Here is a 144,179-nt window from a genome sequence, read left to right as displayed (position 1 = left end):
TTGTAGTAAAAATTGTGTTTGGAAGAAAGATGTTGAAGGCATTGCATAGGCAAGTCAAAAAATAAAATCAAGACATTGGATATATGGTATATGTTGGAAGCATGGATCCTATCCAATCAACCACATACCTCCCACATGATATGGCCAAAATCCTAAGCTCCAATAGCTTCCACAATCTTAAATTCCTCAGCTCCAATAGCTCCCACATTCCTTGGCTCCAATAGCTCCAATAGTGCCACATACACAAAATAAAAAACAAACAAACTTTTTTCTATTTAGCTATTTGAACCCAAGTTCATCCACCAAATTGGGCATAAAAACAAAAAAAGTATTGAACAAGTCTCTTCATACGTTGGTCAAAAATTTATTTCAAAATTTGACCTATAATGTACCAGTGCAAATTGTTTGGTCTTAGTGTCAATTTGTGTAAGTTTTTTTACTACCACTACTTTGATAAGATCAATTTGATGGGGTGAAGATCAATTTCATGATATCATATGATGAATAGAATAATTTGGATAAGATGTGATAAGAGGATGGATGAATGAAGAACTTGATTGGATTGGAAGAATGATTTAGATAAGGTTGTGTTAGAAGAAGAAAAGATTAGGTAAGATGACAATTTATTTGAGGAGAAGATGCATTGATTAGATATGAAAGGATTGGAAAAAGGTAAATTGATTCAGATTAGAGGATATATAAATTTATTGAATTGACAAAAGGTAGAATAGTTTAGAGCCAATGACGAGGGAGAACCAAGGAATGGTAAGTGGTTGGGATGGGTGGGGAGTTTATTTCATGCATGGATGACTAAGGGATGAAATGCAAGGTGAAAGAATATGGGGGACCAAAGGATATTGTTAATCTCTAAGACTTGTTACCTATTAGTCTCCAACACTTAGTCATTTTCTAGGTAGCGTTGGTCATTCATCACTATGGCTAAGCCATCCTAAGAAGGATGAGATACATGGAATTTTTATCTTTTACTACATGCTAAACAATTCAAAGGTTTTCAAGCACCCTAGTAGAGACTGAGCTATAGTACATGCTGAGTGAAACATATAGAGACCAAGAGATGTAAAGATAACTTGTGCCAAGTGAATCAGTACATTTTAAGCTTATAAACATTAGGGTACATCATGAATGTTAGTTATGATCAAGCATTAGAAAATTCAATTGCCAAGTAAAATAATTTTTGCATATGATTTTTTAATAGCACAAACACTTATGTAAATCATTTTAGTTGAATTCTACACAATATTTTTGGGTTCTAGAGATAGTTAAGGAGATAATTATGTATTTTTTTAGAGGACATCAAACCCTAGGAAGGAAAAGTAACCATTTAGAAAAATAGAAGGACTAAGTAGAAAATGAATGAATTTTGGATCATTGGTTATAATATATAACCTTCCATAATTATCTATTAAAGAGGGGATCAAACCCTAAATTATCTAGTAGTGAGGAAGTTTGTGAATGTGCAAAAAGGATAAGGACAGTGGAAGGAAGGCTAAGTTTGATAGAGAGATCAAACAAAGAAGCCTAGAAGTGAAGGGAAAAGAAGAGAAAATCAGATAAGGAATTTAGATTTAGACATTGAAAAGAGAAGATTTGTAATTAGGTTTGTGAGAGAAAATTAAAAGATCAAGTACTGATACATTATAACTAGTGTATTAGTGAAAATCTCTTAATAGAATGGTTTAATAGACCTAGTTAGATCTCCTAACAATGTTCTTACTTCATTGTGAGTTTAAATCCTTTAATCAAGGTAGACTTAATTGTCTTGTAATGATTTTAACTGAGAAGACCCCTCTCATTAGAAGTGATCAAAATTGTAGCCCTAACAAGTGAACTTTGTTATTGCAATAGTAAAGATTTGTGGGTATTATTTCCCACCCCAAGTTTACCTTCATCTTGGAGGATTTCTGGGTTACCAAAATATTTGTGTTATGTATTTACATTTTCATGTTGATGGATGTCATGCATAGCTAGATTTATTTCACTTTTACAGCTCATGACTACATTTAGGTATAAGATCTAGATATGAGATGGATTAGGAGTAAATGTAATTAAATTCTTATTTTGTTCAAGAAGAGAATTTTTTTAAAGATCCTCATTCACCCCCCTCTTAGTATCTTTTTTCCTAATAAGACTTCCAACAAATATAGTATAGGAAAATGGGGAGCCATGAACCATGTTTCAAAGGAGTTAAAATGCTCCATACTAAGGATGGGAAAAGATGGAAGGAAAGATGGTTGGAAAAGATGAACGAGAATGGAAATGTTGTGCAAAAGTTATTGTATGGAGGAAGTGGAGGCTTTTGTATTTCCAAATCATCTATGGAAATTTTAATTTTTTTCCTCTAGTTTGAATCACAAGCATAGGTATAAAAGTGGAAAAAATATGAATAAGGGCTATGGGATGGAGGGTATGAATATGATAGGGATAATAATATGAAGTATATGGATGAAATGTGCAACATGGAATGGAGGAAATGCATGGGATAATCAAGACCAAGGACATATAAAAGGAAAATAGAATTATGGATGGAGGATGGAGTAAATGAACAAGAGAAGGACTATGGGATGCATGATATATATAGGATGGCAAGATCAAATATGTGAAAGGATAATGGAAGTATGTAGGACAATGTGTGGATAATGAGAAAGGTATATGACACATGAGAATATGGATGGATGGAAGGACTAGGACAATCAAGATCAAATATGGGAAAGGATGACAAACTTAGATAAGATGATGGATGGTGAATAGAAGGGAAAATCTTAGTGGAAAATATTCACCAAATGGAATAATCTAATCAATTGGGGACCTTGAATTTGGGGGGAAAAAAATGCACTTTTGATGTAGGAGCGTCCAGAGGTATAAGGGCAATCCTGTGCCACCCAAAAAATGTACTTAGACTTAGTTTTTTTTTCATGTGTTTTCATTTTTGGATACCCATTTGGGTCAAATAAAGGTTCCAACTCTCATAGTTCCACTATCAGTGTTCTAGGATAGAGTATTTGAATACCTTGGGATACGTATAAATGCTAAAAAAATAGGAGTATGTAATTGGGTCATCATTTTGGTAAACTAGAAGGTGTAAATTGGCCAGATGAATGTAATTTTAATTTAGAGCATTCCAAAAAAAGAATCAGGTCAAAAGGCCCCATGGCTTGAAAGTTATCGCAGTTTTTTGGGTTTTGGAGACCTCCTAAGAATGCTTCAAAGTTAGGTTAGGGGCATTAAATGACCTCAAAAAGGGAAAAAAAATGGGGGATGAGTGGAGCTGGTCCATAGGGCTATAGAGAACTTTGAGAGCTTTCCAAAAATGTAAATGATTCGTCAATCGAAGCTACAGTTCAAAAGTTATGCCTCCCGAAAGTTCGGTTACCATTTTTGGATTCTTCTAGATTTGCGTTGACTTCTAACACAGCTTTTGGAGCCTTCTATTTGGTCGACGGATGCCTACTAGCACTTTCTAGAATGTATTCCGAGTCCTTAACCCTCTGTGGTATATTTAAGGACATTTCTGGCATTGTAAAAGGCAGTTCGGAGTGGAGTTTGAGAGGAGGTACTGAAAGGAGAAATTATCTCCAAATTTATGCTATTGTAAGCCCATAGGGCATGTTTTGAAGTCTATTTTCTCTGTACTGAATGTACTAGCTTATTTTCATAGTTAATACAATTTCCCTTTTCCTGTTGTGTCCATTCTATGCTTGGGTTGTGTCCTCATCAACTTTTGTGGTTTCCATGTTGCCTACATTTTAGAAAAATTGGGCCCCATCCATAGGTCAATCACCAATAGTGATACAAAATTATTTATATTTCACTGATGACTTCACCAATAGAATCTAATCTTTCCACATGGTAAATTAAATTTTTTTTCCTACAATTTCCAAAGCTTGTCTTTTTTAGAAACCGTATTCGCCATAATATAGTTGATATTTAATGTTAGGGAATAAGTTAAGTATATATGTTTACATATGTCTCTATTTTAGAGATTTTATATAGAACCTTTTTTTATTTTAAAATTTTGCCCGAAATACATTTAACAATGAATATTTTGTTGAAATCAATTATTCAATTGTATTTTTTCATTGATGTTACACAAACATTACACTTTAACTATGCTCATAAGACTCTAGTATTAGCCAAGTAGAAGTTCAAAAGAGCCAAGTTCAGTGATCAAGTGCAAACCAAGCTAGGTCATTCATTGAAGGATTCAAGTATTAACCGAGTTAGGTCAATTACCAATGGGGTTCAATATAAGCTGAGTCGGGTTGGTTATCAAGGAACTTAGTGGTAACCAAGTGACCCAGTTTTAGTATCAACTAACCTAAAACAAAATTATTTTATTTTATGTAAGCTGACTTAGTGGATATTAATTTCTTATTTGTAAAGGCATTCAAGCCAACCTGACATTGGGTTTCATATATATGAAAGGTCAAGTTGTGGAAGAAGTTAAGATGCAAATAAAGAAGGACATCTAATTAAGAGCAAGACATCCAAAGAGCTACAAAGAATATTTTGATTAGGGAGGATCTAGAGGATAAATCAGAACAATGATCTAAATCTGCAAATTAGTTTCTTCATTAATTAGATCAATCATTGTTACTCTCTAACAATTATAGTAGTGAAGAAATCTCTTAATAGAGTTGACTTAACAATCACTTTGTAAATACCCTAACAAGGTGGAATTTCTAGATTGAAGTTTCTTAAGACCTCTAACTAGGTCACTCCTAATAGGGTGATTCAAATCCTTTAATAGGGTCACACCTAATAGTGTGTTTTGTAACTTTAACATGTTTGGCTCCTAATAAGGCTCACTTCAAAAGAGTGAGAAGTTGTAACTAGTTGCATTGGTGGTTTTTCCAAATTGGATTTCCATGTTAAATCTTCGTGTCTCATGTATTCATGTTATTTTCTTATTGCTTTATCTTTCTGCAACTAAGTTACCAAAGGTTAATACACATTAAATCTCAAGATTGGTTTGTTAACCAAGTTATAGTGAATATCTAGTTCTAATCAAGTTGTGCAAGGATTTGAGTTAATAAGAAGTTTGTATTGACATCTAAGGGATTTGGAATTTTTTCAGTGGTAATTGATTTACCCCTCCCCTCTTAGCTACTCCACTTATATTTCCAATAATAGGTCCTAGAGTTGTTGGTGCTTGCAGAAAAGGTTTCAAGGGCCTAAGATAAAGATCAAGATGTATTACATAAGAGAGATTCCTAAGTTGAACAGAGACAAATTCAAAGCATGGAAGGAACTCATGAAGTTGAATTTGGGAACTATTGGACATAGAGACCTAAGATTATTGGATAACTAGTATGTGATACCTTCTGTTCCTGTGACTATGGATCAGATGGTAGATAAAAACAATCATAACACAATGATGATTGACATTGTTTCTGCTCTTAATTATTTTTAATTTGATGAAGTCAAAGATTTTTCTATTGCTCATGAAATGTGGAAAATTTTGAAAAAGATATATGGAGGACATGACAATGTGAGGAGAGGAAAAGAATAAAGTCTAAGAGGCAAATTTGATCAGATGAGAATGAAAGAAGATAAAAACATTGCCAAATACAGTTAAAGAATCAAAACAAGTGTGAGTGCAATTAGAGCTATGGGAGGAATAATCAATAATGTGATATAAATTAGTGAGATATTAAGAACTCTTCTTCCTATTTATGAAATTAGAGTTTCAGGTATTCAAGAGATGAGTTGTGATCTAAAAAATGATATAAGTTTGGATGCACTAGTGGGAAGGTTAATAAATTTTGAGTTGGATAACTTTGATAACTATATTCCTAGATCTTGAAACATAGAATCATCATTAATAAAAAAAATAACTCTTGGTAGAAAGGGAGGAAACTCAAAAGGAAAACAATCTAACAGTGAAGAAGAAGAAGAATCAGATCATGACCTTGAAGCTATTGAATCCCTCCTTGCAAGAAGGTTACCAAAAGGAAAAGGTAAATATAAAGGAAAACTTATATTGATTTTTTTTCTTGTCAAGAAGTTGGTCAAATTTCACACGGTGTCCAACTAAGGAAAGAAAAGATAATAGGAAATTCAACAAGTTTATAGGAAAGATTTCAAAAGCTACAAAGACTACAAAGATAAAGGTAAGAAATCTTGTTATATTGCTAAATCTTTTGACATTGATGATGAAGATGAAATGGTATATATTGCTATTAAAGAGGAGTTAGATGATGAGGATAATGAAAAGATGGCACTTATTTCTCATGTTAGCAAGAATGACACATGGATAATAGATAGTGGTTGTTCTCATCACTTGTTTGGTGATAAAACTAAGTTTAAACACTTGGAGCACTATGATGGTGGAAGTGTTAAATTTGGAAATAATGAACCATGTTATATGAAGGGAAAAAGATGCATTGCATTGAATAATGAACTCAAACATGACAATTCTTACTAGGTTAAATGACTAAGACACAATCTTCTAACTGTGGCACAATTGAACAACATTGGATACAAGGTAGAATTCATTAATGGGAAGGCTAGGCTTCTAGATGGTAAAGGAAACCTAGTTGGAACTAGCAATCAAATAAAAGGTAATCTATTATATCTATATCTCACTAAAAGTTCATGCTTTTTAGCACAAGTAGAGGAAAATTGGCTATGGCATAAAAGAATGTGTCATGTAAACTTTGACAATCTAGTTACTATAAGTAAGAACATAAGAGTAAGAGGTACTCCAAATATGAAGAAACCTAAAATGACCATATATAAATAATGTCAAATTGGAAAGATGGGTAAAACTAGCTTCAAAAGTAAGAATTACAATACTAAAGAATTCTTGGAACTAGTTCATACAAATCTTTGTGGATCAATAAGCATTGAAAGTTATAGTGAAGATAAATATTTCATTTTGTTTGTTGATGATTATTATAGGATGATGAAATTAATGTACTCAAAGGATAAATATGAAGCTTTTCAAAAGTTAAAGTGTTGTTTGGCTAGAGTTGAAAAAGAAATAGGGAAGAATTTAAAATTTCTAAGATTAGATAGAGGAAAAGAATTCATCTCTAATGAATTCTACAATGAAAGTGGAATCAAAAGACATGTATCTGCACCTAGTACACCTTTGTAGAATGGCATAGTAGAAAGAAGGAATAAATCCATCATGGATTGTGCAAGAACACTAATGATAGAGAAAAATATTGCATCCAAATACTAGAAAGAAGAAATCAACACAATAGTTCATACCTTGAACTGAGTTCAATTGAAGAAAGGTACAAGTCATACACCTTATGAATTATGGTATGGTTATAAACCTAATGTCTATTATTTCAAAGTATTTGGAAGAAAATGTTATATCTTGAAAGAGACAAGGAAAGGAAATTTTGATACAAAAAGTGATAAAAGCATATTTCTAGGTTATTCCAACAAGAGAAAAGCATATAAATGTTTGAATCTTGCTACTTACAAAGTTATAGATAGTGTACATGTAAAAATTGATGAGTTTGTAGAAAAGAGTAAAGAACAAAGCATCAAAGAGCCTAAAGACTACAAAAAAATTGTTTACTTTGAGCTTGATACTTTACCAAAGGTACAAGAAAATGTGATTGGAAAATAGAAGATAGCATCACTCCAATAGTCAACACCACCCAAGTCACTTAAGTCTAGAATTCAACCTAAGTTGTAGCTAGTGCAACTAGAGTAACTCAAGTTGGAGACAATTTGAACTGAGTTCTAGAAAAACAAACCTAAGTCATAGACTATGGGAACTAAGTCTCAAACAAGGGAAACCAAGAAGAGTTTAGAGTTTCATAGAACCTTTAAGCATGGTGAATAAAGTGAAACAAGTCCAAAATCTAGAAGAAAGGAACCTACACTTGATAGATATATTAGAAGTCATCATGTACCTAAAAAATAATTGGAGATCAAAAAAAGGGCACAATGACAAGAAAAAAACTAAAAGGTACATGTTTTCTTACTAAATTTGAACCTAGAACTAGTAAAGATGCATTAAATAATGAGAGTTGGATAGAGACAATGAATGAAGAGATTAAGCAAATTGTAAATAACAATACATGGACTCTTGTTCCTAGAACCAAGGACAAATATGTGAATGGAACAAAGTGGGTATTTAGAAAAGAATTGAATGAAAATGGAGAAGTATCAAGGAATAAGGAAAGTCTAGTTTGCAAAGGATATTCTCAAGAAGAAGTTATAGACTAGGAGAAACATTTTCTCCTGTTGCTACTTGAAGGGGTTAGAACACTAGTTGCATATGCTACATTCAAAGGATTCAAAATGTATCAAATGGATGTAAAATCAGATTTCTTGAATGGAATTCTAGAGGAAGAAGTTTACATTGATAAGCTTGAAGGTTTCATCAACTCAAATAAAAGAGACGTGATCTATAAGTTATATAAAGCTTTGTATGGTCTAAAACAAGATCCTAGAGTATAGTATGAGAGGCTACATGGATATCTAGTAAAGATTAGTTTTTAGAGAACCAATGATAACAATATTTTGTATATTAAAGAAGGACCACAAAATAAGATATTGTTAGTAGAAATATTTTTGGATGATATATTATTCATAGGTCATGATGAATTATGTAAATCATTCTCTAAAGAAATGAGGAAAGAATTTGAAATGTTAATGTTTGGAGAGATAAAATTCTTTGTTGGTTTACAAGTTCATCAAATGATGGATGAAATTTACCTTACTCATTCAAAATATATCAAGGATATATTAAAGACCTTCAAAATGGAAGATCCCAAACTAGTTGGAACACCTATGTCTATTGGACACAAACTATCCAAGAATGATAATTCAAAAGAGGTAAATCTGACTACCTACAGATCTATGATTAGGAAACTTTAGTATGTTGTTCACACAAGACCTGATATTGCATTAGTAGTTGGTATAGTTGCAAGGTTCTTTGCAAATCTAAGAGAAAATCATATGATGGTAGTCAAAAGAATTATAATATATCTAAAAGGTACTCAAGACTATGGTCTATGGTACAAGAAAGGAGGAAACCTTGAGTTGAAAATATTTACTAATGTAGATTGGGTTGGAAGCATTGATGAAAAAAAGAACTAGTGGAGGAGAATTCTTTCTTGAAAAGAGGCTAGTATCATGGACTAGTAAGAAGCATAATTTTCATCTCTCATTCTACAATAGAGGAAGAATATGTTGTTGCAATAGTTAATTATTCCAACATAGTTTGTATCAAGAAACTATTGTAATGAATAAAGGAAGAAATCAAGGACCCGACAGTTATCTACTAGGATAGCACAAGTGCAATCAACATATCCAAAAATCTAGTGATGCACTCTAAGATAAAACACATTGCAATCAAGTATTATCTTCTAAGAGAATTAGTTCAAGATAAAGAGGTTAGATTAGAATATGTGAACACAAAGGAGCAAGTTGCTGATATATTTACCAAACCATTACCTAAGGATGAATTTTTGTATCTTAGAGCAAAGCTAGGGCTCATTCCCCTATCTGATGCTTACCAAAGTAGAGATTAGTGATGCATCAACCAAACTACATTAAAGATCTATCAAGTTGAGGCAAAGAAGTCAAAGCTCATTGTATATGAATTAGTACATAATGTACATTATAAACTCATTATATCAAGTCTTTGATATTTGATTTCAAAGAGGGAGAGATTGAATATGTCATGTTCATATCAAAAGAAAAGAGGGAGAACTTGATCAGATGGAGTCTAAAGTTAAGATGTCAAAGGGAGAATCTTAGAGGGAGTTCTCATGGATGAAGAATTCGAATGAAACTAAGAATATTATAAAATATTATAAATCATTTTGATTTCTCTAAGTTTCATTTTCTTATGACATGTTGTGTTTCCATCAATTCCAAAGAGGGAGGTTGTTGAAAATAATTATTCAATTATATTTTTTCATTGATGTTATACAAATGTTACACTCTAATCAAGATCAAAAGACTCTAGTATCTACCAAGTAGAAGTTCAAAAGAAGCCAAGTTTAGTGATCAAGTGAAAACTGAGCTAGCTTAGTCATTGAAGGATTCAAGTGTTAACCAATTCATGTCAATTACTAAATGGGTTCAGTGTAAGTTGAGTTAGGTTGATTACCATGGAACTTAGTGGTAACCGAGTGACCCAATTTCAGTATTTGGCCTACAAATTTTTATTTTTTTCTTACTATTTTGTTTATGTAAACCAACTTAGTGGATTTTAATTATTTATTTGTAAAGCTATTCAAGGAAAATTGACATTGGGTTTCATATATATGAAAGGTCAAGTTGTGGATTGAAATATGGAAGTTGTGAAAGAAGATAAGATGCGAATAAAGGACATCTGATTAAGAGTAGGACATCCAAAGATCTATAAATAATATTATAATTAGGGAGGATCTAGAGTATAAACCATAACAATGATCTGAATTAACAAATCAATTACTTCATTAATTAGGTTAGTTATTGTTACTCTCTAAAAATTGTAGGAGTGAAGAAATCTCTTAACAGAGTTGACTGAACATTTATTTTGTAAATCCTCTAACAAGGTGAAATTTTTAGATTTAAGTGTCTTAAGACCTCTAACCAGGTCACTCCTAATAGGATGATTCAAATATTTTAACAAGGTCACACCTAAAAGTGTGTTTTGTAACCTTTAATAGGGTTGGTTCCTAATAGGACCCACTTCAAAAGAGTGAAAAGTTGTAACTAGTTGCATTGGTGGTTTTCCCAAATTGGATTTCCATGTTCAATCTTGGTGTCTCATGTGTTTATGTTATTTTCTTACTATTTTATTTTTTTGTAACTAAGTTACCAAAGGTTAATATGCATTAAATCTCAAGATTTTTTTGTTAATCGAGTTACAAGGAATATCTAGTTCTAACTAAGTTGTGTAAGGATTTGAGCTAATAAGAAGTTTGTATTAACATCTATGGGATTTATAATTATTTTATTAGTAATTGATTCACCCCTCCCCTCTTAGTTACTCTTATATTTCCAACACATATGTCTCTATTTCAGGGACTTTATGAAAAACCTTGCATCCTTTCTATATTTGGGACAAAATAGAATTTATTTCATATATATAGGATATCCAATGGCTACAAAAAATTAGGTCATTATATAAAAATATGTAAGACACCTTACTAAAATATTAAAATTTATTTGATCTTTTGGGGGTTCTACCCCTAAAATCCTAGACAGTGCTACCCCTCAACCTCACCGTATGTTGTGATTATAGAGAGCACACCATGGGCATTTTCCCTTGACCTTATGTTAGAGGAATCTAAATTCCCCAAAACCCCCATTAAATAATTTGGAGAGAAATTAAAATGATTAAATTTGGAAAAACTTAACCTTTAAGTCTAATAATTAATTAGGGTCTATAATGAAAGATTCACCATGATTTTATTGAATTTTCATTCAATTGAAAAAAAATGCTGGTATAAATAATATTTTTTCCTTTCAAATTAGAAAAATTCGCTACTACAATTAATTTTTTTAGCCCAAAATGATGTAATATTCACTAGGATTTTACATTTTTTTATGGATGGGGTTGCTTAATGTTTTCCATGGTGAATAGAAAATAGGGAAAATATGTAAGGTAGCATAGTATGGATGGAGCTTGCCTAAAGTGTAGAGTGCAAGTGGAAGAGGACAAGTGAATGGATGGATAAGTGGACTTGGAAGACAATGGATACATGATAGGAAAATGGAGGGAGGACTCAAGCATCCCTTTTCATAGATGGTATCCCTAGATATTTCTTTTTTTTCAAGGATTGTTTTTCTATTTTCTCATAAATGTTGGTAGGATCATGGAATGAAGGATGAAATGGATTGGGAAATGGAGGACAAGGATTTATGAAGAAATTTGGAATAATGGGTTGGAATGATTGGGAATGAAACACGGCTAATAGAGGCTAGGTTGGAAGATTTGTGAATGACGAGGTGAGGGAGGTCAAAAGATCGCCATTGGAACACACCTTGAAAGATGGTGGAGAGAAGTAAGTTTTGGAGGATATGGAGGAGAAAGTATGAATTTTAGGATATCATGACCCAAAATGGATGAGGGAGATGATGGACTTAGGATAGTGGATTTGGGTACCTAAGAACCCAAAATAGATTTGGAAGATTGAAGCTTGGAGGATTTATATATGAAGGAAGGTTTTGGATTAGCAAAATTGGATGTCATTTTGAAGTTTTCTTTGAGAATCATTTCTTTTTTAAGTATCTTTGGAATCCACATGATTTTTTAATTTATTTTTGACCCTTTGAGGTTGGATTTTTTCTTTCTTTTGGATCAATTTTTTTTCTTGAACATGTCTTTTAGAGGGGACATGTTGATCCTTGTATTTTTGTGGACTTTTGGCATTATTCACTTGATCTTTGGCATTCAATTTTCTTCCTTTAGCCATGGTATGGGTGTATGAGGATAAATGGTATGATGAGATGGAAGATGAAATGGTAGAGGGTTAACATTGGAATGAATTCAAGGATGTGTGCCTTTGTTGATATTTATTAGGAGCATGATGGTATGAAGTGGAATACTTGGATATGGTGGATTGATGTATGTAATGATCCAAAACAGATGGAAAGGGTGAAGTTTTTTTAATTTATGACATAGGGACCCAAAATGGATGAAAATGAGGAATGAAACATATTATGTTAGTGTTAAGTACAAGAATTTGCACCCAGTACTGAACTGAAAGAGTTCAGTAATTCTAACATAACATGGAAATCACTTCTTGGTGAGACATGCAATCAAAATGAAACCTCCAGTTTCAAGATTGGATCCTATTGAATGATTAGTGAAATTTCTGTGAATCTAATCTAAAATTATGGGAAAAAGGATAGAAATTACTGAAAATAATCTTAAAAAACCTACAATCTAAACTAAAAAGACAGGTCATACACCAAAAGTGATATGAAAGTTTGGATATAAATTACATAGAAGGATTATTCAATTAATTGAGTAGATACAAAACACTCCCTATAAAGACTTGCATTAATAATTTTTAATAAAATCTAAAGAATGAACTTGCAAAAGGAGGAATACAAATGCCTCTCTCCTATCAATTTCACCTTCTAAAAATAGATTACAACTTGCAAATGAACTTAATCCTCTACAACTAGGTGTTTGAGTGAGGCAAAACAACATGCAATAATAATAGTTCGCCAATTGTTCTTATCAAATCACTTTGACAATACATATAGAATTGCAAAAAAAAAAGAAGGTTCAAAAATGGACTCAAAATAACATAAACTCAACTATTGTAACCTGTATTTAACTTCCAAATTGAATTAAAAAATTTTGCAAACAAAATTCTAAGGACTCAAAAGTCAGAAAAACCTTTCTCTGCATAATCAAAACTCCCCAAAGAATGAGTTCAAAACTCACTAAATAAAATCCCCAGATCTTGGGTTGAATGCCAGAAAATAGCCTAGAAATGAGGACTTAATAACTCATGAAATAAAGTCCTATCCCTAAAAAAAATTCCACTAACTCATTATGAACCCCATGACTCACACAAAACTGCCCATAAAATACTCCCAATGTTCATAAATGGCTTCTTAAAATTAGAAGAAAGTCAAATTTGACCTAAATTGACATCATAACTCCTAAATAGACTCCTAATATTTCCAAACCAATTCTTTCCTCATTCTTGAGCATGTGTTCATTAACTTAAAGACCATGACACATGAATAAATTGACCCAACTTTCCTTTTACATTAAAAAAAAGAAAATATTAAATGATTTATAATTATATCACTTAATAACTTCTTTAGAAAGACCAAGCTTATGCAAAAAAAGAAGTGTTAAACAAAACTCTTATACAAACCTTAGGCAAACACCCCTTCCATGCACAAATAAAAACACTTTCAAAAAAGAAATAAATCCCATAGAAAGCATGTGGATTTCAAAAAACAATAAAATGGTATTGAGGGCATGATATATAGCTCGATAACCCTAAAAAGTCTTCATTTTTCATGTTCATGGTGAGGAATTTGGAGAGGAAAGAGTAGGGTTTATTGGTTTTTGATTATGGCCACCACTATATTTGCCGATAGCTAGATCTTCGATGATGGAAAACAGTAAAACCCTTGAAGCTGCCATGCATGAATATGAAAGGTATTTTTGAATTTAGAACATTTGTCACTTTTTTCTTAAAATGCTTTTCTATTTCTGTCTTTGAAGTCTTGGAAAGTTTCTAGGTGCTGGTCCATTTTGCAAATTTAGAACATAGACAGATATCTGAGCACAAGAGTAATGAATTCAATTTTTTTAATATTTTAAGGAGCCTTTAAATTCATTTATGTCTACTTCATTTGTAGGAGTGCTTAACATTAGTTCTGTGTTTGATTCATGAATTGGAGAACCCATCATTGACATGCTAAATATAGACCATGAAATGTTCTTTAGCCTATGTGAACCACCCTTCTCAAGAGGTTTTTTTTTTTTTTTTTTTTTTTAAAATATAAATTCTCATCCTCATCACTATCTTCACTCTCCATTGGGCCTTGAGCAGAAATTACATTATAAAACTCTTCTTCTATTTCAAATTCAAGAATCTTGACATCTGAAATTGCTTAAGCTTTCTTTTTTGGTTGTTACAAGTAATGCCTCAAGACTGATACCAGGATTTGCTCCAAATTATTCTCTCAAACTTGCTACTTGACATAGCAAGACATATGGAATAGTCTTTTTAAATTTTGCATAATATCATTTCCTCCAATGTCCCTAGCCTATGGAATTTATTTCCATTATTTGACTGACAGCAGATTCCATACCTCCTTTATTTTGTCTCATGTTTGCACTTGTGATTTCCCAAATAATTGAGTTTAGCTTGATTTGGCTAATACCAAACTTTTGAGAGATTTATTGTGTATAGTTGAAGTTTGCAAGATAGTATATGTTCCATATTGATCACGAAGCCATTGCAAATTATTGTAATTAGGAAGGATGCTCACATACCATGTAGGTAGGTTTTATATATTGCCCTTAAATGTCACATTGAAATCAAAAGTATCATTGATATTAGCAAAATATGCTACACAGGTTCCTGATTCCATATAATAAATGTGTGCCTAAACTCCTCTCATTTCTGCAACTTCTACAACCTGTATGAAGTTTCCCTTTTTGTGATATTTGAAAGAGTATTTTATGAGGTTCAAACACGGGCTTGTGACACTCATAAACTATTCTTCTGTGATTTGCACCTATTCCTCGTGAGATCAATATGCTTGTTCTTGATTATAATGAAAGGTTTTATATCAAAATTAATATGTCCCTTTAACAGTATATTTTTTTCTTTTTTCTCACTTGAACACTTAGAATACACTTTACTATGTTTGATATGTATTCAGAATAGGAAAAATATTTCATGTGTAGCTACATAGTTGTAGGTATTCAGTCATTGCTTAGATCTTTCAAGATCTAACCTAATTTTTCCTAAGCAGGAGAACAAAGACCAGGAACTCTCAGACTAAGAGTTGGACCAATAACAACATCAAAGACCATCTAACCAATCAAAAGCTAAAAAGGCAATGACTAGTTACCTCTAACCCTACCTTCCTATGTTATATTTTTCTTCATTCTCAATATGTATGAAAGGTAGTAGTTAGACTCATGGCTTGTGTGAGATTTCATTTCTAGCATTTTCCATTCATTACATACTTTGTAAAATTGAAATTTGTACATATCAGTTGATGATTTATACAATGAACATTGTACTTCCTTTTTTTCATGATTTCTATATGATTGCAAAATTATGAAATGTAGATGAATAGAAAATGAATAATTTGAATGATTTCTTCAATAATGTTACTATTTAAGGTAAAATTCCAACTTATGTAAAATTTTAGTAACATTTTTGGCGATCTCTGTTGTATGTCTGCTTGCTAGAAATTTGACCAGTTTGCTTTATTCCTTGGGCATAGAGTCTAAAATTATGCATCCTTAGCACCTAGACTTGACACAAAGTGACTTCTAAAGTTGCTAGTTTAGTTTTGAATGCATGCATGTGAGCTTAATACGACTCAAGACTCTTATTGAGTTGATGGATATGCATAATCAAAATCAAGTATCAACTTTAGAAGTCAAAACCTTCATAGTTGACTATTTTGGTTATGTGTGGATGAATGCATGGATTTGAATGGATGCATGCCCATGGTAGATATATGGATATGCATATATGTATGGTTAGCAACTAGACTTGTATAGTTGTAGCGGTATGTATATGCATATGTATGTGTGTACTAGGTACAAGTAGACGTTCAAACACATACATTGATGCATGCATAAATGAGATGGGTGGAAAATGATAACTTAACAACATAAACCAAAAACTTGACTAACCTAGAACTACAAAACAGAAAACTAACCTAGGATAGAAAACAACAAAAGACAAGTTCTTGGATACCACTTAAAAACTTAACTAAAAAGAAGATGCACTTATTGAAAAAATGGAAACTTAACCTAGTATATACAAGATAGGACTAAAACCCATACCTCAAAATAGGGTTTGAGGTGAATCCCATTTGTAGGGATTGGTAAAACATTACCTTCCATTGTGGCAAATTGAAAAGCATTATGCTCCTTGCATTCAGAAATTAGAAATGACCCAACCCACATGTGATAAAACTCATTATGATGGCCCAACCTACTTTTAAGAACATCTCATTTTAGCATAATATCACCCACGCTAAATTCTCTAGCTCTTGCTTTCTTGTCAAAGCTTCTCTTGATTTGCATCTGCTAAAACTCCATAGTTTGCATATATTTTCTTCTACTTTCTTCCAACTTCATTAATTGTATGCATCATACTAGAATAGGATCACCTTCTTCAAAAAGAATAAAATGAGTGGCAAGATCAAGCACTGGGAACTCTATTTCAATAGATAACCAAGCTTCTTTCCCATAGACCAACTGATAAGGTGAATTACCAATAATCTATTTTGGAGTGATTCTATCTACCCATAAGCCAACCTTCAATTTAGACTTCCAATCTTGTTGATTCTCCTACAGAGTTCTTTTAATAATTCTTATTAGATTCTTATTGGAGGATTCTACTAATCCATTACCTTGTGGGTAATAATTGGAACTAGTGCTAAGATAAATTCTATGTTTGAATGCCCAATTAGTCACTTTTAATCCAATGAAATCAAGTGCATTATTAGAAATGATAGAATTAGGTATCCCAAATCTGTTCACAATATCATCATAAAAATTAAGGACTGCTATCTCATTTGCATCCTTTAGCATTGCTACCTCTGTCCAACATGTGAAATAATTAGTAGCAGTAGTTATCCATTTGTGTCCTACACTTGATGGAGGGTTGATAGGCCCTATAAAGTCAACACCTCATTTTTGAAAAGATTGTCCTATTTTAATTGGCTGCAAAGGCAAAGCTTACAACCTTTCTTTTCCTGAAAACATGGCACACTTGATACATTTTCTAACATATGCATGGTTGTCTTTAAAAATATTAGGCCAATAATATACCCCTCAAAGAATCTTATATGTTTTTGTTTTAGGGGAAAATGTCCTCTTGAATGACCATCATGGAATTCATGCAAAATATTTGTAACTTGATCTAAATCAATATGTCTGAGAAGGACACCATTGTGATCTTTTTGATACAAAAAATCATTAATTAAGATGAAGGGAACATATTGTAATTGATAATACCTCCATTTTGCCTTGTCCAAATTGGCTAGACACTTGCTAGTCTTCAAGAAATGAACCATATCCCATAACTAGCTTGTTGGTCTATCATCGTTTTCTATGATACCAATCAGCTAAATAGTGTTTTCTTGCCCTTGAAGTCCTAAAACCTCTTTATCAGCAATCTATCCACACAAGCCTTTTCCTCTAACCAACTTGGTTATCTGAATATCCACGTCATGCTCCATGACTTGTGTTATCCAACTAGCTCACTTTTCATTCAAATTTTTAGTCAAAAAAATTTCCTTAACACTTGGATGAGCCACATGCAAAATTACTTTATTATGTGTAAAAAAGTGCCTGAATTTTTTAAGGCTCTTAACAATAGAAAGCACATGTTTCTCAACAAAACTATACCTTTGCACATAGTCTTCAAGAAATTTGCTGAAAAAATCAATTAGTTGTTGCAATCCTTCCAAATTCTTTTGTACTAGCATAGCAGAAATAATATCAAAGCCACCATATGAATAATGAATAAAATCCTTACTAAAATAAGGATTTATCAATACTGGGGCTGCTACTAAAGCATTTTTAATTGCCTAAAAATTTTCTTTTTCCTCTTTAGTCCATGTAAAAATAGTGTTTTTCTTAAGCATAGCTATTAGTGGCTTAAGCAATGCTACAATATCAAGCAAAAACCTTCTCACAAAATTTATATGACCAATGAAACTCTGAAGACCTTTTTTATGTTGAGGTAAAGGCAGCTCCAAAATTGCTACAACTCATTTAGGATCTATAGTAATACCTTCTTTTGATACAACATATCAAAGCAATTTACCTTCATGGATAGAAAAAATGCATTTTTTTGGATTCAATAAAATACCAAATTCCCTGCAATACTCAAAGATTTTCTTCAAGTGGCTAACGTGATCTGTCACATTAGATTGCTAGAAGCCATTTCCATTGCTTTCTGAAAAGTTGCTCCAGCATTGGACAGTCCAAATGGCATTCTTTTCTATGCCATTATTCCCCACTTCATAGTAAATGTTATTTTGAATTGGTCTTCTTTCTTCACCAAAATCTAATTATAGCCTAAATATCCATCTAGCAAGGATAATCGTTCAACTCCTGACACATACTGTAATATTTTCTCCATTGATGGAAGTGGGTATCTATCTTTTAACGAAAGTCTATTCAAGTCTCTAAAATCCACACACAATCTTAGTTCTCCATTCTTTTTCCTTACAAGGACCAAATTAGCAACCCAACTTGTAATGGGAAAAATTATTTTGCTTTCAATCAATTTGAAAACCTCCTTTTGCATTAAAGGCTCCAATCTATGATTATTGGCCTTTGTTTCTACCAAATAGGTTTAGCTGTTGATTCTAGCTCTATGGAGTGTTGTGCAAGCTATGGATCGAAACCTTTCAAATCACTATATTCTCATGCAAAAACATCACTAAATTCCTAAAATAAATGAAGGAAGGACTATTTTTCTTCAATAGAATTCACTTTTCCAAATTTAAGACATTTTCTAGGTGCAATTTCCAAGTCTTCATACTGATTTTGTTTTACCAGCAGATTTACTTTACCGGCTTTTACTTGGTCATTGAAATTAAAAACACTTTCTAGCATTAATAACTCTTTGGAAAACTTTTTTTTTTTAGCTACAATACCTAATCTCCATATTGATCTTTGTACCTCTATTGGTTTGAATTAGCAAAAATATCCTCTTCAAACAAGAATTGCAAAATCTATTCGTCACTTTCAAAAACTTTCCAATTGACATTATTATCAGGTACTGAAGGCTTGGTAATAACTTTTATATGTTACTTATTAGATTGTACTTTAATGTTGTTTACAATGTCATATTGAGTGCCTATAGCTGCTAACCTATCAACATGTTAATTTTTACTTCTGGAAATAGAAAGTATGTTAAAAGCATCAAAATTCTCAAGAAGATCTTACACTTTATGCCTATAAGATTTGAGAACATCATTTTTAACAACATTTAGGCCTCTTACTTGGTTTACTATCAATTCACCATCACCATATACTTTTATACATTTAATTCCACACTTTCATGCCCATTCTAATATGTGAATCAAACCCTCGTACTTAGTTATATTATTTGTGCATGAAAAACTGAATCTAAAAGTGGCATAATACTTTTCATTTTTAGGTGAAACTAACATAACACCCCCACCAACACCTTTTTTACCACTTGAACTATCAAAAAACATACTCCATAACTAATTTTGTGATTCTTCCAACTAATTTTTTGGTTTTGCTAAATTGGGAATAGATATATCTTTCTCATGTATGACATAAGTCCCCAAATCAACATGTTTCAAATCATAAAAATGATTTTTGAAGTTTGACTTAATGCCCATTCATCAAGGAGGATATCTAGAACATCATCTAGTTGGGTTCTAGCTTCAACAGTTATCATGCTCTTTTTCATCAAATGAAAGAAAATTTGCATTCAAGGCAATAGGTACATATGGATCTATATTATTTCTTGCAAGTAATTTAGACTTAATTGTTACCTTAGTACCACATCTAGTCCTAAAAAGTATGTGAGACTAGTCAAATGATAAATAGGCCCCAATTTTTGCAGTAAAGTCTCTAAACAAATAGATGGCAAAATATGGAGGTAAGTCTATTACATAGATATCTTGTTCAATGGCAAAATTAGGACATGCATGAAGAGTAAGACTTGCATCCTTGATTAGACCTATAGTAAGAATAGATGTTCCATCAAGCTTAACAACACCTCTTTCAATGGGCTGATACTTTAATCCTAATTGGTCAGCTACCTTTTTGGGTATGACTGAGCTTGTAGCCTCACTATCAACCATACAATTATGAACTAATTTATCACCAATAATTAATGAAAGATAGAAAGGAGGAGGTTTAACCATCTTACTTAATCTATTGGCAATCTTATCACTATCCTCTTGCTTCTCATCAACATTCTTCAATACAACCTTTGTTGGTTCATCCGCAACTCTCTTAGGATTTGCCTGATCAGATAAAGCTTTCTTCAAAATATTAGTTTGGCCTGAAACAACCAATGTCTCCCACATTGACATGGACACATTCATCTTCTACATATTCTCCACAATATTAAAATTGACGTGCTTTAGTAGCAAAATGTTCTGCTTGCTTATGAAAATTCTCCTTGGTGACAGGGACATGAGTATCTTCCATAGTATTTGTGGAAGTTAATGGTTTAGTTAGATTAGGTGCTTTACTTTTATTTGCCATCTGCTCTATTTCAAGATCCCTTTTCTTAGCTCAAGTATTGATTGATATTGGTGAATCATTATTTACTATGCAAAACTCATCTCTTTGCCAATTAAGGAAAGCAATTTTAGGAGTAAGGTGAATCATGTTACTATTCAGGTGTATCATTCATTGCATTTTGCTATCCTACAATAGTATTTTGTACCATCAATGCCTGATTAATCACCCCATTGGTACAAATAGCTTGATTGTGAGGTTCATTGTAGGGATAACACCATTCAAAATCAGCTACAAGATTATTTTGCATAGGCACAATATCTTTCACTGGATTAACATTATTAAGAAGGGTTGGGTTATAAGGTCAAAATGGTCTTTGATTGATGTTTTGCCTATAACCCATTGCATTACCCTGATGTGGTTGTCTATTTTCTTGGGCTTGGCCTTAGTTTTTCTACTAGTAAGATGGATTTACAACTTGATTTTTCTATTGATAAGGTGGTCTAGCCTGAAATTGCCTTTTTTTCAATTAAGTATTTTTTATCTCCTATAGCTCTTGTGAAGGGCCTTCTACAACAATTTATTGACTAGGAACACTAGGTAAGGGATTAAAATGTGGGATTTCTAATGATATATTTGGTTGAATATCTAGAAAAATAGGCATTGGAGGCCTAGGGGCTATTTTTCCTACTTGGATAAGGCTATTTTCAGCTCTAATATCAATATCATATGCTTGAGGAAGTGAAACACCTCTCATTGATTGAATCATTACAGAAATATCACTATTTAAACTTTTCAAGAAATATAGAAAAGCATGGTCTACTAAAGCTCTTACCAAGACAAGTATTCTAGTCCAAGTTCTTTGAACCCAATTATTGAAATCCATCATTTGCTCTTGAGGAGCATACTTTATAGTTGTGAGTTTCTCTACTAGAGACAAATAATCTTATCTTCAAAATGCATTGTCAAAGCATCACCCAAAGCATCCCATGAATTGATTGAACCAACAACCAAACTTCTAAACCATTGAAGCACCCTTCCTTTAAGAGATGTTGTAGGTAACTTGGCAGTGACATCTTCCCCTATAACATGATGAACACTACACAATGTAGCACCATCTCTGATATGTTCATATGATGTAGTTTGAGTCTCTCCAGTGAAATCTTGTAAACTTTTAAAAGTAACTAGAGGTATATCATGATGCTAGGAAAAATTTAAAGGGCTCCCTTGATTAAATGGGACAAAAGAAAATGATCTTGCCATTGGAGTGTTGTAATATCTTATTAGAAATAATGCTTCTAAGAGGGGGTGGGGTGAATTAGAAGTACTAGCTTTTGACCTATTTTAAATCCTTAATAACATATCTTTGAAATGAACCTGCATGCATATAAACATTAAGCAATCATGAGAAACAAATATGCATCACCACATAACACTTGAGATTTTGGTAACCCAGAAACCCTCCAGGAATAAGAAGGTAAAACTGGGGTGGGGATGATACCCACAAAAATTACTGAAGCAATAATGTTTAACCACTTTTGATGGTCTGCCCTGTTAAAGGCCTACCCTGTTAAAGCCTTTAGACTGTATCAGTAGTGACTTGGTTAGAGGATTTACAAACACTTTACATGAAGTGCTACCTTGTCAAAGGATTTAATCACCTGTTTAAAGGATCTACAAAATAGCTATTAAGCTAACTTATCATCATAGGATTTCCTATCTAATACAATGGCTAAAGAGTATTAGGTATAATAATCCTGATAGCTTACAATCCTTGATTGCTGAATACAGGCACTTGATTTGCTTTCTTCTAATCTTGATCCTCTGAGATCTGATATTTGTTTATATCCCCTGCTTTTGTTCTTGATTAACTGGATATTTAACTGTTGATCTCTTCCTCTAAGTCTTTTATACTTCACTCTAAAAATAGTTTACCTTTTCATCCCTCTACATACAATGAGACTTAGTCTTCCTCATAAAGACATTCGAAGACTTAGGGTTAGATGTGGATCTATGATCCACATTGAATCTCTGATTCTCACTTATTCTTTGCACATTTTCTATTGGTTGCATGCCTTCTCCATTTTTCTTATTGGCTGCACTTAGATTGCATAGGAAAAACAAAAGATTCATTCTTATCTTTTTATTCCTTCAAGATTCGTCATATGTCAGCCATGAAAATTGTTTACATCTGTATTTGTAAAGTTACAAACTCATATGTTGATTCTGAGTTATTCGACACTTATTGCTTCCTAATGCTCGACACTTATATTAAACTAGCTTACTCGGCTCTTGTTGTATTTCTGTATTACTCGGTATTGTCTATAACTCGGTACTTGTATCATGCTTGGCACCTAAAGTCATTTAGAACTTGATCTTCACTCGGCACCTAATTTTCACTCGGCACCTGAAGATCACTCGGCACTTGTTGGCTTTCCTAACTCAGCACAACCTATGGCTCGACATACATAGTGTACTCGACTTTAATGTAGAAAGTGGTTAAGTGTGTTGGCACTCAAGTGTCAAAACCATTCTTAGTCTAGCATGGAGGAGGTAATGGTACTTGCTTCTATGATGTTGACATCTAGATAGGAATAGTTTGTGTAAATAATGCAATTTGTTTCAACAAAAAACTTGTATTTTTTGTAGTTGTTGGTATGAAGCTGGTACTTGCTATAGTTATAGTTGAAGTATTAGAAATATCAGTTTCAAATGATTCAATTCTCAATGTTGGACTTCCTGAATTCTTAACTTTTTTTTGACATGATTGATTTCTTCTACCATATACACAAATATCAAGGGCTGAAAGCTACCTTGTTGATGCTAGCTTAGTTTTGGTAAGAGTTCTTCCACAAGTTTTTAGAGTTTCTATTTGTAAATATTCAAAAGAAGTAGAACTTCTTGTTTGAATCTTTTTCATAAATTTATTGAACTTTGTTAGCTAGTTGAAACATGGCTATCTATTGTATCAATATAGCTAATATTTTCTAAAAATTGTACTCGTGTCTCACTAGGTGTGCCAAAACTATTAAGTACCAAAATTTGCACCCTGTACTGAATTGAAAGAGTTCAGTAATTCTGGCATAACATGGGAATCACTTCTTGGTGAGACATGCAAATGAAGTGAAACCTTCAATTTCTAGGCTAGCTCCTATTGAATGATCAGTGAAATTTCCATGAATCTAATCTAAACTTGTGGGAAAAAGGATAGAGATTACTGAAATTAATCCTAAAAAACCCATAGTCTAAACTAAAAAGATAGGTCATACACCAAAAGTGATATGAAAGTTTGGACATAAATGATAGAGAAGGATTATTCAATTACTTGAGTAGATACAAAATACTCCCTTCCTATAAAGACTTGCATAAATAATTTGTAATAAAGTCTGAAGAATGAACTTGCAAAAGGAGGAATACAAATGCCTCTCTCTTATCAATTTTAGCTTCTAAAACATAGATTGCAACCTACAAATTAACTTACTCCTCTACAAATAGGTTTTTGAGTGAGACAAAAAACATTGAATAATAATAGTTCACTAATTGTTCTTATCAAATCACTTTGACAATATACACAGAATTGTGGAAAGAAAAGAAGGTTAAAAAATGGACTCAAAATAACATAAACTCAACTATTGTCACCTATATTTAACTTCCAAATTGAATTACAAATTTTTGCAAACAAAATGCTAAGGACTCAAAAGTCACAAAAACCTTTCTTTGCATAATCAGAACTCCCTAAATAATGAGTTCAAAATTCACCAAATACAATCCCCAGCTCTTGGGTTGAATGCTAGAAAATAGCCCAAAAGTGAGGACTTAATAACTCATGAAATAAAGTCCTATCCCTTAAAAAAAATCCACTAATTCATTACAAACCCCATGACTCACATGAAACTACCTAGAAAATATTCCCAATGCTCATAAATGGCTTCTTAAAATTAGAAGAAAGTCAAATTCAAACTAAATTGACTTCATAACTCCTAAATAGACTCCTAATATTTCCAAACCAATTCTACCCTCATTCTTGAGCACATGACATTAACTTAAAGACCATGACACATGAATAAATTGACCTAGCTTTCCTTTTGCATTAAAAAAAAGAAAACATTAAATAATTTATAATTATATCACTTAATATCTTCTTTACAAAGACCAAGCTTATGCAAAAAAAGAAGTGTTAAAAAAACTCTTGTACAAACCTTAGGCAAACACCCCTTCCATGGCACAAATAAAAACACTTTCAAAAAATAAATAAATCCCATAGAAAGCATGCGGATTTCAAAAAACAATAAAAAGGAATTAAGGACATGATACATGGTTTGATAACCCTAAAATGTCTTCATTTTAGATGTTCATGGTGAAGAATCTAGAGAGGAAAGAGTAGGGTTTATTGGTTTTTTATGATGCCTACCATTATATTTGCTGATAGTTAGATCTTCGATGATGGAAATCAGTAACACCTTTGAACTCACCATGCATGAATATGAAAGGTATCTCCAAATTTAGAACATTTGTTATTTTTTGCTTAAAATGCTCTGTTGTTTCTACCTTTGAAGTCTTGAACAGTTTCTAGATGTTGGTCCATTCTTCAAATCTGGAACATAGGTAGATTGTTGGATACAATTGTTCAATTGTGTGTTGTCTTTGATGTTACACAAATATCATATAATTTATCAGACAAAGTATACCAAGCTCAGTTCGTTAGCAAAGTGAATTATAGAGTCTACCAAGCATTTCTAGAAGTTACACTGTGAAGATAGTTTCTACTAAGCTCACTCGGGTGATGAAGGCTTCTATGGTAGAAATCAGTTTCTACCTAGCTCACAAGGTCATCGAAGGAAAGATAGTGTCTACTGAGTTCACTCGGTCTCCAAAGGATTTTGCTGAGTTTGCAGTGTTTACTGAGCTTCACTTGATTAACACTAGAAATCATTTCTGGAGTAGTGTTTACTGAGTAGGGTCAGCCAATGAAGGATTTTATTGTTTTGGGAAATAAAGTCTAATTGTTTCATGTAATGTTTGTAGCCAACTGATGTATTGTTTATTAGTAAATGTAACTTGTAAATGGGTCAACTTGACAATCTGTAATGTGTAAATAAAAGGTCAAGTTGTGAACTCAAGTGTGTATAGATGAATGAGCACGCATGCAAGTGAGTTAATTGTGTAAGTGTGAGAAAATTTTGAAGAAGGATCAGATATCCTTGAGGAGCAACAAAGTTGTATTTGATCAGAGAGGATCCAGTGAAGTAGAATAGAGATCTATAATAGCAAAGATTAGTTGTATCTCATTCAAGTCACTTACTATTACTTTATCACCATTGTAGTAGTAATTCCTAAATTTCTTAACAGAGTTGGTCTAAAAGCCATTTTTGCAAATCCTCTAACAAGGTGGACAGTTCTATTGAATTGTTCTAAAGTCCTTTAGCAAGGCCACTCCTAGCAGGGTGAGTAAATCTTCTAACAAGGTCACACCTAACATTGTGTTTTGTAACCTTTAACATGGTTGGCTCTTAATAGGGCTCACTTTAGAAGAGTGAAAATTGGTAGCTAGTTACTTGGTGGTTTTTCTCATATTGGGTTTCCACATTAAATTTGGTGTCTCTTGCGTTCATGTTATTTCCTTTTACATGCATGTTAATAATTGTGAATGCTTAAAAGTTAATACATAGTTGATCTACTGAGTTACAACATTTTTCTGTGTGGCTACCGAGTGACATCAGTAACTAGTTTTATAAGACATCTAAGGGATCTATGGATTTGTTTTTGTGGTAACTGATTCACCCCCCCTCTTAGTTACTTCATCTATATTTAGAACTAACAATTGGTATCAGAGCTTTCAGTGCTTACAGGAAGGGTTTCAAGGATCTAAGCTAAAGATTAGGATGTCTTATAAGAGGGAAATTTCAAGGCTTAACAAGGATAACTTTTCAACATGGCAAGGTCTCATGAGACTCCATCTAGCTTCCATTGGAGATACATGATTGAAATATTTAGATGAAGCATATGTAACTCCTTTTGGTACATTATTTGCTAGTGACATTGCTGAGAAGAAGACTCATAACACCATGATGATAGACATTGAATCTATCTTAAGCTATGAAGAATTTGATGATGTCAAGGACTACAAAATTGCCTTTGAAATGTAGAACAAGCTGAAAGATATCTATGGAGGCGATGATAATGTGAGAAGAGCCAAAGAAGAAAATCTAAGAGCACAATTTGATCAAAGGAGGATGAGAGAGGGTGAAAACATTGCCAAATATGTTGAAAGAGTCAAAGTAGTTGTCAGTGTAATCAAGGCTTTTGGAGGAGACATTGAGGAGGAAACAATTGTAAGTAAAGTTCTTAGAATATTACTTCCCATTTATCCAATTAGAGTTTTTGCAATTCAAGAAAGAAGATGTGAAGCAAATCATAAAATAAATTTAGAGGCCATAGTAGGAAGATTGACTACATTTGAGCTAGATAACTATGATAACTATGTTCTAGCTTTCAAGAACATTGAATCAAAATTTGAAGCCAAGCTTTCACTGAAAGAAAAAATCAAAAAGATAAAGGATTCTTAGCTAGAAAGTGAAGAAGAGTCATAACAGAGTTCTGACAGTGATCTTGAGGTGGTTGAAGCTCTACTAGTAAGGAAATATTCTAGAGGCATAGGAAAATACAAAGGTAAGGTTCCTCTAATCTATATTTCTTCTGAGGAAATTGGCCATATTGTTGCTAGGTGCCCAAACAAGCAAAACAAGGATGAGAAGAAAGGTCACAAGTGCAATGGAAAGAAAGACTTCAAATCATTCAAGGATAAAGGTAAGAAACCATGTTTCATGGCTAAGCATTCTAATGATTCTAATGAAGAAGAAGATGAAATTATTTACATTGATGCGAAAGATGAATTTGACAATGATGAGAAAGATAAAATGGCACTTATCTCTCATGTGAGAAAAAATGATACATGGATTATAGATGGTGGTTACTCTCATCATATGACTAGTGATAAAACTAAGTTTGAACATTTTGAAGACTATGATGGTGGTAGTGTAAGGTTTGGTAATAATGAACTTTGTTGTATAAAAGGAAGAGGAAGAATCTCACTAATCAAAGAGCTTGTATGTGATAATACATATTGGGTAGAAGGATTAAAATATAATCTATTGAGTGTGTCTTAGCTACTCAATAATGGATTCAAAGTGGAATTCATGCATGGGAAAGCAAGACTGTTGGATGACAAGAAAAGTTTATTAGATCAGGCATAGAGACAAAAGGTAACTTGTTCTATCTTGAACTTGGTGAATGTTCATGTTTTATTGCTCAAGTTGAAGAAAGTTGGTTATGGCATAGAAGGTTGTGTCATGTGAACTTTGATAACTTGGTGAAAATAAGAAAATTTAGGAAAATAAAAGGAATTCCTAGTATAAAGAAACCTGAGGTTGGTCTATGCAAGAATTGTCAGATTGGTAAGATGGGAAAGACTAGTTTTAAAAGTAAGAACTATCATTTTGAAGAAGTTTTAGAAATTGTGCATACTAATTTGTGTGGACCTATTGGAATTGAAAGCTTTACTAAAGAAAAGTTATTTATTCTTTTTGTTGATGATTACCCTAGAATGATGAATATCATGTATTTGAGAGAGAAATTAGAAGCATTTGGGAAGTTCAAATGGTATTTGGCTAGAGTAGAAAAGGAAATAGGAAAAATATTGAAATGTTTGAGGTCAGACAGAGGTGGTGAATTCATCTTCAATGAGCTCATTAACTTTTGCATTGAAAAGGGAATCAAAAGACAAGTATCAGCCCCTGAAACTCTCGAGCAAAATAGAATAGCTAAATGGAGGAACAGATCTATCATAGACTATACAAGAACTTTAATGATTGAAAAGAACATTGCTATAAAATACTGGAAAGAAGCTATCAACACTATAGTTCATACCTTGAACCATGTACAACTAAAGAATGACTCATTCAAAACCCCCTATGAGTAATGGTATGGCTATAAACCCAATGTAAGTTACCAAAAAGTATTTGGAAGCAAATGTTACATTTTGAAAGAATCTAGAAAAGGTAAATTTGATGTGAAGGGTGATGAAGGAATATTTTTGAGATATTCTTGCAAGAGTAAAGCATATAGATGTTTGAATTTGTCTACTCATAAAGTTATAGAAAGTGCACATGTGAAAGTTAATGAGTTTGCAGAAAGGACTGAAGAAGAAAGAAAAAAGGAACTAGAAGACTATAAGAGATTTGTTTTCATTGAACCTGATATAGTGCTAGATACATCTATCAATCAGGAATCTTCTACTCCTGAGTCTTCAGTAACCGAGTTGTAGGAAGTTCAAACTAAACTACAGGAACTTGAGTCACATTCTAATGCTATCGAGCCAATGCCTACCGAGTTTGAAGGACCCAAGTAGTAGATAGAACAACCAGAACCTAAAGTTGAAATGTACGAGGATGAAAATACAATGCATTCAAAAGGAAAAGAACCTATATTACCCAAGTATGTCAGGAGACATCATGCACCAAATCAGATCATTGGAGACAAATTTGAAGGAACTATGACAAAAAGTAAGTTGAAAGGTACTTGTTTACTTGCTGATTTTGAACCTAGAAGTGTCAAAGATGCATTAGAAAATGAAAGTTGGATTGAGGCTATGAATGAAGAGACAAAACAGATAGAGAAAAACAAAACATGGATTCTTGTACCCAAGCCTAAAGATAAAAATGTGATTGGAACTAAGTGGGTATTTAGAAATAAGTTGAATGAAGATGGTAATGTTTCAAGGAACAAAACTAGACTGGTATGCAAAGGATACTCTCAAGAAGAAGGAATAGACTATGGAGAGACTTTTGCTCCCATTGCAAGATTGGAAGGTGTCAAGACCCTACTTGCATATGCTATAGACAAAGGATTTAAGGTTTATTAGATGGATATCAAGTCAGCATTTCTCAATGGTATACTAGATGAAGAAGTCTACATTGAGTAGCCTGAAGGTTTTGTTGATCCAGACAAGAAGGACATGGTCTAAAAATTACACAAAGCATTTTATGGTCTAAAAAAAGCCCCTAGAGCATGGTATGAAAGATTGCATAACTATCTTATTCATATTGGTTTTCAGAGAACTAATGATAATAGTAGTCTATATATCAAAGAAGGGCCAGATAATAAGATTCTTTTGGCAAAAATATTTGTGGATGATACTTTTTTTACAAGAAATAATGACCTATGCAAATAATTTTCAAAGAAAATGAACAAGGAATTTGAGATGTCACTATTTGGTGAGATCAAATTCTTTGTTAGTCTTCAAATTTAGTACAGTAAGAATGGCATCTACATCACTTAGTCTAAATACATGAAGGAGATACTGAAAAAGTTTGGTATGGAAGACTGTAAACTAGTTGGGACTCGTATGTGCATTGGTCTAAAGCTTACCAAAGATGATGAATCAAAGGAGGTAGATCAGACATTGTATAGATCTATGATTAGAAAGTTGTAGTATGTAGTTCATACAAGGCCAAATATTGCTCTTGCAGTTGGTATTGTAGCAAGATTTTCAGCAAAACCAAGAGAAAATCACATGATGGCAATAAAAAGGATCATGAGATATTTGAAAGGCACTGAAGATTATGGATTATGGTACAAATTTGGAGGTAATCTAGATTTGAAAGTGTTTACTGATGTAGATTGGGTAGGAAACATTGATGACAGAAAGAGTACAAGTGGAGGAGCTTTCTTTCTTGGAAAGAGGTTGGTTCTTGGACCAGTAAAAAGTAAAATTGTACATCCCAATCTATAGCAAAAGCAGAGTATGTTGCAGCAACAGTAAATTGTTCTAATATTGTTTGTTTCAAACAATTATTAGAAGGCATGAAGGAGAAAATCAAAGAACCTATTGTTATGTTTTATAAAAATACAAGTGCAATTAACATATCTAAAAATCTAGTGATGCATTCAAAAACCAAGCACATTGCAATAAAGTATCACTTTGTTAGAGAATTGGTGTAGGACAAGGAGATTAGATTGGAATATGTCCATAAAAAATAAAAAATTGCTGAAATATTCACCAAACCTTTACTTAAGGATGCATTAGAGGTAAGTTAGGGGTCATTCCCCTATCTAAAACTCACTAAAATGAAGTTTTAGTGATGCATCAATAGGTATCAAGTTGAAGATCTTTCAGTTGATGCAGAATAATCATGAGAATATTGCATATGAATTAGTACATAAGGTACATTATTCTTCATTTAGTTTGTGTTGTCTTTGGAATGTGTTGTCAAAGAGGGAGAGTATATTATCATATCTTTTTGAAATTTGAATTTGTTTGTGAAGAGTTTGTTGTTTGAAAAGAAGATATGCAATTCCTTCATAGAGGGAGATTACTATATTTGAGAAATTTTTGGAATAAAATCTAAGAGGGAGAAACATTCTGTCAGAAAAAGACTTGTTTTCAAATTTCATTCTGTTATGACATGTTGTGTTTCTATCAATGCCAAAGAGGGAGATTGTTAGATACAATTTTTCAATTGTGTGTTGTCTTTAATGTTACAAAAATGTCATATCAGTTATTAGATAGAGTCTACCAAGATTATTTGTTTAATAAAGTGAATTATAGAGTCTATCAAGCATTTCTAGAAGTTAAATTGTAAAGATAGTTTCTACCAAGCTCACTCGGATGCTAAAGGCTTTTGTGGTAGAAATCAATTTCTATCAAGCTCACAAGGTCATTGAAGGACAGATAGTGTCTACCGAGTTCACTTGGTCTCCAAAGAATTTTACAGAGTTTGTAGTGTTTATCGAGCTTCACTTGGTTAACATTGGAAATCATTTATGAAGTAGTGTTTACCAAGAAGGGTTGGCCAATGAAAGATTTTATTATTTTGGAAAATAAAGTCTAATTATTTCATGTAATTTGTGTAGCTGAATGATGTATTATTTATTGGTAAATGTAACTTGTAAATGAGCCAACTTGACAATATATAATGTATAAATAAAAGGTCAAGTTGTGAATTCAAGTGTGTATAGATGAATGAGCAAGCATGTAAGTGAGTTAATTGTGAGAGTATGAGAAAATTTTGAAGAAGGACCAAATGTCCTTGAGGAGCAGAAAAGTTGTATTTGATCAGAGAGGATCCAGTGAAGTAGAATAGAGATCTATAGCAGCAAAGATTAGTTTCATCTCATTCAAGTAACTTATTATTACTTTCTCACCATTGTAGTAGTAATTCTTAAATCTCTTAACAGAGTTGGTCTAACAACCATTTTTGTAAATCCTCTAACAAGGTGGATAGTTCTACTAAATTTTTCTAAAGTCCTCTAGCAAGGCCGCTCCTAGAAAGGTGATTAAATCCTCGAACAAGGTCACACCTAACAATGTGTTTTGTAACCTTTAATAGGGTTGGCTCCTAACAGGGCTCACTTCAGAAGAGTGAAAATTGGTAGCTAGTTACTTGGTGGTTTTTCCCATATTGGGTTTCCACATTAAATTTGGGGTCTCTTGTGTTCATGTTATTTCCTTTTGCATGCATGTTAATAATTGTGAATGCTTCAAAGTTAATACATAGTTGATCTATCGAGTTACAACATTTTTCTGTGTGGCTACTGAGTGATAGTAGTAACTAGTTTTATAATAGATCTAAGGGATTTATGGATTTCTTTTTGTGGTAACTGATTCACCCCCCCTTAGTTACTTCATCTATATTTCCAATAGTAGATATCTGAGCACAATAGTAATGAATTCATTTTTTTCTAGATTATAAGGAGCATTTAAATTCATTTATGTCTACTTCAATTGTAGGAGTGCTTAACATTAGTTCTATGCTTTATTCACAAACTAGGGAACCCATCATTGACATGCTAAATAAAGCCCATTAAATGTTCTTCAACCTATGTGAAGCACCCTTCTTAGGATTTTTTTTTTGTTTTCTCATCCTCATCACTATCTTCACTCTCCATTAGGCCCTGGGTAGAAATTGCATTAGAAAACTCTTCTTCTGTTTCAAATTTAGAAATCTTGATGTTTGAAATTGCTTGAGCTTTCTTTTTTGGCTATTACAGGTAATGCCTCAAGACTAAGACTAGGATTTGCTCCAAATTATTCTCTCAAACTTGCTACTTGACATAACAAGACATATGGAATAGTCTTTTCCAATTTTGCATAATATTGTTTTCTCCAATGTCCCCAACCTGTGGAATTTATTTCCATTATTTGACTAATAATAGATTCTATAGCTCCTTTATTTTGCCTCATGTTTGCACTTGTGATTTCCCAAATAGTTGAGTTTAGCTTGATTTGGCTAATACCAAACTTTTTGGGAGATTTCTTGTGTATAGTTGAAGTTTGCAAGATAGTATATGTTCCATCTTGATCACGAAGCCATTACACATTATTGCAATCAGGAAGGATGCTCATAGACCATACAAATAGGCTATATATGTTGCTCTTAAATTTCACATTTAAATCAATAATATCATTGATATTAGCAAGAGATGTTGTACAGGTTCCTGATTCCATATAATGAATGTGTGCCTAAAATCCTCTTATTTTTGCAACTTCTGCAACTTGTATGAAGTTTCCCTTTTTGTGATATTTGAAAGAGTATTTTATGAGGTTCAAGCATGGGCTTGTGACACTCATAAAATATTCTTCTATGATTTGGACCTAGAATACACATAGAATACACCTTACTATTTTTGATATGTATTCAGAATAGGAAAAATATTGCATGTGTGGGTATGTAGTTGTAGGTATTCAGTCATTGCTTAGATCTTTCAAGATCTAACCCACCTTTTCCTATGTAGGAGAATGAAGATGAGGAATTATCAAACCAAGAGCTAGACTAGGAGTAGCATTAAAGACCATCTAACCAGTCAAAAGTTGAAAAGGAAATGACTGGTTACCTCTAACTCTACCTTCTTGTGTTATATTTTTCTTCATTCTCAATATGTATGAAAGGCAATAGTTAGACTCTCGACTTGTGTGAGATTCCATTTCTAGCATTTTCTATTCATTCCATACTTTGTAAAATTGGAAATTGTACATATTAGTTGATGATTTATACAATGAAAATTGTACTTCCTTTTGTTCATGATTTCTATATGATTGAAAAATTATGAAATTTAGATGAATAGAAAATGAATAATTTGAATGATTTCTTCAGCAATGTTACTATTTAAGGTAAAATTCTAGCTTGTGTAGAATTTTAGTAATAGTTGAAAATAGATAAAACTTAGAGGGGGGGTGAATCAATATTCTACAAACTTTTGCCCACAACTGAATATTGTTAATTACTTTATAACTTGCATATGAAAGTAAACCAACAATGTTGAACAATAAATATAATCATTCACATGGAGAACTGATAACACCATTATTTGTTAACTAGGAAAACCCTGACCAAGGGAAAACCCCAGTAGGGATGATACTCACTAGATGATTCACCAAACAATAGGATCTAGTTAACAAAATTGACCCTATTAGGAGTCTATGAAGTACATATAGTTTCTTGAGTCCTTGTTATAAGCCCCAATCCTATTAGGAGTTGGTAGATCAATTAAAATATATGCAAGAAGAGCCCATTTCCCTAACATGCAATTATATAATTCAATTCCTTCACAAAATAGATATACATACAATACTTGTTTACTACTACAACTTGCACTTGCTCTGATCTTACATCAGATTTTGCATCATATAAGTCTCACAAATGGTTCTCACAATAGTTCACATGTCACATCTAATCATGCAACTTCCATAGTATCTGCGTATTACACATATTCATTGCACAATACACTTCCACACTATTTGCGTAATGTAAGATCTTTACTTATACTTTGTGCATTCACAAATTGTTCCTCAGTTAGCTTCCATGTCTTCACATGCTTGATATAATATAAAATAATATTCACATAGTCATCTTAACATGACTTAGTTATTATTTTGTAATCAAAATAACTATACTCAATTACCTTCAAAACATAACAATTTTATTCATGTTTTGATGGATCATTGCATTCCTTATCACTCTTTTGCATTGATACATCCATAAGCTCCCTCTTATATATATATATATATATATATATATATATATATATATATATATATATATATATATATATATATATATATATATATATATATATATACACACACACACACACACACACACACACACACACACACACACACACACACACACACACACACACACACACACACATTTATACAATTTTCTTTACATAATACTCCCCCTTTGACATCAATGGAAAAGGTATCAAAACAAAAATTGTATCTCAAAAACTTATTGTCTATTGTTGATTAGATTGTCATTTTGGATATGCAATCTACAAAATCAATCTTTAGCCTATCAAAGTCCTTCCAATTTCCTTTGACTGTATCTAATATATTGATGAGTTTTCAAATTTCATAGGATGCCACTTCAACTGTGCTCAAGTCAATATAGGAAAATTTTTCATAGAAATTCTTTGTTAAAAGACATTCCCCCAATTGCCTTTGCAAAATTACAATCTTGGGTGCTAGATATTCTTTGAGAATAGAGAATTTTATGATTACCTTCTCCTTGTCAAATTCAATATTTCTTTTGATATCATTGTGGATATTCTCAATCTCATTCTCAGAATCTTCAAATCTGATCTCAGTTTTTTGCAATCTTGTAGTGAGTGACTGAATCTCACTTATATGGCCTTTGATCTCTATATCAAAATTAGATAAGTATAGGAAATTGTACACTATCTATATAACTTCTTACCTTCAACAATACACTATCTCAATTCCTTGATGTTTCCATCAACTACATTCAAATCATTGCATACATTGGTGCACATTGTGTTGAATAGTATTACATCATGATTACTTTGTGCTTGTACTACTGCTACTTCAGCTAAGGTTGTAAATTCCCCATCAAAGATCTTCACCAACTCTTTTTCCTTAGCTTGCAAGTTTGGATTAGCTACACTTATAAAAACTATCTTTTGCATGTGCTCCAAGACTTCAGCAAGGATCTTCTCCAAAGAGTTTACAGATTTGGTTCTCTCAAAAAATTTGCTCAAAGTACTCAATAGCTCTTTCTGGTCTTCATCATTGGATGGAATAGGTCTTGTTGGTGATGTTCTAGCTTCTAACACTACTAATGATACAATAGTCTTTCTCATCTGATCTTCTACACTCTTCTTTTCCTCAGCCTCTTTTTTCTTCTTCTCTTCTTCTTTTAACCTTTTTATTTCCTCTTCTTCTTTCCTCTTATTTTTCTCTTCCTCTTCATTATCAAAACTAGTATAGGTCGTCATATTGCCAAAAGTATTTTCCCCATACGTTAAAAATGGATTTTCCTTTGTGTCCACACTTATATGTGTACTATCCACTTGCATGGATTCAGTACCAATAACAATGTGGGGTGGAGATAGTGCTTTTTGTGTCACTTTTTCCTCTTCCTCTTTACTAGAAGGTGTGTTTGCCTATACATACATTGGACTGTTAGCTTTTTCTTGTGTACTCTTCTTGGGTATTGAGGACATATATTTCAATATAGTCTTCTACATTTCTTCTTCCTCACAATTGCCTCCCATCAGAAGAATTTATCTTCTTCTATTCCTCGGCAAGGGCTCAATACCCTTCAAAATTGTCTCAGATTCTGCTTTTGATCCAATATCACATAACTTGTTTATGGATGAGATCCTCATACATAGATCTTCTTCTACTACCCTTCTATTCATATTGATTAAGCTATTATATTGGTCTTCTAGAATCCTATTCTAAATACTATCAAATCTTTTATTCCTCAAAATCATATTTCTAATTAAGACATTCTCTTATTTTCTCCTATCCATAATGTTGTACATATTATTAAATTTATTCAACTAAACAAGATTTTCATCATTTATAATCTACATGTTCAGATTCTTTACTTTAGGTTTCCATGGTTTCTTGCCTATGGTTGTCTTGGCTTTCTGCACATCTTTCTCAATAGGTTTATCTTGTTCATCATCATCTTTTGAGCTTTTAGACCTACTCACTTTCATGGTTTTTCTCCTTTTTCTAGGCCCACTACTAATTTTCTTCACTCATTTCTTTTCTTAGGGTGTAGGTTCTTTCTTAACCTTCATCAGTCTTCTTGACTTCCTCTGTGCAGTAGATTCTTCCACCTTTGACTGCCTCCTAGGTTACTCATATCTTTCTCTTATAGTTTCACTTTGCAAATGCTACATATGGTGCAGTGGGATCTTGCACACATGGTTGTGCCACTGTTACACCTTTTGAAGGTCCTACCACTACAATAGGTGTTGTTGCCAACACTTCTATTTGTCCACTAGCCTTTATCTCTAACGCAATTCCCTTTATCTCATTGAATTCATGTCTATTCATGCCATATTCCTTGAGTATGGAACCTATTTCCTTCTATACTTTCTTTTTACTTTCCATTTTGTGGAGCTTATACTCTACAATCCTTGACCTTTCATCATAAGTTCCCCATCTAGGATATTCTGTATCTTGCTCATAATTGTGTATGATCTATGCATACCCTTCAATAAGTTCTATGTTCATCTCATAGTCCATAAGCTCAATGAACTTCACTCTAGGTATCACTACTTCCATGCATGTGCTATCAATTTTCACCATGAAGCACAAATCATCCTTATAATTCTCTACCATAAAGGGAGGTATCCTCGGCCTCAATTTCACCTCAAACTAAAAATGCTTCATCAATCTATCAATATTGATGTCTCTAACATTCTCAGGTTTAGATCTGTAGCTTTGAGTTGCAATCTTCATTGTGCACTCACTACTATCCCAATTGATTACTCCAAGAAACTTCTTAGAAATATAAAAGAATAAGTGAGTCAATAGGGACTCAAATCTAAATACTACACTCTTAGTTTTGTTTATCTTCACAATATTGGCCAAAAGCTTCACTCTGACAATGTCACACAAAAGAACCTTTCTCTTTTCAACGGCCATCACATATGTTGTATTAACGAATCCAATTGGTACAGAGTTTACCCTTAATCCATGGTTCAACTTGTACCCTAAGATATTAGTCAACAACTTGACTCCTTTATCTTGAATAGGATCAACATTCATATTTCTTCCATTGAACTACATTTTTAGATTAGTCTACACTAATTTCCTAATTTTTTCTCATTAACAGGATTACAACCATAATTTCTAAATCATGTGACCTTATAGATTAAATCATTATTAATTAAAATCTATGCATCACCTAACTATAACATATCATCATGTATTCTACTCAATATGATTTGGGTCCACTCATGATTTTTGAATTCTAAGTAGAACATATACTTCACCAAATTCAAATTTTCAAGGTTTGCATATTCAAATTTTAGGGATAAGTCATTATTACACATAACTCCTAAGTCCTTGTAAATCTCCTCATCACCTATACTCTCAATTTTGCAATGTATATATTTTCTTATATCTTCTACATATAACACATTTTCTAAAACTTGCAAAAATATGCCTATAGGATCATCGAGTAAAGAAATAAATGTATATTTCTTGAACTCATACCTTGGTCTATCACTAACATCATGCACTCTTTGACTAGCCATTCTTCAATAACTATAAATACTTCAAGAAACTATATTCACTATACCATAAAATACCTCAAATTCACAATTTTAGGGCTTTTGCAACTTTCATCTTCACAAACTTGCTTCGCACTTCAATTGCTATCAAATTGCTCTTAATTTTTCTAAAGACACTTCACATGAATAAATGGTACATCCAATCTTGTTTTTGATCCTTAAATCATTTCAAATCACACCACAATAAATGTGTATCTACCACAAACTCATAATACTATCTCTATTTACTAGTGACCTTGATCTTACAATTCTCACTTACTGTGATCACATTGAGACTTGCACACTAAGTCATAGCTTTCTCTCCATGTCTTCTACCTTCTATTAACTACAAAAACTCTAACTCACTCTCTAACATTAGTTCTGACCATTGATGTTGTGTTGCTTGCTGCAATAACTTAATTCAGGCAGGTTGAGTCACAAACAATTTGTGACTTCAACTTTCCATCAGGGGAGTCAAATAATTGTTCATCCAATACTATATGTGAACTTTTTGGATTACAAGCTTTCACAAATACTTCTTTGAATTCCTCAACATGTTCCCTTACTATTTATTTTTGATTGTTATTGCCTCCATTTTTATTTCTTCTATCATTCCTATTGTTCCTTCTATGATTAAGGTTCCTGTTAAAGTTCCCTCTATTCATTCTATAGAATCTTGTTGTGTGTCCAAAGTTATTGCATAACTGACATATAGGTGCATTCCTACTCTAATTTTTTCCATTCTGACTCTAAGGTACTTTGCAATTCCTTGCAATATGTCTAGGATTGTTACATTTATATAAAAAAAAACTACTTCCTTTCACCATTAGGTTTCTCTCCATCATTAGATCTGCTCTATGATCTACTTCTTCCATTACCTATAGGGTTAGTATTCCTAAACATTCTACTATTCTTATTATCATCATCAATAAACTTAGGTTTCCTACATTCTACTATCTTATGTCCATAACCATGACAATTATAACAATACAAATTAGTAAAGGGTTTAAAAGACTTACCTATACAATCTCTCTTGATATGTCCAACTTCATTGCATGTGAAACATCTACCTTTGAATTCATGTCTTACCTCTTTGGATGAATCATCTTGCTTAGGTTCATCAATTTTTTCTATTGTTCTAAGTTCATAAAATTTCTTTATCAATTTAGTTTTCTCAACTTAATTAGACCACTTGAAATTTTCTTTAGGGATTTCTACTATAAAATCTAGCTCTATCCTAATCTCATCTTTCTTTTTTGACTTCTCTCCAAGAAGATATCCAAGGCCTATCTTGTCATAAGAAGGTCTTTGATGAAATATATGTTCATAAATTTTCTTAGAACTTGTGTAAAGTTTCTCTAACTATTGTTTAGTTTGTGTCAACTCTCCTTTCACAATGATGTTGTATTTTTCCAACTCTGCATGCTCTATCTTAATAGAATCTAATTCAGATGTCACTTGAATTAACTAGGATCTAAGATCTGCATTCTTAGATTTTAGATTAGGTTCACTCTTATTTCCACTAATCTTAAGACTTAACTTGAGTTCAAAATTTTTTAGCTCATGTTCAAAGACCTCATTCTCTTTCTTGAGATTTTTCATATCATCATTAACAATAGTCTATGCAAATGATTCATTGCCATATTTCATCTCATCAATATCATCTTTTAGTTTGCCAATGTAAAATTTTGCATCTTTGTATCTATCTTTCAAGTTGTCTCTCTCTTCAGTAAGAAGGTCAATCTGTTCAAGAGATTCTTCAAGATTCTTCTTCAACTATTCCATATTCACTAGGATCTTACTTAGATTTTAAGCCTTTTCAAAGTAACTATTATTTGATACCAATTGTTAGAAATAGATAATATTGAGAGGGGGGTGGTGAACCAGTATTTTACAAACTTTTGCCCACAATTAAATATTGTTAAATACTTTATAACTTGCATATGAAAGTAAACAAACAATTTTGAATAGTAAGTATAACCATACACATAGAGAACTCATAACACCATTTTTTTTAAACTAGGAAACCATGGCAGGGATGATACACACTAGATTATTCACTAAAGAATAGGATCTAGTTAAGGATATTGACCCTGTTAGGAGTCTATAAAGTACATATAGTGTCTTGAGTCCTTGTTAGAGGACTAGGCCTTGTTAGAAGTCTCAACCTTGTTTGGAGTTGGTAGATCAATTACAATGTATAAAAGAAGAGCCCACTGGCCTAACATGCAATTATACAATTCAGTTCCTTCATAGAATAGATATACATACAATACTTTCTTGCTACTACAACTTGCACTTGCTCTGATCTTACATTAGATTTCACATCATATAAGCCTCACAAATAGTTCTCACAATAGTTCACTTATCACATCTAATCATGCAGCTTCCATAGTATCTATGCATTACACACATTCACTATGCAACACACTTCCATACTTCCATAAGATCTTCCACATTACTTATACCTTGCACATTCACAAATTGTTTCTCACTTGGCTTCCATGTCTTCACATGCTTGATGTAATGTAAAATAATATCCACATAGTTGGTTTAACATGACTTAGTAATTATTTTGTAATCAAAATAATTCCTAAATTTGTACAACTCTATTTTCTATTATGCTCTATTTTGCACTATTAACTACCAACATAGTTAAACTTATTGTAACTTGTCTCGTATTGACCATACATACATGCACACTAGTATACATAATCATGAAAATATTATGAACCTTCCTTGTTGTGCATAAGCTTAACTCTCTACACATCATCCGTAATGATAAGATCTATACACTATACTCCTGCAAATTGTCTAATACTTAGACATTTTTCTGTCTTTGAATACATCAATGAAATGATGATTATATGTTTCCATAAATGACAACCATCAATACATATATCTAACTATATTGCCAATATATTATGGATATAAGGGCCCAATATGGATTTGGAAGATGGATGATGGGAAAATTTAGGCTTGGATGGAAGAATTTTAGATTTGGAAGGAATGGAAGTGATGTAGGAGCATCCTAGGTTACCTTGTAATCCTACTCTTTTATTCATTCTATTAGTTTTTTAGCCAAGTTCTAGAAGTGTTTATCAAGCTATCCAATGTCAACCAAGTTCTAGTAGTGTTGACCAAGTTGTCTAGTTTCAACTAAGTTCTAGCAATATTGACCAAGCTATCTATTCCAAAAGTGTTGATCAAGTTCCTAAAGTGTTAACCAAGTTGTTCAATGTTGATGAATTGTTCTTTCATGTGCTGAATGAACTAGTTATTTGTTGATACTCAGGTCCTTTATTGACTAAGTTGTCCATGTTTCTGGTTCTTAGTTGGAGCTAACTCTTGTATTTAATTTGGATAGTGAATTTAATGATAGGATCTTGTCTAGGGATGAATGTTGACCATTCCAAATTCAGCCTTTCATTGATGTAATGTTGTAGAATTTTCTATAAGTCATTTTGGCAAGTATAAGTAGAGGTATTTTTTTAAAATTTAGAGATAGAACTTAGAAGATAGGGAAGTCAAAGCAGATGTTGCAAGTTTGAAGCTAAATATAGAACTTAGGATTATATTTTGTAACTTTTCATAACCCAAAAGGCCTTATAGTTGGGCATGTATGCAAAAAATTTGATGAATCAATAAAATTATTTGCTCTCTCTCTCTCTTTGGTGTTGTTTTCTATGTTTTTTTTACATTGTATTTACTTAGTGAGGTGGTTGGATAGTTGGACAGTTAGGTGTGCCTTTGGCCCTAGCTATTCATATCCCTACTTGCATCAGGTGGTATCAGAGCTTGAGGTTCATTCTTGTGGAGATTGGATCATGTAGAATGTTGATAATTGGCTAAATGAAGATATGTAATTATTGTTATTTATAGCAACACATGATGTACATGCTTGTAGAAAGCCACAAAAATAAACATACTTAGCTTTTGGTACCCAAAAAATTGTCTAAGTATGAAATTGGTTTACAACAGTTTATTGTTTTGTATGTAACTTGTTACTGACATCATATTATGACTAGAAAAAGTAGATATATCTTTATACATGTTGATGATGATGTGTATATTCTCAAACATCGGTATGGATTGTATGAAAAAGAGATATTCACATTCTACTAGTGAACAAAATAGTAGAATTAAAGGAAAGGAGTTATTTTGTTTACAAAATAATTATTTGACTAATTAAGGCCAACATCCTAGATGTTTACTCTAAGTTGGAAAAGTATATTATGGTCTTATCTGACCTAGAAAAAATTTGTGAAAAAGAATGGTATTTATGCAAAGGACATCTTGCAAATTCATTTTTAGTATTTTTGAGTGTGCAATTATATTGTGATAAGTAATATGCAAACTTCTTATGAAGTTACATATGTGAAGTTTTTAAGAACCTAATTTTGTGATCTAAGATTAAGTTAAAGTCAAAAGATTAGTCAAGAAATAAGTTACATCACATATATACTTGAGGACTAATTACTTGTTTGGGCAGTGAGCTCTTCTTGTAATTGGAAGTGCATGTTTGGGAAGTGGGCTCATTTTGCATTTATTGTACTACAACTCCTAACAAGGTTGGAATCTCCTAATAGGGACTCTCTATACTAAATTTTCTCATTGACTCCTAATAAGGTCCATCCTCTAACAAGGAACATATATATCATTATATTATCTAGTGGGTATCATCCCCACTAGGGTTTTTCCTTGGCTAGGGTATCCCTAGTTAACAAAATATGATGTTATGAGTTATCTTTGTGCATGGTTACTATTACTGTTCAACATTAATTGTTTACTTTCTTATGTATGATTAAAAGTAATAAATAACATTTAGTTGGCAACTAAAGTTTGTAAATTACTGATTCACACCCCTCCCCCCACCAATAATTCTTATTTCTCACAATTGGTATCAAAGCCCAATTACTCAGAAGAGTCTTAACAGCTTGAGTAAGATCCCTATGGATATGAAACTGTTGATGAAGAACCTTGAAGAGACACTTGAATAAATTGATCTTGTTACTAAAGAAAGAGAAAAGCTAAAGGATAGATATGAAAAATCCAAATTATATATTGGACAATTGAATGACAAGATTAAAAATCTCAAATTGAAGCTTGAATCTACTGAATTTGAAACTAGTGATGATGATTATTCAAAACTGAAGACAAAGTACAAGATCTTGAAGCATGAATTGAAGATTACCAATATAAAGTTGACTTTTAAGCATGATCCTAGCAAAGTTGAATCTAATTTGAAGACTAAAAATAAAGATCTTAGAGTGAGTCTAGTGAAGAGGACATTTGAATTTGAAACATTTAAAGAAGATTGTTAAGAACTTCATAAGTACAACACTATTGTGAAATGTGAACTAACTCAATGCAAGAAACAACTTCAAAAGCTTGATGATTATATGCTTATATAGAGACCTACCTATGATAAAATTGGTCTTGGTTATCAATTTAACATGTTTGCAAAGAAACTTGAAAATAGATTAGATTTGAAAGGAAAAGATAAATTTGATGATAAGATTGTATCTAGTCAATCTTCTAATAAAATTAAAGAAGTTGGACAAGAAAAGGAAGTTAAGATATTAGATGAACGAAAGCAAGTTGAATCTCCTAAAGAAACCAAGTATGATTTTAGAGTTAAGTGTTTTTAATGTAATTAAATAGGTCATATGAAAAGAGATTTTACAAATAAGTCATTTAATCATGTTACTAATTTTTATTGTCATAATTATCATGTTATGGGTCATAAAGAAATTGATTGTAGGAAACCTAAATATGATAATGATATAAGGAATAGTAGAATGTCTAGAAATACCAATCTTGCAAATAGAAGAAGATCTAATGAGAGGACATCAAGAGAAGGAAGACCTTATGAAGAAAGAAGGCAGATCGTGTATTATAAGTGTAACAATTTTGGACACATAGCCTAGAATTGTCATGTACTTGTTGATCAGCAGAATCCTAGAAGTAGAACTCTAGTATGTTAGTTATGTAACAGCTTTGGACATACAAAAAAGTATTGTAGAATGGAAAAAAACTTTGGAGATAGAAGGAACAATAGAAGAAACTTCATAAATAGAAGGAATGATGGAAGAAACATTAGAAATGATAGAAGAAGTCATGAGGATAACCTTGGAACTAAGAAAGACAATGAGGAACAAAGAAATATAGTTAGTGAATTTTGAGAACTCAATGAGGCATTCATAGAAGGATTAGACATCTCAAAAGAGAAGTTAGAAGATGGTGAGATAGGAAAATTGAAGTTAGTAATCGAGTATGATTCAACTAAGTTGAATTAAGCTTGTTCACAATGCCAAAAATTGAAATTTCATTTAGAGATTAAACTATGGATAGCAAAGTTGGGAAAAGGTGTATCAAGATAAGTTTAGACTATAGCTAAGCTCACTTGCACTTTGGAGCTTATTGGAACTTGTTATGAAGGAATTAAGAGTTATTTTTATTACAAATAAAGTTAATTCTATAGCAAAAGATGAAAATTATGATTTTACAGAGAATTTCGTGAAGCAAAGATTCTTGGAGCATTGTCATTATGCAAGGAACCTATGATAAGCCTTAGTTAGCATTTGAAGATCAAACAAAGATTTCGAGTAGATATTTGATTTTAGAATGTGATTGACAACCTTTTTGTGTTTGCAAAGTATGTAATTAATGCAAGTTCAAATTGAATGAATAAAATGGAGAAAAAACTTGATTGACACTTCATTATGATTATATCAGAAGCATAGAGCACTTAGAAGTGACTTGACAAGGCAATTTTGAACTAAATCCTATTTTTGGAAAGAGGTATTTTGTCATTTCTCTACAGAATTTCTTTGATAAAGCTTATATTTGATAGAATCATGGATATGTTAGTAGTTCATAATGTTTAAAATGAGGAGAGACCAAAATTGAAGGTTGTTTCCATGAAACCCATATAAGGGAACCCTAATTCAACATTATCTATTACTTCAATCAACATAGTATATTTAGAAGATGTAGGAAGTTATCTTAATAGAAAGTTTGAAACTATTGGGAGTGAGTATATGGACAAAGATATGGAAATTTTCTTTAACCATGATATGTTAGTAAAGCCCAGATTTGAACATTTGAAAGAACTAGACCTATTCAAATATCACTTCTACCGAGAATTGGACAACAAAGAATGGACTCATATCATACTAAGTAAAATTCATGATGGAAAATTGTGGATGGAAGACAATGTAGTTGATGTTTCAGTTGACCTTATTCATGAGGTAAATGGTCTTAGCAAACAAGGTAGTGTACCTATAGGTGAGAAACTAGTTAAGAAGAAGATCAAAAATTACACTAAAGTAGGTTATAATGGGAAGGCCATGGTGATTAGCACCATTAAAAAAGATGATTTAAGATTCCTAAGTAGAATCATTACCTATTCTATTTGTGCAAGTTCTAAGATTGATGAATTGTCAGCAAGATTCATTTATTTAACTTATAAGATTTTTGTTGAGAAAGAACAAGTTAACCTAAGTGAAATTCTAAGAATGGAACTTCTTGAAAAATTAGAGAAAATTAAGAGGACCAGGAATATTGTGTTTAGATGTTAGTTATTGATCAATCATATATTCTTTCATGTACCATACTTATTAGTCACTAAGATTATGAGTAGTGAGAGATGTACAGATGTATGTAGAAGACATCTAGAAGACAAAATCTTGGATAGCAAAAATTTGATCATGAAAACATTTTAGAATGGGATGAAACAAAGATTTAGAAATGCACCTTCAATTGTAGAAAGATTTAAAAATGTGTTATGGTTGATATAGATTCAACTAACATTCAAGTAATAGAACCTCGGGAAACATTCCTTAATCCCTTAAGTTATGTTTTAAGTGATGACATAGCAATTGGATACATTGATCTATTGTTAAACTCTTAGAAGGACCAAGTTGAGTATAGATTTGGGACATATGAAGAGATTACCCAATCATCTCATCAAGCATCTCACAAGAAGATTGAGACAATAATGAAGAAAGCTCTAACTAAGGCTAGCATGATAGAAAGTGAGTCACAAGCAGTTAGATAGATAATGAAACAATAAATAATTCATGTTAAACCATTATCAGTGTCTATTGTAGAAACATCTTTGGAAAAAAGCATTCAATATGCTATAGTATCGGCTGAATAGCCATGTGAGCCAAAAAGAAAATCTAAGAGATTAGTAGAAGATGTGACCATCAAAACTAAAACAGTCAAGTAATGAGCTACTAGACTAGGAAAAAGATAGAAGTCATTATTAATAATTGTGGAATCCAGTGAAGAAGAAGAAGGAGAACAAGAAGAAAAATAGGTAGAAAAAGTTATTATTTCTAAATAGATAGCAAGAAAAGCAAGGCAACGTTGGAAGATGAAGATTGAGAAGCTCAACTCAGCCATTGCAATTGAAGGGAACTTTGTTCAAATGAAAAAATTTTATGATTTATATAATGATATTGAGAAAGATCATATTGATATCTCTACTATGAGATATATGATTTCTAACAATCTAAAACTTAAGGATATTGAATTAACAATATATCAAAAATTCTATGACAGACTTATAAAGAAGAAAGCACCAGCTTAGGAAGAAGATATAGAACTTCAGAAGTCTATGATAAGGATAATATGCAAAATAGATGATGAGGAAGAAGTCAAGAATTTGTAGAACAAGTTGGTACCCTACTTAAGGAACAATGTGAGACCATTTTTATTTATGGTGTGTGAGAATAATACAATAAGGAATGAAAAATTTGTAGCTATCAATCTGATGATGATAGAGTCAAAGGTAGCACCTGCACCAACACCTAAAACTTTGAAAGTGTTAGTAAGTGGTGACTCTATGCAGATTGACCAAACCAATGTTACTATCAACATTGATGATACAAACCATTTTGAAAGTTTTAATCAGCCTAAATCTTAGGCCAAAGACATTCAAGACAAACTAAAACAAATTGAAGAAGAAACGAGGCAATTAGAAGCAAAAAAGAGAAAGATCAAAAAAGAAAAGAACTTTCTTAAAGAAGAAGAAATAAAAAGGAGAGTTGTGGAAGAAAAGAAGAAAAGAGTAGAGGAGGAAGAAAAGAAAGAGAAATAAAGAAAAGAAAATGAGAAGAAAGAGGAAGAAGAGAGAAGAATTAAGGAGGTAGCAAAGAAGAAGCAAAGGGAAGATGAAACTAAACCATCTAGTTCATCTACTCCACTTTCTTTTGCTAGCCTCACAAGTGATGATGATGATCAAACTAACTTGATCTCATCTCTAAAAAAATTGATTGAGAAGAGGGAAAAAAAGTAAAGAGCTTACAAAGAACCTTAATGGAGGTAACTAACAGATTACATAGTACTATGGTAGTCAAGTATATAGAGGTAGATCCTAAATAGAGGGCACAAGTAGTGTTAAAATCTTTTGATGAAGAACTTACAATTTTTTTGAATGTTGTAGAGTCAAAGGCCTAGATTTCACATGATGCTAATCTACTTAACACCATTTGTCAAAATATCAAAAATGATTTGCTAAGTCTTGATAATTGTATCAAGGAACTTCAAAGATGTCAACAAGATGGAAAGGTATTTTACATTAAGTGTACTAATTTATCTCATAATTTGACCAAGGATTTTGATAGCAAGATAGAAGGAAAGTTGAGTGAGCTAGAAGCTCTATCAAGCCACATACAGCAACTTTCCAACAAAGTTGATGACTTTGAAGGACAACTGGCCAGTGTTCACAGTGATATTAGGAAACTGGAACTCAAGAAAGAACAAATTTTGAAGAGATTATTCAAATTCAAAGAGTCTATTGCTCTAAAGATATTTATTATTGAGAGACAATTGGAGGAATGTGTCAAATCAAAGGACACTTATTCAAACTTCTTATACTTTGATCTCAACGCAATTGAGATTGCAACATATGCCCTATGTGCAATTCTCACTTCTATTGAAACAACCAAGGATACATGGATAAAGGGTTTAAATAGTCTCAAGGAAAGTTTTGATGATTGCATGAAGATATTATTAGTTTAAGGAAAATGAATAGAGTTTTTGATAGTAGATGAACAATTGTTGACAGTTTTTGACATTCTGACCTTTGTCATTGATGTTAAAGGGGGAGAAGATGATGCATAAGAAAATTGTAAGTAAGGTAAGGTATAAAATAATATCAAAAGATATGTAAGATGGATAAGTTGTAAAAGATTATTAATGTATTGATACTATAATATTTTGACAAGTTTTTGATACTTAGCCAAATTTCTCTATTTTGTTGCCATCAATGCCAATGAGGGAGATTGTTGAAAATTGGCTAAATGAAGATATGTAATTGTTGTCATTTATGGAAACACATGATGTATATGCTTGTATAAAACCTTGGAAATAAAGATACTTAGATTTTGGTACCTGAAAAATTGTCTAAGTATGAAATTAGCTTACAATAGTGTATTGTTTTGTATGTAACTTGTTACTGACATCATATTATGACTAGAAAAGTTAGATAGAGATATTATACATGTTGATGATGATGTGTATAATCTTGGACGTTAGTAAAGACAATATGGAAAAGAGATATTCATGTTTTACTAGTGAGAAAAATAATGAAATTAAAGGAAAGGAATTATTTTGTTTACAAAATAATTACTTGACCAATTTGGGCCAACATCCTAAATGTTTACTCTAAGTTGGAAAAGTGTATTATGGTCTTAGCTGACCTAGCAAAACTTTGTGAAAAGGAATGGTTTTTAATGCAAAGGACATCTTACAAATTTATTTGTAATATTTTTGAGTGTGCAATAATATTGTGATAAGTAATATGTGAACTTCTTGTGAAGCGATATATGTGAAGTTTTGGAGAACTTGATTTTGTGATCCAAGATTGAGTTAAGTTTAGAAGATCGGTTAAGAAAGAAGTTATAGCACCTATATACTTGAAGACTAATTTATTGTTTTGCCAGTGAGCTCTTCTTGTAACTGGAAGTGCATGTTTGGGTAATGGGCTCATCTTGCATCTATTATATTACAACTCCTAACAGGGTTGGAATCTCCTAACAGGGATTCAAAGTCTCCTAACAAGGACTCTCTATATTGAATTTTTTCATTGACTCATAATAGGTTCCATCCTCTAACAAGGATCATATATCATTATATTATCTAGTGGATATCATCTCTATAGAGGTTTTCCCTTGGCCAAGGTTTCCCTAGTTAACAAAATATGATGTTATGAGTTATCTTTGTACATGGTTACTATTTCTATTCAAAATTACTTTTTTGCTTTATTATGTATGGTTCAAAGTAATAAATAACATTTAGTTGGAAACTAAATTTTGTAAATTACTTATTCACACCCTCCTCAATAATTCCTATTTGTAACATAGAACCTTGAGTGAATTTGGTTGTAGGGTAGCAGATCTAAGGATTTGCTCTATAACTTGATGAGGGTTATGATCTTGTCGAAACCTAATGATCTATAACTAGCAATGCCATATTGGACACTTTGAGACAAATTGTAGCCAGATTAGATGTTGTGAAGACAACCCAAAGGATAGAAGTACATCTTGATGATATAAGTGATGATGAAGCTATAGCACCAAACCCTAATCTAGAACTTGAAGAAGATCAAGATGAAGAAAGATTGTTGAGAGTATTATCTAGGGCACATTCAAAACCTGTTGTAGAAGTTGTTCCCTATGATGGAAAATTGGACACCAATGTTGTGTTGGATTGGATCTGTAATATGGAGAAGTTCTTTGAGTGTCAAAACACTCCTAATAATAGGAAGGTGAAAATTATAGTTACTAGGTTGAAAGGTCATGCATCATTGTGGTTGGAGGATTTCCAAACTAATTAACAAGGGAGAGAAAAGGAGAAGATTAGATCTTGGCTGAAAATGGTTAATAAGGTATAGAAAAAGTTCCTTCCTATTGATTACCAAGTTAGCTTGTTTAGGAAAATGCAAAATTTGAGACAAAGGGACATGATTTTGAAGTAGTATACTAAGGAATTCTATAGATTGGACATCAGATATTGACAAGTGAATGATGATGTTAAGAAATTTGCAAGGTACCTAAATAGATTGAGATTTGGAATTCAATATGAAATAAGTTTTGTGACATTGGAAAGTATAGAGGAAGAATATCAATTGCTTTGAAAGATGAGGAGATCTTGACAAAGAGGCATGAACAAAGACAAAGAGTTAGGGCTGGAAGATTCTAAAGAGGTAGAGGAAGATCTTATGTAGAAGGTGGTAGATCTGACAATCTAAGTGGAAGAATGATGAAAAAGGCAAGACTAAGTGGAAAGGTGATAATTCTTACCAAGGAGGTACTAGTTCTTATCAAGGAAGAGGTAATTCTTATTCTAAAGGTGGTTTTTATTGTAACTACTCCAGGTGTGGAAAAGAAAGGCATAGATCCTTTGACTATAGATCCTCTAAGAATGAACAAGGTAATAGAAATTTTGTGATTTAAGGAGAGATTGAGGGTTCACTGAGTGGACCTAAGGCTGGAGAAAATTTGATGGTGAGAAGAACCTATTCTAATGATAAGTCTCTTCAAGAATAGATGTAATATGACTAGAAAATGTTACCAGGTGATCATTGGTACTAGAAGTTTTACAAATTTAGCATCAGAAGAGTTGGTTACAAAGTTGTAGTTGTAGAGAATGAATCATCCTTAACCCTATCATATTTCATGGATCAAAGATGAGCATAATATATTGGTAAGTAAAAAATGTATTGTGAAGTTCAAGATTGGACATTATTTTGATGAAGTTTTGTGTCATATTATGCCTATGGATTATTGTCATATTCTATTGGGTAGATCTTGGCAACATGATAGATGTGCCATACATGGTGAAAGATTGAATCAATATACTCTTTGGGTGACTGGGAGAAAACAAGTATTGTTACCTTTGATTGAAAGTCCACATGAGGTTGATTGTATTACTATGAGAATTTGCATGGTTAATGGAAAGAAATTTGAAAAAGAAATGAAGAAGAATCAAGTCTATTTTTCCATAATTCCTAGGAGACTGAGTTTTACCAGTAGTATTTGAGTGATAGAACATAGTAGTAACTGAGTGCTAGTCAGTAATAACTAAGTATCGGGCAGTGGTGACTGAGTAATAGATAGTGGAAAATGAGTGACAACAGAAGTTTGTAGTACTAACTGAGTGCTAGAAGAAATTTCCAATTTTATGAATGCATATAAATATATTATTGCTAAAGATATATATAATGGTTTACCACTAGCAAGGAGTATGAGCCATTGTATGGACATAATTCCTAGAGCTAATTTACTAAATAAAGCACCATATAGATTAACAACTACAAAGAATGAAGAACTTAACAAACAAGTGCATGAGTTGTTGCAGAAAGGTTTGATTAGAGAAATTTAAAGTCCATGTGTTGTACCTATTGTATTAGCACCTACGAAGAATGGAGAATGGAGGATGTGTTTTGATTCTAGAGCTACTGACAAGATCATAGTAAAATACGGGTTTCCTATACTGAGGATGGATGACATAATGGATTGTTTGTGTAAAGAAAAGTATTTTACCAAGATTGATTTGAAGAGTGATTATCATTAGATCAAAATTAGAGAAGGTGATGAATAGAAGACTACTTTTAAGACAAAAGATGGTTTGTGTGAATGGTTAGTAATGCCTTTTGGTTTGACTAATGCACCTAGTACTTTCATGAGGTTGATGAATGAAGTTCTCAAGAGATTTTTGGGTAAGTTTGTGATTTTTTAATTGGATGATATTCTAATATTCAGTAAGACTAAGGAAGAACATATTGAGAATGTTAAATAAGTATTGCAGAGATTGAAAGAAGAGAAGTTGATGATTAACTTGGAAAAGTGTTATTTTATGCAAGAGGAGATTGTGTATTTTGGATTTTTAATTTCAACTAATGGTGTGAGAATGGATCTTGAGAAGATTAAAGTGATTGTGGAATGTTCTACTCCCTAGAATGTGGGTGAGATAAGATCATTTCATGGTTTGGCTAGGGGTAAGTCCACTAAGTTGTGGTGCCAAAAGGGGGGTATAAGTGGACACCTTTTTCTTGAAATCTGCAATTTTTGAACTTCAACAAGAATTTGAAGATAGTTGTGCTCAAAATTTTAAGATATGACAAAAAAAAAAGTCGTAGTCCTTGAATGTAGTTTCTAAACTACTATATTTTTTTCAAAATGATTTAGTTTTAGGTTCACAAAAATAGGGTCCAAAAAAAGTGGTACTATTTATTCCAAAAAAACATAACACAGTACAAAGTGTGGCCCCCCTAAAATTTTAACTTTTTTTTTGAAATTCTTTAATCGCTCTAGTCAATAGTTACTTAACACTATGTAATTTATCCTAGATTTTTCAGGTAATTTTATAATGTGTTTTTTTTTTAAATAAATTTTTTAACTAGACACATCCCAAAAATGTGAAATATCTATGTGCTCCCCCTAGAAATTATTGAAAACTAATCTAAAATCAAAAAAAAAATTTCAGAGTGTGTAGAATGGAGTCTAGTTTCTAAAAAACTAAGTTGTTGCGAAATTCGATGAATGAGCTAAACTCTATAGCCCAATTAGTATATGGTGGCTTTTGACAAAAAATGAACATATATTCAAAAGAAATTATAGATGAAAGACTTGAAATAGTTCAAATTAAAAATAAATTATATGGTTAGATAGCTAACACAGAGACCTATAATGCTATGTAACCTGATCTTATTGATACCTAACCACGAGGAATCTTGAAGGGGAACACACAAGAAAAATCAATCATTTTTTGTATGTTTGTTGGAAAACACATCTTAGACCTATTTATAAACTCCAAACCTTTGGGTTGGATCTCCAAGGCAAAACTAAGCCTTAGGCTTTGTTTTAATGCAAATCTTTCAATAGCATGCATGCATTATTAAAAGCATTTAAATTCTCAATAGTGTGTGTGCACTATAGCGCGCATGGACTATTGAGACCTAAATTGAAAACTAAGATCAAGAGAGAGATGGGGGGTAGGGGAATGGCTATGTGTGTGTGAGAGAGAGAGAGAAAGAAATAGAGAAAAAGTAGGGGATGGGAGAGGGGAGAGAGTACAAGATTGGAGAGAGGAAGTGGGAAAGAGTAGGGGTGGCAAAGAGAGTATAGGATGGGAGAGAGAGGAAGTTTGAGAGAGTAGGGGTGGCAGAGAGAGTACATGATGCGAGAGAGAGGAAGTGTGAGAGAGAGTAAGGGTGGCAAAGAGAGAGTATGGATGGGGGAGAGATATTGAAAGTAGGGGATGGGAAAGAGAGGAAGTGTGTGAGAGAGTATAGGTTGGGAAAGAGAAATTGAGAGTAGAGGATGGGGGAGAGAGAGAGTAGGTGGTGGGAGATAGAGTAGGAGAGGAAGAGTGAGAGAGAGGAGGATGGGAGTGCATGTGTGTGAAAGAGAGAGTAGGGAATGGGAGAGGGGGAAGATAGAGTAGCTCAAGAGAGAGAGAGCAGGTGATGGAAGAGAGAGTAGGCGATGGGAGAGAGAGGGGGGATGGAAATGTGTGTAAGCGAGAAAGAGAGAGAGAGTAGGGGATAGGAGAGAGTGTGAAAATGTGAGAGAGGGTAGCAAAGAGAGAGAGAGAGAGTGAGAGTGAGAGAGAGAGAGAATATGTGGTGGGAGAGGGAGTGGGAGAGGGAGAGTGAGTGAGAAAAAAAGTAGGGGATGGGAGAGGAGAGAGGGGGATGGGTGTGTGTGTGAAAGAGAGAGAGATAGAGAGAGTAGGGGATGGGAGAGAAAGAGAGTAGAAATGGCAGAAGTAGAGAGAGGGGGGATGGGAGTGTGTGTAAGAGAGAAAGTATGGGATGGGAGAGAGTGTGAGAGTGTGAGAGAGAATAAGGGTGGCAGAGAGAGAGTGAGAGTAGGGGATGGGAGAGAGAGGGGGAGCAAGAGAGAGAGAGAGAGAGAGTAGGTAGTGGGAGAGGGAGTGGGAGGGAGAGAGAGGGTGAATGGAAGTGTGTAAGAGAGATAGAGTAGGGGATGGGAGAGAGTAGGTAGTGGGAGAGGGAGTGAGAGAGAGAGAGAGGGGGAGAATGGGAATGTGTATAAGAGAGATAGAGTAGGGGATGGGAGAGAGTGTGAGAGTTTGAGATAGAGTATGAGGTGGCAGAGAGAGGTCGTACAAGATGGGGGTGAGAGAGAGAGAGAGAGTAGGGTATGGGAGAGATATTGTGGGAGAGAGTAGGGGATGGAAGAGAGAGAGTGAGATTAGGGGATGGGAGAGAGAGAGAGAGATAGTAGGAAGTGCAAGAGGGAGTGGGAGAGGGAGAGAGAGGGGGGATGGGAGTATGTGTGACAAATCTAGAGAGTAGGGGATGGGAGAGGAGAGAGAGAGGGGGATGGGAGTGTGTGTATCTATGAATGAGAGAGAGTAGGGGATGGGAGAGGGGAGAGAGAGAGTAGGGGATGGGGGAGAGAAATTAGGTGGTGGGAGAGGGAGAGGGAGAGGGAGAGAGAGGGGGAGAATGGGAATGTGTGTAATAGAGATAGAGTAGGAGATGGGAGAGAGTGTGAGAGCATGATAGAGAGTAGGTGGTGGCAGAGAGAGCTCATACAAATGGGAGAGAGAGTGAGATTAGGGGATGGGAGAGTGTGAGAGAGAGTAGGGGATGGGAGAGAGAGAGAGAGAGAGAGCAAGGGATGGGAGAGAGAGAGAGAGAGAGAGAGAGAGAGAGTAGAGAGGGAGAGAGAACTTGAGAGAGAGAGATAGTAGGCAGTAGGAGAGGGAGTGGGAGAGGGAGAGGGAGAGAGATAGGGGGGATGGGAGTGTGTGTGATATATGTAGAGAGTAGGGTATGGGAGAGAAGAGAGAGAGTGTGTGTGTGTGTGTGTGTGTTTGTGAAAGAGAGAGAGTAGGGGATGGGAGAGAGTGTGAGAGTGTGAGAGAGAGTAGGGTTGGCAAAGAGAGAGAGTATGGGATGGGAGAGACAAAGTGAAATGATGGGAGAGAGTGAGAGAGAGTAGGGGGTGAAAAAGAGAGAGTACAAGATGGGAGAGATGGAGTGAAAGGATGGGAGAAAGTGAGAGAGAGAGAGAGTAGGGGTGGTAGAGAGAGAGTACAGGATCAGAGAGACAGAGTGAAAGAATGGGAGAGAGTGTGAGAGAGAGTTGGGAATGGGAGATAGAGAGTAAGAGTAGGGGATGGGGGAGAGAGAGAGAGATAGTAGGTGGTGGGAGAGGGAGTGGGAGAGGAGGAGAGAGAGGGATGGGAGTGCATGTGAGAGATCTAGAGAGTAAGGGATGGGAGAGGGGAGAGAGAGAGTAGCCCAAGAGAGAGTGTGTGTAACAGATGGGAGAGAGAGACTAGGTGGTGGGAGAGGGAGATAGGGGTGGATGGGAGTTTTTTTAAGAGAGAGTAGGGGATGGGAGAGAGTGTGAGAGAGAGTAGGAGGTGGAAAAGAGAGAGAATGGGATGAGAGAGGGGAGAGAGAGTAGGAAGAGAGAGAGAGAGAGTAGGGGATGGGAGAGAGAGTAGGGAGAGAGAGAGAGAGAGAGAGTAGAGAGGATAGAGAGTAGGGAGGATGGAGAGTGATGTGTTTTCACATAGTACATATGCACTATACTATGTATGCACTTTATAGTGTGTACGCTTTATGTGAAATCACCTAAAAATGGTCAAAAAGAAACTTTGGGGCCCATTTCATCCATTCTTTGCTTTTGATCTATTGTGCACTCTATTATTCTGAGAGAAATCATGAGTTTCAACATGGCAAACACTATTTCAACATTTTTGGAAGCTAGCAAACACCAAATTCAATCATTGGATACGTGATTTGAAGACTTTTTGAATATTCCTTGTATAGAAAAGGTTAGTACAATCTATTTTAAATATTGTTTGTTGATATATATTTACAAATTTGATTATAATTTGACATGTTGTTTAATATATAGTGAATTCATTAAAATTTGTATGTTTGAATGAAATGTTATTTCAAAATGGTTAGAAATTTGACAAATCATTTGATATATATTGTGTATTCATTCAAATAATTATAATTTTTATATGTATTTGAATCATTTTTAATTTACACATTTTAGGTAATTTAGATGTTTGAATTATTTGACATGTAGAAATCATCATCATGCCAAGGAAGAAACCAAAAACTCAAACAAATGAAGATAGGGAGAGAGATTTGGAAATTAAAAGAGATAAAATGAAATTACTACATAAGCAAAGAAAATTGCAAAGCAATAATGAACAATTGACTTTTGAAGAGGATCAAGAACCACCGGTACAAAGAAACAAAGAGGAAGAATTGGAAAGACAAAGAGAACGAATGCGACTGTTACGCTCAAGAAGATAATTGAATTGTGAAGCTACACCATCCTCCAATGTTGGATTCATATCGTCCGCTACACCATCTTTCAATGTTGAAGTCATATCATCCTCTCATGTTGAAGAGACATTGATTTGTAGATCCAATGATATACACACTCCATCATGTCATGTTGAAGGCACAACATCAACACATCAAGTAGGTGATATTCTATCTTTTGCATCTTATTGCCAAGGCACATCATCTTTGGTTCAAGGTACACAATACACTCAACCTTATGTTGATGTTCAAAATGTTGAGAGAATTGAAGAGATTATAACACTTTCTAAAATTCATTTTAGAAGACCAAAATATTTGATTGATATTGATAGTAATATTTTGAAATCAATGCCTGACAAGATTAGCAAGCGTACTTGTCAAAGAAAAGTTAATCGTATGTGGAGATTATTTTTTGATGAATTAAATATTACAAGTCAATGCCAATTATTTTTTGAAATTTAGGCCTACCATGAAGATTCTTGGGCTAAGAATGATGGATGATTCAAATGAAAAAAATATTGTAAAGAATCTAATGAGTGCTTATGACAAAGTGGGTTCTAAATCACACACCAAAGATAGTAATATCACAAGATGAGTACTTACATCAACAATAGTAAGTAGCCAAATGAAGAAAGCTCAACTCATGGGAAAGACAAGAAAAAAATTAAAAATTGGTAGAGGTACTCTAAGGAGAGCCATGCTAAGGCATGAGAGATTGGAAGATCCAACAAAAAATGAGTCATGGACATTTAGTAGTAGACTACCACAAAAGGATAAAGAAATTAGTGAAGCCTTGAAATCATTGATCGAAGATTTTTGAAAAAATAACACATATGTTTCCCCTAATCAAAGCGATGTTGTAAGGAGGATTGGTAGCCAAAATCGTGACCCACATGCAAAACATTTTTTGGACTCAACTCAGACACAATTTTTTACAAAATTTATTGGTATATATCCTCAAATTCAAATAAGTCAATAAAAAATTAGATGGGTAAACCTTTTTATGTGAAGATAAATCACACACGAACAACTTGTTGTTGTAGGATACATATTGAATTTTCTAACCATTTTGATTTTTTTAGGCATATATGCATATTTTTACATTCTCAATTTTTTTTATAGGATTGTGACATAAATGAGCCACCAAGATCTTCAAGGGAATTCATATCCAACATTTTATGTGAAATAGGGGATGACCAACAATTTTACAAGACATATGCTTGGATGGTACGTGCTTATTTTGTGGTTCTTTGCAACTTTTATCAACTTGTCAACATATGGATTGTACACATGCAATTGGAAATGAAATAGTAGATTATGGAAAATTTAAGACAATGACATATGCTTTAAAATATGGAAAACATGGTAAAAGATGTGATTTAGTTGTTGAAAATATTCCAGTGTATGAGTTCATGAAGATTTTTCATGAAAAGATTATTTATGAGTATGTAAGGCATACCCATAGAGCTCGATGGTTGGATTTTCAATTCAAGTTGTGTAAGGATACGTTTCCACTGGATACCATTGTTTCAGTTGTAGATTTCAAACAAAACTACACACTACAATCACAAAATGAGGTGCAAGTAAAGTATTATACTTCTCAATAGGTTTCCATATTTTTTCACATAACATTCATGCATTCACCTACAAGTACAAAGGATGATAGGAAGATTTTGAGGGAGTACCATTTTTACATCAGCTATGATTGATCAAATTCTACAAAGTTTGTACATGGTTGCTTTCAACTATTTTATGGAGATTTGGCTAACAAGGGCATAACATATCATCAACACATTATTTGGTCAGACAATTGTGCATCTCAATTCAAGAATGCACAGATGTTCTATTGGTTGAGCAGGATGCATAAGTTGTATAGAATTCAATATATGTGGAATTTCACAGAGGCTGGTCATGGAAAGGGAGAGCACGATGGTGCAGGCACATGCATCAAAATAGCCCTGGCTCATGAAGAACTAAAGTAAAAAGATGGAGCAATATTGATAGATGCAAAATCCATCATCCAATGGTGTAATGCTATAATGGGTCTAGGTATGGAAGGTGAGTCTGTGGTTCATAGATTTTTTTGGTTGATAGATAATACTAACATTGCACCATAGTAGGATTGTTGCACACTAACAGGATCTAGTGAGTTACACTCTTTTAGTAGCTCTGATGCAGGCTCATAGAGTATCCACACATGAAAAATGGCATGCTATTGTCCATCATGTATAGAGGAAAATTGGGATGATTGTGAGTCAACTGAATGGGTGGACAAATGGGATATACAGGTTTTGGACCCAACTGACACCTATTGTCCCCCACAAGCACTAGAAATGGTAGAGATGGATTCATCTATTGACTTTGACCACTTGTCAGATCTAGTGCAACCTAGTAATATATATATTTATATATCTTTGTAATTTCAATATGTAACTTTATAACTTTTACCTAAGTATTTTCTGAATTAATGATCGCATTTTGTACATTTGTCACTGTAGGCCATGTTTTTGCTGTTATTACACCTAAAGATAATGAAGAAGGGATAGATTATTATTTGTGTCATTGAGTTCAAGCCAAACAAAAATTGGATCACTCGGTTATAGATGGTGAAGGTTTAGAGTACCATGTTAGTGTGGTGGTTGTAACTGGCACATGGCTTAGATGATATTCTATGAAGAACCCTAACTTGTGGTTATTCAAGGATTGGAAAATAGAGAGGAAGATTCTTCATTATTCAAACCTTTTTGCCACATCAAATGTCCACTTGATAAAATATGGTGGAAAAACACATAATAAGAATCTTTGGAAAGTTCATGAGTCAGATCACGAGGCAATACTTGAGACATTAAAATGTCAAGTAGATCCAGTTGGCTCATTAGATTGAATAGGGAGAGAGGGAGAGAGAGAAAGAGTGATCAATTGGATCCAAATACAATGTTACAACCTCTTCCCCAAGACTATCCACATGACTAAGGTGGACCATATTGTTATGATGTGTAAGTGATGAGATTTAGTTTAAATGATAGATTTTATGTTTTGATTTGTTTAGAATCTAGATACATTATTTGACTTTATATTAGATTCTTTAATAAAAATATTTTTCATATTTTCTTATTGTGAGGATATTTTTCTTTCATTGCATGTTCTCTTGGATGATAGGAGGGAGAGAAGAAAAATAAGTAGATTTCCAAACAGCCAGCCACCCTTCTTCATGTAATTTATTCATTTAAGGTAAAAGTCCCATTTCCTTTGTTCCTAGTTTCATACTTCTAGCACAACCTATGTTATCACATGATATAATAATTTTTTTGGCTTTGGTATTTGGTTAAAAGTCATTATTCTAGTTGGACCTTTGTATGTTTGAATTTGGGATTTTTTAGTGTTGAGAAAAACATAGTATGTATCTTTAAACACCAAACTTGTTAAAGTCGGATGTAATCAATAAATTCAACATTAAATGTATACCATAAAACTAGCATCAACCATTCTTAACTATGGAAAATTAATTTTTTGTGAAGAATTCAAAGATAGTGTTCGTACTCAATTCTTTGATACTTTTCTTTTCCATTGAGTCCACCAAATTTGAGTCTTCTTCCTCTATATTAGAATGGAATCATGTCACTTATAATAGTTAACTCTATTTAATATTTTTTTATCAATTTTATGAGAGGAGGGAGAGAAGAAAAAAAGCACATTTTGAAACAAGCAACTGGCCTTCTTCATGTAATTTATTTGTTTAAGGTAAAAGTCTCAATTCCTTTGTTCCTAGTTTCATACTTCTAGCACAACCTATGTTATGACATGTTATAATACTTTGTTTGGCTTTGGTACTTGGTTAAAAGCCATTATTCTAGTTGGACCTTTGTATGTTTGAATCTGAGATTTTTTCAATGTTGAGAAAACTATATTACGTATCTTTAAACACCAAATTTGTTAAAGTCTAATGTAATCAATAAATTCAACATTAAATGAATACCATAAAACTAGCACTAACCATTCTCAACTATGGAAAAAAAAAAAAAAATTTGAAGAATGCAAAGATAGTGTTTACATTCAAATCTTTGATACTTTTCTTTTCCATTGAGTCCACCAAATTTGAGTCTTCTTCCTCTATATTAGAATTTAATCTTATCTTATATTTTTTACTATGCTAATTCTTCATTTGCATTTCACCAAAGATGAGGGCTAATAAAGTCAAAGCACCAGTGATAAAGGGTGAGATAGAAAAATCATTTGTGAAAGAGTATTATCAATTCACATCCTCAATATTTATTAGTGGAATATGATGAGGTTGTATGTACAACGTAATGTTTGAGTTGAAGTGATTTATGAAGTAAATGGCTATTTAATGTAGCTATTTAAATCATGCATATTTGATGGTCATTTATGATGCAAGGGAATCTAGGAGGGAAAATAAACAAAGGAGGGCTCCAAGGACTAAGGAGGATAAAATACAATCAAAAGAAGTCAAGTGGAATGTCTTGAAGCCTATAATGGCCTTATGTAATGATGAATACAAAAATTTATGTAAAGGTCTTGATAAGGACCAAAATACAATGTAATAGATGATAAATGCAATGTAATGGGTGGGGTAGTTTTCATATTTAAATGCATTCAATAAATCCATTTGACCCTTCATAGGTCGATGGAATAGGCTAGGAGATTAGAACATTCATAAAATGCATAGTTTGAAATTTAAATTTTGAATTCAAATAGTTATATGGGCATTTTGGAGGGAATTAGCTTTTAGATTGTTTTTAGGCTTAGCTAAGCCTCCAACTATTTAAAGTTGTTTGGGATAGGTAGAGAGAGTCTATTAAATGACCAAGAAATCCTTGGTATGGGCAGAAAGGAAGAAACTAATGTCGGGCCTGGTATGGATTGTCTCATAAATTTGCATGTAAAAGATTGGTTTTTGACAGTAATTTGAAGGATTCTTGGGTTTCTTTGCATATCTTTGGATTTGGAATGCATTGTACAATATTCTCGGACATTTCTTGATGTTCTAAACCAAGTCTTGAATCCAAATTACTAAGTTTATTATTCAATTTCATAGACTACTGGCTATAGCAGACAATTTATTAGCAATTTTGAAGTTCTTTTCAAATAATCATGTTCATTCCATGAAATGTTCCACTATTTCTTCATGGAATGACATTATTATAACTTGTAACATGTTTTCTAACACTAATATGCTCATCTAACCTAAGGATTTTGGTGGCCACCAAGCAAAAGTTAATGAAAATAAGGGGTAATTATAGGGTACAGAACCATAGTAGAGGATTTTCCTTAAGGAGGCCATAGTTTGAGTTTTGATTCATGTTATTTATGTTGAAACAATAGTTTTTGCACCTTTAATTGATTAGAGAAGTGCTAGCATGTGTGAGATGGTAAAACCCTAGGTACAAGGGTTTTAAGAGGGCAAATTAGGGCTTTTGGGGTTAAGGAACCCTTAGGTTGAAATTGAGTGTGGAATCCTCTAATTAGAGGCATTTTAAGAGCCTATGTAAAATTTGGAAAGTAGATCTTAAGTCCTCCTTGCTTTGTAAATGCATCATTCTTACATTGTTGAAAATAGGGGCATTGTGAAGGATCAGTGATATTGTCCAAAGGAAGCATATCTCATTTTTACATATATTTTGTGCAAGGATAAGGGGTATCTAAAAAATCCATTTTTTCAAGGACTCTTTTGAAAAAAACCAAAGTTATCTACCTATTTGTCTTGTTGCTATCATAGAATTGTAAACTTGCATTGACAACATTTTTGCATGTTGTGCATTTTGGCTTGAAAGGTATTGAAACTCAAGGGAATTGGTTGGAACATGCTAGATATGTCAAAATAAACTCATTTAAGCCTTAAAACCTCCTAGAGTTGACCATTTGTAGGATTTGACCATCATGACCTAGAAGGGTCCCTTGGCACATTGTTACAAATTTGCTCATTTCGGGTTGTTTAAGGGTTCATCATCCTTTCTTCTACATCAATTTCCCTCTATTTTGCAGTCCTTTTTCACAACACTATTACTAACATGGTGTTAGTTGTTCAAGTTCATGAATGATCACAAACACACTTTGATCATCTAGTAGAAAATATTAATACCTTCTAGATGCCTTTTCCTCCATGAGCTTAACATCACATCTGAGTATAACTCTTCTAGTGTTTGGAAGAAAATTCCTATATTCCTTTGAGGTTTTACTATACCAAACAAAGAACCCCATATCTATAGTTAGATCTTACTTAGTATATTTGTATCACTTGGAATATGAAAATATATCAAACTTCCAAATATATTGAAGCGACTAACATCTAGCTTCTTCCCTATGAAAGCTTCCTCTGGTGTCATCTTCCCTAGCATCTTGTGTGGAGATTTTTTGTATGTGTATACTATTGTACTACATGTCTCTTCCCATAGGTAACAAGGCATGTCTTGGTCATGTAGCATATAACACTTTCTACCTTATATATAGAATGATTCTTTCTCTCCACAACTCCATTCTACTATATATTATAAGGAATATTTCAATCTCTTTTGATTCCTTCCTTGGTATTCCCTTTGTACTAGATCAAGAAAAACCTCAAATCTAGTGTCACTCATTAGAAAAGATGCTTTTCCACTTCTTAGAGATTCCAAAAGATCAAACTCCAACTCTGTTCCAGCACCAACTAACACCCACTTTGAGTCACAAATGTAATTGGCTAGATTATGCTAGGTTACAAAGGAAGTATGAGTACTACCAATCTGTACATACCAACCATACCAAAATTTCACTACTACTAATCCGTATAGGCCATACAAAATTGAAACAATAGAGAAAAAGGCATAAATTCTAAGTTGTATTCAATGTTTGCTGCTCATTGGTCAAGTTGATCACATATAAGTATGGATATCTAGTATGGTTGGATAGATTTGTGAATCTTCTTTATGTTGCATTTGGAAAGAGGTTCTAATTCACTCTACAACTCAAGATATTCCCATTTTACTAACTGTTGTCCCCATTTTGTGCCATTACCTAGGGTTTCATCTATTTTCCCTCATATATTGAGATTCCACCATGGGAAATTAACGAACCTTGGTGGAATCTGAGTTAGGACAATGTTTTTTATGTTCCTTTTGGTTTTAGGTCAAAAGAATGAGGTTGGAGAAAAAAACTTGATGCCCTAGGCATGCAAGATCCATGTGCATTCTAGACCTACAATAACCTATAAGACCATGTTGTAGAGACCTATAATAACCTATCTCACTTTTTGGAAATCACACTCCATTTTCATTTTACAATGCCATCTCGGGTGATGCTAAAACTTGTAGTGTCGACCAGTACAAAATTGCCAACTGTCAAATCTCTCTCACCTTTCATCATGGGATCGAACTGTTTGCTCCATTAGCTCTGAGTGGCTAGGTAAACCCTATCCCCAACCTTGTCCTATCCCCTTTAGTGGTTGAAAATTCTTGGGCACATTGAACCGGAATGTTCCTAAGGGTCACTAAATTTCATAGGGCTGCAATCTTTGATGAGGCATATCTCAGAGCTTGTGCAAGGTATGGATGCAATGCTAGTTCCTATAGGACCATGTTGTGGAGACCTAAAATAACCTCTCTCACTTTTTGGAGATTACACTCTATTTTCATTTTAAGATGCCATCTCAAGTGATGTTGAAACTTGCAGTGTTGGCCAGAAAAAAGTTGCCAACTACCATATCTCTCTCACCTTTCGTCATGGGATTGAACTATCTACTCTATTAGCTCTAGCTAGCTAGGTAAACCCTATCCCCAACCTCATCTTATCCCATTTAGTGCTTGAATGTTCTTGAGCACATCGAACCGGAACATCCCTAAGGGTCACTAAATGCCATAGGGCTGCAATCTTTGATAGGGCATATCTCAGAGCTCGTGCAAGGTATGGATGTGATTCTAGTTCCTACAAGATTTTTTGTGGAGACCTACAATAACCTCTCTTTCTTTTTGGAGATCACACTCCATTTTCATTTTATGATGCCATCTTTGGTGATGCTGAAACTTGCAGTGTTGGCCAGTACAAAGTTGCCAACTGCCAAATCTCTCTCACCTTTTATCATGGGATCGAACTATCTACTCCATTAGCTTTGGGTCATCAGGTAAACCCTATCCCCAACCTTTTCCTATCCCCTTCAATACTCAAATGTTCTCGAGCATGCTAAACTGGAATGTCCCTAAGGGTCACTAAATGCCATAGGGTTGCGATCTTTGATAGGGCATATCTTGGAGCTCATGCAAGGTATGGATGTGATTCTAGTTCATACAAGATTGTGTTGCAGAGACCTACAATAACCTCTCTCACTTTTTGGAGATCATACTCCATTTTCATTTTACAACACCATCTCGGGTGATGTTTAAACTTGTAGTGTTGGCTAGTACAAAGTTGCTAACTACCAAATCTCTCTCACCTTTCATTGTGGGATCAAACTGTCTACTCCATTAGCTCTAGGTGGCTAGGTAAACCCTATCCCCAACCTTCTCCTATCCCCTTCAACGGTCAAACATTCTCAAGCATGCTGAACCAGAACATCCCTAAGGGTCACTAAATGCCATAGGGTTGTGATCTTTGACGGGGTATATCTCAAATCTCATGCAAGGTATGGATGTGATTCTAGTTCCTATAGGACTGTGTTGTAGAGACCTACAATAACCTCTCTCACTTTTTGGAGATTACACTCCATTTTTATTTTATGATGCCATCTTGGGTGATGTTGAAACCTATAGTGTTGGCCAATACAAAGTTGCCAACTGCCAAATCTCTCTCACCTTTATTTGTGGGATCAAATTGTCTACTTTGTTAGCTCTAGGTGTCTAGGTAAACCCTATCCCCAACCTCATCCTATCCCCTTCAATTCTCAAACATTCTCGGGCACGCTAAATAGGAACATCCCTAGGGGTCACTAAATGTCGTAGGGTTGCAATCTTTGATGGGGCATATCTCAGAGCTCGTATGAGGTATGGATGCAATTCCAATTCCTATAGGACTATGTTGTAGAGGCCTACAATAACCTCTCTCACTTTTTGGAGATCACACTATGTTTTTATTATATGATGCCATCTCGGGTGATGTTGAAACTTGCAGTGTTGGCTTGTACAAAGTTGCCAACTGCCAAATCTCTCTCACCTTTCATCGTGGGATCAAACTGTCTACTCTATTAGCTCTAGGTGGTTGGGTAAACCATATCCCCAACCTTTTTCTATCCCCTTTAGTGCTTGAAAATTCTCAGGCATGCCAAACTAGAACATCCCTAAGGGTCACTAAATGCCATATGGCTGTGATCTTTGACGGGGCATATCTCAGAGTTCATGTGAGGTATGGATGTGATTCTAGTTCCTACAGGACCATGTTGTAGAGACCTACAATAACCTTTCTCACTTTTTGGAGATCACACTCCATTTTCATTTTACAATGCCATCTTGGGTGATGCTGAAACTTTTAGTGTTGGTTAGTACAAAGTTGCCAACTGCCAAATCTCTCTCACCTTTCATCATGGGATTGAACTATCTACTCCATTAGCTCTAGGTGGCCAAGTAAACCCTATCCCCAACCTTGTCCTATCCCCTTCAATGCTCAAAAATTCTTAGGCATGCCAAATCAAAACGTCCCTAAGGGTCACTAAATGCCATAGGGATGCGATCTTTGATGGGGCATATCTCAGAGCTTGTGTGAGGTATGAATGCAATTCTAGTTCCTATAGGATCATGTTGCAAAGACCTACAATAACCTCTCTCACTTTTTGAAGATCACGCTCCATTTTTATTTTATGATGCCATCTCGAGTGATACTGAAACTTGTAGTGTTGGCCAATACAAAGTTTCCAACTACCAAATCTCTCTCACCTTTCATCATGGGATCGAACTGTCTACTCTGTTAGCTCTGGGTGGCTAGGTAAACCCTATCACCAACCTTGTCCTGTCCCCTTCAACACTCAAATGTTCTCAAGAATGCCAAATTAGAATGTCCCTAAGGGTCACTAAATGTCATAGGGCTGTGATCTTTGATGGGGCATATCTCAGAGCTCATACGAGGTATGGATGCAATCCTTCATGCTGCCCCTATTTCCAACAATGTAAGAATGATGCAATTACAAAGCAACTGATAGGAAGACTTAAGATCTAGTTTCCAAATTTTGCATAATCTCTTAAAATGTCTTTAATTAGGAGATTCTAAACTCAATTTCAATCTAAGGGTTCCCTAACCCTAAAAGCTATAATTCACCCTTTCAGAACCCTTGTTCCTAGGGCTTGGTCAATCCCACATGTGCGAACACTTTTTTGACCAATTAAATATGCAAACATCAATATTTTTTCATCACAAGCATGTTCCCAAACTCAAACACTATCCTTATTAAGATAAATCTCTTGCTATAGGTCTGTCCCCTCAACTTTTAGCCCTCTTTTTCACAACTTTCTTGCTTATTGGCCACCAATTCTTTAGATTAGATGCTCATTACAAGGTTACTAAGCATGGTACATGTTAGAGAAGTGCCTTAGGGAGTATGGTTTTAGTTGTGCGATCATATCTATGGTGATTCTTACAAACTAAGTTGATTTTTTGAAGATCCTTTATGTTATTGTGATATTTTAAATTGGTTTGAGATAGTTTAGTTTTGATTTAAAGTGTTTAAGGAAAGTTTTCTAGAAACAATCGAAGAAAAGGCTTGTTAAGAGCTCATTCCACAAATGAAGCCCTAACTTGTATTTGAACCAATGGAATTCTCTAAGATTCTATAAAATTCAAGTAAGGAGGGTATAATTATAGATTCCTAGATCTTAGGAAGTATCTCGATGGAAAAACCATGTTTGCATTAGTCCCTAAGTTGAATAGCTTAGTGTATTTAGGTAGGATTGAGACCAAAAAGATTTTAAAATGTTGAATTGAATTGATGGGTAGTTTAGTGGTGGATTTGAGTTATTTTTGGTTAGTAGAGGAGGTTCGAGGCCATGTACCAATTCATGCACCAATTATCTAGTAATTACTTTGAAAATCAAAACTAATGTGACCTTATTAGGTCTATGTACTTTACATGGGTTAGGTGCTATAGGAATGGAATTGGGTATCTAGGCTTTGGAGTCTTAAATAAATTCCAAAAGGGTGTCTGAATCTACCAATAGAATAGTTAGATTTCAACCTAAGAGGAATTTAAGTCTAGAAAATCAGAGTAGGAGACCTACAAGGAATTTTATGATAGTCAACATTTTGTACTATATGACAATTGGAGGGTTAAACCAAGAGTTGATTCTCAATCAGTTCAACATAAGGAAGGTGTACCAGTAGAAACTTGGGGTTGGTGAAGCCATTGGTGTAGAGTTACATTTATTGGCTTGGAATAGGGCTAGTGTTCCTAAAACAAAAAAGTGCATGATCTTGATTGGAGAAGTACTCACCTTGGAGGAGCTCACAAATGACCCTATCACTTTGGATAGGCCACAAAAATGATATCCTAAAGGAGTAAGATATTAGGAAGACCACAAGTTTAGTTTGGTAGATTAGGAAGAAGAAAGTGCTTAAACCTCACTTCATGCTCAACATCTCCACATTAGTGAGGGGGAGATAAAGAGGATAGATGGCTACATAGATATGGAAAAAAATAGATATGGAAAAAATAGAAATATAAAGAGGGGGGGAATAAGAGAGAGTGAGATACAAGGATAGAGAGATATGAAAAAATTCTATATAGAGAGAGATAGAGAAGTAGGGAAATATAATTATAAAGGGAGAAGGAGAGAGGAAGAGAAGGAAAGATGCATAGAGATAGAGGGAAACAAAAGAAGGTGTAGGTAGACATGAAGATTAAAGGAAATAAAAACATAGTGATAAATGAATAGAGATATAAGAAGAGGATGAATGTGAGATAAAATAGAGAGAGTTAGGGAGATGCAAAGAGACATCTAGATGGTGTAGAGATCATCATATTAATACTTAGTTTTCTCTAATTCAAAAAATATTGACGATATCAAGCTAGAACTCTCTTATTTATTTTGTTATGACTTCATACTTAATTTATCTTCTTTAGGTCATCCTTTTTAGGTTTAAGTGTATGTGCATACATTAATGATTATTAGTAATTGTAAAACTTGATCTTCTTCTTATGTAACAATATTTCTATGCGTAGATGAATAAACTATTTATTTGATTTAAACTGGTAGCAAATATTAGTTTTGTTAAGGGAAGTGTTAGGTATATTATAGTAATGGATTTCTTTCCAGGGTATTTGATCCTTTTGTGACTACCTCGGAAACAATTCAAGCTATCCAACAACACCTCTTAAACTTTGCGAGATCCATCTTGACTGATAAAGTTTATTGCCAATCAATATTGTATCAAAAATTCAAACTAATTAGGTATTGAATTAAACTTGATAAACAAATGATAGAGAAGGAAAAGTTTAAACATGAACAAGATCATAAATCATATGACGATGACATATTGCAAATGATTAACTTATGCTTAAATAATGATAAATTTTATTGTTAATCAATATTCTATCAAAGTTTCAAATAGATTAGGTATTGAATTTAATGTCATACATAAACATATCTAATTTAATGTCATACATACACATATCTAATTATGTCATACACGAACATATCTAATTTAATGTCATACATGAACAAACATATAATATAAAATGATAACCAATAATGTCATAAGTCAAATAATCTCATACATCAAATATAAAATGTCATATACATCAAATGTGTATCAAATATGTCCACTGATGCTTGTATTTACATGTCTAGATCAACTATATCTTTTCCTTCCCATCAGGGGAAGGAAATAAATCTCTCGACGTCTTTTTTCATCATGTGGAGGGAGACAGTCGAGATGATGGGGTCCTCCTAACATGCTCGCTCGTCCTCTTATTGAGGCTCTTCTCTAACTCGAGCTGATATAGACAAAGTAGATATGAATCAATATTTTTTAACATTGAAATCAAATATATGTACACACAAAATTAATTATTTTCTTACCGCCATCAAATAGTCACTCTATAAGTCCACCTCGAAGGCTCGTGGATGATTAGGTGTGACAAAACCCTACAAAAATTCAATCAATTTAATAAATTCTAAATAACATTAGAAATTTTGATACTAACTATTATAAAAAACTAAAACCAAGAAAATTCTTTCATACCTCAGTCAATGGCTGTGAGCTAGCCATAGCTGTGGCCACTCCACGATTGATGGACTGTTGGAGATGAGGAGGAGTGTTCGACGTCATGAGCTACGTGTCATACAATACATGTTACATTTAACATGAAACATGAAACAAATATAATCAAATGAATTAAATTAACATGAAAAAAATGTACTTGTACATAGCTCGTATGATGTCTATGCTTCGATTTCATAGTAAAGGTTGATGGTCCAGTAGAGAACTGATGCACATGCATAATTTTTTTTATCCATCCTTAATATGATTACTCAAAAAATATATGTATTAATTTAAATGATTAAATTGATACATACCTCTGGACTTGTGGAGGGGACAAAAAATGGGGCTGAAGGATCACTGCTAGGCTCGCCAACACTCTAACCCTAAATTTTGAATAAATTCAATAGATGCTAATTAATCAACCATTCACTATACATATGAAATGTGATCAAATTAGTAAATTATAATTGTAATTTACTTGTGTGTCAATGCAAAATGTGTCATTAGGGAACTCATCAATGACGAGCTCATCATCCACACTATCTCTAGCACGAGTGCCAAATGTGCATAGGGATCCGCATGAAGTGCACATGTGACCACGATGCATAGAAGGCTCCCCCTCAACTAATGGGCTCATGGAATGGATGAGTATTTTCATCAAAGCATTAATGGTCCCTAGAGCCCTAGCCTCTATGTGTTCTTTCACAACTGAAGGAATAGTCACATGCTCATGTTGTGGCTTGACCACAGGTGCCCTAACTACATTAGGGTCATGATGTGCTCTCGGCCTCTCAAATGATGACCCCCCACCTCTACCCTAGGAGTCTAATATATCAAAATAATTGGGGATCTCCCTAAGGACAAACTTACAATATAATTTCTTCAAAAAATACATGGGGACCTCATGATTGTTGCAAGGAGGGGCATCAAAAACCATCCACCATCTATCCCAAAAATTATTTCTAATAGCATCGTGTATGCACCAATGGATGAAAAATCATTTAGTACCCTCTCTAATAGTATTTTTCTCACTAGGTTTTCTAAATAATTCACATATTCTACCTTTTGGTATTTCTTTTTTTTTAACATCTTCATATGACAATTTATTTGCATAAAATCTTTTTTTTCATCCCTCTTAACCAACCAAATATCTAATTGACCACTAACTGAGGCTATCTGGGTCTTAATGGATTCGAGGGATGATGCCAATTGAGCCCTCATTGGATTGGTTTGTTTAGATTCTTTCAACCAACCAATGAGTCTTTCTAATTCAATTTTGCCTCTCTCTTTTTCATTTATTATATTTTCTTGTGTGCCTGGAGCAGGTCTTGCAATTGGTTTGAGTTGTGGAATTTTTCGTTCTCCTTGGGGAGGGTTTTGATTTTGAGGTTCTTGAAGGTTTTGAGGTTCTTATGGATTCGCCAATTGATTATAGACATTTCCTAGTAAAAAATTAATTGAAATGTAAATAAATAAATAAATCTAAATAAAAATTGTAAAAACCCTACAAAACAATATGAAAAACATATCAAACAATGAAAAATGAAGTTTAGATCACATATGGCATGGGTGTGGGCATGCTTGTGATCTCAAATTTCACCGATAAGGAGGCATATCAGTAAGGGGGATGGTGAAAAGCCTTGTTTTTTCAATTCACGTATGTGCTGCCATTGGAAGAATGTAAAAAAAGTGAGATGAAACATTTATAAAAATTCACTTTTTTAAAAGAGTGTACGTGCTACTCAAAAATAGAAAAAAAAAAAAAAACCAAAGGTTGTCATCTTTTTGGCACAACTTGGTGCATATACCCCTAGTTTTTATAGGAAGTTTATAAAGAATTTTAGTTCTATTTATAATGCTATGACTAAGACAATGAGAGGAGATAAAAAGGAATTCAAGTGGACACATGGATCTGATAAGATTTTTAAGACTTTGAAACAAAAGGTTGTTGAGTTACCTATATTGGATTTGCCTAATATCAATAAGGTATTTCAAGTTGAAAGTGATACAAGTGGTAGTGTAATAGGAGCTCTATTGAGTCAAGAAGGTAAACCCATTGCTTTCTTTAGTGAGAATTTGAATGATGCTAAAAAGGTATTATTTTATGTATGATGAGGATTTTTATGCTATTGTTCAAGACTTGAAGAAGTGGAAACATTATTTGATTTCTAAGGAGTTCATGTTGTATACTGACCACAAATCTTTATAGTACTTGGGAAGCCAAAATAAATTGAATCAAAGACATATAAAGTGGGTTGAGTACATATAGAGTTTCACACTTATGATCAAGCATAAGAGTGGAGTTACTAACGAAGTTACTGATGCATTGAGCAAAAGACATCTTTGTTAACTAAGATGAAGGTTGACATTCTTGGTTTTGATGAAATGGAAGAGTTGTATGATACTGACCCTAATTTTTTTGAGGTATGGAGAAATTGTAGAGCATAGAATCTATCATATCATATGAGTAAGTATGATGAGTATTTCATTCAAGAAGGTATGTTGTTCAAAGGAATTTAGATGTGTATACCAACAAGTTCTATGAGAGTTAATTTAATTAAGGAAAATCATTATGGTGGATTGGTTGGAAATTTTGGAATTGATAAGGCATTAAGTTTGTTGAAGGACAAGTATTATTGGCCACAAATGTATAATAATATTTAGAAGTTTGTAAGGAGTTGTGGAATTCATCAAGTTGCAAAAGGAGTAAGTTAGAATATTGGTTTGTATACACCTATTTTTGTTCCTGAGAAACCTTGGAGTAATATCAGTAAAGATTTTGTTCTTGGATTACCTAAGATAACAAGAGGGTATGATTCCATATTTGTTGTTGTCGATAGATTCTCTAAGATGGCACATTTCATACCATGTAAGAAGAGATCGGATGTTGTGCATGTTCCTAATATTTTCTTCAAAGAGATTGTTAGATTTCATGGATTACCAAGAAATATTATTTCTGATAGAAACAATATGTTGGTTATTTTTGGAGGACTTTGTGGAAGAAGATGGGTACTGAGTTAAAGTTTAGTTCTACATTCCTTCCATAGATATATGGATAGAAAAAGGTTGTGAATAGAAGCTTGGGTAATTTTTTGAGATTCTTAATTGGAGATAAGACAAGTGATTGGAAGTTGGTATTAACACAAGCTATGTTTGCATATAATAATTCTATGAATAGTACACAAAAAATATCTTTTGAGATTGTTACTAGAATGCAGCCTAGAGGAATGTCATATTTGAAGGATGTTGTTGGTGAAGAGAAGTGTTGAAGGGGAGGAATTTTCTTGTTTTATGAAGTCTTTTCATGAGGAAGTGAAGTTGAAGTTGGAAGAAAGTAATCAAAAGTACAAGGAGAATGCCAATAAGTCTAGAAGACATCATTTTTTTGAAGTTGGTGATGAGGTCATGGTTCATTTAAAGAAAGGTATATTTCCTATTAGAACATACAATAAGTAGAAGATGAAGAAGTTTGGACCTTGTAATATCTTGAGGAAGTTTGATAGTGGTAATGCTTATGAAGTTGAGTTACTTGATGACATGGATATATCTCCTATATTCAATATTGATGATTTGTTTAAGTATCATGAGTTAGATAATGAAGTTGATGTATCATGTGATTATCCTAAGAAGAAAATTGAAGAGGTTGAATAGGTATTTAAGCAAAGAGTTGGTAAGATAACAAGAGAAAAATATTACTATGAGTATTTGATGAAGTGGAAGAATAGACTAGTTGAAGATGCTACACAGCCTTCTCAATCTGAGTTGGATTTAACTTAGGTTGTGACAATTGTATGATTTAGGAGAATCATTTCTTTTAACCCTAGTTTTTTGATGTAGGAGAATCTTGGGTTTCCTTGTAATCTTTCTCTTTCATTCATTCTAGTAGTTTTAAACAAGTTCCAATAGTATTGATCGAGTTGTCCAGTATCACGGAGTTCTAGTAGTGTTGACCGATCTATCTAGTTCAACCGAGTTCCATGTTGACCAAGCTATCTAGTGTCAACTAAGTTGCAAGAGTGTTGACTAAGTTCCTACAATGTTAACTAAGTTGTTCAATGTTGACCAAGTGTTCTTTCATGTGCCAAGTGAACCAGTTATTTGTTGATTCTTGGGTCCTTCATTAACTAAGTTATCTATGTTTTTCATTCTTATTTAAAGCCAACTCTTGTATTTAATTTGGATCATTAATTTAATGATAGTATCTTGTCTAGGGATGAGTGTTGACTATTTTGAGGTCAGCCTTTCTTTGATGTAATTTTATAGAATCTTTTGTAAGCCATTTTGGCAATTATAAGTAGAGGTATTTGGTTTATTTTAGAAATAGAACTTAGAGGACAAGGAAGTTAGAGAAGATGTTGCAAGTTTAAAGCTGAATATGGAACATAGGGTTACATTTTTTATCTAGTCATAACCCAAAAGGCCTTATAGTTGGGTATGTATGTTGAACATTTGATGAATCAATAAAAGTATGTGTTGTCTCTCTCAGTGTTGTTTTTTGTGTTTACTCAATGAGGTGGTTGGATAGTTGGATAGTTGGGTGTGCCTTTAGCCCTAGCTATTCATATCCCTCCTTACACCAAGAAGGTATACCAACATCTTGAGACATTATTTCTTCAATATTATACTTATTATTTTTAGTACAAGATGTGTGTCCATGTATATGGGGTTCATGGTTGGATTGGATAGGTTTGATGGGATCTTGTGGAGGATTGTGATCATGAGGGGAATGATGAGGGATAATAGGATTGTGAGATGGATTGGGGTCATGAAATGTAAATGAATGGTTACTTTGATCTTGACTTATAAGAGGATTAGGTAGTGGAATGTAAGGAACATGAGATGGAATAGGATCATATAATGGAGTGGCAAGAATAGAGTGATGATATGGAGTAATTTTATCTTGAAATGGAAGATGATTAGTGGATGAGGTAGAAGGAAGGTCTCCATTAAGTGGAGGATTCATGGATGTTAAGTCTTGAGATGGAATGGAATCAATAATGGATGCAATAGAGGTAATGTCTTGGTCTTGATTAGGAAGGGGATCATTATATAAATTAAGAGGGATAAATGGATATTCATGGATAAGAGAATTATTGGATAGAGGAGTGCTTGAATCTAGAGGAGAAGAGGAATCCATGGTGATGTGCTTTGGAACAAGGTCTTGGAATGAGAGTACATATACGACTTTGGGTGATTGGACAACTTTATTTTCAGTTTTGGATTTAGGCAACCTTTCTATATCTTTGTTCCATTTGAAGTCATACTTATGTGGGATGATGTGAATTTTTTAGGATTAGGATTGTGTGTTGTTAGAGGATTTGGTAGGGGATTGGGATAATGGTTTTGGATACTAAGCTTAAAGTATTGGAGATTGCATGGAGGATTTGGGTTGTATTGAACATGGGGATTATGGACTTGGTAAAATAGTTAAGAAGGACATTGGTTTTGAAAGGTATATTTTGGCTTTTGACCCCTATTGTGTAGGCTAAGGATGTCATTTTTAAGTTCCTCAAATTCTTGGGCAATAGTGTTAATGTTTGAGGAATTATGTGGGCTACAGATGGAGTCATATGTGGACAAAGGATGATGAGGTGTATTTCCCTTCTCAAAGGTAAACGAAGGGTATGAAATGTGAGATGCATTAGAATTGGATATGAAGTTTTAAGGATTGATTTGGTGCATGTGTTGAATTGGAGGCATGACTCCATATTACCTTTGAAGATCCTCAACAATTTGGTTAATCCAATTTTGATCCATGAAATTGGATGAGGAGTGATGAAAGATTTGATGATGAATCAAATATAGATTTAGGAATAGGAGAAAGTTTGGACTTTTTTTATTTGGATCGGATTTGAATTGTTTTTCATTAAGGAACTTGGTTTTGATTTGATTGATGTGGATGAAGGTTTGAGATAATCTTGGTTTGGATAAAGACCTTATGATATTTGCAAACAATTTGGATATTTGATGTTGGATGATGATATCTTCTTCCACTTGGAGATGGATGTATGATCCCAAGTTGGAATATGATACAAAATGGATGACTCAATACTTGGAGATGGACAAATGATCCCAAGTGAGAAAGTTCAACTATAAAATGTTTGCTAAGGATGAAGGTCTAATATCACACTTTGGAAATATCTTTCTACCAAAACATTTTATTGAATCTTGATGAAGCAAAAACATGATTAATTTTTTGATTTAAGTTAACCTTTCATATGGTTGTATGTGGGTCATTCAAGAAAACTAGGATTAAAGTCCAAATATTATGATGGTGCTCATGAGTCCTAAGTAGAAATATTTTATCAAAAAAATATTTATAAGAATATTTGAATAGAGGAAGTTTGAAAGATAGGCTTTCGATGAAGATGTAAATGGATTGAATTAGGAATTAATTAGAAAAAGATGAATTTGACAATAGATGATGATTCAAAAGATTGGATTAAGGATGAATGATGAGATTCAATGAGGAAATTAGATCTTGATGTGCATTATGAAGCATGACTAGGATGAAGATTAGGAATTGACTGAATGATTAGTAAGGTGAGGAAATTATTAAGATGATTTGAGGTGATTGATATTTTGAGGAGTGACTGAATGATTAAGAAGGTGGTTAAGACAAGAGATGCATGATGATAATGAAATGGATGGATAGAAGAAAATATGTGGAATTGGTGTCATAAACTTGACTAAGAGAACTTAAAACAAGAACTTATTTTTGTTTTTTTTGATTTACTTTTTATTTTTTACTTTTGAAATTTTATGATGTTTTTGGATTTATGAAGTTGCACAATTTTTTTATTTAGATTTTTTGAAATATGACATGTAAAATAGACAATGAAATATATACCAAAAATGTTTGGATGGTGTGTCCCCTTCTGGCTTCGAATGGGGAAGGTTTCAAACACTTAAGCATGTCAAACACACCAACCATCCTATAAGGCTTCAATTAGGATATACAAGCTCAAATAGGTGTGTCCTTCATATACACAAGGTGCATGAGGTATAAATTTGAAGATGAAAGAGAATAATACTGCACAACTAGGAGGAGATAGTAACCTAAATCTCTACCTTCACTTCCCAAAGGTATAAAGTTATTTGGGGCTTAGCAAATACTAACAAGATTTTACTTCCAAGAGAGGTGTCTTTAGATTTACCTCTCACTATTTATACTCTTCCAAAATACAGAAATTGAGGTCGTCCCTTGAGCTGAAGAAATCCCCAGGCATACCTCCTAAAAAAGAAAAACAAGACTACTTATTCCTTATGCACTCAAGATCACCCAAAGATGTGAAAGGAGAGAATACATAAGTTTCCTTGGGGATTAAAAGAAACTTGTTCATTCCAAATTGAAGCTTTAAACTTTTTTTTATCTATTCTTGAAGACAATCATGATTAGAATGAAATGTTCTTTCCAACTTGACAGTGCACATAGGCTTGAAAATAAATTGTCATAGTTTTGGAATAGGAGCGAATAAGAACAAGTTTCTTAAGTCATCTAAGATTGTGTGTGTTAATTATAAGAACCAAGTCCAAATATTTTGTTTGCAATTTTCTCTGTCCCTTATGCATTCAAGATTTGATGACATTCATTATAAACCCAAATTGAAATTTGTATCATAGTATGGTCATTTTAACCTTTATGTGTTCAAGAGTGCATCTGACTTCTAAGCATTCAAGATTGAATTTGGATTTTTTTAGCTTCAAGACATTCAAGAGTTTATTTGATTTATCAAATTAATTGTAACATTCATTCCAAGACAAGTGTTTAAGCATTCAGGTTCATTCCAAAAAATAATAAAATATTTAAGGAAAACCTGGAAGATGTATTTTTTATTATTTCTAAAATGCCCCAATCTACAATTCTACAAAAAAAAAAAATACAAAAAACAAAAAAACTTGATTAGCATCACCAAAATATACAAAATGAAAGTTTCACTATGATCAAGAGAAATTACAATTAATAGCTCCTAGATTGATGTTTTAGGAAACATATTGATTTCTTGAAATTCAACTAAGTCTAAAATCTTCTAAAAATCTTCAATAACTAGAATCTTTATTTTAACTCCTATGAAGTTGAAACCACTCTCAAACATCCAAGAATATATATATATATATATATATATATATATATATATATATATATATATATATATATATATATATATATATATATATATATATATATATATATATATATATATATATATATATATTGTAACTTAAAGTATGCCACTTATACTTAAATGTTACATTTTATGTAGAGTACTTATGCTGAAATTGGTCTATCAAGACCTAAAATATTATAAGGACCAAAGATTATATAATATCTCTAATAGTTCATAGACAAAAAAATGCATAGACACCAAAATAAGGAGACGTCATGATGTAGAGATGACAATTTACCAAGTGGAGACATAAATCTAATGAATGTAGGAAACCTAGACGCCATAATAATAATCAAATGTATGAAAGTACTAACCCTAAAGCTAGTACAACTCTCAGAGAAAAAAATGTCATAATAAATAGAGTTATGTGTTATAAGTGCAACAATTTTGGATATATTACTAGGGATTACAGATTTACAAACTAACCAATTTGGCCTCAGATTTGGAAACAATGATATAGAATGTCAGATTTGCAACAATTTGGGACATACAAAAAGATTTTTTAGGATGAAAAAAATAAACACAAGATCAAAAATATGAAATTTAGGAGGAATGTAAACAACAATGTAAGAAGGAATAAAAAAACATCGATGAAAGGAAGAAAGAACACATGAAAGGACTAGCAAAAAACTTCAATGAAATATTTGTTAAAGCAAGAAATCCTACAAGAACTCAATTATGGGTAGAGAAGACAAATGAAATATCTAATAAAAACAATGTAAGAAGGAATAAAAAACATCGATGAAAGGAAGAAAGAACACATGAAAGGACTAGCAGAAAACTTCAATGAAATATTTGTTAAAGCAAGAAATCCTACAAGAACTCAATTATGGGTAGAGAAGACAAATGCAATATCTAATAAAAAATGAAAATAAGTTGTAGTAGCTAAAAACCCCTTGTCAACTTAAGCAATCAAATAATTAATAGAAAATAGGGGATGACAGACTAGAAATTCATCACACAATGAAATGGTGACATAGAGCTTTGTAGACTTGGGAAAAGAAAGGAAATATCCTATAAAGGATACATTTAAGAGCACACAAAAATATAAGGTCATATGTGAGCATGCAGAAGAAATTTAGTCTATTATATAGAATCATCTTTTTGAGTTGTGTGTAGATGAAAAATTAATGCAGATCAGATTTGAGGGAGATATAAGGACTAAAATCAAAATAATTAACCACCATTCAAGCATTTTAAGCCAAGAAAATTTTGTTAGAAAGAGAGGGGGGTGAATTAGTTATCCTTAGGTCTAAATGTACCAATTCAACTTTTAATAACTTCAAACAACTTAAACAATCTCATAAAACCACTCAGTCCATATAGTAACTGTTGACACAAAAGTTTGTACCCCTACCCAACATGGTATCCTTGGGTGACCCTATATAACATGGAAACAATCTCAAAAGTGTGTGACTTTGAAATCAAAGATTGAATTTCCAGAGAAGGTCAGCTTCCTTACAATTAGGATGCACCTACACTACCACTTTGAGGGAAAAGGGAGAAGGAATGCATGAAATTAAAATGCTAGCAAGGAAAGGGGTGATGCATTGAGATTAAAATATGGTTACAAATTTTCCTATAACTACACAAATCATTAATAAAAGAACCAAAATACACTAACTGGACTCCAATATATGTTCTAAGGGATCACATGTAGGTTTGAGAATGATGAATTGCTGAAAGGAAGAGAATCTTCACTAAGAAACAACTATCAACAACTTAACACAACATGTAAATATGAAGAAAAAAAATAGAAGGGAAACATGAACAACAAGGAAATAAACATGAAAAAATTAATGAATGGACATAATAGGTAAGAACAAGGTTTTTTCATTAATGGAAGGCAAAAATTATAGAGCATAATGGTGTTGCAAAATACAAAATAAAGAAGAACCCACAAAACATATTTACAAAAAAAGAGTTCAGGATAACTAGAATCTAACCATGGAGTTCAAACCCCAACCAAGGTGGATTCAAGTAAATGTTCATTAAAACTAAATTTGATCTTGAAATCAACTTGTTATTTCAAAGTGATAGGAAAGAACAAAAATAATACATCTAGTCATAAAAGATTGAATCCCATGAGATTTGATCAGTACAATCAATAAAGAGACATGAAGATGTATTGGTGTCATGTAACAAGGCCCTAGATGTCATTTTTCAATAAATGAATAGTCCTTGTAACATGTCATGGCCACAACAAATGAATTGACACTGCTGTAAAAAATGTGGGGTGGGATTACACGCAATGTTAACCCACCAAAAAAATACAGAGTTGACCCACATGGAATAAATATGATTTTCCAAAAAAATATGTGAACCGTCAATGTAGATCTTCTTTTTAAAATTGACAGCCCAAATGCTATGAAAATCTCCCCAATAGATGATTAAAATAGAACCATAGATCAGGGTCCTCTTTATATCAAGTGGACAGTTGTGCAACGAAGAAATCCCAAAGATGCATCCAAATCTAATGGTCATCGTATCTTCACAAAAATCTAAGTAATGTGAAAACATGGGAGCCATCAGATCAATAGAAACCCAACCAAAGGAAAATCTACCACATGGCACAAAATTGACAATTTGCACATTCCCCAATGCATAGTGGAAGAAGCAACATCAATTTTGTGGGCTGTAGAAAATGGCCCTTGTGAAATGGTGAAATGGGATAACATGCAACTTGACAAAAGAAGAAACCAAGTTCACTCAATTAAAGATAAAACGAGCCAAAATTGAGCTACTTGGGCAAAGAGTAAACTAAGCTAACTTAGTTAATGAAGGACCCAAGCTAACTCAGTAAAAGAAAGAGCCAGATAAAATGAAATGTTAGTTGCCAACTTCTAGCATGATAACCCACTGCAAAGAATCCATCCCATTAAATAACTCTTAGATCGGCTATCAATGATGGGCAAAATGGGGGCAAAAATGGCCAACATTCTTGGTAGCTCAATAGGATGCTTGTTTCCTAAGTATAGATTGGTGGCCATAAGAAATCCATTGGGCATGGAGTCACCAAGAAGAAATGGTGCATTATCCCATTTGAAACTTCACAAAATTTTGCAATGAACAAAAATAAAAGGGCTCTTAGGAGATCAAGAAAGCTCCCAAAAATTGTGCGTGCACACTTCTTGGAAAGATGGAAACTCCTAATCTACTATATACAAGTATTTACAAATACAAAAATTAAACAAATCTATTAACTATCTTTTTAAAGTAGCCACCCTTCCTCACAAGTTGGTTCCTTCTCCCATGCACATGGGAAGTTAGACAGATCAAAAAGTATGGCAACATACTGTTACATTTTGAAACACTTTCCCAATGCTAAGAAAAATGAAGCTCTCTAGCACTAGGACGCCATGCTCCTAATAAAAAAATTATTTCTCTTCCTTGTGATCTTCACCCTCATGCTCAAGAGAAAGCATGATCGAGAGCAACTTGTTGATTTTTTATAGAGCTAGATGCCTTATGGGGCATCCTCTTGATGGCTTCAAGTCTCAGTAATAAGCCTTGACCTTGTTGTTGTGCTCTAAAATGGTAGCATCCAATTATTTTGGAAGTGGATCCTCCTCTTGTGAAGAAATAATTTCCACCTCTTCTTTTTTTCATGAGTCACCTCCTTAGGAGCTACTAATATGGTGTGAAGCCTTGAGAAAAAGTTTTTCAAGAATCAATAAGATCACTTGTTAATATTGAATCCAAAAGATTGGATGATGTCCAAAAATTCATAAGGGAACCCCTCACTCTTTATGGTGGTAGCAATGGTCAAGAAGGACCAAAAATTGTTGTTGGCAATGTGGCTTGATGAGGCATTCATGACTGCAAGAAGCAATCCCATTAGTGTTCCTAGGTAGGGAGTATTTAGAGGATACTCTAGAGATTAGGGTATCAAAGGTAACCCTAATAGGCTAAGAGAAATCCTAAGCAATTCCTTGAGAAGCTAAGGAATAATCAACCTACCTACTTACCTTTATATCAGAGTGGTATCAAAGAAAGAAGGTTTGAGCTTGTGGTTAGATGTTTCAGGCTAAAGATTTAGTTAGAAAAATAAACATGGTAATAAATGTAGATTTTGAAAAAGATATGGGTGAGAAAAAAGAGAGGAATAAAATCCTTGAAGAAGCCATAGAAGTAATGAAAACCAAGTTAGAGGAATTTTTTGAGGAAGCTAGGAAGAAGGACCAACAAGGTGAAAGTAGGAATAAAGGTAAGGAAAGGGTTGATGAAGAAGACCTTATCCCTAAACTAGACCCTCCAATAAATGAAGAGCCATTCCTAAAGGCCATTGAGGTATTAGGTGGAAAATCCCTACAAGGGATTCCTTTGTTAGTGCGAAGATGGACATTGAACTTGTAATGAAGTGGATTGAAGGGATGGAGAATCACTTTGAGTGTAAAGGTGTAACAAAAGCACAAAAGGTCAAAGTGGCCAAATCTAGGCTAAGGGGATCAACCCTAACATGGTGGAAGTACCTCCAAGAAGAGAGGGAGAAAATGGGAAAGAATTCCATTGCAAATTGGAAAGCCATGGTAAAAAAGGTGAATGAATAATACTTGCCAAAGGACTATGAAATTAAATTACATAAGAAGAGGAAAAGTTTAAAGCTAAAAGACATGGATGTGACAACTTTCATTGAAGATTTTATGAATATGTTTTTGAGGTCAAGATTACAAGAAGATGAACCTATCAAAGTGGCTAGGTATCTAGGAGGCTTAAAATAGAACATACAGGAAGAGATCAGCCTATGGACTCCTATAACAATCCATAAAAGCTTCCAACTTTCTTTGAAAGTTGAAGACAATAACAAGAAGATGGAAAACTCTAAATTTAGAGGAAGAGGTAGAGGTAGAGATGGAAGAGTTCAAGGAGGCTATGGTGGAAGAGGATCAGATTCTAGACCACAAGGAGACAACAAGGTTATTGAACAACAAGAAGGAAGTTCAAGAAGAGGGAGTTTCAATGGAGGTAGAGGCTCTAACACTAATTGGAGAGGAAGGAGTAGCAACTAAGGGAGAGGATCCTACTTTGCCACCATAAAGTGCTATCATTGCAATAAGTTATGACACCCTACATATAGGTGCCCTAAGAGAGGCTCTACTTCCCAAGGGAGTACAAAAAGAGTCAATGACATGTTCAAGAGGAATCTAGTAAAAACAAAAAACACTCTGAGGTACCCCTAGAATTAGAATAAGAGGAAAACTTAATGATGAAGAAGACCTTGATCAAAGAACCCATAAAGGAAGAGCCAACTCAAAGAAGGGAACTCTTTAGGCTTAGATTCAAAATCATGGGGAAGGTGTGTAGTGTCATCATTGACTCGAGCTCAATTGTTAACATAATCAGTGATGAGACAATCAGCAAGATGAAGCTAAAAAAATTCCCTCATGCCAACCCATATAAGGTCACATGGATCAATAAAGGACAACACATTTTTGTATGAGAGAAAAATTGGGTAGAGTTCACCATAGGGAGATACAAGGATAGAGTGTTATATGATATTCTTCCCATGGATGCATGTCACCTTCTACTTGGAAGACCATGGAAATTTGATAACAAAGCCATACATGATGGGACCAAAAATGTCTACTCATTCAAAAAGGATTGGGTGATTTTCAAGATGCAATCCTTAATAGAAGAAGGAGAGATGAAGACTTCAAGTCCAAGTGTGCTCATGGTTGGTGAGAAAGAGTTCATAAAGACCCTAGAAGAAGGAGATGGGGTTCAATTTGCATTGGTTTTGAAATCCAAGGATGAAGCTGCTACCAAGAAAATAGAGATACCAAGTGAAGTACAAAAAATGCTTGAAGAGTGCAAGGCTATTGTTAGTGATGAGCAACCTACCACCCTACCTCATAAGAGACTTGTTAGCCACAAAATAGACTTTATTATAGGATATACCCTACCTAAAAAATATTCCTATAAGATGACCCCTCAACAAAATGAGGAAAATGCCAAACAAATTCAAGAGCTCCTAGACTAAGGCCTAATTAGGAAAAGCATTAGCCCATGTACACTCCCTACTATTGTAGCACCCAAGAAAGGAGGAAGTTGGAGAATTTGTACTAATTCTATAGTGATTAATAGAATCACCATTAGGTATAGGTCCCCAATACCTAGAATTGAAGACCTAATGGACTATTTAGAGGAAGAAAAATATTTCACCAAGGTAGACCTAAAAAGTGGCTACCATAAAGTTAGGATAAATGAATGGGATGAGTGGAAATAATCCTTCAAGACTAAAAAATGTTTGTATGAATGACTTGTAATTCCATTCATGAGGCCTATGAATGAGGTCTTGGAAAGTTACATTGGTAAGTTTGTTGTTGTCTATTTAGATGACATCTTAATTTTTTAGCAAACTAAAGAGGAGCATATCAAGCATTTGCAAATTATTTTTAAGAAATTGCATGAAGAAAAGCTAATGAAAAACTTGGAGAAGTGTGATGTCATCAAATAGAAGCTAGTTTATCTTAGATTTTTTTTGTCTCAACGTATTCTCAAAATGGATCAAGACAAGGTGGATGCCATCCTAAGTTGACCCACTCCCAAGACTACATCAGATGTAAGAAGCTTCCATGGTTTGGTCCAATATTATAGGAAGTTTATTAGACATTTCAGTGGTGTGTGTGCTCCTATTTTAGATATAACCAAGGGTGGAATAAAGAAAAAGTTTCATTGGACACCACAAGTTGATCATGGTTTTGAGACACCCAAAAAGAAGATAGCAGAACTGGCTACACTAGTGATCACTAGCTTTGAGAAAATTTTCCAAGTGGATTTTGATACTAGTAATGTGGCTATGGGGGTTGTTCTAAGCCAAGAAGGAAGGCCAGTGGCTTTTTGTAGTGAGAAGCTCAATAATGCAAAGAGGAAGTACTCTTCCTATGACCTAGAGTTGTATGCTCTATTCCAAGCTCCAAGGAAGTGGAGGCACTATTTTCTTCCAAAAGATTTTTTGTATACTCAGACAACCAAACTCTCAATTTCCTTAACCCCCAAGAAAAACTTACCAACAAGCATATGAAATGGGAAGAATACCTACAAGCCTACACATTTACGATCAAACATAAGAAGGGGTATAGAATAAGGTAGCTAATGCATTGAGTAGAAGACTACTCATAGTCCAGGAACTTCAACTACAAAGCATAGGAATTGAAATATTCAAAGACCTATATGATGATGATGAAGATTTTGCTCAAATTTACAAGGTATGCAAAGGAGTTCAAAAACAACTTTCATGGTGAGTTTTCAGATTATACATTGGAGAATGATTTATTATTAAAGGGTAGTCAACTTTGTATTCCTAGAGGGTCAATGAGGGAAATTTTGATCCAGAAAAATAATAATGGGGCACTTAGTGGTCATTCTAGGGTCAATAAGACTCAAGAGTTAGTCACTAGGTTCTATTTTTGGCCTAGGATGAATTGTATAGTGTTTCAAAAGGAAAAGGGAAAATCCACTATTGATCTTTATCAACCACTTCCAATCCCTCTTAGACCATGGGAATGTATCTCTATTGATTTTGTAGTTGGCCGACCAAAGACAAGGTAGGGGTATCATATAATTTATGTGATTGTGGATAGATTTAGTAAGATGGCCCATTTTGTACCTTGCAAGACTATGCATGATGCTTGTCAAATTGCTCACTTGTTTTCCAAAGAGGTGGTTAGGATCCATGGCCTACTTATGAGCATTGTTTCAGACAAGGGCACAAAATTCATGAGCCACTTTTAGAAGACACTGTAGAAAAAGCTTGAAACTAGCCTCTCTTTTGGATCTACTTATCACCCAATAACATATGGCCAAATAGAGGTGATTAATAGGAGTCTTGAAAAATTTTTGAGGTGTCTCATAAAGGAGAATGGTCCAACATGGGACTAACTCATTGGATAGGCTAAATATGCCTACAGTTACACAATGAACAAGTCAACTAGGAAGATTCCTTTTGAAGCTATTTATAGTTTGAATCCTAGAGGGATATTTGAGTTAAGAGAGTTGAAGGATGTAGCACAAGGTAGTGGTTATGTTGAGGACTTTACCCAATCCATGAGGGAAGTCCATGAAAATGTGAGGAAGACACTAGCTAAAAATGTTGACAAGTTAAAACAAAAGGTAGATGCATCAAAAAGGGATGTTCAGTTTCAAATAGGGAATCTTGTGATGGTGTACCTAAAGAAATCAAGATTGAAAAAATGGGTCCCACACAAGTTACAAATGACAAGGTTGGGTCCTTGTAAAATACTTGTAAAGTATGGTAATTGTTGGTGTAAATAACTATTCAGTATTTACACTTTACATAAGTTTACTTAGGTCAATATGTGATTTTATTATTTATTAGGTTGACACTTAGGATTTTGCATACTTTTATGAGTTTTCATGTTGACAACATAGAAGTAAAAAACTCTAATTTAGCACATGGTGTCTAGAACATTGGAGTTTTCATAATCAACTGAGTTTTCATGTAGACAACATAGTTAATTACACTCTTAATTTAGTGCATGGTGTCTACAACATAATTTTACATGACACACCTTTGTAGGCTTATCCTCTCATCATCACACTAACTCTTGTGCTTAATGGAGGATAACCCATTCTTGATGGACATGTGCTTATTTGTGGAGCTTGTCATATTCCTAACTCCTAGACATTCTAGATGCATCATAGAGGCCTTTATATATAGACACCTCTAATGTAAAAATCATATCAATTAAAATGAATTGAATATCATATTATTATTTTGATCATACTATATTGGTCTATTGTGCTAGTTATTATGCTTCTTGGTCTTGGGTGAATTTTTCCCTAAGGTAAATTCTTACATGGTATTAGAGCCATAGGAGCATCATTACATAGCCATTGAAGACCATTCTTGCTTCATCTTTCTGAGGATACCTTGACTCAAATCTAGAGTATTCGTAGATATTGGGAGTGTCTAGAGCCAAAGTAGACCTCACCATTGCATCCAGAGTATTAATTCAATGAAAATTGACTATAAATTTTCCTATATTGGTTCATAGTCAAAATTGAGGCAAAATGTTTTACAAATCGGCACTTGAAGGCCCAATTTGCAAATTTGGTATGATCATTTTAGATCTACATATTTTATTATTTTAGTCTCTACAATTTCTCTACATTAATTTTTGGATCTGCATTATTTTTTGAAATTTTTTGGCCATCAGGCTAGTAGGAGAGACTTTTTGCAGGTGAATATTGGAGCTTGCTGGTGCTAATCAAATATTGGCATCATATTCAGAAGGTCAACGAACCCCCAAATTGACTTTTGGTTTACTAAAATCATACATTTGAGGTGAAATCTAGAGTCAATTCATTGTTGGAGATGCAATGATGACAATTTTAGGAAAAATAATAAGAGAAGTGATTTTCAAACAACGATATCTCCCTCATATGGACTCCTTTTTGCAAGCAATTTTTATTGTTTTGGGATAGAATATCATGATCTACACATTGGTGTAGGATGTTTGAGCTCTTTGTTCCTAAATTATTTTGTAATTCATAAATCCCAAGTTTTGCAACCTCAAAGGCTTAGTATGGGCTCATCTGGATCCAAATTAGGTTCCATTTTTTTTGAAAGTGAATAATTTTTCACCTACTTCCTAGATTTGCAATCAGATTATAGGCTTGTGTGGACAAAAATATCACTTTTAGAAATAATTTTTTTCTTTGCTTTGTTTTGCTTCAAAATTGTTGTTTTATAAACTACATTGTAAAGTTTCAGATTTGAACTCTAAGAGGAGATTGTAAACAGCAAAATCAAAAGACCACTTTGTCAATTTTGACAAGTGGCCTATTGTAAATGCACTACATGTTGATGAAGCTCGAAAAGAAGACTGGGAATCAAAACAAGAAATGGACCTAGGAACCTTGCTCAAGAATATCTCAGATCCTGTCAAATATCATGTTAGGAAACTTACCAATCCAATAGATGTTTGGGCTAAACTTGAAGCATTTTATGGGACTGTAGATCAAGACATGGCCTACACCATAGAGGACAAACTTCTCAAATTGGATCCTAGGAATTCAACACCATCAAAGACTATCTTACCCAAGTAGACATGTATAGGGCACAACTTAAGGATTTTGGTGAACCCATCAAGGATGGAAAGATGACCAAACATATAATGACTCATCCTCCACCTGAATATGTTCCTTTTGTTCCCAGTTATAATACTCAGAAATTAATGATGGGTAGTGCCTACACTAAGCCTTCATTTGAGAAATTTTTATAAATGTTGATCTTAAAACATGACAAAATAGTGAGTATGGGAATTCTCAAGTCTTCCAAGACTAAAGCCTTGGTAGCTAATGAAGGGAATTCAAGTGGTAAAAACTCCAACAAGAAGTAGAAGTAGTGGAAGGCTAAGCCACAAGATGACATGCAATAATCCTCCTCTAAACAACAATCTTGCATCAATCTTCTTCCACTCAACAATATTCCTCACAACAAGGAAATTCTTTTTCCAAAAATAATTAGAAGGGGAATGACTCCAACAAAAGGGAGAAGAAAACTTGTACCTATTGTAAGAAGAATGGTCATGATGAACATGAGTGCAAGGATAAGCAGATTGATTAATTGGTAAACCTAATGAGGAAATACAAAATTGATGTACCAAATGCCTATAAGGATAAGGGATCTTCAACCACTTCAAAAGGTAAGGGACAAGCTTTGATAGCAAGTACAAACAATGTTGAGGAATGGATTCTTGATTCAAGAGTTGCACATCATATGGGTGCTTCAAGGGAGCATTTTTCCTTTTTGAAACCATCAAATTTACCTAAAATCTATGTTGGCAATGACAATCAAGAGGAATTTGAAGGGCAAGGGAATGTTGAGTTGGAAAATGGCATCTTCAAGGATGTTCTTCATGTTCCTAACCTTAGCACCAACCTTCTCTCCATCTACCAGATAACCCAGTATGGATGTGGCAACAAAGTGGAGTTCTTTCTTGATACAGTTATCGTAAAAAATCTCAAAGATGATTCTATGGTGATGGTTGGAAAGGTTATTCATGAGATAAGACTTTATTCTTTTTCTCATTTTGTGCTTAAGTCCACTTCCCTTTCCTTTTTGACTCATTCAAATTCATAAAGTAAACTATGGCATGAGAGATTTGGACATCTACATTATCGCTACCTTGAACAACTTAGCAGCAAGGATATGGTCATTGGTCTACCTCAAGTCAAGTATTCAGAGGGTGTATGCCTAGTTTATGAAGCAGGCAAGCATCCTAAAAGAGAAATATGACAAGGGGAAGTCTTGGAAGGCTATTGTTCTTCTCGAATTGGTTCATAGTGATTTAGTTGGCTCATTTCCAATACCATAATTTTGTAAGGCTCGCTATGTTATCACCTTTATTGATGACTTTTCATGCTACACTAGGGTATTCTTTCTTACTCATAAGAGTGAAGTATTTGGTAATTTTATCACCTTAAAAGCTCTAGCTGAGAAGAAATTGGGGAAAGCTGTCAAGATTCTATGAACAGATAATGGCAGGGAATATGTTGACTCTAGGCTTATAGACTTTTGCACTCATGAGGGTATTGATCTTCAACATTCAGTTTCCTACATGCCATAATAGAATGGTGTTACTGAAAGGAAGAATAGAATCTTAAGGAGATGACCACTTGTATGCTTCAACATAAGTCTCTAGATCAAGTGTTTTGGGTAGAAGCCATGTGTTGTGCTAATTACATCCAAAATAGAAGTTCCCATAAGGCCTTAGATGGAATTGCACCTTTTGAGGCTTCATGTGGCAAAAATCTAAGTGTAAAACACTTTAAAGTTATTAGTTATCCAGCATGGGCAAGGATACCTCCACAAAAGTGAAAGGTATTAGAACCTCAAAGCAAACCATGTATATTTGTTGGATATACTAACCATCTTAAGGCATATAAACTCATGGATCTAGAGACACATGAAATATTTTTTGAGAGGAGTGTTCACTTTGAAGAAACTTGTCCAATTTTGGCTTCTTCAACTCCTTCTTCCTCCTTCATGTAAAGTGATCATAGTGATGATAGTGACTTAGAAGATGAGATTCCTTCAACTTTGACTCGTAGAACACCACCTTTGCAGGGTCCACAAATAGTTGAGGATATTCCTTCTTCTTCTTCCACTAAACCTTGTTGGGAACAAAAAACCCTTGTTTCAAAAGGTTCATTGGTGGGGAATCCTTTAGACACTTAGAGGACAAGGTCATAGAACAAGTCATTTCTACATGCTTATATTTCCATTGCTTTAGATCCACAATCATTTAAGGAAGCATCAGGGATTCTAGAATGGGAAAATTCTATGGAGGAAGAATATAACTCTTTGATAAAAGAAAACACTTGGGATTTAGTTCCCCTTCCTAAGGGAAGAAAGTTGGTTTGGTGTAAGTGGATCTATCGAACCAAACTTGTAGTAGATGGAAGTGTGGATAAGCATAAGTCTAGACTAGTTGCCAAAGGTTTCTCACAGGTTCTTGTTATTGACTATACTGAACCTTTTGCACTAGTCACTAAGATGAACTCCATTCTATTGACACTAGCTATTGCTACAACTCATGGTTGGGTTTTACCTCAAATGAATGTAAAGAGTGATTTTTCGAATGGTGATCTTCATGAGGAGATTTAAATGGAGTAGCCACAGGGGTTCATACAAGATTCTACTATGGTCTATGGATTGAAGAAGTTTGTCTATGGTCTTAAGTAGGCTCCTTGAGCTTGGTATGCCAAGATGGATTCCTTCCTACTCTTAGCAAGATTCACCAGGTGTCATTCTGATATGAATGTCTACATTCTTTAGAAGGATGACTCACATTTGATACTTATGATTTATGTAGATGACTTGATCATTACAGGAAGTACTTCATCCATTATTTCTAGTGTCAAGACCTCCTTGCAGGATAGATTTGATATGATAGACTTTGGTTTACTCCATTATTTCCTTGGTATTGAAATCACATAGTCTTCAGCAGGGATTAGACTTTCTCAACCCAAGTATGCTCTTGACTTGCTTTCTCAATTTCACATGAGTGACTGCAAGCCCACTCTTACTCCCTTTCTTTTAGGTGTCAAGTTAGAGGCCAAGTGTACCACTCCACTTGTTGATGCTACATTGTATAGATAGTTGGTTGGGAGTCTTATCTACTTGAGACATACATGCCCTAATATAGCTTTTGTTGTTGGCATAGTTTCTCACTTCATGAAAGAGCCACATGAGCTTTATTGGAAGGCTACCAAGTGCATCTTGCACTACATATATGGTACACATACACATGGGATACATTATACAGTAGATACAGGACTTTAGTTGGTTGGATATACTAACTTAGACTATGTAGGGGAACTTGATTCTTGCAAGTCTACTTCAGGTTACATGTTTCACCTTGGTTCCAGCCCTATTTGTTGGTAGAGTAAGAAGTAAAATAAAATTTCTCTTTCTTCAACTAAGGCTAAGTATCAAGGAGCTATCAATGGGGCTCTTTGGTTATAGCACATCTTCGAGGAGTTTGGATTTGATCTACCTAAACCTACAATCATACATTGTGATAATCAGAGTGCTATTGAGATCTCTAAACATCCAGTTCAGCATTAGAAAACTAAACATATTGAGGTTCATATGCACTACATCAGAGAGATGATACATGAGCAGATCATTACATTATAGTATTTTCCTATAGCAAAGCAAGTCACAGATATCTTCACCAAACCCTTCACTAAGGTGAAGTATATTCATTTGTGAGATCTCTAGGGAGTGTCAAATGTTGTAGAAAGGGGAGTCACTTGACTTCTCTCTTCTTTCTTTTGGGAGGGATCTTTTCTTCATTTGAGGTATTCTTCTCTCTCATCTTCTTTATTGTACTTATCTCTATTTTTGGAGGAGGTTTTTCCCATGAGGTTTTCCCTCTTTCTCTTCTTTATGAGAGATTGCATTTCATCATGTTGTATGTAAAGCATTTCTTTTGTACATAGGTACCTAACATGGCCTCATAGTTGGGACCCATCATGCATTTGTGAGCTTAAGTGCATTCCCCTAAGTTGCACTTAAGGGGGGGTGTTGGTGTAAATAATTATTCACTATTTACACTTTACTTATGTTTACTTAGGTCAATGCATTATTTTATTATTTATTAGGTTGACACTTAGGAGTTTGTGTACTTTTAGGAGTTTTCATGTTGACAACATAGAAGTGAGCAACTCTAATTCAGCACATGGTGTCTACAACATTGGAGTTTGCATAATTAACTAAGTTGTCATGTAGACAACATAGTTAATTGCACTCTTAATTTAGCACATGGTGTCTACAACATAATTTTACATGACACATCTTTGTAGGCTTATCCTCTCATCATCACACTAACCTTTGTGCTTAATGGAGGATAGCCCATTCTTGGTGGACATGTGCTTAGTTATGGAGCTTATCATATTCCAAACTCCTAGACATTCCAGATGCATCATAGAGGCTTTTATATACAAGCACCTCTAGTGTACAAATCATATCAATTACAATGAATTGAATATCATATTGTTATTTTGATCATACTGTGTTGGTCTATTGTGCTAGTTATTGTGCTTCTTGGTCTTGGGTGAATTTTTCCCTAAGGCAAATTCTTACATGGTATCAAAGCTATACTAAATTCTTATAGTAATAATGCCTATAAAGTTGAGCTCCCTGAAGACACAAGGTTGTCACCTATCTTCAATGTTGCATATTTGGTTTCATATAAAGGACCTATTCAAGATGTTGATCAACACCTTCAAGAGGTTACACAAGATGTAGGAGATCTAAATCTAACTCCTTCTCCACCTTTGATAGAAAATATGATTCTAGTTTCAAGAATCTACAAAAAGACTAGCAGAAGGACTATATGGAACACTTAACAAAATGGCTTGGCAAGGATGATGTTGATGTTACTTGGATACAAGAAATATATTTCAAGAGGTTGGTCATTGACTTCAATCTGCTCAATCTAGGGATGGATTAAATTCCTTTTATTTGAGGGAATATGGTGTAGGAGCACCTAGTCAAAGCTCCTCATTTTGCTTTCTAGCTTTAATTTTGGCATGTAGTGACTCTAGCCAAGTCAAGAGTGTGAGCTTGGACCTTTCAAGGTCATGTTTGAGTTTGTTCCAAAGTTAAGTTTCTATTCTAGGAGATTTTGATTTTCATGTGTTAGGGGTTATGGGTCTAGGACCATAAAGCATGAGGAAGACATGGTTTTTAACCTATCTTGTCCTCCATGATGTTTTTACATATCATTGTATGGATTGGAGATCCTACATATCTTTTGGATCTAGAAATGAGAAAGATGTCAAATATTAACAAAGTTGTTAAATAGGGAGAAGTGGTCAAAAACTTATTGATTTATACTCTAAAGAATAGATCATGCATAGAAATCATAAATGGACCATGTTGGACCTACTTGGAAGGTTCCAAGTGATAGCTGTTCAAAAATTGCAAAAATGCAAAAGTTGTTAGCAACTTTGAAAAGTTGCTTGACAACATTTTACCAATAATTCAATATGTCATGGTTTTAAGCTTGATGGTTTCCATAACTACCTAAAACCACTCGATAGACTTATAAAAACCAAAAATTACCCATTCCAAGGGTTGGATATTGTTAAACACTATGAATTCTAACCCAGATTTGATAATTTTACATGTTTTGAATGATCACAATAATGGATTTTAGTTGAAGTTTTTTATTTGATTTAGTGTAGTTCATGCTTATACAATCATTTTTGTTTTAGATTACTAGGTCATAGTAGTTAATATTTTTGGGTTTTAAAATTATTTTGTGAAAACTCTATGTGTTGGTTTAGTCTTGGCAGTTTTCACAAAAATAGCTCCTCCATGAGTTCTGATAGCTCTTATTTTTATTGAGCTTAATTTTAAAGATTTTAATAGTGAAGATGCTAAATTTGTTGAGGTTGTTAGGGATGTATATTCTTGTTTTCCTTTTTAGAGAAAATATTAGTAATTTTTCCCTAGTTTAATTATATTATTGGTATCCCAAGTGTAGGGTTTAGTGCTCTAGGGTTTCATTTTTATAAGTTTATGACCTAAGCCTAGGCCATATAAGTGAGTGGGATTTCATTTTGTCTAAATACATTATTTCTTATGATGTTATGATAGGGGTTAGTGGAGTATCACAAGTAAGGGTTTTAAGTTTCTTGATCTCATGATTAATGTAATGTCATGGTGTCATGGATGAGAAAATAAGTCTTCCTAATCATATGATTTCCTTTGTACTATATGAATGTGTATCAGTTTAAAAGTTTTGCATTGCAGCTATCTTCGGTGTTACGGCAAGGAGGTTTATCATAGCATTGGGAACAATGAAACAGGTTACTACAATACTACAAAAAGATGGACATTGAAGCATCGTAAAGGAAATGTTGAGATGTTGTGATGATATGGTGGCTTACGGTCATAAGATCATAAAGGAGATAAAGGAAAATAAAAAGTGATGTGCTATCAAATAGGTGTCCATTTCTTGATTGGTCAAAAAAAATGTATGAATGCCAGATGTATGTATTGTAAGGATTAGTGGGACCAAAAAATGATGTTATAATATATTTTGAGTGGCAAATATGGTCTTTGATCTTATGGTGAATTGTTCATCATGAGATCTCAGGGTTATAAAGGTGTCTTTTGATGTTACTATTAAGATGTGGTCATAAGATCACACATGAAAAATGTTAAGTCATCGATGCTACGGTGTAAAGGGCTAAAGGTTTTTCATAACATCGTAAAAGCTTAAGAGATCGCTAGATATGTTATGAAAAGGTGAATGTAACCATGATTGTAAGATCATAGGCTAAGAAAGGATAAATTTGCAATGTTATGAAGTTATTTTTTGTGTAATCACAGAGGAAGATAAAGTTAGTGCCTATGTTGCAACAACAAAAGAATTTTAAGATCATGAAGGATTTCACGATTGTGTCTGACTAGTCAAGAAGGGTTTTTCAAAGGGATTTTCATAAGATCAGAAGATTGTTCTTTTAGATTTAAGATAATGTGATAGGTATTTTCATCATATGTTTTTGTAGCATCATAAGCCCTACTTTGGCATTAAAGTATAAAGTATTTTCTTTGAGTTGGAAACAATAGTAAGGTTCTTGACCAATAGGATTTGAATGTAGTACAAAAAATGCATCGTTGGATAGTAATGGTGACACTCCATTGAGTTAACAAAATGGATTGATATCATATTTAAAGCATACTGAAATTAATGCAAGGTGAACATTGATTTTCACATATTAATTTGTAAAAGATCTTCTCTTTTCACATCACAAATTTCCATTTACAAAGAGAAAGAATTTGAGCAATTGCAGAGTTTTTAGTGCATTCCAGTTTGTTACTCCAAAGCTTCTTGAGAATGGGGTAGTTGCTATATCCAGTGCATATTTGCATAGCATCAAAATGTTTCACAAAGAAGTAGAAGAGATTCAAGCCTCAGACATGGTGGTTTCAAAAACTTCAACTTCTAAAGGAGGCAAAACTAGATAGAAGAAATCACAATGATTTTCTAAAGAATGGATAAAGCTTTTTCCAGGTTTCTCCAATACAAATTCTATAGATGATCAAGCTTTTATTGACCCATACACCCTATGCAAAGATGCTATATGCCCTGGTGTTATAGCTTCTAAACTTTTCAAATACTTCTATCATAATAGAGAAGAAAATTCCTGTGTGTAACTCGTGCAAGAAGAATCTTGCCAAGTTGATATTTCCAGAGGTCTTTATAGATGTAGACCTAATGAAGGCCCTATTTTGGTGCTATAATCTAGCCATTAAATCTTTCCATAGGAGGGATGGAACTATCTTATGTACCCTAGATTGAGAATCATTCACTAAGGCCTTTGGATTAGATGAAGCTATGGGTCAGCCTATAGATTTGAAGGATTTATAGAGGATATTTGAAGCAAACACAAAGGCATACACTAGGAGATCAATGCTACAACATATTCCCATAGACCTAAAAGAAGTGGGTGATTACCCTAAGAAGGTCAATAAGATGATGCCACTAGACAAATTCAAGAATTATTTTGTTAAAACTGTATATAGTGTTCATAAGGTGGTGGTTAAGGATGGGTCTAATATGGTCTGTGGGGCAGAATTCATAATTGCAAGAGATGTACATGACACCTAACATGGTAGGGAATATGATTATGTCAATCATATTCTAGAAGTAATCAGAGAGAATATTGCTAGGGTTTAGAGTGGGGAATTAAAGGATTTAACCTTTCATCATTATTTACTACTAATCTACTTGATTCTATGCAAAAATATAGCATGCATAAGCTCTAATTTCATCAATCAAACTTCTAATATAAATGGAAGCCTACTAGTGCAATTATGGACACAGGTATGGGACAACACTTATCATTTTTCTGATTCTGTATCATTTTTCAATAATTTTAGTGTTGTAATTATGAATATGTTAGATCAAGGATACTTTAGGGTTCCTGATATATTGAAGGGATTTTTGAGAGTCTATGATTGTCCCCAACCACCCCATTTATTGCCTAAATTTATCCCTCCTAGGCTAGGAATAATTGAATTTATATGGAAATTCTTCATGGTCAATAGGGAGTATTTAGGACCCAAGGTGCATAGAGGAACCTTCTTACATAGGTGTTTTAGGATTGGTGATTTTACAATTTGCAAAGAGGCCTTAGAAAAAATCCACTCTTTTCTTTATCATTACAATTTGTGCATTGGCCCTTATAGAATGTACAACCCTAATGGTTGGATGAGGGTCACCCTTAAGGAAATGAGAAATTATGTATTGTCAAGCACCAAGGAATTTCCTCATGAGGATATTATTCCAAACATAGTGGCAGAGGGTGAGGCAGCTGACAAGCTAACAAAGCTTGATGATTTCATAAGGGTGGAAAAAGAGTTGAAAAGAATAGATCCCCAATTTGTGGAATTCTACACGGATATCCCTTATCCTTAGAGGATTAGGAAGATGGTTATGGACCATCCTGAGATCATGGATAAAATTCTAGAGGGCCGAATAGGAGAAGAAGATAGGGTTTGCCTTGATAGCCCTGAGCCAGATGTAACCCTTGAAGTAGAAGAGGAAGATGCTCCTTAAGCATCCTAGATGGAAAAGGGAAACAAGAGATAGAAGATTGTCCACATCCCTACTTAGGTTAAATAAAGGACATTAAAAATTTTACCAAGAAATAGTCAATATTTTGCTGAATTCAGATGGAATTATTTACAAAATAGAGTTAATGCAATAGAAAATACTCTCACAGACCTAGAATTAGTAGCAACAAGACTAGATGATAGGATCATCCAAGCCCAACAGATCTTAGAGGATGATGAATTCATCAAGTCCATTAAATTCAAGAGCTTCCTATATAAAATAAAATAGAGTGAACTGGTGCTAACAAAACTGGTGCTAACGTCGAAGCCTAGAGAATCTGATGAGCAAAATATGGGGTTGATAGAGAAGCTATAGGCCTATGACCCTGAAAGTGAGGTAATGGCTTTAGAAGAGGCTAGGGATTTGGTATAGAGGAGTGACATGCTATTGGTTCCTAGATAAGACTTGGAACAAGCATTCATGCTTGATTAGGTAAGGAGGTAGCAAGGTTCCATCTCATATGAGGCAATTGGTGTAGATGGACTAAGGAGAGGGACTAGTTTTAATATTGATACAAAATCCCTAGTAGTTTGGATTATGGACCATACTTCCAACAAGCCAAAATAGATGGATATACAAAACACTAAACAAGGTAATATGATTGTATGGACTCTACAGGGCACCTCTAGCACAGAGATATCGAAAGCATTGAAACATTTTTCATTTTTGAATAAAGCCAAGGTAGAGGAGATGGAGACAAGATTGTCTAAATCCATACATGATTACATAGATGTTAGGAAATTATATGAAGATGAGCTTAGGAGTAGCCTTGTATATAAAGAGAAAATTGCAGAACTTGAGGCCAAGGTTCAGGAACCTGAACATGTAGTTGCATCTCTCAAGGAGCAACTCACACAGGCAGAGCAAGTAGTTGTTGTAGAGTAGAGAGAAGGGCATGAATACTAATAGTAGACAAAAAAGGTACAGTTGAGGCCCTAGTGCAAACAGAGGATATGGAAGAAGAGGAGGCATCAGAACCAAGAAGAATGAGCATTGATGCTCCATCTACTCAATAGGGAGGAGATATAAGGATAAGGGTCCTTAGAAATATGATGAACCATAGGGTTGAAGTTTTGAGAAACGTATCACAACAAGCTCATAGTTTATATATTACTTTACAAAGTGCTAAGCACTTTTGTAATGAAGCACTTTTAGGCTATCACCCACTTTCAATCTATGGAGGTCATATATTCAATTTTTTGATAGGCTAGTTGTACTAATGGCTAAAAAGAAAAAATTTCCAAATAAAATATTTATACTGAAGGAAAGCCTAGAGATGGTAAAAGAATTAAGTGGCTTCTTCATTGGTAAGTTAAAGGTTATACAAGGAAAGTTAATTATTTTTTTGAGGGAGTGGAGCCTTGTATACCATCAATTATGATGCTACCAACATAGTAAAAAATTCACAAGAGTCATCAGCTTCTTTTGTTAATATTTTGACTCAAGAGGCTATAGTATCAGTTTTTGAAGATATGTCTGATACCCCTTACAATACTTTAATTGACTCCCTTTTTAAGCTAGAAATAAATTTGAATAAGTTCATTGTTGAATCAAAAGTAATCATGGGTGCCAGGTGGACTAAAGCCACTCAAGATTTACAAGAGGTAAAGCATACAGAGTGGCCCACTAAAAGGGAAATTTACATTTGGGAAGTTTTAGGAGAAATAAAGGCTTTTTCAGGAGGAAGTAGTTATGATATTTTACATACAAGATAGTAAAGTACAAGGAGAAGAAAAGATCAGAGGCTCAATATAAATGTCTTTTTCCCATCTCAACTACTTATCTTTTTTTATCAATTTTTTGGAGGATTGTTCTGTACATTTATTTTTCCCATCTTCCAAAATTTTTTGTGTATCCATTAAATTTTTGACAAGTTTCCTCCTCTCATCTATAACTTGTTGCAATCCTATATATAGATTTCCAAGATGAGAAGTAGAGGTCAGTTGTCTATAGAATTTTTCACATATGTTATGTATTATTTTGTAGTCTATCCATTTGTTTGGCAGTCATTTGAATGAGTTCATTTGTATGCATACTTGAATACAAAAGTGAACATTTGGGACCAAAGGCTTTATCTCTGTGTCATATTATGAGTTTTATTAGTAGTATTAAGATTCAAATGAGAAGGATTTATCCTTAATTATCATTATCTTTGAGGTTTTGTCTTTTTTTCATATATCTGTAGCCTCAAGACTAAATGAATAAGTCTTCCTTCAGTTTAATGCAATTCAAAAGGTTGTATATCTCTTATTGATTACTGCTAATGTAAAGAATTGGGTAATTGTTTTCTGTGATTGATAAGGTTTAGGGTCTGTGAAAAGGATGATAATCAAAATGAAACTTAGAGTTTAATGTTGACACTCTTAATCACAAGTTGATTAAAAAGGTCCAAGTTTGCTAATCTTTGACTCTATATCCCATTGGATAAGGCACTAGTCCATTCCAATGTTCAAGATTACACTGATCATTCACTTAACTACAAGGCATTCACAACAACAAATCAATTTACCCTTCTATGTGTTGAAGAGATAAAAGTGTTGGTCACTTATTATTTGTTGTTACTTTCTTTAGTTGGAATTGGCTATTGCAGTTGACAAGTTTGTCATTAAGTTATAGAAGAATATTGACCATTTCTGCTAGAGGGAATAATCTTTCAAAGAAGAATATCAATCTAATAGGATAAATTCATTAGGTGTGCCCACCTTGGCTTAGCAGAGCCTAAAGTGAAGTGAGTCTTGATGACTCTAATAATATTGGCCTAGACCTAAGATTTAGCCCTGTTGAATATAGGATTTGGCCCATCCTTATGCTTGTCCCTATTTATGTTTCCTGGTATCTGGTTTAAATTCACCTATTATGTTCCTTAAAATAGAAAGAACTCTAAAAAAATGGTGACTCTACTGGGGACTACTCTACACTTACTTGTTTGTTAAGGGTTCTTATTAGGTTGTGTTTTAAGTTTATTGTTATCAAAATATTTGTGTCATTCTTCTTTGTTGTAAATTTATTTCATATTTTTCTGTCATAGGGTGGTAACTCAAGTCAAGCTTTTGTAGCCGGTGCTATAAAGTTTAAGAAAATCCTAAACCAAATGGCTAAGAAAAAGAAGAATACATGTGCCTTTACTAAGAATCATCCTAAGATACCAATGTTAGCTGAGTTACATCTTGGGGTAAAAAAGAACCAAAATAAGAAGTCTAATTTTAATTCTATGTAGGTCCCTAGAGGTAATATGTCAGCCTAGTAATTATATCACCCTATGGTAGAAAAGGAATCATCTTCCAAAAGTACTGAATCAAAAGAAGTTACACTATTGGGGGAAACATTCTCAACCCCATTAAGGGAGCTAAGGGTTTTTCATGATAAAAATATGTCTCCTATGTAGGGTTTTCCTTATAGACCAAAACTAGTAAATGAAATGAACTATAGTTGGGTTTTTAGGGAAAACTTGGATATGAGTTTTAGTCCTAGGCAAGAACCATATGTAAAAAACCTTATAGATTTTGACCTAGTAAATTCTAAAGTTGCTACTATAGATCATGAGTTGTTTCTAGAATTCATCCTTCTTAGGAAGAGAGTTGCAGATGAGGAAGCTAGACATATGCACTTGGAAAAGGAAAAGGAGAGAATTGTTTTGAATACCATTATTGAAAGAGATAACCTACTTAGGAGAATGACTTCCTTACAAAAATAGAACAAGAAGTTGGAAGAAAGGTCTTCTAATTTACACTCTGATGTCTTTGGAGATATGGATGTTCTAAAGTCTAGTGTTCAAAAGAAGTAACAACTTCTTAAATAGAAAGAGGCCCTTGTTGTTACACAAGTTCAACCTTATAAGCCTTTAGATACTAGAATGGAAGAGGTTAGTAAGAAATATTTGGACAAAGGAAAGCAAAAGGCTATTGGTGTTGTAAATATTCAATACTATGCTATGTTACTAAGAGGGGAGGGATGAATCAGTAACTTCTAAACCTTCACAAATTTCAGCCTTTAATCCAACCATTCATCTAGCATTTAATCCATCATATAAAGTCTAATCTAATTGCATGCATGAGAAACTAAAAACATGAAAGCATTCATAACACTTGACACAAAGATTTGGTGACCCAGAAACCTTCCAAATAGAAAGTAAAACTGGGGTGGGGATGTTACCCACAACTTTAGTACTACAATATAAAGTTAGCCTATTAAAGCTTGCATTGATCACTTCTAATGATCTACCCTATTAGGAGCAATAAGGACTACTAGGTCCACCTTGTGAAAGGATTTACAAACATACAATTAAGTATGCACTCGGTAAAGAGATTTACAAAAGACTGTTAGGTCTACCTTCTGAAAGGATTTGACTGATCCATCTATTAGGATGAAATAGTAGGTGATCTCTAATTTTCAACTTGGCTTGTTGAGTGAGATTCCTTTAAGTATTGATCACCTTGTTGTGATAGATATGTCTCTGCTTCTCCTTATGTTGTTATGGCCTTTACAATTCATTCCTTCTACTTTTCTCTTATTTAATTTGCATTCACATCTTCACATTTTTCACAAACATGCATATATTGGATATGATACAATGCATTACATATATATCAATCTAATTCAATAATTACAAAGTTGACCATCATACAAGTTACCACAAATGTTACAAAGTTGGCTCACATGAAGACATTTGGGTTCTGAAGACTAACTCAGTGAGGTTTTGATACACAACATCCACTGTCATTGCTCAGCATCTTCATGCACTTAGTAGACATAGAAGCTTGGTCCATACAGATCACTTCCAAGTAGTCTTGAACTCAGTCTATACTAGTGACTCAGCAGACATTATGAAACTCCTCATATAAACTGAGTCTCTTGATTTACATTGTATGACTCGGTAAACATTCTCACCTCAAGCTTAGTATAAACCAAGTCACTTGGTTATCACTGGGAAGCTCAATTAACACTAGAATCTCATCACATACACTACGAACTTGGTGAATATTGCACTGCTTAGTAACCACTAATAAACTCAGTATCAATTGAAATGTACAATTTACACTACTAGTCTTCACATTAATTGAATCTGCTTGGTAATCATTGGGATTTGTCCAAAGGATAGCAATTGTAGAACTCGATGAAAACTTATTACATGGAAAACACTATGAACTATACAATGAGATCGATAACCATATACAGTCTGAATAAGTGTGTGTCACTAATAACAAACTTGATTGATATGTCAATAATCTCCCCCTTTAGCATTAGTGACAAAAATACTTATCAGCCAAAACTGAATACCTTATATCCATCACCACGTGATACTAGCTCGATAAAGTATACTATTTTTGGGATTTTTCAAAATTGATTTTGTAAGGTATATACAATATACAGTATACTATACATTTTCTTGCTATATACAACATGTCTTTATGTTTATTTCTTACTTATTGCAAGTTCTCCCCCATAGCATATTTCTCCTCATACTATGTCTCTCTCTCCCCCTTTTTGATAGTAATGCCAAAGATTTATTCTATTTTATTTACATAGAGACACCAAAATGAGATAAAAATTCAGAATGTACATTGAGAATTATTGCCAAGGTTTTATCCCAATTTTACCATAGGACCTTACATGTATGAAGTGCAATTTGTACCTCTGCTAACAATTCTATCATATGGTCTGTAATAGAGAAGTTATTGTCATGGATTAGAGTTTTTGAATATGTAATATGTTTTTGCAGTGCATCCATGTTGGGAAGGATCACATTTTGTATGTCAATCAATGTGGATCTAATCCTTGATTCTTCCCTTAGAAAATATGCTTCCATATATGAAAAAAATCTTATTTTCTTGAAGTGTGCAGAGCTTGAACTAGGGTCAAGTTGTAGCTATTGAGCACTAGCCTTTAGATCTTCATCTATTTTTCACAATTTATCCTTTATTTCCTTTGTAAACTCAAAAATAACACATAGTTTCCTAAAAAGTGATGACACATTTAAACATGATGATTCTAAATTGCTCAAAATTGTAGAAATATCTACTTGATGATGGCTATCTGCTAAGCAATGTGCTCTAGCACTTTATTGTCAAACTTCTTTTTAGCCTTTTGCACCAATTTAACTTGTCCATCAGTGTCTTCATTAAATTCCTGGACTGCTTCTACTAGCTAATACAAGATAGGTTGAGAAGAATCAATCTCAATTCCTATGGCCTCTGCCTAAATGTTCTTAGCATCTTCAATTATCTTATACTCTTTGTCTCTCTCCTCTCATAGCCTTTGTTGTTTAGCCTTCTTCTAGAGGAGTTCACCAATTGTCTGCATTTGGTATAGAGTAAGCTTGTAAATATCCCAATTGGGGATTACTATTTCCTCATCTAAATCAATATCTTCCTCTATCTCATTTCCTTTCCTCAAAAGTTTTCTTCTTAGTTGAATCATGGGCTCAACTATCCTTAGACTTATTGCTTTTCTATCTGGAATAGAAACAATGGTAGAGATACTAGGGCTTGTAGTAAAAACTAATACTATACAAACTAAACAAATACTTACAAAAATACTTGAGGAACCCAAAATTGGTGTGCTCAAAACTAAAGAAGTCAAAACTAGAGAAGTCAAAACTAAAGTACTCAACTCAGTAGATGAAGGAGGAATCTGTAGCTTGGTAGATGAAGTAGAGGTTACTTCTATTAATGATGTGCTAAGCTAAGTAGGAGAAAAGAGTGATTATACATTTGAGATGTGACTAGTGGTCACAATCAAACTTGTTGAAGGTATCTCCACACTTGATGTTGACACTAGCTTGCTTGGAGAGTGAGGAAGTGAGGCAATGACTACTGCAACTATCTTGACTATGTTAGTCTCCTCATCATCTTTCTTTTCATCCTCAACAGCCTCTTGTCCTTGATCCTCTTCATCTTCTTCATTGTCAAAGTGAGTTACTTCTTCAACATTCTCTTCTTCATCTTTCTCCTTATCTTCTTCACCATCATCATCTTTGATGTTGACTGGAAAATCACTTGGTTTATGTAACAAATAAATATTCTTCCAAGTTTTTGTTGCATTCCTAACAACATGCTCAATGTCCTTAATCAAAACTAGACAAGTATTAAACTTTAGACTCAATTTTTCTTCATTTTTCTTCAATGACTCTTTTACCTCAACATCTAATATGCTTAGTAATAGTTGCCTCAAGGTTTTCCCATATATGTCCTTTATTGTTTGCATAGAAAAATCCATTATTGGCTTTATCTTTTCCAATAACTCACTAGGAACTTGAGAAGTGAGTTGATCTGGTGAGTATTTCCACTTACCCATTTTATTCAACACTAGGTCTTCAATCACCTTTTTCTCCTCTACTATCCTAATCTCATATTTCAATGATTTGAAATTTTTTATACTAACTCCATCTTTCAATTTATTTAATCTATCCTGGAAGGTGGGTGGATGTTTTTTGAATATGATGTCTCCTCCCTCTTTGTCAGCTTTCTTTCTTGACCTCCTGGTGAATACTACAATGGATGGTTTTGTTGGCTTGGTGATAATCACCTTGCCTTTATTATTTAATGGTTCTTCTCCCTTAGATTATTCCTCATCCTCTTCTTCTTCACCTTGCTTATCCTCACCTTTTCCCTCAGTTAGCAAAAGGGGTGAACTTGATTTCAATTTTGCAATCCTTCTTTTCCCTGTGTTGACCACCTAAGGGAGCTTTATTTCAAGTTCAATCCTGGCCTTTGCTTCATTATATATTCCAAAGTATGTAGCCTTAGGATCAACTAGTTCATTAATGAGAGCTTCAATGATATCCTTTGTTTCATCAATGTTGACCTCATAACCAAGAGGTTTTACCCATACAATTCTAGGCTTAGCTGCCTAACTATACACCTTGTCACTATCCATAATGAACATATATCATCTTTATAATCTTAAACTAGCTTCTTGGGAATTATGAACCTATTGTTCATCTTCTCTTTGAATACATCAAAGTAACGGTCCATGATGTTATTATAGTTTTCACCCATCTCTACAATATACTCATTTATCTGATAAAGCATAGGCACATCTTTTCTCCATACTACAATGCCTTCAGAGGGAAAGAATTTTTGAACATAAAATAATAGATAAGTCAACAAGGAATCAAACTTACATGGGTTATTCTTTGAATTTCTTATGCTTTCCATGTTCTTGTTGAACTATCTCAACAATAGGTCAGTGAGGTTAAATGACATATTGTTCTTTACCACCTTATATGCCAAGTCCACGGCTTCACATGACACATTGTTTAACATGCTAGACCTATAAATCTTATGTGCAATAATGTGAATTCCAAAGTTTAATTATGCATCAGTGGCACTATTAATTTTCATTCTTCTACCATCCCATTTAGCTAGGGTTTTCTTTTCTAGGTTTGCCTGACCTAAGATTTTTGTCATTTTGGCTTTGGCTAGCATTGCGAGGCTAGTGATTCAATGAATCATCTTCTTAGTTATCAAAATTGGTTGTTCTAACCATAGCTGCCCATTATGCACCTGGCTAAGGATAAACCTAATCAATTTGATTTGAAATTCATGGGGCATGTGAGGGATGTATGTCAACTCTTTGGTTTCCAGATGTTGATGCTTGGCATTTAGGACTCCATTCACACATAGCTGACCTAGGGCATCATCCATTTCTAGTGTACAAATCTCTTGAATAATGCATTTGAAATGAGTGGGAATATCATTGATAAGAAGTAATTTTGGAGGAATTTGGGATTGCACAGCACTTGGATCTAGGATTTTGACAACTATAGGAGTGAGATTGAAATTTGGCACCTTCCACTCAACTCCATGAACCAACATGTCAGATCCTTGCTTAACCTTGTTGCTGCTGGATGCCATTTTCACTCAATAGATTGAGAGAATTTGAAAACAATTTGCTAGAAATTTTCTTAAATCACATTGGTCACACTAAAAATTGCTCTTTGCAATAGTACTCAAAATTTCACAATAAGAAATGACTTTGATTCCATGCCTTTTGTTAAAATTTCACCATCAATGCTTAGTACGAAAGTAGATATGTTGATAGACTATCATCCACGACATGGCATTGAAAACTCGATGACATCTTCATGACTTGGTAACCATAGGTATCTTTATTACTCTTGACCTTGCTCAGTAGAGTCTATGACATGACCTCACTCGGTAGAAAAGGTAACTTAGTAATAATTGATATCGATCTCACTTACTGATCCCTTTGTATCTTGAACACAAATTTGGATCTTTGTCACCTTTAAACTAGAATTGATTTGGATATCTTCATTCATAGCCTAGTTCTAGTTCTCCCTTGAGAACTTAATTAGAAATGGTAGAGTCACCCAATTCTTGAGTGACTTGATCATTACTCAAACCTGTATCCTTGGTAGACTTAAGAACCCATTGTTGTCTCATCTATTTTTGGATGTTATCAGCTTTTTCCTTCTTTTCATCTTCAATAATACTAGTATTCATGCAGTTCTTGGCAAGATGACCAAGTTCTATAAAAATGAAACATCTTTTGGTAGTATCTCTTTTCCTCATATGTTGTTTAACACAATCATACCAATGTTTCCAAATTCTGCACAGTAATGACATTTGCACCAGGTGTTGTAGTCCCATCCAAATATTACTTTCACAATTTTCTTTACTAGATACAATACCTTGGTTTTGCATTCTGATGAATTGTGTCCATGTTTCTTGTATTTATGACATTTGCCTTCAAATCTTGGTTTCTCTTGGCATTCATTAGCCTTATGACCATGCTGATTGAAATTGTAACATTTTCCATTGAATCTTTATTTTCCATTACTCTAGCATTTGTTTGATTTATGACCTATCTTACCATAGTGTCTGCAAGTAGGTCTCTGATTCTTTTGAGTTCCTTGCTTGGATGATTCTCCTTCTTCTGTATATCCAATTCCTACTTTTCATTTTTTCCTATAGAGGTTTTTCTCATTCAATTGATTCATGTCTGCTTGAGATTTCATCATTCTTTCATTGATTTGCTTCTCATAGTTTAGATCATTCCTCAATCTTTTATTGATTTGTCTTTTAGATTTTAGATCATTCCTCATTCTTTCATTTTTAAATCTTAGGCTTATGATTTATTCATTTGCATTGGAGAGCTAATCAATAAGGTTTCCTTGCTAAAGGAATTAATTCTAGATTTCATTTTTCCTTCCATCCATCTCTTCTTTTATCTTGTTTCTCTGTTCCAAGACTTCACATAATCTTACTGGCTGCATTCCTTGCTCTCTTCTTAGTTTTCTTACTTCTTCTTGTAGGGAACCATTATTTTCTAGGAGTTCTTTAATTGTTTCATTGACTTCATCTGAATTGCTTGAAAGGTGAAAGTCCTCAATTCTTTCTTCAATGTAGAGATGACTATTCATTTGATTTGCAAGTTCCTTTCTTCTTTTTAGGGATTGAGAGCATTGCTCCTTTGCTTTCTTGAGTTGGGCAATGGCCATTTCTAAATCTAACTTTCCATTGTCAATGGCTTTTTCAAGTCTAAATATATCCATGGCTTTGATCTTTGCTCAAGTTGTTAAAATTTCTCCTAAGAACCACAATGCTCTAATACCAATTTTTCAAAATAGTCAAGACTATGCTAAGTTACTGAGAGGGGAGGGGTAAATTAGTAACTTCTAAAACTTCAATAATTTCAACTTATAATCCAACCATTCAATTAGCATTTAATCCATCATATAAATTCTAATCTAATTGCATGCATGAGAAACTAAAAAAAAGAAAGCACTCATAACACTTTGACACAAAGATTTGGTGACCCAGAAACCTTTCAAATAAAAAGTAAAATTGGGGTGGGGATGATACCCACAAGTTTAGTATTGCAGTATAAAATTAGCTTGTTAAAGTTTACATTGATCACTTTTGATGATCTGCCCTATTAGGAGAAATAAGGACTACTAGGTCCACCTTGTGAAAGGATTTACAAGCATACAATTAAGTATGCACTCGGTAAACAGATTTACAAAAGATAGTTAGGTCTACCTTGTGAAAGAATTTCACTAATGCACCTGTTAGGATGAAATAGTAGATGATCTCTAATTTGCAACTTGGCTTGCTCAATGAAATTCCTTTAAGTATTGATCACCTTGCTATGATAGATATGTCTCTACTACTCCTTATGTTGTTATGGCCTTTACAATTCACTCCTTCTACTTTTCTCTGATTTACTTTGCATTCACATCTTCATATTTTTCACACACATGCATATATTGGATATGATATAATGCATTACATATATATCAACCCAATTACATAATTAAAAAGTTGGCCATCATACAAGTTACCACAAATGTTACAAATTCATCTCACATGAAGACATTAGAGTTCTAAAGACTGACTTGGTGAGGTTCTGATACATGATGTCCACTATCATTGCTCAGCATCGTCATGCACTCGATAGATGTAGAAGCTTGGTCCATACTAATCACTTCCAAGTGGTCTTGAACTTGGTTTGCATTAGTGACTCAGTAGACATTGTAAAACTCGTCATATAATTTGAGTCTCTTGATTTACATTGTATGACTAGATAAATATTCTCATCTCAAGATTAGTATAAATTGATTCGCTAACAAAGCTTGATGATGTCATAAGCATGGAAGAATAGTTGAAAAGAATAGATCCCCAGTTTGTGGGATTCTATATAGATATTCCTTATCCTCAAAGGATTAGGAAGATGGTCTTGGTCCATGCTGAGATCATGACTAAAATGTCAAAGGGCCCAATAGGAGAAGAAGATAGGGTTTTCCATGACAGCCCTGAGCTAGATGTAACTCTTGAAGTAGAAGAGGAAGATGCTCCTTAGGCATCCTAGATGCCAAAGGGAAACAAGAGACAAAAGATTTTCCACATACCTACTTAGGTTAAACAAAAAACATTACAAATTTTGCTAGGAAGTAGTTAGTAATTTGCTGACTTGAGACAGAATTATTTACAAAATAGAGTTAATGTAGCAAAAAATACTCTCATAGACCTAGAATTAGCAACAACAAGACTAGATGATAGGATCATCCAAGACCAATAGTTCTTAGAGGATGATGAATTCATCAAGTCCACTGAATTCAAGAGCTTCCTATATAAAATAAAATAGAGTCAATTGGTGCTAATGATGAAGCCTGGAGATTCTGATGAGTAGAAGATGGAGTTAATAGAGAAGTTGCAATCCTATGACCTTGAAAGTGAGGTAATGACTTTAGAAGAGGCTAGCGATTTGGTATAGAGGAGTGGCATGTTGTTGGTGCCTAGATGGGACTTGGAACATGCATTCATGCTTGATCAGATAAGGAGGCAGGAAGGTGCCATCTTATATGAGACAATTGGTGTAGATTGACTAAAGAGAGAGATTGGTTTTAATATTGATACGAGTATGGCCTTTACTTCCAACAAGACAATATTGATGGATATACAAAGCACTGAATAGGGTAATATGATTGTATGGACTCTACAAGGCACCTCTGGCATAGAGATATCCAAAGCATTGAAACATTATCATTTATGAATGAAGCCAAGGTAGAGGATATGGATACAAGATTTTCTAAATCAATACATGATTACATAGATGTCAATAAATTATATAAAGATGAGCTTAGGAGCAACCATGTGCATAAAGAGAAAATTGCAAAAATTGAGGCCAAGGTTCAGGAACTTGAAAATGAAGTTGCATCTCTCAAGGATCAACTCACACAAGTAGAGCAAGTAGTAGCTACAGAGCAAAGGGAAGGGCATGAAAACCAACAATAGCTAGCAAAAAGCATAGTTGAGGCCCTAGTGGAAATAGAGGATATGGAAGAAGAGGAGGCATCATAACCAAAAAGAATGAGCATTGATGCTCCATCTACTCAATTGGGAGGAGATATAAGGACAAGGGTTCTTAGAAATATGATGAGCTATAGGGTTGAAGTTTTGAAAAACATATCACAACAGGCTCATAGTTTGTATATTACTTTACAAAGTGTTGAGTAGTTTTGCAATGAAGCACTTTCATGGCTATCACCCACTTTCAATCTGTTGGGGCCATATATTCAATTTTTTGATAGGCTAATTGTATTGATGGCTAAAAAGCTAGATTTTCCAAATAAAATATTTATAATGAAAGAAAGCCTAGAAATGGTAAAAGAATAAAGTGGCTTCTTCACTGGTAAATTACAAGTTATACAAGGAAAGTTAAAGGTTTTATCTGAGGGAGTGGGGCCCTGTATATGATTAATTATGGATGTTGCTAGCACAATAAAAAATTGCCAAGAGTTGTCAACTTCTTTTGATAATACTTTGACTCAAGAGGCTACGATATCAGTTTTTGATGATATGTCTAATACCCCTTACAATAATTTAATTAACTCCCTTTTTAAGGTAGAAATAAATTTGAATAAGTTCATTGTTGAATCAAAAGCATTTATGGATGCCAAGTGGACTAAATCCACTCAAGATTTAAAAGAGGTGAAGAGTATGGAGTAGCCCACTAAAAGGGAAATTTATGTTTGGGAAGTTGTAGGAGAAATAAAGGCTTTTCTAGGAGGATGTAGTTGAGATATTTTACATACAAGATAGTAATGTACAAGGAGAAGAAAAGATCAAAGGCCCAATATAAACGTCCTTTGCCATCTCAACTAATTTTTTTTTTTATCAATTTTTTGGAGGCTTGTTCTGTACATTTATTGTTCCCATCTTCCAAATTTTTTTGTGTATCCATTAAATTTTTGACATGTGTCCTCCTCTCATCTATAGCTTGTTGCAATCCTATATATGGATTTTCAAGATGAGAAGTAGAGGTCAGTTGTCTATAGAATTTTTTACATATGTATTATTTTGTAGTCCACCCATTTGTTTGGTAGTCATTTGAATGAGTTCATTTGTATGCATACTTGAATACAAAAGTGAACATTTGGGACCAAAGGCTTTGTCTCTATGTCATATTATGAGTTTTATTAGTAGTATTAAGATTCAAATGAGAAGGGTTTATCCTTAATTATCATTATCTTTTAGGTTTTGTCTCTTTTTCATATATATGTAGCCTTGGGACTGAATGAACAAATCTTCCTTCAGCAATTCAAAAGGTTGTGTATCTCTTATTGATTGCTACTAATTTAAGGAATTGGGTAATTTTTTTTTGTAATTGTTAAGGTTTAGGGTTTGTGAAAAGGATGAGAATCAGAATGAAACTTAGAGTTCAATGTTGACACTCTTAATCACAAGTTGATTAAAACAGTCCAAGTTCAATGCTAATCTTCTTCTCTATATCTCATTGGATAAGGCACTAGTCCATTCCAAAGTTCAAGGTTGCACTGACCATTCACTATATATAGGGCATTCACAACAACAAATAAATTTATCCTTTTATGTGTTGAAGAGATAAAAGTGTTGATCACTACTTATTTGTTTTTACTTTCTTTAGTTATAATTGGCTATTGTAGTTGAGAAGTTTGTCAGCAAGGTATACAAGAATATTGACCATTTCTTCTAGAGGGAATAATCTTGCAAAGAAGAAAATCAAGTTATTAGGATAAATTCCTTAGGTTTTCCCACCTTGGCTTAGTAGAGCCTAAAGTGAAGTGATTCTTTATGACTCTATTAATGTTAGCCCAGAACTAAGATTTAGCCCTTTTGAATATAGGATTTAGCCCATCCTTAGGCTTTTCTCTATCTTCATTTCCTGGTATCTGGTTTAAATTCACTTGATATGTTCCTTACCATAAAGAACTCCCACAAGTTCCTACCATACATTCATCATGTCCTTAAGGGGAATGGGAATCAAGCTAGTGTAAATAGTGAATATAAATTCTTGGGCCCTAGAAAGATGCACAACTATTTTTAATGTGACACCCTAGGCAAGTCACAATTACTTGGTTAGGCAATCACAATGTTTTCAAGAAGGTTTGGGAGGTTTGAATGTGATCAATACTTCAAACCAAGAGATGCAAAAGGAGGAGGAGTGAGTGAAGTTACTAAATTCTAGAGGAGAAGGTTTCAAACCAATCTTTGGTAAGCCTTTGAGTATACCCTAGATGATGTTTACAGTTCAATTGAGAAACCCTTAAAAATGGGCACAAAAGTTGCTTTCAGGTGTACAGATGGCTTGGAGACCTAAGACCCAAAAAATATTTTAGGTATTCCAAAAGGGTACTAGAATTCATGATTAATTTTACACCTTATTTAGAGAAATTTGTAATTATAGTCCAAAACCCAACTAGGAGGGTTAATTTAATTAGGCCTATTTAGTGCAATTGTGACAATTTTGAAAGAATCGATTAGATCACTTATTGATGTTGAATCTAGAAGGTTGGATGATGTCCAAAAATTCATAAGGTAACCCCTCACTCCTTATGGTGGTAGGAATGGTCAAGAATGATAGAAAATTGTAATTGACAACGTGGCTTGAAGAGGCATTGATAAGTGCAAGAAGCAATCCCATTGGTGTACCTAGGTAGGGAGTAGTTAGAGGATACAATAGAGATCCTCTAGGGATTAGGGTATCAAAGGAAACCCTAATAGGTTAAGAGAAATCCTAATAAATTTCTTGAGAAGATAAGGACTGAGAAAGCTACCCACCCAACATTACATTAGTTAGAGCTTCATAAAAGCTACAATTTCATAGAAAAAATTATAAATCACAAAAGATCAAGCATGATCGTTACATACCATCACTAGGTCTATATGAAACTAGTAGAAGTGCACTAGAGTCACCATGGTGTTTGATAGAATACCTTCAAAGGATGATGACATTGAGAAAAATACCCAATTTCTCAATGGATAAAGATTGCAATGGCTACTAGCAGACTTATGTAGTTGAGATTGTTGTCCCATCGAGTGTGCCAAAAATTGTTGACACAAAAGTATGCACCCTTGCCTAACATGTTATCCCCAAGAAACCCTATGTAACATAGAAATAATCTCAAAAGTGTGGGAGTTTGAAATTAGAGATTGAATCTCTAGAGAAGGTTGGCTTCCTTATAATTAGGATGCACCTATAGTACCACTTTGAGGGAAAAGGGAGAAGGAATGCATGATATTAAAATGTTTGAAGGGAAAGGGGGTTATGTACCAAGATTGAACTATGGTTATGACTCTACCTATAACTACACAAAACATCAATCAATGAACTAAAATACACTAACTGGACTCCAATCTATCTTCTAAGGGATCACATGCAAGTTTGAGAATGATGAAATGTTGAAAGGAAGATAATCTTCAGTAAGAAACGACTATCAAAAACTTAACACAACATGTAAATCTAAAACAATGGAAGGGAAACATTCACAACAAGGCAATAAACATACACAAATTAATTAATGGCTAGAATAGGTAAGAACAAGGTTTTTTCATTAATGGAAGGAAAAAATTATAGAGCATAATGTTGCTACAAAATAAAAAATAGAGAAGAATCCACAAAAAATGTTTACAACAATCTTTTAAAGAGTTTGGGCATTACTCGAATCTGTCCTTGGAGTTCAAACCCCAACCAAGGTGGAGTCAAGTTGCAAAGAACAATAAATGGATATTAGAACTAAATTTGATCTTAAAATTAACTTGTTGTTTGGAAGTGACAGGAAAGAACAAAAACAATACATCCAGCCATAAGAGATCAAATCTAATGAGGTTTGATCAGTACAATCAATAAAGAGGAATGGAACAAGGCCCTGGATGTCATTCTGTAATAAGGGAACAATCCTTGTAATGTGTCATGGCTACAACAAGTGAATTCGCACAGCTGTCAAAAAAATTGAGGTGGGATAACATTCAATGTTAACCCACCACAAAAAATACAAAGTTGACCTGCATGGAATAAACATGATTTTCCTAAAAAATATGTGAACCTTCAATGTAGAACTTCTTTTTTAAAATAGACAGCCCAGATGTTGCAAAAATCTCCTTAATAAATGATTAAAACATAACCATAGATTAGGATCCTCTTTATATCAAGCAAATGACTGAGATGCAACAAAGAAATCATAGAGATTCATCCAAATCTAACAATCATTACATCTTTGTAAAAAGCCAAGGAAGAAATACAAAAATGTAAGAGCCATCAGATCAAAAGCAACCCAACCAAAGGAGAATCTACCACATGGCACAAAAATAATGGTTGGAACATTCTCCAATGCATGGTGGAAGAGGTAACATCAATTTGATGATTTTTCAAGCCACCAAAAATGACCCTTGAAAAATGGTGAAATGGGATAACATGCAACTTGACAAAAGAAGAAATTGAGTTCACTCGGTTAAATAATAAACTAAGCTAGAATTGAGCTACTTGAGTGAAGAGTAAACCAAGCTAACTTAGTTAATGAAGGACCTAAGCTAACTCACTAAAAGAAGGAACCAAATAACATGAAATATTAGCTACTAATTTTTAGCATGTTAAACCATTGCAAAGAATCTAGCCCATTGAAGATCTCTCAAATTAGTTATCAATGATGGGCTGAATGGGGGGGGGGGGGGGGGAATGGCCAAAAATAACTCATTAGAAACTTAACATATTTATTCATCACTTATTTTTTATTAAATGCTAACTAATAGTAAATAAAAATAAATAAATAGCATGCATTACACATATATGACACTAGGACATAATGCAGAAACCCAATTTGGACAAAACCACCAAGTAACATGCTACCACTTTTAAGTCTTCTAAAGTTAGTTTGATTAAGAGCCATCCCTATTAAATTTTACAAAAAAATATTAGGTGTGACCCTATTAAAGGATTTAATCACCTAATTAGGAGTGGCCTCAATAGAGGACTTTGGATCATTCCATTAGAATGTCACCTTGATTAAAGGATATACAAAATGACTATTAGGTCAACTTTGATTAAAGTATTTTTACTACCACAATAGTTAGAAAGTAACAACAAGTTTTTACCTATTTAGATACAACTCACTTTGGAATTTGAGATCTCTATTTATATCATTTATTGGTTCATTGACTAGACTTCATTATCATCTCTTTATCTAATCTTCTTGGCAACCCTTCAAGAAATCACACTTCACCAATCTTCACACTTTTCCTCTGCTACTATGTTGCTCATAGGTTCTCCACAAAATTTCCAATCAATATGGAACCAACCTTAGAAAACATCTCTTATACCTCCTTAAATAGGTAGCTTTGATCTTTTTTCACTTAAACATAACTGTAGATCTTAGGGTTTGATTAGATTCAATGAATCTATCCATATTTTTTCCTTCTACTCTTTTCTTGATACTTCTAGAAACTTTTACCTAAGTCCTTACCTTTGATCACATAACAAATTCAATTCTTATATTAAATATGCCAACACATCAATACTTATCATCTACACATGTTGAATAATCCAAAAATTCAACTATGTTCACCTCAAACTCTATTCTTTCACAAAATGTAATTTTGTTGACACTTGCTCATCATTGTGTTCTTTTTCTTGATCATCACTATGTAGCTTGGTCACTTCTATTATGTCTCACTCAGCTTACTCTGGCTTTCTTGATCTTTAATATGCTTTGTCACTACTACATTTTCATCTTCCTCTTCTTGCTTGACCATAACAATCACTCAGCTATTACTGGTTACTCAACTATCTTTAAGTTCCTTAGTCTTCTACTTCATTAGTTGAGTAAAATTGTAACTTGATCAAGCTTAGTGTTTTAATCAAGTTCTTATTTTCTCGTCTACACATCAACTCATATGTCTTCTTCACTTTATTTAATGATTAAATAATACTTTATCTTGTCAAAGACTAACTATAAGTGAAAAACCTAATCTATTGCGAGAAATCATAAACAAGAAAATGTTAGTTGTGCATGTATAACAAAGATTCTAATGTAAGTAAACAACTAACAACTTGAGTTTCACTACATTAATGCAACCAAAAGAAAAGAGTCTCACACAACCTTAGAGCAGCTCAACAAGGGCACCCAAATGGACCTTGTTGGTGTTCTCAAGATTCTGGTATGTGAATGTTCTCTCCCAAATACAACTATGAGAATCCCAATTTTGAATGAAGATGCAAGTGTATATGAAATTGTGCTAAAATGATGAAGAATGCTTCAAGAGATGGCTATGGAAGAAACCATTCTTGAGATAAAACTAGTAATGCAAGAACTAAGAAATAAATACAAACAACTACCAAAGATAGTGATAAAATCTCTACAAAGCTCTAAAAACAAACTAACATGATAACAATGTGTATGAGGGAGATGATAAACACTTGAGATAAGGGCTTTATTTATAGGTTTTAGGGAGACTTTGAGGATGTGGTATCTATGTGTTGGTAAACAGATTTTTCTTTCCAATGTAACTCTTACATGCCCGAACCTATGAGAAACAATTTGATACCAACAGTTGGATAATCTATCATGAGATTGATAGATTTCCTCCGAATTGAAAGGTACAGCTCCCTTATCAACGATATTCAATGAATTTTTTTGTTCCTAAACTAATTGGGTACGTTCTTAACCCGAGAACGGAAGAGGAAAACCAAGCCAGCCCTAGACAGAACTAACTTAGGCAGAATTTAACTCCTAAATCTAGCCAATGCCAAGAATCCACAACTCCTATGACTTCTTCATATTGGTAATGCAATATAGATGAAAACTATGTGAATGGAATGAAGAAATGAAGATTTAATATTCAGATTTATGCAATAGGAATACGTGCAAATACTCTGATCTACAACACATTCATTATTTGACGCAAGATGCAAGATAATGTCCAAAACTGAACACAACAATACTCTGATTGAATATATTAAAAAAATAATACTCAAATTCTCTTATTTGAAGCAAAACTCTTCTTTGTTTTGAACACAACAAATACAATGATCTAATTTTTATTTGCCTACAACTCTGGCCAAATCTATTACAGAAATCAATGCATGAAATGAAATGCATAAAATAAACTACTGTCTTCCCTCTACTCTAGCAATCCCTACTCTTGCAGAAAAGAAGCCCTTCTCAATGGAAAAGGTTTTACAATAAATACATTCTCTAGCAACCGTTGGTTTCTTCCAGTGACTTTTCAATTCTTTAATTGATCTTGTCTCTTCAACTTCTCATATTTTTCCTTTTGAAAACTGATATGCTTATTAACTTTTAAAGTAAATAATGATAGATATTAACATATTTAAATTATATGTAAACAATTGACATTTAAATATGTTAAATCAATATCAAAATCTTTCCTTCATTGAGTGGACAGAAAAATAAATAGTTCTGCCAAGTAAAAATGAGCCATATTTTGTGGGGCATATCTTTTTATTCCACCGTTGGATTGAGCTCATTTTTGGATATGTTCTTCCAAATCTAGTTATCTTCATCCTGACCAGAGCGATCGGAAAAATAATCAATGAGTAAAAAGATATGAATTTTTGAATTCTGCTCTATATGACTGCAACAAAATCAGAATTAATAAAATAAAATTTTCAGCCCTTTTTCTTTCAATGCTCTATAATCCATGTCTTCAATTTGCAACAATTTTATCTTCAATGCTTACAATGTTAATTCTCTGCTAAAATTTGGGAGAAATTCTCTGAAATTCTTATAGAAAAAATCTGACTCTTGTCTTCTCCCTTTGGTGGAAAATTCAACTTTGACTGTGAAAGTCGCAGTGGAAAATAAATTTTCCATTTTCATGTAGTGGGCACAATTTTGATGTAGATTGATTCACAAATTATTTTTTTGGAGTAATCTTGATGCTAGACCCCATATACCTTCATCTTGGATTGAGATTTTCCTTTTCTCTCCTCATGTGGAAAATTGGACTTTGCCTGCGAAAGTCGTAGTGGAAAATGGATTTTCCACTATGCATTTCATTTTTCCTTTGGTGGAAAATTCCAAGTTGACTTCTCCATTGTGAAAAATCAAAAAAGTGCTTCTGCATGGAAAATTAGAAAATGACTGCGAAAGGCGAAGCAGAAAATGAGTTTTCCATTACACATTTTTCCTTTGGTGGAAAATCTCAAGTTGACTTCTCCATTGCGAAAAATCAGAAAAGTGCTTGTCCATGTGGAAAATTAGAAAAGTGCTTCTCCATGTGGAAAATTAGAAAAGTGCTTCTCCATGGTGGAAAATTAGAAAAGTGCTACGAAAATCGTAGTGGAAAATGAGTTTTCCACTACACTTTATTTTTCCTTTGGTGGAAAACCCCAAGTTGACTTCTCCATTGTCGAAAATTAGAAAAGTGCTTCTCCATGGTGGAAAAATGAACTTTGGCTTCTATTTGCTTCCACATTTGTATATTTAGACCCAGAAATAATTCAATCCTTCATAGAAACTTTGTTAAGCATACTGGGAACAATTTTTGGGAAATTCTTTATGGTAGGCAACTTTAAAAGTTTTTTAAAAATGGCGTACTGAAAGTGCACCTACAGCTGGCTCTGAATGGGGATTATGTGCTACAAAGTGCATAAAGAATCCAGAATCTCTAGCAAAAGACAAGTGCCTATCCATTGGGTTACAGAGTCTAAGCACAAAGAAGACCATCAAAAAATTGCTTGCCAGGAGGGCGGAGGGAAGTAAGGCAAAACCAAAATTGAGAATGCAGGAAACATTAAGCTACGCACACCAAAATTACGGAAACAAAAGCTTATTTACAAAAACAGGTGAGGAGACCTCACCAAAGAAGAGCAAGCAGGAAGAAACTCACACGTGGCCATTAACCGGAAGGGAGAAGTATGAACCTTTTCGGAAAAGAAAATTCCACTCCAACAAGCTGCAACAAAACCATTTCCTTTCCATGACTTCATCATTGCTGAAAGTGAATCCGGAAACATGCTGAAAATTTGTGACCCAAAAATATTTTTCAAGTAACCACGCTTTGTCATAAATTTTTTATTCTTCTTTATCCTTTTGAATGCAAGATTTAGAATCATTCCCAATCTCAAACTGAAAATTAGACATCTCCATGAAAAATATGTTATAATCTTTATTATCCAAGCGCTTGAGACTACCATAATCAAAAGATTTTCCAGCATCCTTGGTGCTCTCAACATACAAATTTGCTTCTTCAGGGTGAGGATAAATCTTGACTAAGATAACTTTGTCACCCTTTTCTTTCATCAAATCTAAAAATATTTCATTTAAAACAAAGATATAGATTCGATCAATAAATAAAATCTTGATAAGAGCATTACCATTAATTGGCAAAGAGAAGTATGAGCCACTCCGGTAAAGTGGGTTATGTTTTGCAAGGCTGAACCAAAACCAAGACCTCCAGGAAAACTCTTCATGTCTGAATGCCACACTAATATAGTGTTGGAAACTAGTGAGCCAAAAACATTTCCTAAAAAACTGTGCTTCATCATAAACTTCATCATAAATCTCTGATTTTTCTGTTCCCTCCTACACATCATTGATCATACATTCTTCCACTACTCCTTGCTAAAGAGGAAAATAATCACAAACTTCTGAAAATAGGATTGTAACATATTCACTCTCACATTCTTCAACTTGATCATTTCTAATAGAAACTTCAGAAGATAAATCAGGTTTGACAAAATTAGAATTTTCAAGTAATTTTGGAAAAATTATTGCATCATGTTGACATTCACCATACTTACTTTCAGGGGAAAACTCAGAACCCAAACCAAAACTAAAAAAGAATGGATCTTTACCACACATAGGATCATCCCAAACTGAATTAACTTCTTCATTTTTTATAGCAATCAAATCTGAAAATTCTTTATCCAAATTTAAAACTTCAATACTTGAATCAGTTGTAGAAGAAGACTTACATTCAGCTGGCACCAAAGATTGATTAACTTCGATTTCATGACAAAGAAAAATATAATCTGGCTCTTCATCATCTTCATGATGCTGCAACACATTGCAAGGTACTGAAGATCTTTGTACAAAATCTATTCTTACACCCTTTTCTTCAACTAAAATTTTAGACTTAATTTTATAATCATTGAAACATGATCCAGCCTTTCCTTCGATACATAGTTTGTTGGGAACGTTTAACTTTGTACTTTTGTCAAAAGAAAATGATTCTAATACAGGATCATCATAAACTTGTGAAGATCGAAAATCATTTTTAATATCATCTTCTTCAAACTTAAAAGTTTCATATTCCGCTTGTGTACAAACCAAAGGATGATTTTTAAAAGAAACTTTATGTAAAAGATGATCATCATTTTCATCAAATCTGAAACTTGTAACCTCGGGAACAAAAGAAACCATAGACAAATCCTCATTTTCTATTTCACTTACCATTTTCCAGCCACTATCAAGAGTGTCTTTGCCCATTGGAATTTGTGCCTTTGGAAGCTAGGGTATCTCTTGCTCTCCAAGAACTGAACAATTAATTGGTTCTTGATTTACTAGTTTTACTTTAGGCACATTTGCTGAAACATAACTCCCCTTTCTTTGGTCTTGGACATTAAAGTACCGCTAGTATACACACCTTAACAATAGAGTGGATTGATGATCTTTGAAGAGACTTAATCTCTTCTTTTCAGCTTCAACAATGCTTTTTTTAAACGCAGTCCAAAGAAATTGTAAATTGAAATCACTTTCAGCTTCTATCTCTTTGAATGTGGGTTTTCTTCTAGTTTTCTTTCTTGGTTGAACCTCTTGTTCGCTCAGGACCGAAAAATTATAGGAGATGTGATGGTGCGGAACTTCTGCAATCTCATCATTATCTACCTTCAATTCTTTTCTTAGCTACAACACCCTTTCTCTACAATGCTGCAATAAATTTGATTTTATTTCCAGCTCCTTTAATTTGTGATACCTGGCACAAACACTTTTCCATAAAAGGACTGGTGCATGATCTTCTTCAATGCTCAAATTCATTTTTGTTCCATGGGTAATGCTTTCTCTAAAAGCATCAAAAAGATCATGCAAGATTGGATCTTGAGTTTGATGAAGTTCAATCAAAGAAGGATCTGGCCTTCTTCCTTTCACAACTTTAATGGGCATGGTCTTTTAATAACAAAGTCGCCAATCTCCTGCAAGTAGAGATAATAATAATTCTAAAAATGAAAGCACTGGACTCTTCAACCAGAAATGATGAGAATCAAAATAGAGTCGCCAATCTCAAGTAGAGATAATAATATAAATTGAGGAAGTAAAACTTCAGCACTAATCTTCTTTTCTACTTCCCCAACAGAGTCACCAAAAATTTGTTGGTAAACAAATTGTTCTTTCTAATGTAACTCTTACATGCCTAAACCTGTGAGAAATAATTTGATACCAATAGTTGGATAATCTATCATGAGATTGATAGATTTCCTCTGAATTGAAAGGTACAGCTCCCTTATCAATGATATTCAATTTATTTGTTTGTTCCTAAACTAATTGGGTGCATTCTTAACCCGAGAATGGAAGAGGAAAACCAAGCCAGCCCTAGACAGAACTAACTCAGGCAGATTTTAACTCCTAAATCTAGCCAATGCCAAGAATCCACAACTCCTATGACTTCTTCATATCGGTAATGCAATATAGATGAAAATTATGTGAATGCAATGAAGAAATGAAGATTTAATATTCAAATTTATGCAATAGGAATACGTGCAAATACTCTGATCTACAACACATTCATTATTTGACGCAAGATGCAAGATAATGTTCAAAACTGAACACAACAATACTTTGATTGAATATATTCAGAAAATAATATTCAAATTCTCTGATTTGAAGCAAAACTCTTCTTTTTTTTGAACACAACAAATACAATGCTCTGATTTTTATTTGCCTACAACTCTGGCCAAATCTATTACAGAAATCAATGCATGAAATGAAATGCATAAAATAAACTACTATCTTCCCTCTACTCTAGCAATCCCTACTCTTGTAGAAAAGAAGCCCTTCTCAATGGAAAAGGTTTTACAATAAATACATTCTCCAGCAACCATTGGTTTCTTCTAGTGACTTTTCAATTCTGTAACTGATCTTGTCTCTTCAACTTCTCATATTTTTCCTTTTGAAAACTGATATGCTTATTAACTTTTAAAGTTAATAATGATAGATATTAACATATTTAAATTATATGTAAACAATTGATATTTAAATATGTTAAATCAATATCAAAATCTTTCTTTCATTGAGTGGATAGCAAAATAAATAGTTCTGCCAAGTAAAAATGAGCCATTTTTTGTGGGGCATATCTTTTTATTCCATCGTTGGATTGAGCTCATTTTTGGATATGTTCCTCCAAACCTAGTTATCTTCATCCTGACTAGAGCAATTAGAAAAATAATCAATGAGTAAAAATATATGAATTTCTGAATTCTGCTCTATATGACTGCAACAAAATCAGAATTAATAAAATACAATTTCCAGCCATTATTCTTTCAATGCTCTATAATCCATGTCTTCAATCTGCAACAATGTTATCTTCAATGCTTACAATGTTAATTCTCTGCTAAAATTTGGGATAAATTCTCTGGAATTCTTATAGCGAAAATCTGACTCTTGTCTTCTCCCTTTGGTGGAAAATTCAACTTTGACTGCGAAAGTCACAGTGGAAAATGAATTTTCCATTTTCATGTAGTGGGCACAATTTTGATGTAGATTGATTCACAAATTATTTTTCTAGAGTAATCTTGATGCTAGACCCCATATACCTTCATCTTGGATTGAGATTTGCCTTTTCTCTCCTCATGTGAAAAATTGGACTTTGCCTATGAAAGTCGTAGTGGAAAATGAATTTTCCGCTATGCATTTCATTTTTCCTTTGGTGGAAAATCCCAAGTTGACTTCTCCATTGCGAAAAATCAGAAAAGTGCTTCTCCATGGAAAATTAGAAAATGACTGCGAAAGGCGAAGCAGAAAATGAATTTTCCATTACACATTTTTCCTTTGGTGGAAAATCTCAAGTTGACTTCTCCATTGCGGAAAATCAGAAAAGTGCTTGTCCATGTGGAAAATTAGAAAAGTGCTTCTCCATGTGGAAAATTAGAAAAGTGCTTCTCCATGGTGAAAAATTAGAAAAGTGCTATGAAAGTCGTAGTGGAAAATGAGTTTTCCACTACACTTCGTTTTTCCTTTGGTGGAAAACCCCAAGTTGACTTCTCCATTGTGGAAAATTAGAAAAGTGCTTCTCCATGGTGGAAAAATGAACTTTGGCTTCTATTTACTTCCACATTTGTATATTTGGACCCAAAAATAATTCAATCCTTCATAGAAACTTTGTTAAGCATACTGGGAACAATTTTTGGGAAATTCTTTATGGTAGGCAACTTTAAAAGTTTTTTTAAAATGGCATACTGAAAGTGCACCTACACTATGAAGCATCCACATTGGTGCCATAAGGGAGACATGTGGGCTAAATGAAAAGCCATGTGAAATTCAAAAAGAACCATTATGGTTTGAGTAGCTCAAGTTGTGCTCACAAATGTGTGAGCAACCTTGGAGAAAAGAGTGGGGGACAAAGATGTAAGAGTACTTTTTGGAGAGGTTAATGAAAAGGGCTCCTTGGGATTGAGTTTCACACACGTGTGAGAAACCACTTAGGGACAAAAAGGTGATTAAAATGGTGCTTAAGGTAAATAAGTGAGATTCACTAGTGGGTAGGCATATGAGGATGAGAGTCATGACTAGTAGAGTAGGCTTCAGGTAGGATTTAGGATTAAATAAAATTTAATTTAATTTAATTATGTCACTAGAGAATTTAATAAGTGGAGGGAATTATAAAAATTAAATTTATTTAAAAGAGGATTTATGGAGCACTTTATATTAAATAAATTTAATGTATTAGAGGGAAGCATTTAACTTTAGTTTAAATACTTTAGGAAAGTGAACCCGTTTAATTAAATAAGTAGAAGAATATGAAAAAAAAAAAATTTATAAACAATCAATTATAATGTCACAAGAAATATTAAATAAATTAATATAGTATTTGGGATGATTTTAAGTTTCTACACTAACTGGTCAAGTGCCCATTGTTATTCCAACATACTTGCTCCTCTTTACTCAACAACTTCACTAGTTCATCTAGTTATCTCTCTTTTCAAATTCTCTTCATCAATCAACTAATATAACACTATAGATTATTAGTAAATGTCTCTCCAATATGTTTGACAACATAACAATTGTTTCAATTGTAGTTTCTAATAATCTCCCTCTTTGGCATTGATGGAAACACCTCTAGTTATAATAAAAATGCAAAAGAATTCACTTGATTTATCATTAACAACTCCCTCTATGATTTGATAAAAATCTTCTTTAATATCCTTAATTTCATTATGATTCTCATCTTGCACTCACTTAAATTTCTCCCTCTATGATGCCAATTGTCTAATCTTCAATGCTAACACCAGTTGTAATGCCAACTATATTGGCTCCCTCTTTCATATATGTTCTTGTGATTCATCTTATCCCCCTTTCATCTACAAGTATTATATGTTAACTACATACATATTCTCCCTCTTTGATAAAACTTCCAAATACATCATCCATCCACATACATAACATACTCTCTATGTCACTGTCTGATTGATATTTCAAGATCACTTTCTCTTTCATGTTTGACTTGACTCCTTATAGTCTCATCTTCTCATGCATCAGTCCATCTTTTTACAATCTTTAGGTAGCTCTTAAAGTGTGACCTTGTGCATCAATGTGTAAGATATTATGATCATAAAATTTTATGCAATGCAACATTTATTCTTAGCTTTCTTTAGATAGGAGAATAAACTTTTAGATACTCAAAAGCATCCTTAGATAATGTTATAGTGAATATATCAGCTATCTACTCCTTTGTGTTCACACACTCTAACCTCATGTCTTTGTCTTGTACCAACTTTCTCAAGTAATAATACTTGCTAGTAACATGTTTGGTCTTTGTGCACATGATTCTTTGATATAGTTATAGAACTTGTGTTATCACAGTATATCACAACAGGTTTAGTAATTTGTTCCTTCATACCTTTCAACAATTGCTTGATCCACACAATATTTGAATAATTTATTGTTGTACCTACATACTTAATCTCTACTATAGATTGAGAAATACATTTTTGTTGCTTTCTTTTCCATGAAATTAGTATCCTACCTAGAAATAAAGCACCTCCATGTGTACTCTTTTTGTCATCAATGTTTCTTTCATTATTAACACTTGTGTAAAATTTTATCTCAAACTTGTCACTCTTCTCGTACCATTATCCATAGTTTTTTGTTCCTTTCAGATATCTTAGTATCCTTTTCACAATCATCATGTTATTTTCTCTAGTATTAGTAGAAAATATAGCAACAATACCAACTACTAATGCAATGTCAGTTCTGCTATGTATAAAATATTGCAGTTTTCTAATCATTGACCTATATAATGTTTGATTCACTTCAAAATAATCATCATTCTTTCAACTTTTATGACCAGTAACCATAGGTGTTCCAACTAGTCATGTGTCCTTAATTCCAAAATTCTTTAATATCTACTTGCTATAATTTGATGGTGTAATGTAAATATCTTTCTTCATCTAATAGAAAACCAATAAAGAACTTGATCTCTCCAAACGTTGACATCTCAAATGCTTTATTTATCTTATTAACAAATTATTTACACAACAAATCATGTCCTTCAAATATGATATCATCAACAAAAATTTTAGCTAACAATATCTTACTCTCATATTCTCTTTTCAAGTATTGATTGCTACTGTCATTAGTCCTTCCAAAACCAATTTTCATTGAATAATTGTGTAGCATTTCATACCAAGCTTGAGGGGCTTATTTCAAACCATATAATTCTCTATGTAGTTTTCATATCATATTCTTCTTTCTAGGATCAACAAATACTTCAGGTTGATCAATGTAGACTTCTTCTTCTAAGATTCTATTTAAAAATGTAGATTTGACATCAATTTGGTATACCTTGAAACCTTTCTAAGTAGCATATGCAAGAAAAATTCTCACTCCTTCCAACCTTGCAATTGGAGAAAAATTTTCTCCATAGTCAACTCCTTCCTCTTGTGCATATCCCTTGCAAACTAGTTTTTCTTTTTTTCCTTGTGACTTCATCTTTCTCATTAATCTTGTTTCTAAATACTCACTTTTTTACAATCACATTCTTATCATTTGGCCTTGTTACCAATGTTTGTGTCTTGTTCTTCTCTATTTGATCAATTTTTTAATTCATTTCCTTAATCCAATCTTCATTCCAAAGCATCTTTAATTGATTTAAGTTCAACCTCACATAGTGAATATGTTTTGTTCTTCAACTTACTTATTTTCATGACTCTTGAATCTTTGCTTCCAATGATTTGGTCAGGTGTATGGTTCCTCCTTACATACTTTTCTAAAATAGGGTTAGATCTTCTTTCTTCTTCATGTATTTCACCTGACTCTACTTGTTTAGATGCTTTATGTATCTCTTTCTACAACTCAACATGGTATGTTTGGTGTTTAGTTTCCTCTCTCTAATGTTTGGATTCTTCTATCTATGACTTATCTCCTATAGTCTGATGCTTGGGAGCCTATTGATGCTCTACAGAGCTTTTCTACTAAACCTTAGCAGTGCCTAGTTGTTGATGCTTGAAAACATATTTCTTTGGTTCATGTACAGTACTCCTTCATATATGTGGATGAATTTCCTATAATCTATGGGTTCTTTCTTGCATTCCTCTTCATTCTTTACTACAAACTCATCAACTCTAACATTTGTTACTATTAGAATTAAAACACTTGTATGCCTTGCTTTAAGTGGAATATCCTAAAAATATCCCTTAATCAATTTTTCCTTTCCTTTCATCTTTCAATATGTAACACTTTCTTCCAAAAACATTGAAATAATTTACATTTGTATAACCATATCAAAGTTCAAAAGATGTATTGTTTGTACCTTTCTTGAGTTGAACTCAGTTCATAATATAGATTGTAGTACTTATAACTTCTCTCCAATACTTTTTTGAAACATTAATCTACATCATTATTGTCCTTGTACAATCCATGATTGACCTATCCCTTCTTTCATCTATCCCATTCTATGGTGGAGTCCTTGATGCACTCATTTGTCTCTTGATTCCTTTGCCACTTTAGAAATGTTGAACTGATTTGATATGAATTTACCTCCTCTATCTAATCTCAATCACTTAAAGTTCTTTCTTATTTCTTTTTCAACTCTGGCCAAATACCACCTAAAAAAATTTAATGCATCATATTTTTCTTTAAGAAACATCATAGTCATCATTCTAGAGAAATCATCAACAAATAGAATGAAGTAGTTGTCACCATAATAGCTTTGCACTCTAATAGGACCACATAAATTAGTATGAACCAATTCCAATATATCATCAAAACAATAATTTTTTTGTTGAAACTAAACTTTTTCATTTTTCCCATAAGACATTGTTTGCACTCACCTTATTAGGTTTTCTCAATCTTGGTAATCCTCTTACTCTTTTCATCTTTCTAATTCTTATGAAACTATCAAATTTAACATGACATAGCTTCTTATGCCATAACCAAACATCTTCAAATTATGAAAATAAATGAGTATATTTAGATAGGTCTACATAAAACAACTTACCTCTTATTTGATCAACGCTTCCAATTAGTTCACTAGTATCATCATAAATCTTCACCTTCCTATTTCGGAATTCAACTCGGTAGCCTAAACTATTCAACTATTCCACACTCAACAAGTTATATTTTAATCCATCAACCCAATATGTATTTTCACATATGGTCTTATCATTCAATGTAATTGATCCTTTACCTTTCACATAACATAGTGCATCAATTCCAAACTTAACACTACTTTCATTATAATGTTCTAACTTTTCAGACTTACTTGTATCACAAGTCATATAATGTGAACAACTACTATCAATTATCCATTTTTCATTCTTATTCACATGTGAGATCAATTCAATTTTCTCATCTTTGTTAGATTCATCTTTAATTGCAACATCAACAACTTTCTCATCATTTTCATCAGAGTCAATATTAAAACTATCTTCCTGGGCAATGTAACATGATTTCTTACCTTTCATGTGTATTATTTGTTACCTTAGTTCTCTCTATTATCTTTCCTTCCTTGGTATTTATTTTCCTTCATTTCTTCCTTCTCATCTCTATCAGAACATCTTTCAATAATATGACCAACTTTGTTACATGTAAAACAAATAATAGGGAGTTTACCTTTATATTTAGCTTTTCCACTTGGTAGCCTTCTTGACAATAATGCTTCAATATCATCAAGATCATCATCTGATTTACTATCATTATCCACATGTTTTCTGTTCTTCTTTCTCTTAGATCTATCAAGGGTTAGCCGAGACTTGAAAGAAAATTCAACACTAGATGGTACATAGTTATCCAATTTTTACTATTCAAATGGAATTAGTATACTAATTACAATCTCTAAGGTTGGATCATTACTAGGTGTACATCTCAGTTCTTGAATTGCAAAACTCCAATTTTGTAGATAGGAAGTGAAGTCCTCAATACCTTACTTATTATAATCTCATCAGATATGATGCCTCCACCTCCTCTATTTGATTTAACAACCTCATTCATTCGACCACCATATTATGCAACAATTTCTTCTTCTTTCATTCTCATGACATCAAATTCACCTGTCAAACTTACAGATTTATCTATCAAAACATTTTTTTCTCCTCCCTAGATTTTTGCCAACTTGTCTCGCAATTTCTTTGTAGTAGTGCATTCTTTCACATCATCAAATTTATCATAACTTAGGGAATATGTCAAATATATCATCATTTGATTATGCTTTTACTGCTCCTTCATTTTTCCAATAGTCATGGGTCTAGTAACTTCAATTTATTTATTTTCCAGGTAATATAATATAGAATCTCCAACTATAAATATATGCAATTTCATCTATCATTACCATGTTGGGAAGTTCTCCTAGTTCAACTTAGGTACCTCTCTCTTGTACATCATAATCTTTAGCTTAAGTCCTTCAAAATTTCCTTACAAGCACAAAATTCTAATACATATTGTTAGAATATTCAAAATAACTGAGATGAGGGGTGAATCAGTTATTCAGGGGTCCAAATGCACCAATTCATCTTTTACTAACTTCAAACAACTTTAAAAATCTCATTAAACAACTTAATCCATATAGAAACTCATCAGTAACTTAACATATTCATTCATCACTTAACTCTTTGTTCATTATATGTTGACTAATAATAAATAAATAACAGTAAATAACATGCATCACACATATAATATTCACACGTATATGACACTAGGATTTAACATGGAAACCCAATTTGAGAAAAACTACCAAGTAACATGTTACCACATTAGTGAGCTCAGTTAAGAGCCAACACTATTAAAGGTTACAAAACACACTATCAGGTATGAACCTATTAAATGATTTAATCAACCTATTAGGAGTGTCCTACTTAGAGGGCTTTGGATCATCCCATTAGAATGTTAGCTTGATTAATGAATTTACAAAATGACTATAAGGTCAGCCTTGATTAAAGGATTTTGACTGCCATAATGGTTAGAAAGTAACAACAAGGTTTAATATGTTCATATACAACTCACTTTGAAAATTGAGATCTCCATTCAAATAATTTGTTGGTTCATTGACTAGACTTCATTATCATCTCCTTCTCTAATATCCTTGGCAATCCTTCAAGCATTCATACTTCACCAATCTTCACATGGTTCTTCTACTACTCTATTCTTCATAGGTTCTCCACAAAATTGTCAATCAACAACAAAACAACCTTATAAAACATCTCTATGCCTCCTTAAATAGGTATCTTTGATCTTTTTCCAATTAACCATCACCTTAGATCTTAGGGTTTGATTAGATTCAATGAATATATCCATCATTTTATCCTTTTAATCTTTTCTTGATACTTCTAGAAACTTCTCCTTAAATCCTTTCCTTCGATCACACAAAAAAATTGATGCATGCATTAAATATGCTAGCTCATCAATCCTTATCATACACGTGTTATGACTATTTTAAGAATTCAACTATGTGAACCTCAAACTTGATTTTTTCACAATTTGTAATTTTGCTGACACTTGTTCATCATTGTATAGCTTGATCACTTTTGTTTTGGCTCATTCATCCTATTCTAGCTTGATTGATCTTCAGTACGCTTGATCATTACTACATTTTCTTCTTCATTTTTCTCAACCATAATTATCACTCAGCTAGTACTATTTACTCAGTTATCTTTAAGTTATTTAATATTCTACTTCATTATCCTAGTAAAACTGTCACTCGGTCAAGATTAGTGTTTTACTCAAATTCTTGTTTTCTCTCTTTTCAAATCTTCTTCATCAATCAACTGATATGGCACTCTACGCTATTAGTAAATGTCTCTCCATTAGGTTTTACATCAATGAAAACATAACAATTGTTCAAAATGTAGTTTCCAAAAAAATTGTAGAAGAGATTAGAGATCAAATTGAAGGAGATTTAAAGCATTTGAGAAGAAAATTCAAGTCAGTTTACACCCAACCCTAATTCTAAAGTATTAAGGTATTTATCCATACCTTTAATATTAAACTATGAATCATTTGAAATTTAGGGGAATGGATCCATCATTGCTGCATGATATCATGGAAAAACCAAGATATAAGTTTAAGAAAGTTTCAATTGCACATTTGGAAGATGACCATGTTGAGGCATTTTCACTAATTCCAAATGGAATACTGATTGTAGGAAATGTAAGGTCATAAATACATTGAAAATTTGAAACCCTAAGAGATTCTGACATTTCAAGTAAATTTGACAAGGTTTATAAATAAGACATGAGCTTTAAGGATGAATTTGAACACTTAGGGCAATTAGAGATTGCACAATTTATGTTTTGCCATGAATTTGATAATGAAGAATGGGCAAGAATAATTTTAAGAAAAGTCCATGATAATGAATTTTAGATAGGAGATCAAACCATTGAAATAAATAGTGACATAATTAATGAGCATTGAAATAACCATTGAAAGTACTAACCCTAGAGCTTCTAAACCTATGGAAGAAATAAATGTCATAGAAAATGGAGTTGTGTTATAAGTGAAATAATTTTGGATATAAGTGCAATAATTTTTGATATATTTATCACGATTGCACATTATAAACTAACCAATTTGGACCTAGATATGGAAACAATGTTATAGCATGTCAGATTTGCAACAATTTGGGACATACAACAAAATTTTATAGAATGAACAACATAAATATGAGATCACAAAATATGAACTTTAGAAGGAATATAAACAACAATATAAGGAATGAAAAAATTGATGAAAGGAAGAAAGAATAAGTGAAAGAACAAAAAGAAAACTTTAATGAAATATATGTTAAAGAAAGAACTCCTAAAAAAACTCAAGTATGGGTAGAGAAGACAATTTACACGTCTAATAAAAAGTTAAAATTAGTTGCGGTAGCTAAAAACCCCTTTATCAAATCATTAACAAAAAATAGGGGATGGCACACTAGAAATTCATAAGACCCTAAAATAGTGACATAGAGTTTTGCACACTTGGGAGAAGCAAGGAAATAGCCTATAAAATCTATAATTTAGAGTGCATAAAAACATGAGGTCATATGTGAGCATGAAGAAGTAATTTAGTCTATTGGATATAAAATCAACTTTTTGAGTTGTGTGTACTTGAATAATTAATGTAGATCAGATTTGTGGTAGATATAATAACTAAATCAAAAAAATTAAGCATAATTTGAGTATTTGGAGCCAAGAAAAATTGTGGAAGAGATTGGAGAGCAAAATGAAGAAGATTTGAAGCGTTTGAGAAGAAAATTCAAGCTAGTTTATGCCAAGTCCTAATTCTGCAATAAGATTGAACACTAAATTCATTTGAGATTTAAGGAAATGGATCCCTCATTGTTTCATGATATCATGGAAAAACCAAGATATAAGTTTAAGAAAGGTTCAATTACACATTGCTGGGGCATTTTTGTAAATTCTAGATGGAGTGTTGATGGTAGAGAATGTTGGGTTGTACATGCACTAAAGTTTTTAAACCCTAGGGGACACTAACATTTCAAGTAAATTTGACTAGGTTTATAAACAAAAGTTGAGCTTTAACAGTGAATTTAAACACTTAGGGCAATTAAAGATTATCCAATTTATGTTTTGCCATGAATTTGATAATGAAGAATGGGAAAGAATAATTGTAAGTAGAGTCCATGATAATAATTTTTGGATAAGAGATCAAACCATTGAAATAATTAGTGACATACTTCATGATATAACAAGTTTTAGTAACAAGAGAAAATTATGTATCAATGAGAAAAATGTTATGAAATTTGTATTGGATAACACTAGGAATAAGTGGAATGGAAGAGGTGTGATGCTAAGATTGATACAACAAGATGATTTCATATTAATTAGTAAAATCTTGGCATACAATATAAGTTCTAGTTATAGGGAAGATGAAGTCTCTGGAGGCTTCATTAATGCAAGATATAAGATTTGTGTTGAGAGAATGGAAGTCAACTTATGTGAGATTATGAAACTACAACTCTTTGGCAATATTGAGAGAATTAAGAAAAATAAGTATGCAACATTCAGATTTGGATCTTTGATATAAAAATATATATTCTTTCATGTCATGAAGAGATTATCAACCATACTAGTATTATATTGGAATTTAGACAAGTGCACTACAAAATCAATAATTTATTATTGTAGAGAATCATTAGAAGATCACATGAACAACAATATAACAAATATAATCAAAAAAATTCAAACTAAGATGAGTGAGAGAGTGAGGATACCTAAATCATTTGTAGATAGGTATAGAAAGTATATGTTTTATTGCAAAAATAGATAAAACTTGCATAGAAGCATTTGTTCCACAAGTCATGTGTGTTTACCTATTAGGATATGAGGTTAATTAGACATAAATACATGAGTATGCTCAAGAGATTTTGAAGAAAGATGTTGATGAGGATAGTGACAACTGGGGAACTATAGAATAAATCTTGGCTAAAGCACAACAAACACAAATTTCCAAAGCATCCAAGAAGAAAGTAGAGAATGTTGCGAAGAATATGCTTCAAGACACATAAATGACACCAAAAGAGTATATTGAAGCCAAATAAAAAAATGAAATGAGAGAAAGTGAGAAGAATAATATATTATTTTTCAGCCACTATCAGTAGCATCTAGTCCATAACCACCAACAACACCAACTCCTATCAATATTATTCCATTAGAAGTAGAAGCACAACAACTAGCTAAAGAAGAGGATGTGACAATTATCAAAGAGAAGGGTACTCCTTCAATTTCTATGAGGTCTAAAAGGACCTCTCCATTAGTGATCCTAGAACATGTTAAACAAGAAAAGAAGAAGGATAAAAAGTAATATGTTACACCCAAAATATCAAAAAGAATAAAGAAAATGACTACTAGTCCAAGAATGAAAAACAAGCCAAAAAAGTGTTGATGACATATGTTGGAAAAAGGACACAAATAGAGGAAGAAAAGAAGACACCACCAAAGAAGATGAGAGGACAGATCATTCCACCATTAGTTGAACCCCAAGCCAAATCACAAAGACAACCATAATGAGGAGAGAGAAGTGAAAGAAAAAGGAATAGTTGGAAACCAAAAGTTGGAATGATGAACCAAATGATCATTAAGGATGGAAACCTCACACAGCTAAACAAGTATTATGACTTGTATGATCTCTTAAAAAAGTGGTAGTTAGAAATTATAGTAATAAGGTATATGATATATTTCAAGCAAGTCTTTTTGTATATACATGAAAATATACTAGAAGATTTGTATTACAAATTAGTAGAGAAGAAAGATAGAACAGAGGAAGAAAACAAAAAAATTAGAGAACATGTAATTAAAAAGCTTTGTGGTATTCAAAGTGATGATGAAATGGAAGAAATATTAAAGAAGATAGAGCCATTATTAAGGAATAAGAAGATATCAATATTGATAATGGGAAGATAATATGAGCTTTTAACCAAGGAGATTGAATTGTCAGTTGTGAAAGTAATGACAGAAATAACTTGTACACTAGCAACAACACCAACAGTAAAAGAATAAGTGCATCAAGACAACATAGTGATGGATATCGAGGATGCACCTAATATGCAAGATGTTAGCATGATGATAGGGGGATCTACAATTACAATTGACACTAGTGAAGATCCCTCTTCTAGTACTACAAAGTAGCCCTTTGAAAATTAGCAATATTATGAGGTTGGCAATTTGGTCATGGGTAATGTAATAGATCACCCCAATTTTGATGAAGAAGATAATAAAGTGAGTCAATAGGACTCTATAGTTGTGTGCACACAAGATTCACCAAAACAAATTTTATTGATAGCTACTTTTGTGAGTGAAAAATTTCACTACTCACCATATTTGTCAAACATAGTGAAAGAGGCCATAGAAGGTAACATTCCTTTAAAGAAGGGGAAAAAAAGATGAAGAGAAGAAAGATGGTTGAGAACAAAAAGAATGATCAGATGAACATCTAACAATAAAAATTTTAAGAGTAACAAAGGCCTATAATAGAGGAGAGGTGGATCATATTTGTATAGATAACTACTAAGGCAACATATACACAATCAATAAGTACTTCAAGGTCACCTCTTGAAACACATTTCATAGGTCTCCCATTGGATGTTACCAAGATGTTTGATGGTAACATGGACATACATAAATACATTCAATTAATAGTATTTTCTATTGGAAATATAGAAAAGGAGATTGGAAGAATGAGAAAAAAATGATTTAGGAACACTTGAAAAGATGACATAGAAATGCAGGACACCATTCAAATGCAGATCAATGAGCATGATATAGAAAAGAGAGTTGTGAAGATAATGGAGGAATTTGATAAGGAGTTCTCTACATTAGTAGAAATTGTAGCAATAAAAGCCTAAACCACTCATAATGTAAACTTATTCAACATTGTATGCAATAATATCACTAGTGATCTATCAATCATTGAGGAGATGCATGTAAGAAGGCAACGACTTATATGGAAAATGTACTCCATCATTTTACATTCAAAAGGAAATTCAAGAAAATGAGACAGAATTGAAAGGTATCACAAATGAATTGAAAAATTCAAATAAATAGATTACATACTTGGAAACAAGAATAATAAATGCTCATGATGAACTAAGGCTACTAGAGTAACAAAAGGAGAAAATAATAAAGAAGTTTTTACTGTTAAAGGAACACCTTACTTTGAAAATTGATCATGTACGAAGGAAACTTAAAGAATGTAAAAATTCAAAATAATCTTATGGAAGATTAATATATTATAATCTTAATGTAGTTGAGTTAGCAACATATGAATTATGTGCATTGATCATTATATCTGAGGTAGCACGAAGGACACATGGGATAAGGAGTTCACTAGCCTAAAGAAGAATTTTGAAGAGTGCATGACACTCATAAATATGCAACCAACATGAAGGCAATAAGATAACAATTTTGACGAAAATATAGATTTTGAATCACCTTTTCCATTGATGTGAAAGAGTTGGGGGTTGGGGGGGTGGGGGTATTGGATAAGAAAAATTTTAAGTATAAGGAGTTATAAGTAGGATAAGATGGTATATATTTTGAAGATGGTCCACAATTTTGAAATTTTCACAAGGTCACAATTTTGTAACTTAGCCAATTTTCCCATATGTTTCCATCAATGCAAACGGGGGAGATTGTTGGTAATTTAGATAAGAGGATATATGAGGATTATATAGGTTTTTCATTTATGGAAACATACATCAACTATGAAGAGGGAAAAATAAGTTGTGAATTTTGGAATACTTGGATTAAGAAAATTGTCTAAGTGTTATTCTAAAAAACTATAAACAATTAATTTTTTTTCTTTAATGAAATTTACTGAAAGAATTTGAGACTATGCTTTGTTGAGGAAAGGTCGTATGAGGTGTATAGAACATGCTTCTAAAGTCTCTAAAGATTTTGATATGTACAAATAAAGTTATGTATATTTTACCAAGTACATGTCATGGCAAGTAGAATATAGTAGATGATAGAGTAAAGAAATTTTGGTTAAGGTATTATTTTGGTTTACAGAGACAATGACTTGACAAGGTTGGGAAGACAAGTTCTAAGAAATGTGTAAGGTATTGAAGATCGACTGCTTAACCAATTTGGTATAAAGAAAGATAGTTTTGTTTGTAATAAGTGTGGCATTGAATTGTAATGATATAATGTTTTAATTTGCACTTTGTATTATCATTATTGATGTGAAATTGATGATATTATAGTACAGTATGAATGTATGATTAGTTTGAGGATAAAGCTACAAGGACATATTAGATATTAAAGATAACAACAATGTGTATAAGGTTTTTGTATTTGTAACTTTTGTATAAGCATTGTACTATTGTATATGCATATTTGGGCAGTAAGATCATCTTGCTAAATAATAAAAACTCCTAATAGGGTTGATGCTTCTAACATGGCCTAGTCCTCAAACAAGGAAAGATACATTATATGGATGTAATAAACTACTAACAGTGTCAATATCTTTCACAATATACTTTTTATTAGTGGATCATTTTGTAGGTACCATCTCCACTGAGATTTTCCCTTGGCCAGGGTTTCCCTAGTTTAAAAAAATGGTGTTATGAGTTGTATTGTGTTATGGTTATGTTTACATTTAGTTTAATCATATATGCATGTATAATTCTTGTTAACGATATTCATAGTTGGGAAAATGTTTGTGGAACACTTTACTAAACATTTTTCATTGACCAAAGCCTTATAATGATCCTTCTATAACCTAGAAACTGTGTATGGGTTTGGATGTTTCCTTCTCTCTACCTTCAATTTATTACCCATTTCCTCTTTAAAAAGGTTATGAGTACTACCAACATTTCTAATGACATTGCATACTTTTCTATTAAACTTACATATTGTATGACATCAATTCTTCCTTTTCTTGAGCTAATCGCTTAGAAAGACTCTATTAATACAAGGAGAAGACTCATAATCCTCATATACATGTGCAACTTGTACATTTTCTTTTGATCTTTTATTTTTCCTCCCTTGATGTTGGGGACACTCATAAGGCTAGTGTCCTTCTTCTCTACAATGAAAACACATCCCATATAAACCTCCTCTTCCTGAACATTTCCCTCTTTCTCTCACTCTCTTATATTTATCACTTTGACTACAAGGACGATAGGAACTATTTCCCCTTTTATTATGATTGCTACTAGAGTCAATATCCTTCTTTTGGCCTTCATTTTAGCCTCCATAAGATATCTCACTAATTGTTCCACCATGACCTCTTCCAATTTGTCATTTCTCAAACTTCTTAAAATGATCCCTTCTAGGAGCTTACTCGATTTGTTCTAGAATTCCCCTTTAAAGGGTTTAGAATGTCTTATGGGATTGTGATTTATAATATTTCAAGAAATATTTTGTTATATAGATTTTATATAATTTCATCACTTTCCCCATTACTAAGATGGTAGAATTAACTATGCGAAGGTTGCATGAAACAAACTAGAAGAAGCATCCATCAAGGCCTAATGGGATAATCTATCATGTGCCCAAAATTACTTTGCTTGTCCCTCCCACAAACTACCTACCCTAAAATAGCTTTGTAATAGATAGGAGATGGGATCTCAATTCTATAAAAATATAGTTTTGATTTCTTTAATACCTATATTTAGAATTTTATGAAATATATCTACATTCATCACACACACACACACACAGAGCACTTGCAATGACCCAATACTTTAGTTTTTCTATTTTGACCTAGAAGACTCAATATAACAATCTTTATTATCATAGCATGTTTACAAACTATAAGTATCAAATGCATCACTTGTCAAATGAACTAATATCATACTTAATAGTTATGTGTAACAATAATATGATAAGATCAAGATCAAATCCTACTCTTCATAATATGATGAATTACTCTATTCCTAATATTAATTCAATTATATGAATATATTCAAGTCACATCTATTTTTAATAATAATATTGAAAACATTCCTTAATTAAACCAACGAATATTACATATTGACTTATAAGGACTCAATTACATTTTCATTTATAAGCACAAAGAATTTTAATTGCGATCTGACTTAGCTTTAGTGATATGACATCACTACACAACTACATATATACAATCAAAGTTATTGGAGTCGCATAGAAAAGGGGTATGTTCATACCACCTAATATAATTCTATGAGTATCCATGTAGGGACCTATTGTAGGTAAGAAAGTATTTCACCATTTTTGACACTAATGAATAATTATACCAGTTGCTACTACTACCTCCAAAACTTTCCACATCATCATAGAATGGTTGTCACTTTAACTAACTTCCTCTTTTAGCCCTTTCTTCCTCCATTTCCATTTGCCTTCCTCTTTCCTTGGTCCATTCCTATTATATCCTCTTATGTTCTCCCTTTGACTCGGTCCCATAACCTTATGGTGACGTCTATATAGTCAAAAAATTGCACTTGATTTGACAGTTTTCTAAATTAATTAATTAAAAAGTCATAGAACTATGGTTTTGCAAATTTTAAATTAATTAATTAATTCATAAAATAGTTAAGTCGGGTGCATTTTTTTGGCTATTTAGCCAAGGCCCTCACGTGACTCATGGTAAGGTCATGTCTTGCATGGGCTCACCTTGATTTATGAGTGTCATTTTTTTGTATGAGTGTCTTGTCATGATGTATGGCTAACTACTATTGTAACAATTTTTAGATTTCATATATTAACTAGTGATTAAAACTAAATGCATCCATCAATCCTAATTTGCAAATTTTAAATCTTTTTACAAATTTTTTAACTTTATAATTTTTTAAATTTATTTGTTATTCATTTGATTGGCTAAAGAGATTTGTGTCTTATATGGGACAGTTCCAATAACATTTTTTAAACTAGTAGTTCCAAGCTTTTGTGCTTGCAATGATCAGTCGATAGATTTTTACTAATATTTTTTTAAAATTTAATTTAATGTACATAAATTAAATTTAATTATTTTAATAAAATAAATAAATATTATTTATTTTTTTAATTTATCATATACTAATAAATTATCATCTAAAAAAATAATATGTATTAAAAAATTAAAATAATTATAAAAACTAAAAAACTAAGCTAATTTAAATTTGTCGGCTTAAATATATAAATAAAATCTAAAAAACTAAACTAATTTAAATTTGCCAAGCTTAAATATATAAATTAAATAATCATTTTAAAAAATCTCCATCAAATAATTTATTATATGAGAAATATAAAAAATATATTAAAAAATAGCAACTCCCAAAAATATCCTAAACTAATTTTAAAAATAATTTAAAATAATTTAAAAACTAAAACTTTAATCAATTTTAAAAATCAAAAGTTGAATAAAAGTTAGAAAAATATGAGTTAAAAGTTGAGATAACAACTAATTAGATTTCTAAATAAATAGGAAAAAAAGAGTTAAAATTGAAGACAAATTAAAAATAAAAACATAAATAAAATCTCATCTCAATAAATTAAATTCTAAATAAGTTCAAATCATAATAAAATAATAGTTTTAAAAAAAAATAAACAATCAATAATAACTAATTAAGTTAACTAAATAAATTTTAAAATAAGGACTAATAGTAGAGATAATAGCTAATTATGTTAAATAAATAAAAATATTTAAATAATCTATGACATATCTTATTATTTTATAGTTATATATTTTAAGTGATTTTAAAATAATAATAAAAATAGTTAAGAGTGTAGATGATAGCTAATTAAATTAAATAAATAGACAAATACAAGAGTTAAAATGCAATGAAATGAAAATTGGTCAGAAAATTATTAAGGCAAGGACTGACAAGCTAAAAAAATTTTGACTGGAAAAATAATTTTACAGGAGTAAAGTTCCCGCATATAGCCTATCGACTAAAATATAATGTAGCTTCTTATATATTATTATAATTTATATTTTAGAATTGAAGTAAAATTAAATATATTTAATATAAAATACATTTTAAAGCAATTATAATATTTTTAAAATATATGTAATAATTTATATTTATACACACATACATATATACATAATTCTATTTATAAAATTAAAGCTATAATTTTTTAATAACTAAAGGCAAGTACTTAGCACTTGTTAGTATAGAACGTTAATGTTTCTCATGCTTATCCAATTATTGCTAATTGTGAATGATATTATTTGTGTTATAAGTGATGTTTTGATAATATATTATTATATATTTTAACATTAATATCTTAAGGATTTATTTAATTATTTGTCAAGCATATTTGACATTAGTATTTTATTGATTTAGATTATATTTTTATATTTTTTTATTAATATACTTATATATTCTTAATAATATATTATTATTATATTAGTAATGAATTATATCATTATATTACAATAGATCATATTAGTTTATATCATTCTATTATTATTAAGACCAGTGACATTTTTTATTTAGCCGATAGGTTATTTGTGTAAACTTTGTTCCAGAAAATTAAATTTTTGACAGAAAATTAAATTTTTGACAGAAAATTTGCATGTTGGTTGGGAAAGTTGTTAGTTTGGCTGGAAATTGAATTTTTTTTGTTAATTATTTACTGGCCAGTTTTTATCTACGTCCACTTTTAACTCTTGTTTTGATATTTATTAGTTGTTATCTCCACTTTTAACTATTGTTTTTCTTTTTCTATTTATTAGTTGTGATCTCCATTAGCTCATATCGCGATCTATTCATTTAACTTTTGATTTTTAAAATGTATTTAGATTTTAGTTTTAAAATTATTTTAATTTATTTTTATATTAGTTTAATTTTTTCTTTAAATATTTTTTTCAATTTCTATAATTTATTTAGTTAATAGAATATTTGTTAGACATTTTTTTTTTTGTATTTTTCTGATTAATTTTTCATAATAGATTTTTTGATAGATTTTTTTAAATAATTTTTTTCATATTTAATAAATATTATTTAAATAAATAATATTTATTAATCTATTTAAAAGATTTTTAGTAAATATAATATTATTTAAATTAAAAATATTTAATAATCTAATTTGTTCACATAAGATTATATTTTAAATATCCACTTTTAACTATTGTTTTTCTTTTCTTATTGTTTTAGTTTTAAAATTACTTTAAATTATTATTTTTATATTAGTTCAGTTTTTTCTTTAAATATTATTTTTTCAGATTGTATAATTTATTCAGTCAATAGAATATTTGTTAGAAATGTCGCTATTTTTCATATTATTTTTTGTATTTCTTTTATTAATTTTTCATAATAAATTTTTTGATGAGTTTTTTTAAAATTATTTTTTTATTATATTTGATAAATTGAATTTAATTGTAAAATCTTGAAATTATTGAACACATTTCTTAAGAAATATTCAAATTTCCTCAATATTGTAAATTTTATATCTATGTTTTAATCTTCAACTTTTTTATTTTTTTATTTTCATTTTTAAAAGAAATTATATTTACATTATTTAATGTTCATTCTGCATTTTTTTCTTAAATCTCATCTCCTATCGGCACACTTGTTGCATGTACAAAAACATGCGACTGCTATTTTAATTTGTGTTAGATATAAATTAATCATTAATATCAAAATAAAATTGTAGCAATTTATATATCATTTCTCTACAATTAAGCAAAATAAAGATTCTAACACTAATTTACAAAGTAGAGATCAAAAATTTAAATCTTTTAATGCAATTCAGGCTTGATAAATATTCATTTGCTATCATGCAGGAAACAAATTGGGATTTTTAAAATATGAAGAAGAATTTGTTTTGAAATATACACAATGGAACAACGGTAATGTAAAGCTATGTCATATTCACACTACACGGTCTATGGAGAATGGTGAAATAAATATTCAGTCATTTTTATACAACCAAATTTGTCCAGTCAACATAAATTTATATGATAACTGGAGATGCTTATCAGGTCACAGAAAAGGAAATCACTCATCGGTGGAAGGTTATGGTAAAACTACAATAATTAAAAGAAATGGTTGGCTATCAATTTTTTAACTCAAACATATATTAAGTTATAAAATAACTCCTTTCAGAGATTCAAAATTAAATTGGTTCCTTTGTCAAGAAAAAACAACTTGTAGTTTATTTGCACAATGAAGGAGTTAATATGATAACAGTGAGACAATTATTTTGCAACCATTCAGCTCTAACTTTCATATCTGCTTCTTTATACATGTTTCCTCCTATTGAATGGCAAGTTGTGTAAGAGATAATCATATGAGCAGTTAGAATATATTGAACATCAAGATGCGTTGCCTTTAATAGCAATATATGAGAATACTGAAACATAAAAATTAAGAGACATATAAGAATTCAGTGACATAGAGAAGATTCAGCAAAGGATTGGTAACAATGTACAAGAAAGTATAATTGTTCTTTTATACATTCAATTTTTAATTTTTATCTGTATTAGAATTTGAAGGCATTTGTCAAATAATTGGATTGAAGATAATTAGGTTGGATTAGAACGATAGATTATCGTTTTTTTATCATGGTTTTCTACCATATTAAATTTCCACATTACATGCTTGTGCATTGTTTCTTGTATATTATTGTTGATGTTTGGTGCTTCTCTTATATTCTAGCTTGTGATTATTACAATGGAAGTATATGCATAGAGTTTTAATTATTAAGTAAAAATTGGACTAACTTTGTTCATACTAATTCATCCACACCCTTATTTATAGTTAATTTGTGTTCTACAAATTGATATGCATTCTTCAATGGTAGTCACTCTTATCATTATCAACTCTTCTTGGATACTTGACCTCAACCCATTTATGTAGCAAACAACCTTCTCCTTGTTGACTTCTAAATGACTTATTCTAATGAGGATTCAATAAAACTCTTGTATATTCCTGAACACATTTTACCACTTGTTTCAACCCTTGCACTTTCTTTAGCAAATCAAGTTCATGTTAACAAGAATGAAGCGTCTCTTCTATTTCTATTTCACTTGCACTTGTTTCAACCCTCTTCTATTTCTCTCCAACTGAATCTCTTTCTACCAAATTTTAGCATGACCTTTTAGTTTAACCTTTGCAAATCTAACCTTCTTGAGATCTTCAACTTCTTCATACTCAAAATACCCTTCCATGTCATTTATCCAATTAACCAATTCATCTGGATTAAGATTCCTAGAAAACGTAGAAACTTCAATTCTTCGCCCCTTTCTTATCCTAGAAATAACCCTCAGAAACATATATTTCTTGGGATCTCTAGTCACTTATTATTCTTCTTCAAATTCATCATTGCTTTCATCTCTTTCCCTAATATTGGTTCCTCTACACATATCCTCTGGCAATGCTTTCTCTAAAACCCTCTTTTGCTACACCCACAACTCTTCTACCCCAATTTCTTTGTGGAGGCATTTTCAAAACTTACCTTTCAAGCCCACAACCACAATCCAAGTGTAAATTGTCTCATGTTTCAACGATTTGTCTACACATTCAAGAACTTTTTCTTTAATACCACTAAATGAAAGGTAAACCTCTTATGAACACAAAGACACAATAGAATAGAGAATTAAATAGCAAACTGCAAGAACTAAACAATTGTAATAATAGAAACACTTGTTTTATTATCTTCATTTAAATGACCTCACAATATTCATATATATTTTTGCAAAAAGAGGGGTAAAAATTTATTAAGACAAAAAGGAATACAACAAGGAGAGCTCAACAAGGAGCTCGATCCTGAGCAACAAGATTATCAAATTCTTGCACCATCTCAAAGGACAGTTGCCCCCTATCCCTAATATTCCAACCCGGATCATGACTAGAAGCCCATTTGGCTAAACAATCAGCAGTTCTATTCCATTCACGAGGAATATACATGAACCTAATGAACTGAAAAGAGGAAGAGAAGAAAAGAATCTGCTTAACAACAGTGGCCAGCTGCCAACTAAC

The sequence above is a fragment of the Cupressus sempervirens genome, chromosome 3 (genome assembly GCF_028749045.1).
Source record: "Cupressus sempervirens isolate cs-2001-9-10 chromosome 3, ASM2874904v1, whole genome shotgun sequence".
Taxonomy (NCBI): domain Eukaryota; kingdom Viridiplantae; phylum Streptophyta; class Pinopsida; order Cupressales; family Cupressaceae; genus Cupressus; species Cupressus sempervirens.
The sequence above is the reverse complement of the archived record's forward strand: the minus strand, read 5'-3'. Positions refer to the sequence as shown.